General features: G+C 45.7%; 1 protein-coding gene and 1 pseudogene across 1 annotated transcript; one reads left to right on the top strand and one right to left on the bottom strand.

The window, feature by feature from the left end:
- The first annotated feature begins 9,501 nt into the window (after positions 1–9,501).
- Positions 9,502–32,425, top strand: LOC144674544 (D(2)-like dopamine receptor; annotated as a pseudogene).
- Positions 32,426–43,035: 10,610 nt separating this feature from the next.
- Positions 43,036–109,657, bottom strand: LOC144674547 (uncharacterized). Its single transcript, XM_078535847.1, is given in 7 exon segments — positions 43,036–43,224; positions 70,015–70,872; positions 71,870–71,941; positions 85,613–86,092; positions 89,943–90,075; positions 108,513–109,453; positions 109,649–109,657. Coding segments are annotated over 7 exon segments (2,682 nt in total).
- Between the last annotated feature and the right edge of the window lie 1,977 nt (positions 109,658–111,634).

The following is a 111,634-nucleotide window of genomic DNA, read 5'->3' as shown; positions in this document are numbered from 1 at the left end:
ACCCAGTCCCAGTGAGAGCACCTGAATGATCTTGTCAGTGTGAACACGTTGTTGGTATGTGAGCTCCACAGGATTTTCATAGCACTTCCTACAATCCAGAGATTGAAAAGATCGTCCCAGTGTGAACTCACTGGTTTGTCAACAGGTTGAATGAATGAGGGAATCCTTCCCCACATGGAGCAGGTGAATGACCTCTTCCTGGTGTGAACTTGCTGGTGTTGCTGCAGGATGGACAATCGCCTGAACCTCTTCCCGCAGTGAGAGCTGATGAATGGAGTGGAACCAGAGTGAATGCTCTGGAGCATCATCAGTGAATGTAGGTTTTTAAACCTTGGTCTAAGCATTTAAAGCCTCTCTCTGGTGTATGAACTTGCTGGTGTGTATGGAGGCTGGATGGAGAAAGAGGCGGACAAGGAGGAAATCCCAGTGGTGTAGTGGAAGGGAGGGAAGCAGCAGAGGCAGCTGATCGGATTGTCTCAATCTTAGTGACAAAGAAGCTCCATGAGATCCTCACACTTGTTGTTGGGGGTGAGGATGGAGGAGACAGGGGAGAGGGAGAGCACTTCAGAAGGAACTAACTTGTGTTAGAGATATTAAAAAGGCTTAACATACTGTAGGTTTAACACAAAGCTGATTTATTTGACTTTTATCCACAATATTAACCATGATAACTGGACTGGAGTTTATTAACATCAGGAGAAAAAGACCCCAATGAACATGGTTCAGTCCTGGATGTGACTAACAGCAAAATCCATCACTGTAGTTATTCATGAACTCGCTGGTGTCTCACCAGGTGAGATGAGCGAGCAAATCTCTTATTACACACAAAGGTGAATGGCTTCTCCTCAGTGTGAACTCTCTGGTGTATCAGCAGGTGGGATGAGATAGTGAATCCCTGCCCGCACTCAGCAGGTGAATGGCACCCAGTGTGAACTCGCTGATGTATCCGCAGGTTGGATGACTGAGTGAATCCCTTCCCACACTCAGAGCAGGTGAACGGCCTCTCCCCAGTGTGAACTCGCTGGTGTGTCAGCAGGTTGGTTAAGGTAGTGAATCCCTTCCCACACACAGAACAGGTGAACGGCCTCTCCCCAGTGAGTGCGCTGATGTATCAGCAGTTTGGATGACTGAATGAATCCTTTCCCACACTCGGTGCAGGTGAATGGCCTCTCTCCAGTGTGAATGCGCTGATGTATCAGCAGGTTGGATGAGGTAGTGAAACCCTTCCCACACTCGGGGCAGGTGAATGGTCTCTCTCCAATGTGAACTCGCTCGTGTATCAGGAGGTTGGTTAACCGAGTGAATACCTTCCCACATTCAGTGCAAGTAAACGGCCTCTCCCCAGTGTGAATCCGCTGGTGTACAGTGAGCTGAGATGATTGTCTGAACCCTGTCTCGCAATGAGAGCACCTGAACGGTCTCTCGTCAGTGTGAACACGTTGATGGAGCATCAGTTCACTGGAACTTTTAAAGCATTTCCCACACTCTGGACAATTAAAAGGTTTCTCCCCAGTGTGAACTCGCTGGTGTCTCAGGAGGTGGGATGACCAATTGAATCCTTTGGCACACACGGAGCAGGTGAACGGCCTCTCCCCAGTGTGACTGTGTTGATGAGTTTCCAGCTCAGACGGGAATCTAAATCCCTCCTCACACTCCCCACGTTTCCACGGTTTCTCCCCAGTGTGGCTGCGCTTGTGTTTCAACAGGTCAAATGATCGACTGAAGCCTCGTCCACAGACAGAACACGTGTACGGTTTATCTCCACTGTGAACGGTGCTTTTTCCTTCCATGATAAAAATCTGATGGTATTCCGGTTATGATAAATTAGGCAACTTCATCAGATCCTGATGTGATGGTTGAGTTTCCCGACAGTGAATCCTCCCCTTCTAATACCCTGTGAAATTGATTTAAAACAGAAAAAAGGGAGTGAGAGAGAACCCACAAAAACACAAAGGCAGGTTGTGAAATTGAGCTGAATGAATCTGTTCATTTGTGAGGCCAGGACTAGGAAAAAGTGAATGTGAAAGCTGCTGGACTGTCATAAAAACCCAACTGGTTCACTCATGTCCGTCAGGGAAGGGAACCTATCTGGGCCTACACAACAATCTGTTCTCTATGGGAGGGGACAGAGAGAGGTGGGGATGTGGGAGAAGTGGGGGGGATGAGGCAAGGAAGAGGGATTTTATATATCTTCAACTCAACCAGAACTTTGACATAATCTCCCAAATCCTGACACTCTACCACCGAGAAGGATCAGGATAGCAGGTCTCTGGGAACAGTATCACCTCCAAGTCACACACTGTCCTGACTTGTCTGACATCCAGAACTGGATGAGCACAAATTTCCTTCATTTAAATATTGAGAAGACTGAAGCCATTGTCTTCAGTCCCACAACAAACTCCACTCCCTGGCCACCGACTCCATCCCTCTCCCTGGCAACTGGGTGAGGTTGGAGCAGACTCTTCAAAACGTCAGAATAATATTTGACTCCAAGAAGAGTTTATGGCCAGATATCCCCATCATCACCAAGATCGCCTACTTCCACCTCAGTAACATCACCCGACTCTGCTCATCTGCTGCTGAAACCCTCATCATTCCTTTGTTACCTCTAGACTTAACAATCCTAACACACTCCCAGCCGGCCTCCCATATTAAACCACCTCCCTCCATCCGGAGGTCATCCAAAACTCTGCTGCCCGTGTGCTTACTCACACCAAGTCTTGTTCACCCATCACCCCTGTGCTCGCTGACATACAAAGGTTTCTGTTCAAGAAGCATCTAAATTTTAAACTTCCCATCCTTATTTTCAATTATATCCATGGCCCCGCCCTACCTCTGTAATCTCCTCCAGCCTCACAACCCTCTGAGATCTTTGTGCTCATCTAATTCCTCAGCATTCCTGATTTTAACTGTTCCACTATTAATTGGCTGCACCTTCAGTTGCCCAAGGCCATAAACTGTGGAATATCATCCCTGAAGCTCTCTACCTCACTTTCCTCCTCAAGATATTCCTTAAAACCTATGCCTTTGCCCAACCTTTTGGTCACCTGCCCTAATATCTCCTTATGTGGCTCATTGTCAAATGTTGTTTTGTAACATTCCTCAGAAATGCTTTGGAACGTTTTATTACATTAAGGCGTTATATAAAAACAAATTAAGTGTCATTGACTTGGACATATATCACTGTTCTGACATCATCACTGGGTGAAAATCCTGTAATTCCTTATCTAACAGCATTGTGGGAGCACCTTCACCACATGGACTGCAGCTGTTCAAGAAGGTCAAACATCATCTTCTCCACGGGTAACTGGGGACTGGCAATATATGCTACAGGTCTTGTTAATGACACCCAAATCCCAAGAATAAATTTTAAAAACTTGTATGTAAATATGGATATGTAAAATACATTAAAAACACCTACAAAAATAATTGTTCTTGAAACAATATTCTTTTACATTGTCTGGACAGTGTCCGTTTAGCAACCTGATCCCCCCTAGAATCTACCTCCCTTGACAATTTCACATTGGAAATTTCTGGGCCTGACTAGGTTCCATAGTCCTCAGGGTTAAACCCAGCAGCTTCTCCTCCATCTCCACTCCAGCTCAAACTGATGCAACAAAGGCTTCCAAAAGGGAATTGGATAAATTGCTGGGCTATGAGGAAAGGGCAGGGGAGTGGGACCAGCTGATTTGCTGTTCTGGAGAGCCAGCACGAGCATGACGGCGAAATGGCACCTTCTGAATTGCAATCACTCAATGATCCTCAGATTCAATGAAAAAGGACCTACACCGGAGGCCAGGGACCAACTTCTGCAACCAACACGCAGCCCATTACAAATCAGTGGTTAAATGGTCCATCTCTGTTTCTAGACTCAGTTCTGTGAGCAACAGCTGCAATAAAACAAATGCAAAATACTGCGTTTGCTGTAAATCTGAAAGAAAAAGAGCAAATGCTGGAAATGCTCCAGGTCAGACAGTAACTGTAGAAAAAGAATGAGAGTTAACATTTCAGGATGTGCAGAATCAATTACAGGGAATAAAAATTCAGCAGAATTTTATGGTCAATCTAAGCTCAGAAGCAGAAGAGAATGATCTCTAGTGCAGGAAAAACAATTCCTGATCACGGGAAGATAAAGCTGGTAAATCAGCGGTGTATAGACGGGAGACGGGCAGCAGGGGACACCTCATTTAGACACAGCTGGCAGAAATAACAGGGAAATACCAAACATGGTTAAAATACACCCATTGTTCGACAATCCGGTTAGACAATGGAAGAGAGGTGATCAGGGAGGCAGAGGTGAAACAGAGCAATGGATGGACATAGATTCAGATCCACAGTAAAGAAGCCACACCAGCCCCAAAGCTATGGAAACCAGAGCACAGCACTAAAAGCTCTAAATTGTAGATGAATGTTCAATAATACTCACCTCTGAAACAATTTCACTGTTTTCAAATTTAAAATCTCCTGCTAAAGCCTGCAGCTGGAAAGATATTACAAGCAGTGAAAGCACCTGTAAAAGGATATTACAAAAGTCATATGTGTCAGTCCAGGTTTGAAATTCAGAAGAGACAAACATTTATCTTGGTTTGAATTTCCTGTGTGTTGATCCTCCCCTTCTAACCCTCTGTAAAAGGAGTTTCCAAAATCCATCACTGTTTGTCCAGGATAGAAATTCACAACATTCCCTCCTCCTGACCTAGGATTACTTGAGCAGTGACAACTTCCATTGGAAGCAGGTCAGAGAAGGTTTACTAGGCCAATTCCTGGAATGAGGGGGGTTGTCTTATGAGGAAAGGTTGAGCAGGTTGGGACTATACTCATTGGAATTTATAAGAATGAGATGTGATCTTATTGAAACATGTTAGATTCTGAGGGCTCTTGACGGATGCTGAGAGGGTGTTTCCTCTCATGGGGGAATCTAGAACGGGGGGGGGCACAGTTTACAAATAAGGGGGTCTCTCATTTTACACAGAGGAGGGGAAATTTCTTATCTCAGAGGGTCATGAGTCTGTGGAATTCATTTCTCCAGAGAGCAGTGGAGTCTGGGTCATTGAATATATTCAAGGTTGAGTTAAGCAGATTTTTGATCTACAAGGGACACAAGCGTTATGTTGGTGGTGGTGGGGGTGGGGGGTGGGGGGGAGGGAGGGGGCGCAGACAGGAGAGTAGAGTTAAGGCCACAAGCAGACCAGCTATGACCTTATTGAATGGCAGAACAGGCTCGATGGGCTGAATGGTCTCCTGATGTTCTTATTCCGGCGCTTGGGAAGACCGCGCATGCGCCCTGCAGCAAATTGCCCCTTCGGAAGATGGCGGCCGTTAACCAGGGTCTGTTAACAGAAATAGAAACACCTGGAAAAACTCAGCAGGTCTGGCAGCATCGGCGGAGAAGAACAAAGTTGACATTTCGAGTCCTCATGACCCTTCAACAGAACATCCTCTTCTCCGCCGATGCTGCCGGACCTGCTGAGTTTTTGCAGGTGTTTCTGTTTCTGTTTCGGTTTTGCATTTCCAGCATCCGCCGTTTTTTTGTTTTTAACCAGGGTCTGTTCCCCGGAGCTGCAAACGCCATTCCCATTCCTGCACAGTCTGATTCTGGGCTTGCGGCCTACATCGGGTGTTTATGAAGCCTCCTTTCCCTCCCCTCACCTCCCGGCTAAATTCCTCCCTCACCCATTTCCAAAAGCCTCTCCCGCACTCTCTGGGCTCCGATCAAAGTGACATTGCGCATGCTCCCAACTGATCAGCACGGCGCCTGCGCACTGGGCTCCTGTACAGTGACTAGAGCACATTCACATCCGCACGGAATGTTGGGTAACAGCAGCGCCATTGACACTCGAAATACAAAATAGAAAATCTTTCTGTTAACCAATTGGGATAAATTAATTTTAAATAAAGACACGTAAATGTTTGTGAATTTGTGTGCTGCTAGGTTCCATCTCCCAACGTGATTTAAATCTTTGCTCCATTCGGAATACACTGAGTTTTTAAAGCTTTTTCCAATGGTTCCCCTCTCTCTCCTCCCATGCAGGTGCTGACCCTGGCTGGGTTCAATCCCACAGTCACTGGTTCCTCTCTTTCTCTCTCTATCTTATGTTACTGAATATTCACTCTTTGATATAATGATACAGCACAGGTGGAAACTATTCAGCCCATCATGCCTGTGCTGACTTTTTGGACGATCTATCCAAGTAATTCCACAGCCCGGCTGGTACAGTCAAAATGATGCATATCTGCTGTAGTAATGCAGGAGGTGAATGGGAAAGGATCTCCCAGACTCTGGGAATATTGATTGACCAGTGTTCTGAGCTGAAATAAAACCGCAAGTGCCACAAAAACTCAGCAGGTCTGGCAACTCCTCTGGAGAGAGGAACAGTGTTAGTGTTTTGATTCCAATATGATTCTTTATTTTATTCAATCATGGGATGTAGGTGTCCTTTCCCCAGTTGCCCTAGCTCAGAGGGCATTTAGAGTTAACCACATTGCTGTCACATGTAGTTACCATTTCACTAAATGACATTTGTGAACCAGATGGGTAGTCATCATTCGACTTTTAATTCCAGATTTTTATTCACACTGTGGTGGGATTATCCAGCGCATTGCCCTGGGTCTCTGGATTACTAGTTTAGCAATTACCGCTCTGCCGTCTACTCCCCTCCTTCGAAACTGAAATGGACAGCCATTTTTGCTGTATTCTGACTTTAAAACTTACCGTGCTTTTTATTTTATACTACAAACATGACCACTCCCTTTGCCTTTTGTTCAATCACATCCTTGTTTAATCTCTCCCGTCCTCCTGACCTTCTCTTTTGTTGTACCTGACCCTCCCCACTTTTCAATGCCAGAAAACCCATCCTATTTCTCCATCTCTTCAGTTCTGAAGAAGAGTCACATTGCAGTCGAAACATTAAATCTGCTTCTCTTTCCACAGATGCTGTTAGACCTGCTGAATTTTTCCAACACCTTCCGATTTTTTTTCAGATCTCCAGCATCCGCAGTATATTGCTTTTATTTAAGGGTTCACTGGTTAGTTAAGTACAGAGTACTTGGTCGAGTTTAATTCGATAATTCTGCACACCCCACATACCACAGTGACATTATTAATAAAGGGCCAAGTGAAGGGAATATCCCTGATGTGATAGAGTAGATGAATTATAGAGTTACGAATCAAGGATATTAATATGCTGTAACCTCACAAATGCCAATTAGCTGGGATGTTGCAGTTTGAAAGAACCCCACATAATTGTCCAATGAAAGAGGCCGTGTCCATTGGACATATTAGGGCCACACCACGGTCCAATTTCACTGGTGTTCATGTGGATGGATCTCAACTTTATGAACAAGGACTGTATCCGACTGGTGCTGCATCTTATGTCCCTCATGACAGCTGTAATATCCTTATTAAATACGCAACATAATATTTAACCCAGAAATCTGAGCTTATTGTGATCACAGCCCTTCAAACTGCCACTGATGGAAACTCCAACTATTCAGAAACTATCCATTGGTTGTAACTCCCTCAGGGAAAACCTTCCTCTCTGGCAAAAAAAAAACACAACTTCTCCACAACAGAAAGGAAACCACTCACCCACCACTCCAAATGCCGAATGATTTGGTATATTGCTGGTAAGTGACGGGAACAATTTTCTATTTGTAATGTGAATGTACATCAGCAGCAAGAGTTAGTGAAGAGGGTGATGGTAATAACCAGGCAGACTGACTCACCAGGAAAGTTACTCCAGAGGGAATTCCATGGGATCCACCCAGAACACTGGCACTGGTACGACAGACTCCAGTTAAACGTGATTTAAAAACTTGTCAGGACCATGACCCTGATGTGACTGTGGCCAAAGAGGCCGTACACCATAGCAAAGACTTTCCCTCATCCTTTCTCAGCAAGGACTCATTCATCCAACAAGGGTGGCTCTAATTTGACTTGGGTCACACTTTGATGCCTCAGAAAAGAATTATTTTTGTTCATGGATCAAATTTGGGACATGTTTCTCTTTTTCCAGTCCTCGATATGTTGCATAATTACTATTGACAACACAGGATGCACCAGGATGTCCATCACTACCTGAACCTGTGACCAAATTAACCCGGACTCGTGAACGGACATGTCTCATCTGAATGACGTTCCGTGGGAAACATTGCAGATTGATTATACAGGCCCACTACCCACAGTAACAGGAAGGGACCGGTATATCCTGGTAGTTATAGTTATGCTTACCTGGTGGATTGAATCTTTCCCTGCCTGTAAAAAATGATGCAGCCACTACAGCTAAAATCTTGTGGGAACAGATCTTTATCAGATGGGACTTTCTGAAAAGGATAGAGAGTGATGTTGTTTCTCATTTCACAGCTGAATTAATGCAGCAGTTCCGTCATCTTGTGGTTGTGGAACAACATTTCCACATCAGCTACCACCGAGCACTTAGAGGGATAGTCGAGGGCTTTACTTTTCTATAAAAACAGTACTGAGAAAAGCTGTCATGAAGGGAGCTGATGATCTGGTCAAGGTCAACTGCCTTGCCTGGTGTGTTAATGACCATTCACTCCCATCCTGTGCACTGCTCCAATTGCAGCCCAATTCAGCTCATGACAGGGCAGAAAATGCAGATTGTGCATCGCCCTGGGATCCCACTCCCCATTGCTACTCGACAGACTCAAGATCTGTTTCTCCAGAACCTCCAACAAACCTCAGCATCCTCCCTCAGTGGGACTACAGGCAGTGGAGAAGATGGTGCTGCCCATCTCAACACCTCCTGGGAGTACAACCCTACCCGTTACATTAACTGTTCAATGGGAGATGAAGTCAGGTTAAAAACCTTGTGAAAAGGGGTCGGGTCGGGTTGCTAATTGGGAAGGTCCATATGATGTTCTAGATAGACTTGTGGGAAACAAATCTTATATTAGCGAAATGGAAATGAAGGATGGAAATGCAATATTTGTGTTATCATGAAGATCCGTGTGAACTGTATATAATGAAAATGTCAGATAACCAGATGGAGAATAAACGCTGTGTTTGATTTTATCCAACAGGGACAAGATGTGGATGGTCATCATGCTCCTGGACTGTGTCCAGGCTGAAGTTCTGTTCCTGCCGTATGATCCTCCCCAAGATTGTCCTTTCTGAGCTCCAGCCAAGTGATGTTAAACACTCAGGTGGGAAAGAAAGAAATCTTCGACAATGTGTTTAAAACAATGCTGATTTATTTGCTATATAACCAGAATACTAAACTTCGGTTCAATTATTAACATCAGCAGAAACAAACTCCAACTGTCAGAATGAATATAGTTGGGGGAATTAATTTCTGGCATGTTGAGTTGTAATCCGATTTGGTGTCTGGCTTATTGTGAGAGAACATCAAGCTGTCAGGGAGAGGGATGATGTTGAGGAGAGCAGGTTTCTGATGGTGCGTGTGTGTGTGTGTATGTGTATGTAAGGGAGAGACAGGTTGTGCTGAGAGTTCGGTACAGGCAGCACCGGTGCAGCCCTGAATGATCGAGAACATCTCTCTCTGCCGGAGTGAGACTCTCCGATATGTGGTTGCTGCAGGGAAGGAAGAGCGGAAGGAGACTCGCAAGGAGTCTCGGGACGGAGCAGAAGTGAGTGTGCTACCAAATTTTCAACACCAAATTATCAAGGGGAGCAAACAGGAATGTAACGCCAGTGGCGAAAAGTTGGTGATGAAGGATGATAGAGACATTTAAAAGAGCAATAAGCAATTGGTTTCATTTCTAGAGGGTGAGCGTTGAAAAACAGAAGTTTTGTTCTACCCTATCTCGAGCGATGGGAGCACTGTGCACGGTTCTGGCCTCCGTATTATAAAAAAGGATATAGAGGCACCGGAGAAGATGCAAAACAAAAAAAGATTTACAAGGACGATTCCAGATCTGAGAGGTTATAACCATCAGGAAAGACTGAACAGGCTGGGGCTCTTTTCTCCAGAAAAGAGAAGGCTGAGAGGTTGACCTGATCGAGGTCCTTAAAATGTTGAAAGGGTTCCGAGCGGGTAGACGTAGAGAAGATGTGGAGGAGACCAGAACTGGGCGGTGGGGGTAGGGGTGGTTAGTGTTATCAATATCAGATAGTCATTAATAAATCCAATGGAGAATTCAGGAGAATTTACGCAGAGAGTGGGGAGAATGTGGAACTCGCTCCCATAGGGAGTGGTCGAGGTGAATAGCATTTAAGGGAAAGAGTTAGGGTGGTGGTGGTGGTAGTGAGACTAACCCGATCGCTCGTCAGAAGTGCTGGCACGGACTCAATAGGCTCGATGGTCTCCTTCAGTGCTGCACAAATTTGGTGAATGGGAGCAAAATTTCTGCCAAGTTTTCTTTCTATATCCAAACTGGTTGGGTTCAGTCCTGTCAACACATATTTGTACCGCCATGTGGTAACCCACTCCCTCTCGAAGGTGCTGCACTGCCTCCCTCGCGGGGAATGGGGGACAGCTCCGGAGCACAGGAAGTTTGTTTCTCAGGCAGTGGGTTCAACAACCTCGGTCGCTGGTAAGATTTTAGAGTCCATTATTAAGGATGAGATTTCAGAATACTTGGAAGTGCATGGTAAAATAGGGCAAAGTCAGCATGGTTTCATCAAGGGGAGGTCATGCCTGACAAATCTGTTAGAATTCTTTAAGGAGGTAACGAGGAGGTTAAACAAAGGAGAGCCAATTGATGTTATCTACTTGGACTTCCAGAAGGCCTTTGACAAGGTGCCGCACAGGAGGCTGCTCAGTAAGATAAGAGCCCATGGTGTTAGAGGCAAGGTACTAGCATGGATAGAAGATTGGCTGTCTGGCAGGAGGCAGAGAGTGGGGATAAGGGGGTCCTTCTCAGAATGACGGCTGGTGATTAGTGGAGTTCTGCAGGGGTCAGTATTGGGACCACAACTTTTCACTTTATACATTAATGATCGAGATGAAGGAATTGAGGGCATTCTGGCTAAGTTTGCAGATGATACAAAGATAGGTGGAGGCACAGGTAGTATTGAGGAGGCGGGGAGGCTGCAGAAGGATTTGGACAGGTTAGGAGAATGGGCGAATAAGTGGCAGATGGAATACAACGTGGGGAAATGTGAGGTCATGCACTTTGGTAGGAAGAATAGAGGCATAGACTATTTTCTAAATGGGGAGCGAATTCAGCAATCTGGAGTGCAATGGGACTTGGGAGTCCTAGTCCAAGATTCTCTTAAGGTTAACTTGCAGGTTGAATCGGTAGTTAGGAAGGCAAATGCAATGTTGGCATTTATTTCGAGAGGACTAGAATATAAAAGCAGGGATGTGCTGCTGAGGCTTTATAAGGCTCTGGTCAGACCACATTTAGAATATTGTGAGCAATTTCGGGCCCCGAACCTCAGGTAGGATGTTCTGGCCCTGGAGAGGGTCCAGAGGATGTTCACGAGAACGATCCAAGGAATGAAAGGCTTAACATATGAGGAACGTTTGAGGACTCTGGGTTTATACTCGATGGAGTTTAGAAGGATGAGGGGGGATTTAATTGAAACTTACAGAATACTGAAAGGCCTGGATAGAGTGAACGTGGGGAAGATGTTTCCATAAGTAAGAGAGACTAGGACCCGAGGGCACAGCCTCAGAGTAAAGAGAAGACCTTTCAGAACAGAGATGAGGAGAAACTTCTTTAGCCAGAGATTGGTGAATCTATGGAATTCATTGCCACAGAATGCTGTGGAGGCCAGGTCATTGAGTGTATTTAAGACCGAGATAGAGAGGTTCTTGATTGGTAAGGGGATCAAAGGTTACGGGGCGAAGGCGGGAGAATGGGGTTGAGAAACTTATCAGCCATGATTGAATGGCGGAGCAGACGCGATGGGCCGAATGGCCTAATTTCTGCTCCTCTGTCTTGTGGTCTGATGGTCTTATGGGTTCGGCACAGCTCCAGGGAAATCAGTACGGAGCCAGGAAAAGGCTGCTGGTGCCCTCCTGCCACACCTGGTAAAGCCTGGCACCTTCACAGTCAGCTATTTGAGCTGTAAATGATTGGGCATTGATATCGTGACACCTTCCCTACGACCATCAGGGTTTTCGCTGGAGTAAACAAGGAGAAACTGTTTCCAGTGGCAGGAGGGTCGGTGAACAGAGGGACACAGATTGAAGAGAATCGGGAAAAGAACCAGAGGGGGAGATGAGGGGGATTTTTGTTTTACACAGCGAGTAATCTGTTGTCATCTGGGAGGCGCTGCCTGAAAGGGTGGTGGAAGCAGATTCAACGGGAACTTTCAAAAGGGGAATTGAATAAATACTTGAAGGGGAAATGTTTTCAGGGCTATGGGGGAAAGAGCAACGTGGGGGAAGTGGGACTAATTGGATAGATCTTTCAGAGAGCCGTCACAAGCACAATGGGCTGAATGGCCTCTTCCTGTGTTGTAAGATTTTATGATTCATTTCTTTCTGCCCACACACTGGATTATGCACCCTCCACAGTCACTAACTAGCACATTTGCTTGTTTTTGTCATTGTTTTATTCTGGTTCTCTGTCATGTCCGCCTTCCTCTCCCTCTTCCGTTTTCCCTCTCCTCCTCTCCTGCTCTCCCACTCTCCCCGGGCTCTCTCTCCTTCCCTCCGACTCTCCAATTCTCCCCACTCTCCCTCTCCTTCTGTCCCGCTCTCCCAGTTCCCCCGGTCTCCCTCTCCTTCCCTCCCACTCTCCCACTCCTCCTGGTTTCCCTCTCCTTCCCACCCGCTCTCCCATTCTCACCGGTCTCTCTCTCTTGTTCTCTCCCACTCTCCCACTCCCTGGTCTCCCTCCCCTTCCTTCCTGCTCTCCCACACCCCCTGATCTTCCTCTCCTCGCCTGCTCTCCCACTCCTCCCAGTCTCTGTCTCCTTCTCTCCCGCTCTCCCACTCTCCCCAGTCTCTGTCGCCTTCTCTCCCACTCCTCCTAGTCTCTGTCTCCTTCCCTCCTAGTCTCCCTCTCCTTCCCTCCTAGTGTCCCACTCCACCAGTCTCCCTCTCCTTCTCTTCCGCTGTCCCACTCTTCCTGTTCTCTCTCTCCTTCTCTCCCATACCCCCGGGGTCTCCTTCTCTCCCGCTCTCCCATTTTCCCTGGTCTCTCTCTCTCGCTCTCCCATTCTCCCCGCTCTCTCCTTCCCTCCCACATCCCAGTCTCTCCTTCTATCCCACTCTCCCACTCCCCATGGTCTCTCTCTCCTCTCCCGCTCTCCCATTCTCTCCAATCTCTCTCTCCTGCTCTCCCGTTCTCTCTGGTCTCTTTCTACCACTCTCCCATTCTCTCCGGTCTCTCTCTCCTTCTCTTCACCTCTCCCACTCCCCCCAGTCTCTCTCCCACCCTTCCATTCTCCCAGGTGTCTCTCTCCTTCTCTCCTGCTCTGCCATTCTCTCCGGTTTCTCTCTCCTTCTCTCCTGCTCTCCCGTTCTCTCCAGTCTCTCTCTCTCCTTCTCTTCCGCTCTCCCACTTCCCAGTTAGGGGAGGCGATGGCGTAGTGGTATTGTCGCTGGACTAGTAGTCCAGAGACCCAGGGTAATGCTCTGGGGGCCTGAGTTCGAACGGTGGTGGGTTCAGATGGTGGAATTTGAATTCAGTAAAAATCTGGAATTAAAAGTCTTACGATAACCATGAAACCATTGTCGATTGTTGTAAAAACCCATCTGGTTCACTAATGCCCATTTAGGAAGGTCATCCTTACCTGGTCTGGCCTACATGTGACCCCAGACCCACAGCAATGTGGTTGACTCCTAAATGCCCTCTGAAATGGCCGAGCTGGCACTCAGTTGTATCAAAACCGCTACAAAGTCTCGAAAAAGGAACGAAACAGGATGGGCCATCTGGCATTGACATAGGCACCGGAAACGACAACAGCAATCTCAGCCCCGTAGACCCTAAGTCCTCCTTACCAACAGTTGGAGGAGCCATTTAAATACTGTGGCTACAAGAGCAGGTCAAAGGCTAGGAATCCTGCGACGAGTAACTCATCTCCTGACTCCCCAAAGCATGTCTACCATCTACAAGGCACAAGTCAGGAGTGTGATGGAATAATCCCCGCTTGTCTGGATGAGTGCAGCTCCCTCAACACTCAAGGAGCTGGACACCATCCAGGACAAAGCAACCCCTCTTGATTGGCACCACATCCACAAACATTCACTCCCTCCACTACTGACGCACAGCAGCAGCAGTGTGTACCATCTACAAGATACACAGCAGGAATTCACCAAAACTCCTTTGACAGCACCTTCCAAACCCACGACCACTAGCATCTAGAAGGACAAGGGCAGCAGATAGATGGGAACACCAACACTTGGAAGTTCCCCTCCAAGTCACTCACCATCCTGACTTGGAAATATATCGGCCGTTCCTTCACTGTCACTGGGTCAAAATTCTGGAACCCCCTCGCTAACAGCACTTTGGGTGTACCTACACCATGTGGACTGCAGCTGTTCAAGAAGGCAGCTCACCACCACCTTCTCAAGGGCAATTAGGGATGGGCAATAAATGCTGGTCCAGCCAGCGAAGCCCAAATCCCATGAATGAATTTTTTAAAAAGTCTCTCTCTCCTTCTCTCCTGCTGTCTCATTCCCCAAGGTCTCTCTCTCTCCTAATCTCCCACTCCCCCGGTCTCCCTCTCCGTCTCTCCTGCTCTCTCATTTCCCCTGGTCCCCCTCTCCTTCTCTCCCTCTCCCACTACCCCCGTCTCCCGCTCTGTCTCTCTCCCTTTCCCTTTCTTCCATCCCCATTCATCATCTCCCTTTCTCGCTCTCTCTCTCTCCCTCCTTTTCCTCTAATCTGTTCTTCCTCCCTACCGCAACCTCTCTCTTCACCCCACCCCCCTTCCACCCGCTCTCTCCCTTTGCGCTCTCTTCCACACCCGCCTTTAGAAAATTGAAGGTTTGAATCCCAACTCTGTTTCTTTCTCTCCCAATCTCCCATTTCTCCCAGTCTCTCTCCATCTCTCCCGTTCCCCTGGTCTCCCAGTCCTTCTCTCCCTCTCCCTGTTTATACAGACGAGAGAGTGTCAGGATGAAATCCAGTGTGTTATTAGAGAGGAGAGAGGGTCAGGGTGGAATCCAGTGGGTTATAGAGAGGAGAGAGGGTCAGGATGGGATCCAGTGATTTTTTACAGAGGAGAGAGGGTCAGGGTGGAACCCAGTGGTTTTTCCAGAGGAGAAAGGGTCAGGATGATATCCAGTTGTTTTTACAAAGGAGAGAGAGTCAGGGTGGAATCCAGTGAGTTATACAAGGGAGAAAGGGTCGGATGGAATCCAGTGGTTTATTATTTCCTTCCCTCATATTTTTTCCTCCCACCCTCCCTTCCTTCCTTCCTCCCATACAACTAATTTCCCCAATTTATTCCTTCCATTCCTCCATCCTTCCTTCCCTTCCATTCTCCATCATTCCTTCCTCACGCATTTCCTCTCTCACCTGCTTTTAACCTCGGAAGAGAGAGGAGGGTACCCGAGGGTTGGCCTGAGGGACAGGATTGGCTGGTTGATATCCGGTGAGATTGGCCCATGTGGTTTACATTGGGATTGGAGGTCCACTTAGCAGGAAGAGAGGAGAGGATTGGGCAGTCTTCAAAGAGGTAAGTAGAGAGGACGAGGCGGATTTATGTAGGGAAAGAATCTAGAGAGAGAGAGGGGAGGGGGCATAGCAGACTGGTGGGTTTTTGTCCCTGAGTATAATCATACCACTGCAGATCATTATCTATTGAGTAATTTAATTTTGTGTGTAGACCAGTCGACATACAATGAATGAGTTAGCAATAGTTTGGGGACCACAATTGTGTAGTTCATATCATGGCTGCTGATAGATTTCATATAATTATCTTCTCAAGGTATTGTGAACACACATCCCTTATGTGAACTGATTAGTGCTTATAAATGGTCTGTGCACAATGCTTGACATACAAGAGGTTTTATTGATTTAATAAATGTTTTGATAAGGCAGTTTTAATGGAATCAGATTAAGTTACAGTTGAACATCCGGAGATGACACCTTCGCCGACCATAATCTTTACTGTTGGTCAAAGCCAACTAGATTGGATTAAGAGGCACCGTTTAAGGGGTGTTTATGTGAACATTTTAGAGAACTATTGTTCGCATTTTGGACCTGCCCATGTCCCAAAGCCTTTTTGAACAAATGACGGAAGTATCAAAGGCGAGTGCCAAATTGAACACAGCAAGATCCCGCCAACTTCAAGGCGGCTAATGACCAGATCATCTGATTTAATCCTCCTTGCGTTCCTCAATCCTGCCCTCTTGAGCATCCTCCGATTCCCATTGCTCCACCATTGGCAGCCGTGTCTTTAGCTGCCAGGGGCCCTAAGCTCTGGAATTCCTTCGCTAAACCTCTCTGACTCTCTCTCTCTCTCTCTCCTCCTTTAAGATACCCCTTATAAACTGACTTCTTTGAGCGAATTATTGGCCGCAATATCTCCTTATGTGGCTCGGTGTCAAATGTAATAATGCTCCTATGAAGCACCTTGGGACGCTTTGCCATGCTAAAAGCGCTAGATAAATATAAGTTGTTGTTGCCGCAATTGCTTCCTTTTTACCCTTGGTGCCTGGATCGCCGGTATTGTTGCACCATTTTCCCACTTGGTTGGGGTTAAATCTTTGCCTTCTTTCCTCTGCAGGTTACTGAGGAGGTTGGAGTTCAGAGGTCGCTGCCAGTAGCTGCTCCAAACACAGCCGCCCTGAATGACTCGCAGATGAGGGAGCTGGGGCCCTGGAGCAACTCGGCCGGTGAGCAATGGAGGCATCGCTACAATTTCTACGCGGCATTGCTCAGCCTCCTGATCTTCGTGGTGGTGTTTGGCAATGTGTTGATATGCATGGCAGTGTCCAGGGAGAGGGCACTGCAGACCACCACCAACTACCTCATCGTCAGCCTGGCTGTGGCAGACCTACTGGTGGCCACGCTGGTGATGCCCTGGGTCGTCTATCTGGAGGTAAAACCGTTAGTTTGGTCCCGCTTATCGATAGGCGGGAGGGGCCCCGAAGGGCGTTGGGCCTCGCAGCTACCGACATCACTCCTCAGCGACCCCACGCCAAAGAGGTCCTAAGTCCTTTTCCCACTTCCCTTCCTGGAGCCAGTCACTTGCGCATCAGTCACGGCCAGAACAAGGTCTCTCTTCTGGTCATCAATTTAGATACCAGGCGATTGGTGAACAACACAAGACTGAACTTGACCATATAGAAACGTAGGCCAGGATTTTATGGTCCCTCCTGCCCGGCGGGTTATTACGGTCCCGCCGAACTAAATGGAGATTTAAATGGCTCGCCGCGTCCGCTGGGGGAGAGACACGCCGCGGTGGGGCCATAAAATCCTGGCTACAGAAAATAGGATCAGGAGTAGGTCATTCGGCCCTTGGAGTCTGTTCCGCCATTCAATATGGTCATTGCTGACCCTCTATCTCAACGCCAGACTCCCGTGCTCTCCCCATACCCCTTGATGCCTTTGGAGTCTAGAAATCCATCTATTTCCTTCTTAAATATACTCAGTGACTTCTCTGTGGTAGAGAATTCCACAGGTTCACCACCTTCTGAGTGAAGAAGTTTCTCCTCATCTCAGCCCTAAATGGCCTACCCCATTTCCTGAGACTATGACCCCTTGTTCTAGACCGCCCCACCAGCCAGAGGAAACATCATCCCTGTATGCAGGCTGTCCAGCCCTGTCAGAATTTTATACGTTTCAATGAGATCCCCTCTCATTCTTCTAAACTCCAGTGAATACAGGCCTAGTCAGCCCAATCTCTCCTCATATGACAATCCTGCCACCCCAGGAATCAGCCTAGTGAACCTTCATTGCACTTCCTCTATGGCAAGATCTTAGGTAAGGAGACCAAAACTGTGCACAATAGGGACAGGAGCAGGCCATTCAGTCCATCGAGCCTCTTTCACCATTCGATTGGGTCATCATTGGAATGGTCCAGCACAGAAAGAGACCATTTGGCCCATCAAATGGAGAGACAGTGGCGTAATAGCAATGTCACTGGACTAGTAATCTGAAGGCCCAGTCTAACACTCTGGGGACATGGATTCAAATCCCTACAAGGCAGCTGGTAGAATTTAAATTCAATTAATAAATCAGGAATTGAAAGCCAGTCTCAGTCATGGTGACCATGAAACTATCATCAATTGTCGTAAAAACCCATCTGGTTCATTAATGCCCTTTAGGGAAGGAAATCTGCCGTCCTTACCCGGTCTGGCCTACATGTCACTCCAGGCCCACAGCAATGTGGTTGACTTTTAATTGCCCTCTGAAATGGCCGAGCAAGCCACTCAGTTCAGGGGCAATTAGGGATGGGCAACAAATGCTGGCCTTGCCAGCGACGCCCACATCCCATGAAAAAGATAAAAAGAAAATTGAGTCTGCTGCAGTTTTTTGAAAGATCAATCCAATTAGGCCCCACTCTCCCCCAGCCCCCGCTGTTCTTTCCCCCGTCGCCCTGAAAATTTCTCCCCTTCCAGTATTTATCCGATTCCTCCCTTTTGAAAGTTACTATTGAATCTGCTTCCACCGCCCTTTCAGGCAGCGCCTTCCAGATCACAACAACTCGCTGTGTGATTAAAAGTCGCTCTTCCTCACCTCGCCCCCTGCTGGTGACGCTCACTTGCACCGAAGGCTTATCCGCCTTAGCAAAAGCCGTTCCCACATTGTCGTGGCCAACCCTCGGCCGCTGAACGATCGTCATGGATGGGGGTTAGTATTGCAGCCGTCGGGCACGCTTCTGATTGTTGTGATCCTCCAAAGAGCGAATCTTGGAATCCCATTTCTCAATCGCTTTCATTACCACTTCAAATAAAGAAAAAGCAAACATAAGATCAGCCGGCGCAATGAAACTATTCAGTGCTCAGATGATAAAATATTCATTCATTATCATCCAACTGCTAGATAATTAATTTTGTATAATGTCTCCGCTGGATATCTAATCGCACTATTCTCACACAATTAAATCTGGAGCAAAATTAGTTTTATAGGAAATGAGAATTACTGTAATATTCTTTGCTGCAGTGCTTGTCAAACTAATTTATACTTCATACTATCTAGATTGTCCACAAGCGTTTAATCTCTTGGAACATTCTTCATCTTGAAATTACCCGAATTACTATTTTCGCCTTTTATATTCTTTTCAATGGAGATGTAATATCTCTATGGACCTCAGTGACTTTTAGGGGGAAGAAAGTAAATGAGAATTTATGGTAAGGGAGAATTCATTATAAGGGAATGAATTACTTAAATTAGAATCTATAGGCAGGCCAGCGCAAATCAGTAAATCAACAATTAAACAGTTAAACCAAATGAACCTTTTACACTCTCAAACTTTGTACACCAGCAAGTTTGCAATCACCAGCAAGGTCCTGGGAGTTAGACTGGAGTCAGAGGATGGCAAGAACATAGATTAAGTGTGCTCTTCAACAGATAGGGGAAGGACAGATGATCCCAGCTTAGATAGGAAGGCAGGTCTCTGCCTGGGTGAAAGTAGGGTCAGATGATGCATGTACCTTTGTACCAGAGACTTGTCTGTTTAATGTAAACCTATATGTTGACAAGATCGGAATCTGGAGGATGTTCTTGTATGTGACAAATAATGTATAAATATGGTGAACACTTGTAGCTTAGCAGAGTACTGTCTCAAGCTGTATTGAGATGGTGCCCTCCTTGCAATTGCTCGAATAAACGATCGTAACCTGTACCTGAGTCTCCTGTGGTCCGTTCATCAAAGACACCACATCAGTGACAAATGCATAAAACGACCCAAGTGTTAAGCTAATGTTCTCCAAGTTTGATTAATGTAGGTGCAGAATAAGTGTTAGTTTCTCAACAGAAGATTGTTAAGATGATGTTAGAGCACATATTCAAATGATTAAAATCAACACGTTCTCTTGGCATATTCATGTTTAGAATATGAAAATGTCTAGGCTTTTTCTCTGGCATGAGTTAATAATTTACGTATTATTTAATGAAAATGTCAGTGAGTGCAAATCTGTCAACAGCAAAACAGCAGCAGAAAGTTTATAATTTCAACAACAACTTATGATTCTACAGCACCTTCAATTTAATGAAGTGTCTCCAAGGTGCCTCACAGGAGTGATTATCAAACAATATTTGACCTCGAGCCACATCAGGAGATATGAGGGACCGGTGACCAAAAGCTCAGTCACAGAGTGAGGTTTTAAGGAACGTCTTAAAGCCAGAGAGAGATAGAAAGAAAGAGAGAGAGAGAGATATAAAGAAAGAGAGAGATAGGGGCTGGAGGAGGTTCCAGAGATAGGGAGGGTTGTAGGGACTGGAGTGAGTTACAGAGATGGGGATGATTGTAGGGACTGGAGGAGGTTACAGAGATAGGGAGGGTTGTAGGGACTGGAGGAGGTTACAGAGATGGGGATGATTGTAGGGACTGGAGGAGGTTACCGAGATAGGGAGGGTTATGGGGACTGGAGAGGGGTTACAGAGATGGGGATGGTTGTAGGGACTAGAGGACGTTACAGAGATAGAGAGGGTTGTAGGGACTGGAGGAGGTTACAGAGATAGGGATGGGGCACAAGGAAAGATTTGAAAACAGGGATGAGAATTCTAAAATTGAGTTTGGATGAGCTTAAGTTTCCATAAACATATTCCTTGGAGCCATTCTTCCCGTTAATTCTGATGAGCTTATTTGGGGAAGACAATTGAATGTGGGTGGGGTAGGATCGGTTGGTGGCCCTTGGGCTCTGTTCCCTGCAGCCACCCCCCTCCCCCTCCCCGCCCCTCCCACACCGCCTGCAAAAGTGGTCTAAAGTATTTTAGAAGCACTGCTCTTAGGTGTCTTGTGCCCAAAGGCAGCAGAAGAACAAAATACTGAGGGCGCTGGAAATCCGAAATAAGAACAGAAAATGCTGGAAATACCCAGCATCTGTGGAGAGAGAAACAGAATTAATGTAAAAGCAAAAAACTGCGGATGCTGGAAATCCAAAACAAAAATAAAAATACCTGGAAAAAGTCAGCAGGTCTGACAGCATCTGCGGAGAGGAAAAGAGTTAACGTTTCAGGTCAGAACCAAAGGGCAAGGCACTGTAGGAATGCAGATCTTTTATCTGGATTTAAGGCTGGATATAGAGCTCCAGTCAGTGAACAGACGTCCGGATGGCTGGAGATGTTCTGTGATCTTGTGGAAGGGTTTGCTTGAAGGGATGCTACCCTGGCTGTGAATTGTTGCTGATGCTGTTTGTACTTTGCTCTGGTTAAAGGTGGTTGGTGAGTGGCGTTTCAGCTGGGTTCATTGTGACATCTTTGTGACACTGGACGTGATGCTGTGCACAGCCAGCATCCTCAGCCTGTGTGCCATCAGCATCGACAGGTAACCGGAGGGCTTTCAGTGGCGTTCGCCAGTGCGGATACAGGCCATTCGGCCCATCTGCTCTGTGCCGGTGTTTCTCCTCCACACGAGCCCCCTCCCACCCCCTCTTCACCTCACCCCGTTCACCATATCCTTCTATTTCTTTCTCCCTCGTGTGTTTATCTTGCTTCCCCCTTAAATTCATTGATGCTATTCACCTCAACCATTCCCTGGATGCGAGTTCCACATTCTCCCCAATCTTTGGGTAAAGAAGTATCTCCTGAATTCACCATTGGATTTATTTTTAGGAATGTGGGCATCCGCTGGCAAGGTCAATATCACCCTTCAACTGAATGACCCGTCAGTGTTAGGGTTAGAGTCAACCACATCTCTGTGGGTTTATAAAAGGGTTTTCTGTAGTAATTATAGTTCTGATAAACATAGGACTGTACCTTTAACCACAGGGGAGGAAAAGAGGAGAGCGATTCTCCTGAGTATTTATGGGGGCAAAACCTACAGTTTAATTCGATGCTTAACGGCCCCCAGTGCCCCTGACTTGAAGACCCTCAGTAAATTAGTAACAATAAGGAATATTTTCAACCCAAACCCTCAGTCACAATGAAGAGGTTCACGTTCAATTCACTGAATACAGCCCCAAGAGAGACCATTGCTACCTCTGTGGCGAAATTAAAACAACTCATGGAATATTGCGATTTTGGTGAAAGCCTGAATGATATGCTCAGAGATTATTTTGGTCTCTGGCGTGCAGGAGGATGCTATTCAGCGAAGATTGCTGACTGAAGTGGATCTTGATGTTAAGAAAGCATTAGAAATAGTACGTGCGATGGAAAGCGCTGTAAGTGATTCACAAGCGATTCAGGGTGCACAAAATGGCGCCATTTTCCTAGTTGGGCGGGAACGGTCAACTGGAAGTGGCGCGAAAATCCAGGACTCCGCCGTGAAGCGGGAAACAGCCCCCGCTAACCGAAAATTGAGGAACCAGTTTATTAGCAAATTCGAAAACTAATTTTTATCGACGTGGAAACAATCACACTCCTAACGATTGGCAATTTAAAAGGTGGAGTGTTATTTTTGTCACAAAAAAGGACACATATTGAAACATTGCAACACAACATTAAAACAGGCTTCCGGGCAACAAACAAAGCCCAATGAAGTATGTAGTGTGGAAGAGCCAGAAACAACCAATTCTGACATTTAATCCTTATTCAACATGAGAGTTGGGAAGACAGAGCCAGTCACTGTCACTTTACAGGTGAATGGGAAACTCTTAATAATGGAAGTAGACACTGGTGCTTCTACCACTGTAGTAGGAGAACACAATTTCAAATATTTAAATAAAGGTGCTCAACAATTAAATTTGGAACAAACGTCTACCAAGTTGAAAACGTACACAGTCGACGAAATCCAGGTATAAGGTATCACCAGAGTACCTGCTTATTATAGACACCAAACAGCACAACTACCAGTGATGGTATTAGAAGGTACAGGACCAAGCCTTCTACGTCGAAATTGGTTGAGGGAAACTAACCTTGATTGGCCAATGAGATTTCAAAAGGAAGCAGGAAGAGTTCCTGAGTTGGAAAAGGAACAAGGTAAGGTCCTTCAGAAAGAGCCTAGAGAGTCCAAGGACCGCATCTGGATGCAAATGGAATGTGTAGCTATTCAGCAACCTGAAGAAATGAAGACTGTCTTAAACAACGACATGGAAGAACAGCAGAAGAAACTCAAGGCGACTCTGCTGAATTACAGAGTTCAAGTTGAAGCGAGTGAGTTTCGCAAAGAAAAGAAAAACCCTGTTGAAAGACCCTCACACACCACAAGGATCCCTCAGGTCAAAGTTTGTACCTCTGGAAAATTATGAAGGGAAGCAGGAAGAATTTAACGTCACTCTGAACAAACTGAAGAACCAGTTGGCACAGAAGACGCAGCAATGTTCAAGGTTCCAGAAGGAAGCCAACAGATACATGAAGGAGACGGAAGAGCTGAAGAATCAGCTGAATGAAGCTAAAGAGACCTTGAAAGGAAAGGTCGTAGAGCTTTCCAAGATGCAAGTAGATAATGAAGTCATGGGTAACTCAATTACTGAACTAAGACAAGTTGAGAAACCACCTGAGAGAAGTCTGGCCGACAGTGAAGTCAAGATGAAGGCCAAAAATAAACTCTGTGGTAGAAAGCAGAAGACAAAAAGGAGGAAGATCCTGAAAAGACAATAAAAGGCAGGAATGAAAAAGTTAACAGGTGAACGATCGGAAACTAAACTTGCTCGTTTCCTATTTTACTACAGAACAATCCCAATTTGGAGGGGAAGGTGGAAAAAAGTCATGGGAACCAAAAATCGACTCCTGATTTGTATAGTCATGAGCAACAATTTACTTGGAGAAACAGTGTGTGTAAGGAATGTCGGTGGAAGACTGAAGTGGCTAGCTGGTAAAGTAAGCTCTGTGACCGAACCATTGTCATACCACATGGAAATGGAGGGCCGGACCACCTATAAGCATGTGGATCATTGAGGAAGAGAGATTTCCCAACAATATGATATTCCACCTGTAACCATTGTTAAACCTATGGTTCCTGTTGAAGTTGCTCAACCAAGGACAGACATGCCTGGTGTCTCTGTTGGAGTGGAAGACACTGAACTGCCTGTGCCTAATGAGGTACCTGATGTTAATGTGGTTCCAGAGCATGTGGTTCCTGCAAAATAATCGGAAGTCGTGGAGCTGCGATGTTCCACAGGGATCGGGAAACCATCTTAAAGACTGAACTTGTAATTTGATGACCTGTGTAAATATTGTGATGTAATGAGATAAATCTCCTCCTAAATACAAAAGGTAAAGAAACGTTTAAGGGTGGGGGGGGGGGCTGCAGTAATTATAGTTCTGATAAACGTAGGACTGCAGCTTTAAGAGTATGCCTGTGTTGTAAGATCACATGAACTGTATAAACCAATGCGTTAGAAGCACGGGGACCCTCGAGGAGAGAATTCTTCTTTCGTTATAGAGTTAGATGTATACATGTAACTGCTGCTGCCGTCTTGTAAATAAAGTTCAACGTTTCCACCAAGCAAAGCTGCCTAGAAAATCAACTCTATCACACTTTCCTTCCCGAAAGTACATCATTGAAACAAACAGGGTTTTTATGACAATTGATGGTCACCATTACTGAGACTAGCTTTCAATTCCAGATTTATTAACTGAATTTAAATTCCACCTACCACTGTGGTGGGAATTGAACCCATGTCCCTCAGATCATTAACCGAGGCCTCTGGATTAGTAGTCCAGACATTAATGCGATGCCACCATCCCACCTTTTAGTGACAATCGTATATTGATAGCCCGTAGTTCTGGTCTCACCCCACACAAATAGCAAGACTTTCTCTACCCTATCGAAAAACCCCTTTCATTGTCTTAATCAGGTCACCCCTCAGCCTCCTCATTTCTGGAGAAAAGGGCCCAGCCTGTTCAGTCTTTCCTGAGAGTTATAACCTCTCGGATTTTGGCAGTGTAGGAAATGCAGAATAAATGAAGAATAGCCTCCTTCGGTGCTCTGAAGTCCTGAGAAGATCGGGAAAAGGGGTATAATTTCTCTCCACCTGGCGGAAACTGCACAGCAACAGACTTAAAATGGTAGCGGGCAACTTGCTTCTCCAGCCCTTTTGGCACTGGGTAGCGGGGCTGTGACAGGAAGAATAAAAAAGAGTCATATTATCTAAATGGTGAGATTGCAGAGCTCTGAGATGCAGAGGGAACTGGGTGTCCTAGTGCATGAATCACAAAAGGCTAATAGCAGGTACATCAAGTAATTAGGAAGGCTAATAGAATGTTATCGTTTATTGCAAGGGGGGTTGATTGTAGGGAGGTTATGCTTCAGTTCTGTGGGGCGCTGGTGAGACCGTATCTGGAGTACTGTGTACAGTATTGGTCGCCTTATTTAAGGAAAGGTGTCAATGCGTTAGAAGCAGTTCAGAGGATGTTTACCAGGCTAATACCAGGAATGGGTGGGTTGTCTTATGAGGAAAGGCTGGACAGGTTAGGCTCGTATCCACTGGAATTTAGATGAGTAAGAGGTGACTTGATTGAAACATTTAAGATCCCGAGAGGTCTTGACAGGGTGGATGTGGAGAGGATGTTTCCTCTTGTGGGAGAATCTAGAACGTGGGGTCACTGTTTAAAAATAAGGGGTCGCTCATTTAAGGCAGAGATGAGAACTATTTTCTCTCAGAGGGTCGTGAGTCTTTGGAACTCTCTTCCTCAAAAGGATGTAGATGCAGAGTCTTTGAATATTTCTAAGGCAGATATCGATAGGTTCTTTGTTAACAAGGGGTTGAAAGGTTATCGGGGGTAGGCAGGAATTTGGGGTTGAGGTTACAATCAGGTCAGCCAAGATCTTATTGAATGGCAGAACAGGCTCAAGGGGCCGAGTGGCCTACTCGTGCTCCTTATTCATAATTTGTGATGTGTCCATCTGAATTCATACACATCAGGGCTCCAGTGGGGTACATGACACACGTGTGCCATTGTCAGTGGAGTGCCCTCTGGGCTGTACAAGTGTAGTTAGACTCTTCCTCCCTCTCTTCACCGCCCCCCGCCCCCACCTCCCTCCTCAGGCCTTTACCCACCACCCTCCCTCCTTCCTCCATTACTTTCCCTGGGCTCCCTAGTTTTGGGAGGAGTGGGGCCAGCGAGACCCAACGGCCAGCGAGAGGCCCTTTCATGACTCCAGGTTCTCCAGATGTGCATTGACAAGGTTCGCCCCCTCCTCCCTGCAGCTCGATAGAGAATGGGACCCTCCCATGGGAGCGGCTGTCCCGCTTGTGATCCTGGTTGGAAATGGTGGGAAACTGGGAAATATTGGTGTGCAGAGTGACCTGGGTGTCCTTGTACACGAATCACAGAAAGTCAGCATGTAGGTACAGCAAGGAACTCGAAAGGTAAATGGCATGTTCGCTTTTATTGCAAATGGATTGGCATATAAAAGTAAAGAAATCTTAAAATAATTATATAGATCTTTGGTGAGACTACACCCGAATATTGTGCACAGTTCTGGATCCCTAACCCTACCCCTAACTTCAAACCCAACCCTAAATCCCTAACCCCATCCCTAACTCCCTATCCCTAATCCTAACTCCCTAACCCCGTCCCTAACTCTCCAACCCCATCCCTAACTCCCAACTCCAGCCATAACCCCATCCCCAACTCCCTACCTCATCCCTAACCCCTCAAACCCCACCCCTAACTCACTACCCCTAACACTAACCCCATCCTTAACTCCCTACTCATAACCCTAACTCCATAACCCTATCCATAACTCTAACTAAACTGATTCCTGGGATGAGAGGGATGTCCTATGAGGGGAGATTGAGTAGAATGGCCCCATATTCTCTGGAGTTTAGAAGAATGAGAGGTGATCTAATTGAAATATACAAAATTCTTCGGGGGTTTAACAGAGTCGATTCTGGGAGGCTGTTAACCCCACCCCCTCCCCTGGCTGGGGAGTCTGGAACAATGGTGGGGGTCACAGTTTTAGGATAAGAGATCAGCCATTTTGGACTGAGATGAGGAGAAATTTCTTCACTCAGAGGGTTGTGAATCTTTGGAATTGTCTACTCCAGAGAGCAATGGATGTTCCATCATTGGGTATACTCAAGACTCAGATTGATAGATTTTTGGGCACTGAGGGTGGGAAAGTGGAGTTGAAGTAGAACATCAGCCATGATCTTAATGAATGGGTGGGGCAGGCTCGAGAGGCTGAATGGCCTCCTCCTGCTCCTATTTGTCTGGTTGTTTGCTAGATCTTGGGAATACTGTGTACCTTTTTCCGATTTGATCAATGGATCCTCATCCTCAACCTCCCTTGGTTGCCATGCCTACAGGAGTCGGCCATTTGGCCTTTTGAACTTACTTCCCTGCTTCACTCACCACCTATTTTGGAACTTTTTAAAGACCGTCCAGTTCATCAACAGCTCTAACCTGTTTCTTGTCCACCCCTTGCAGATACACTGCGGTTGCCATGCCAGTGCTATACAATACCCGCTGCAACCCCAAGCAGAGAGTCGTTGATGATAACCATGGTCTGAATGCTGTCCTTCGCCATCTCATGCCCGCTGCTCTTCGGGCTAAAAAAAACCCTGGTAAGCTGTGCCCATCAAGGACCCTTCTTTCATCTTTTATTCCTCTATTGTCTCCTTTTATGGTAAGGGAGGGGCATGAGAATTCTCACAGCAATCCCAAGGATTGGGGACTTCAGTTATATGGAGAGACCGGATCAGCTGGGATTGTTCTCCTTAGAGCAGAGAAGGTTCAGGGGGAGATTTAATTGAGGCATGTAAAATCATGAGAGGTTTTGACAGAGTAAATAAGGAGAAAGTGTTTCCAGTGGCAGGAGGGCCGGTAACCAGCGGACCACAGATTGAAGAGAATCGGGAAAAGAAAAAGAGGGGGGGAGGAGGAGAATTTATACTCCACACGAGCCCACTCCCACCCCTTCTTTATCTCCCCCATCACCATTTCCTTCTATTCCTTTCTCCCTCATGTGTTTATCCAGCTTCCCCATTAAATACATCGATAATATTCACCTCAACCACTTCCTGTGGGAGTGAGTTCCACATTCTCCCCACTCTCTGGGTGAAGAAGTTTCTCCTGAATTCCCCATTGGATTTATTAGTTGTTGCACTATGCTGATAGTGCTGGTATCCCACCACTGCCAACCATGTTGTATTATGGTGCGCGGTGGTGTCTCAACGATGTGACCTTGAGACTTGTAGATTTAAACATGAACTCTTTATCTATTTACAGATCTCAGGTTACTGTCATGCATGGCGCTGCTACCTCCATGCAGGCTGGTTCCAAAGTGTTCTCTCTGGACTGTTCTCTCAGCCTGTTACCATGTGACTTTATACATCATACCGTGGGTGGTGCTATTCTCCAGTCCCTCTCTAACCCTTACTCTGCCGTGCACCTTTACATTACAGTGGCATGCAGGCACATACAACACTAGTGACTATCTTATATTGATGGCCGTCTAGTTCTGGTCTCCCATCAGCCTTACCCTCCCCCACCCCAAAAGTGGAAACAACTTCTCTAGGTTCATCCTGTCAAAACTCTTTCATAGCTTTAAAGGCTTCTATCAGGTCACCCCTCAGCCTTCTCTTTTCTAGAGGAAAGAGTCCCAGCCTGTTCAGTCTTGCCTGGTAGTAATAAGCTCGTAATTCGAGTGCCATCTTTGTGAACCTTTAGTTACATCTTCCCCAGTGACTCAATGACAGTTTTTGCAATTATGGAGACCAGGAATGTGCTCTGTCCTCTTCCAGATAAAAGGGACGAGGCCATCTGTGCCATCATGAACCCTTCTTTCATCTTATATTCTTCTATTGTCTCCTTCTACGTTCCCTTCATCGTGACGCTGTTAGTTTGTGTCCCGATATATGCCATGCTGAGACGGAGAAGGAAGCACGTGGCAGCTAAGAGGATCAGCGTTGCCATGGAGCATGAAACCCAACCGCCCATAAAGGTCGAAAGAGTAAATAACAAGCTCAAATATTAAAATGAAGGGATGTGCGTAGTGAGCATGGTGTAAATGACTGAGCTTTAAACTCTAGACGCCGCAATTAAATCCTGCCCAAGTTCGCTTTGTGTAGAGGCTGCACGGGTTCAATTCGACATGGGTTAGAGTGGCTTCGATCCATTTTGTATCAGACATGATGCAGAGTTGCTTTCAACCTGCCATTTAAGGGAGGATACAGGATGACTGAGGAAGTGGTGTCACCACAAGTATAGGATGTTGGTCATTTGTAGGAGGCTGCAGATTGGCAGGCATAGAGGGAAATGTACATCTAACCCCATGTTGTACCTGTCCTGGGAGTGTTTGATGGGGACAGTGTAGAGGGAGCTTTACTCTGTATCTAACCCCATGTTGTACCTGCCCTGAGAGTGTTTGATGGGGACAGTGTAGAAGCAGCTTTACTCTTTATCTAACTCCGTGCTGTACCTGTCCTGGGAGTGTTAGGTGGGGACAGTGTAGAGGGAGCTTTACTCTGTATTTAACACCGTGCTGTACCTGTCCTGGGAGTGTTTGGAAGGAACAGTATCTTGGTTTATTATATAAAAAAATGCTTTTCAGGGTGAAATTTCCTTGTGCAATATTACTGTGCGTATCACATAATCATATTCCACCTGAAACATTCACTCCCTCCACCACTGATGCACAGTGGCAGCAGAGTGTACCATCTACAAGACGCACTGCAGCAACTCACCAAGCCTCCTTAGATAGCACCTCCCAAACCCATGACCATGACCATCTAGAAGGACAAGGGTAGCAGATAAGTGGGAACACCACCACCTGGAAGTTCCTCACCAAGTCACTCCTATCCTGACTTGGAAATACATTGGCTGTTCCTTCACTGTCGCTGGGTCAAAATCCTGGAGCTCCCTCCCTAACAGCAATGTGGGTGTACCTACACCACGTGGACTGCAATAGTTCAAGAAGGCAGCTCACCCCCACTTTCTCAAGGGGCAATTAGGTATGGGCAACAAATGCTGGCCCAGCCGGCGAAGCCCACATCCCATGAACGAATAATTTTTTAAAAAATGTAATACTTAAGTCAGTAATTTTGAAAGGATTTTTGCCCTATTTAATGGACAATCTCTCAATTCCAATTGTAAACAGTGGATTTTCTTTATGGCCAATATGAAGTATTTGTATCCATGTTCGTGCCTACACTGTTGCCAGGGTCGATAATTCCATTTTTTGTTTTATTTAATTTCAGTATAAGTGCACACACCCGGAAGATGTCAAACTTTGCACTTTAATGGTCCAATCAAACGGGAGCACCAGTGTGAGTAAAAAGAAATTGGTGAGGCCTCATCTGGAGACATCAGAATCCTCGGAGCTGATTGACAAATTTCCAGTTCAATTTGAGTGGCCGAAATTTCCACTTGTCACTAAGGTCACCAATCATTCCAAAGGTCATTGATCAACTCTCTTCCCATTCGCTGCCATTGCACAGAATCTCAATGGACCCAAACCTCTTCCCACTCACTCCCATTGTACACAATCCCAATGGAACAAGCCCCTTCTCCTTCACTCCTATTGCACAGAATGTCAATAGATCAATCCATTCCCATCGCACAGAACCCTAATTCCTTTCACTTCCATGGAGAGATTGGGATTGTTCTCCTGAGAGCAGAGAAAGTTCAGTGAGAGATTTAATCGAGGTGGGTGAAATCATGAGGGGTTCGGATAGAGTAAATAAGGAGAAACTGTTTCCTGTATCAGGAGGGTCAGTAACCAGAGGGACACAGATTGAAGAGAATCAGTAAAAGAAAGACGGGGATAGATGAGGAGTTTTTTTTTCCTTTTTACACAGTGAGTTGCTGTGATCTGGAAGGTGCTGCCTGAAAGGGCGGTGGAAGCAGATTCAGCAGGAACTTTCAAAAGGGGAATTGGGTAATTAGTTGAAGGGGAAAGATTTGCTGGGCTGTTGGGCAAAGAGCGGGCAGAAGTGTGGGACTAATTAAAAAGCTCTTTCAAAGAGCCAGCAGAGGCTCGATTGGCTTAATGGCCTTCTCCTGTGCAGTATGATCTGTGAACAAGTTAACTGCCCACACCCCATGCACAAAATGGTGACTTGGAGACAAGGGCCCTTTGTCATTCCCTTCCTTGTCCTCTCCTGTGATTTGAGTGTGCTCTGGTCTGTGCTGTTGGCTGTTGGTAACACCCACTTTCTCTTCTTTTTGGCATCCTAGACACTGGTACGAGAAGCAATCCCTTACTCTGAAGAATCTGAGGGAGCCCGCTTTGTGGGGCCTCCCGAGAGGTCAAGGCCAACAGGAACTCCGCAGGCTTTCCAACTCGGGGCCACTTCCGGATCCTGCCTGATGGCTGGTAAATGGAAGGCCCCTTCCTCCATCGAGGTATCCGCGGACCCCGAGTGCGATGGCCAAGCAAGGTTCTTCAAGCAGACCGCTTTTGAGGTGCGGAGGGTGCCAGTGGCCAAATCAGCAGGGAAAGAAAACTGTCCCACCAGAAGGAGAAGAAAGCAACAAATGTTGGCGGTTGTCTGAGGTGAGTCGAGAACAAACTAGAACAATAGGTTATGTTTCACTGAGTCACAATGATCTAGAACAATAGCCCAAGATCCACAGTCTCAGTGGTCTAGAACAAATGGTTAGGTGCTGTTGTGCCACAATGATCGAGAATAGGCAAACGTCTACCGGTTCTTACAATGATCTAGAACAACAGACCGATTTCTATGTAATTACAACTATCTAGAACAATAGACGAGGTTCCATTGTGTCTCATTGATTTAGAAGAACAGGATAGATTCCATGGATCTTGGACTGTAGGCTAAATTACAAGCTCTATAACTGTGGACTAACTTCAATAGTCTTGAAATGATCTAGAAAATAGGCAAAGTTGCCTTGTGGCACAATGATCTAGAACCATAGGTTAAGTTGCATTGTAGCACAATGATTTAGATCATCAGTCCAAGTTCTATTGGTTTTGCTGTAATCTAGAACAATAGGCTGCATTCCACCAGACCGCAACGTTCTAGAGCAATAGGCCAAGCTGCACGGAAATGTAATTATCTAGACTAATTGGCTGTGTATGGTGTTATCATACTCCCAGTAGATTAGTCTGAGTCCTATAGTGTTACAATGATCCAGACCAATAGGCTAAGTTGTATGGAATTGTTATGTTCTCGGATTGTATTCTATACTGATGATGTGTGCCAGGAATGTAATGTGAATTTTATCAAAGAAGTAGTAACTGCAAGTAATTAATGGAGCCCTGTTGCCATATGGTTGAGGAGCTGAGTGGGGTAGGAACCCTTTCGCGAGTCACTGCGTTGCGATGACAAATGGCCCACACATGCATTGACGACTCTTTTCCTCTCTCTCGCTCTCTATCGGATTAGCAGGCGTCTTCATCATCTTCTGGCTGCTATTTTTCATCACTCACATCCTGAACGTCCACTGCCAGAGGTGCTACATCCCACCGGCGCTCTACAGCGCCTGCGCCTGGCTGGGTTACGTCATCAACCCCATCATCTACACGACATTCAACATGGTGTTCCGCAAAGCCTTCATGAAGACCTTGCATTGCTGACTCTGGAACAGGGACTGACCCTGGAACAGGGACTGAAGCACAGTCGCTGGCAACTGAGAGCCAAGCGGACCAGACCATGAAACTTGCAACTGATGTCTCCACACGAGAGACACAGGCTTTTAAGGATCCCAGACTATAAACACCTTGTCTCTGCTGTCTTCACCACACCATAACAGGAAGCCAGAATGATCCCTTCCTGCCAAAGATGGAGGAACATGAGTGTACCACACACTGGCACCTTCTGAACACGACAATAAAAGGATGAGTGCTCACACCACAATTTTATGTAGTTTACATACAGTCTCTCTACACCTAAACACCTTCCATCGCCACCTGCTCTGAGTTTAGTTGTTGCGTTCCTTACTGAAGTTCCCACTTCCTGGCACCCAAGCTAATATCCTCTGAATTTAATGCAACCCTTGATCATTGTGCCACCACGAAATGTAACGTATGGGTCATGTGGAGATGAGCAGAGAGGCATTAGGCCAAACCTAAAGGTGGCAGGTCCCTTATTTTCCGTTCATTCATGGCTGGCATTTATTGCCCTTCCCTCATTTCCCCTTGAGAAGACGATGCAGATTTGCCTTCTTGAATACCACTGAGTGGCTTGCTGGGCCATTGCCGAGGGCAGCTAGGAGTCAACCACATTGCTGTGGTTCTGGAATCACATGCAGGCCATACCGGGTAAGGATGGCAGATTTCCTTCCCTAAAGGGCATTAGTGAACCAGATGGGTTTTTACAACAAGAATCATGATCACTGTTACTCACTTTTAATTCCAAATTTATTTAATGAACCTAATTTAAATTCCTTCCGGCCACGGTGGGATTTGAGCTCACGTCTCCTGATTATTAGTCCAGTAACATGACCACAAGGCTACTGTTCAACTCAACAGAGTTGATAAGGTGCTAATAAAAGCATATGGGTTCCTTGAGTTTAGAAATGGAGGCACAGAATATAAAAGCAATGTGATTGTACCAGAACTTGCATGACTGTTCTTTCAGAGAGCCAGCACAGTCACAATGGGCCAAATGGCCATCTTCTGTGCTCTAATTTAATGGCAACACAAGCCTTTTCTTCTCCTTAATCCACTCTTTGACAGACATAATGCCTCGAAGCAGTGAATATACTGAGAAATATACGCAATTATCCTGATTCCCGTTTGGTTAGAGATGTGACCTCTGTCCTTGTCTCACTTTACAGATTGTGATGGAAAGCTGAAATCTTTATAGATCTCTAGTCAGGCACACTGTGCTAGATGATTCAGCAAAGCTGTCCCAGAAACGAGATGGTGCCTGAAAAAAATGCCATATGCCAATCTGTCCACCATCAAGTTAGAATTTGAGGCAATAAGCGATCACTTTTTAAAAAAAACCGTTCACAGGATGTGGGCTTCGTTGGCTGGGCCAGCATTTATTGTCCATCCCTAATCGCCCCTTGAGAAGGTGGTGTTGAGCTGCCTTCTTGAACCGCTGCAGTCCATGTGGTGTAGGTACACCCACGGTGCTGTTAGGGAGGGAGTTCCAGGATTTTGACCCAGCGACAGTGAAGGAACGGCGATATATTTCCAAGTCCGGATTTCCACCTTGGCTGGAGAGGCAGAACGGGGGCGGGGGCGGGGGGAGGGGGGGGTGGTGGGTGGTGGGTGGTGGGTGGGTGGTGGGTGGTGGGTGGGTGGTAGGGTGGTGGGTGGGCGGGCCGGCGCAGCCTCAGGATAAAGGGTTGGCAATTTTGGACTGAGATGAGGAGAAACTTCTTCGCTCAGAGCATTGTGAACCTTTGGAATTCCCTGCCTTAAAAAATTGTGGATGCTCAGACGTTGAGTATATTCAAGACTGAGATTGATATGTTTTTGGATATTAAGGGATATGGGGATATGTCAGGCGAGGAAGTGGAGTGAGGTAGAAGATCAGCTACGATCTTATTGAATGGCAGAGCAGGCCCTTCTGCTCCATGATGGCCCCTTCTTGCCTAATAATCTATTGTCTGACTGATTAAACTTCGCCATTCAGTATAACCTTAGCAGTGCACTCAGCTAACTTGTACAGTGACACACTAAACTCAGGAGCATCTTGGGGGATGAACAATTTGAACCATTTCCTTAAGTAACATTCGTGAATCATTAAGTGCCCGGCAATGACAATTGCCAACAAGAGAGAATCTAAACATCTCCCCTTGATGTTCAATGACATTACCATCACTGAAACCCCCACTGTCAACACCCTGGGAGGATACCATTGGCCAGAAACTGAACTGGACGAGCCATATAAAATACTATCGCTACAAGAGCTACAGACTGGGAATTCTGAGGTGAGTAACTCACCTCCTGACTTCCCAAAGCCTGTCCACCATCTACAAGGCACAAGTCAGGAGTGTGATGGAATACTCTTCACTTGCCTATATGAGTGTAGCTCCCACAACACACAAGAAGCTCGACACAATCCAGTACAAAGCAGCCCGCTTAATTGGCACCACATCCACAAACATTCACTCCCTCCACCACCGACGCACAATGGCAGCAGTGTGCCCCATCTACAAGATACACTGCAGCAACTCACCAAGGATCCTTTGACAGTACGTCCAAAACCTTCAACCTGCATCGCCATGAAGGACAAGGGCAGCAGATAAATGGGAACACCACCACCTGGAAGTTCTCCTCCACGTCACATACCATCCTGACTTGGAAGTATATCGCCATTCCTTCACTATTGCTGGAACTCCCTCCCTAACAGCACTGTGGGTGTACCTACAACACAGGGACTGCAGCTGTTCAAGAAGGCAGCTCCCCACCACCTTCTCAAGGGGCAATTAGGAATGGGCAATAAATGAAAGAATGAAAAAACAATTTTACAACAGGACAAACTATCTTTAAGTTTTAAAAAAAAAGTTTTAAATTTTAACCATACCAATTCCTAGCCCTGTGTAAGCATGTCTAGAGGATGGGGGTATGAAATGTCATACATTGATAGAGACAACTAGAAGATGGCCAGTAATCATTGATCATCCCAATAATTTCTTAGTTCCACAGGAAGGTGTGTTGCATGGAGCACATCAAAGGTAACAAGCAATTCAGTTGAAGAGAATTAGCTGCTAAATGCCAACTGGAGAAGACAGGGCCTCAGTTTAATGTGTCATCCGAATGTCATCCCTCCGACAGTGCAGCATTCCCTCAGGACTCATCCTCTGACAGTGCAGCACTCCCTCAATACTGATCCTCCGTCAGTGCTGCGCTCCCTCAGTACTGACCCTCTGACCGGGCATCGCTCCCTCAGTACTGACCCTCCGACAGGGCAGCACTCCCTCAGTACTGACCCTCCGACAGGGCAGCACTCCCTCAGTACTGACCCTCCGACAGGGCAGCACTCCCTCAGTACTGACCCTCCGACAGGGCAGCACTCCCTCAGTACTGACCCTCCGACAGGGCAGCACTCCCTCAGTACTGACCCTCCGACAGGGCAGCACTCCCTCAGTACTGACCCTCCGACAGGGCAGCACTCCCTCAGTACTGACCCTCCGACAGGGCAGCACTCCCTCAGTACTGACGCTCCGACAGGGCAGCGCTCCCTCAGTACTGACCCTCCAACAGTGCAGCACTCCCTCTGTACTTACCCTCTGACAGTGCTGCACTCGCTCAGTACTGACCCTCCGACAGTACTGCGCTCCCTCAATACTGACCCTCCAACAGTGCAGCATTCCCTCAGTACTCATCCTCTCACTGTGCAGCACTCCCTCAGTACTGACCCTCCGTCAGTGCAGCGCTCCCTCAGTACTGACCCTTTGACCAGTCATCGCTCCCTCAGTACTGACCCTCCGACAGTGCAGCACTCCCTCAGTACTGACCGTCCAACAGTGCAGCACTCTCTCAGCATTGATCCTCCAACAGTGCAGCACTCCCTCAGTACTGACCCTCCGACAGGGCGGCGCTGCCTCAGTACTCAACCTCCCCACCCCTAACAGTGCAGCACACCGTCAGTACATCTTGCCTTCAGTGCTAACCCTCTAAGAGGCAGTACTCCCTCTGTACTGATCCCCGCTCCAACACTGCAGCACTCTCTCAGTACTGACCCTCTGACAATGCAGCGATCCTCAATTCTGACCCTCTGACAGTACAGCGCTCCTAGTACTGACCCTCTGACAGTGCAGATCATCCTCAGTGCTGACTCTCTGACAGTGCAGATCATCCTCAGTACTGACCCTCTGACAGAGCAGCACTCTCTCAGTACTGGCCCTCTGACAGGGCAGCACACTCTCAGTACTGGCACTGAGGAGTGTGAGACTTGATGTTGTGCTCATGTCTTTGGAATGGGACTACAAATCTACAACCTTTTGATTCGGGGGCGAGATTACTACCCCTTGCACCCTGACTACTATTTAACTGTCGTGTCCCATGGGGGTGGCCATTTTACTTCACCATTATCATGTCTAAGTGGATGCAACATTTCACAGCTGGTTTCTGAGTCAAGTTAGTCACTTTGGATGCCCCTTTGCTTCCATTAACCAATAATTGGCTCAATCAGATGGTGGAGATGTTACATAATAAATATTCTGAGAGGCGACAATGAGTCAATGGAAACTGGGCTGCACCTTTTACAAATTGACATAGGTGCTTCAGTTAAATAGTCAGAAGAGATCAATTAGCATTATATAAAAGCTGTGGGAGCATTTGGCAGAGCTGTGTGATTGGATGGTTAGTGGAGGATATTCAGCCAGGTAAGTGGATGATGGGCCTTCAGTTGAAGACAAACAGGAAATGTTGGGAGCAATCAGCAGGCTGGGCACTATCTGTGGGGAGAAAGGAGAAAAGCAAGTAGAGTTAATGTTTCAGGCTGAGGACCTCTTATCAGAACTGAGTAAAGATAGAAATGGAATAGATTTTCAGCAAGTGGAGATGATTGCTTTCAAAATTGAAATTGATTGAAGGATGGGAGGTTTTGTGGTGTTAAGGAAATTAGTTTTGGGATAAGTAAAGAAGCAAAATGTGTCTATAGGTGTGAATGGCAGAAATTTTAAGAGCAGCTGTTGTCTGAATGCTTAAAAAAAAGTAAAAATGAAACTGGCAAAGGAAACAAAATGGGGGCAGAGATTAGTCTGAAATTGTTAAACTTTGAAGGCTATAGGTAGTGTCTGATTCGAGAGATGAAGTACTGTTCCTTGGGCTTCACTGGAATAGTGGAGCAGGCTGAGGACAGAGGTTGGAGTGATGAAGTGCTGTTCCTTGGGCTTCACTGGAATAGTGGAGCAGGCTGAGGACAGAGGTTGGAGTGAGAGTAAGGTAGAGAATTAAAATGGCTGGTAACAGTTTTTGTGAACTATTGAGGAAAAAACCCATTGTTCCCCTCATCTTTGTCATAGCACTACTATCCGTTTTTAGCATGCTTGTTACTTCTGTGGTGAGTGAGGAACCTAAAAGCTCTTGAAGCAACGTTCCCTTTGCGTTTTTGGAAATTTGAATTGCTGAGCAGCTCCTTGTCTTTCCTTCCACTAAACAAAATAGGGTGGCTTTGAATGTTTCCAGTGAGCTCAGAGACTTTTCCAAAACCATTAAAGATTCTTCGTAAATGATTCATGGAATAACATGTCCAAGAGGAAGAAGGCTATTTGTGTTGGTTTATTTGAAAGAGCTACCTTTTTGTCCTGTAATTGTGACTGGTAGTGCAGAGTCGATCCTCCTTTAATATGACTAATGTTCGTTGGAGCTGTTGGCCTCCAGCCTAAACCAGAAAACTGATTCGAAATTGAGATAGAAATGGTTTGTGGGAGAGGGAAAGTGAATGTTTGGTGTCTGTAATTAATTTCCAGTCCCTTTTTAACACGATGTAATCTCTCAGTTGAATAAGGCTGTCTTGGTGGAGATATATGTTAAATCTAAATGTGCTAAGCACTGCAGTGATAGATTGATCAGGCCATTGAGCAGCTTTGCACAATTAGTTTGATTTGAAATGCTATTGATTTTCCTGACAAATAACGATGCTCATTAATTTGAGTTGCTAGTCTAGAGTTCTGACTGAGTTGTAATGTTACATTATTTTACAGTGAAAAATCTGACTTTGTTCTAAATTGGATATTCTGGCTTGTTTTTTTGAGAATCACCCAATCATGTTCCCTAGTACTTAGCTTTTAGATGCTGACTGGGGTCTTTAAACATATGAATGTGATTATAATAGGTTTCCATTTATGGGGGAGACCAGATCTAGGGATCATCAATATAAGATTGTGACTAATAAATCCAGTGGGGAATTCAAGAGGAACTTCTTTACCCAGAGAGTGGAGGAGAATGTGGAACTCGCTTCCACAAGGAGTAGTTGAGGTATTTAGTGTAGATGTATTTATCCATCTTTCCCCTTCAAATACATGAGGGAAATGGGAATAGAGGTATACTGAGTTAAGTGGGAGGAGGCTTCACTGGAGCATTACCACTGGTGTGGGCAGGAGGGGTTGTATTAGGTTTCCCTATGTTCCAAAGAAAATATTGATTGATATATTCTCTATGATATATTCTTGATTCTCAATGATAACTGGGATAAAGGACTGTAGCTATAAGGATAGGCTGGGACTCTCTTGGAGAAAATAAGGCTGAGAACAGACTAGATAAGAGAGATTCAAGATCCTGAGGGGTATGGACAGGGTAAATAGTGAGAAACTGTTCCCACTCAAGAGAACACCAAGAACTAGAGGGCACAAATTCAAAATAATTGAGGGAAAAGGAGTAAATGTGGTGAGGAAAATGTGTTCACCCAGAGGGTGGTTGGAGTCTGGAACGAACTTCCTGAAAGGGTGGTGGAGGCAGGTTCAACTGAGCTATTCAAAGGGAAATTGGATTGCTCCCTGATAAGCGTGCGAGGTTACAGGGATAAGGCAGAGGAGTGGGACGATGCAGAATGCTCTTTCAGAGAGCCAGTGCAGACACAACGGGCCAAGTGTTGTCCTCTTGCACTGTAAAGATACTTTTGGCATTGTATCATAGTATTTCTTGGATTGATGTGCAAATCAAAAGGTTGAATTTGACTGGATTGTTTAGTTCTATGCTGTCAGAATTGACTTCCCCTGGTCAGTGACCCTGATAGCTTGCTTGAGATCTTTTGAAGCAATGATTTACCCGCACACTAACATAGACAACTGGTCATAGAGGGCCCTGTGCCTTGCGGTTGTCCTCTCTACATCCGAGTAGAAATGGGTTTGGTTGACTTCTTGCATATGGGACTTGCCTCCATTAGATGTAATTAATCCTGCATTTATTTACACTGCCGTCCAGCTGAATGCTCGACCATCACCGTTGACCATCTGCAGGCTGAACAGTTTCTGCATTTGTACAGCACGGGGAGGCCGTTCAGCCCACCCTGCATGTACTGACTCTTATCTGATTAGTTCCGCTCTTGGTGTTCCCTGTAGCCTTAAAGTTACAGAAATAGGAATATTCGTTTTAGAATCTGTTGCTGCCATCATTTCACAAGCGTTTTTTTAAAAAAAAAGTTTCTCGTGTTGCTACGGTTTTTTCAGCAATCCCCCGTTTAAAATCTAACTCTGCTGCCATTGAACGGTTTGTGTTTTTTTTTAAGAACTTCAATGTCCTCTTAAGCTTCTCCATTCTCAAGAGAGCAATCCCAGCTTCTCCACGTTGTACCTGTAAGAGGAAAAGCTGATACTGATTATACCAAGGACTATGAACACAGATTTTAGTTAAGAGACGGGGTGAGGAAGAGGAAGAGGAAGAGGAAGAGGAAGAGGAAGAGGAAGAGGAAGAGGAAGAGGAAGAGGAAGAGGAAGAGGAAGAGGAAGAGGAAGAGGAAGAGGAAGAGGAAGAGGAAGAGGAAGAGGAAGAGGAAGAGGAAGAGGAAGAGGAATTTTATTTTTTAACACCGCGAGGGGCGGTGGAAGTGGGGGGATGAATGATTTCAAAAGTATTGGCATTTTTTTCCCCAAGCCTCCGTTTTGATGTGATCCAATTTTTATTAACCACTCCACAGCAAACTCGAGGGTAGAATCGGAGGAGTTTATTTTACACGTACAAAGCAGGGTTTGCCACACCACACACCCCCACCCACTTTTACATTCATGCAAAAGAGGGATAAAGGAAGAAGTACAGGGCAAAGACCACAGAAAATAGGAATTATTTCACTGGAGTCCAGAATCAAAGGTCCAATGATGTATTCCTTTCAGAGTCGGCAGGTTGAAGACTAATCCTGGATAATTCAATTTTCCAGTGCGCAGAACTTCTATGATGAGATTAATTAGCTTTGTAGGCACTGGTGCAGTAAGTTCCAGTAGAAACAGTGTAGATGGGGACTAGGGCCATTTAAACTTGGACAGAGTCCTGGTTCTGCTGCCACTTCTTCTATGGAAGATAGCAATCTGCTTCGCAGCTCCACAAGGCAGGGTAACTGGTTCTCCCAGCTAGGGTGGTGGGGGAATCATGTGATATGACTCCCACTTCTCCACTTTGGTTCGGACAAAGGATTTATTTATATTCCTTAGTCTGGATTCTTGATGGTTAATGTTTCAACCATTAATCATTTCCAAGAGGTTTTGGGGTCCTTTGAACTATTAGACTGGTCTTCTCTGTTGGCCAGGCCTTGGCCTTAGAAATGTAATTGGTCTTTGTACAATTCCCTTGGATTTGATCTTTGCAGTCACAACAATCATTGGCATCTCTTCAGAGATAACGAAGTGGCAGCTGTTCTGAGTGCCAGGAAGTTACTTTTTGAGTCGGCCAGCAATAGCTCCAGTCATTTGTAAGCCTTCATCCAGGTTTTTTCAAACATGTAATTTAGCCATTTAAGTTTCATAAAAATAGTGAGATCTTGGCTACAGGACAGCAGAATTTGCAGGACTACAGGGGAATGGCACTAGCTGAATTGCTCAGTTGACAGATCGAATGGCCTCCTTGTGTGACAAATCTTGTTGTTGTATCTAGCAGACTAGCACGCAAGAGATTAAAATCAGGCCTCCATCTATACAAAGTGACCTGTCTGTTTCCTCAAGGCCTGAGAAAAAGGTGACTTCCCTCAGTTGGCATTGAGTTAATTTTTTGATTCATTCATGGGGCGTGGGTGTCAGAATTAACCGCATGTAGGCCAGACCAGATAAGGACAGCAGCAGATTTGCTTCCCGAAAGGGCATTAGTGAACCAGATGGGTTCGTGGCCATCACTAAATTTTTAGTACCAGATTTTTATGGCGTTCTAATTCCACCATCTGCCATGACAGGATTTGAACCCGGGCCCATACAGCATTGCCCTGTGTCTCTGGATTACTAGTGCCATCTATTACGTGGCACCTCCACTCCCTCTCTCCTCCCACGTGTGTTGTTTGTGGGTCTAAGAAACGGAAGGAGGACTCTTGGAGCTCATCGGTGTGTTCATTATTTGTTCTATGCTGTAGATTAGATTCTAACTCTGGTTTATTTTTCTCTCAGTTTACGAGCATGGATTTGGAAATTGCGGGGATTATAGGAAGATTTTCAGATGCCATGAGCCGTGGCGGGATATCCAAAGTGGCATCTTTGGTGAAAGCTGAGAGGAGCAGATTGGAAAGCGTGACGGTTCATGTGGCTGTCACCGGGACCCCGAGAGTGGGGAAGTCTGCTTTCATTAATTCAGTCATGGGTTACAAGGATGGCGAAGATGGCGCGGCACCCACCGGCCCCGCCCAACAGGTGACAAAGCCGGCGCCTTACAGCCGGCCGGGGAACCCCAGCTCCGTGTTTTGGGAGCTGCCCAGCGTTCGGGGACCCGGCTTCTCGTCGGGCCACTACCTGAAGACGGTGGAGGTCGACAAGTACGTCGGCTTCTTCATCCTGTCATCGACGTGGTTCACGTGGGAGGTCGCAGCCCTTGCCAGCGAGCTCAGGCGGATTGGCAAGCAGTTCTACTTCATCCGCACCAAGATTGACTTGGGCCCTCCTGGCTAGAGGGAGAAGAAGTTCGTTGAGGACGTCCTGAATGTTTTCACCGTCGACTACTTTGCAAACCTGGACATTGAATACGCGATTGCTCACTTCTTCTGTGTCTCCTGCCACCAGGTTGACAGGTTCGACTTTCTGGAGTGCGTCCAGGCTCTGCAGAGAAATTCCTCTCCTCCACTCCAGAAACACGCCCTGCTGCTCTCCCTGCACTACTTGGCCAACAAGATGAAGCTGAAGGACTCCCTGAGGGAGTTCATTCCGGTGTCGGCGATCTACAGCTGCCTCATCAACCCCATCCCGGTCGAGCAGCTGCCTTACCAGGCCAATGTCCACTTTCTGTACAACGAGATCCGGCTTTACCGCGTCCTGTTAGAGCTGGACTACCCAGCCTTGAGCAAAAGGGCCAAGCTGATTCGCCGGCCGACCTTTGTCCTCTCGGATGAGATCCAGACCACGATGGCGAGAATGCTGACGGAAAAGGGCGTCTCGGTGGAGCTGCTGAAGTGGACGAAGATAAACGTGTCAGTCCCGCACAGATACGTGAAGTGGATTCCCTTCCTCGAGACCCTGCCTGGAGGGAAGCTGTCTGGGGCTTCCACCATCCGCTTGTTGGATACCATGCTGCAGAAGTTTACGGACGATGCCTACCGTGTTCAGAGGAAAATGGAGGATGTACTGAAGGGTGAATAACACTGTTTGAGGCCCAACAATCTAATGGTGTTTGGTACACATGAAGGGAGAGGAAACCTCAACTTCAGTATCAAAGGCCAACGTTGGTATCCTCTGGTGGGTGACGCGGCTTAATTCCCTATTCTTCTCCTCCATAGTCTGCAATGTAACCTTGTTGCAGAGGCATTCCATGCTCTGCCAGTCCAAAAGATTGTTAATGCACAATGCATTCTATTCAGATACAAAACATAGCCGTTTCATCGCAAGACCTTCACCTGTCACAACTAACTAAATGAGATTGGCTTGCAGATGAAATTCTACTTGGCAGTCCACATGGGCATGGGCCAAAATTGAAGGCTAGGCACTACAAGACTCGTATTTCACTGCAGCTGGTAGCTGCCATGCTAGGTGGGTGTGAGGTTTTGCCTAAGCACATTACTGCAACCCTCCAGCTGTTGACAATGCAACATATTGACTGACCCTCTTTGTCTGAATGAGCAACATACAAAAGAAAACACATCTGGGTTAAGTTTAAGCTGTATTGTACATCCAAGTGTTGATGCAATATTGGGGATCATTTCTTCTATCCTTCCCATGTTAAAAGTAGCAATAGCTCTTGTAGATGTTGTAATAGTAAACACCATCATTTAACAGCCAATGACCGTCTCTGGAAGCCCTAGTGTAGATTGAATTGCTGACTCTCCACTTTTAAAGATGACGGGCGTGATATTTTTGACTTAAACCTGAGTCCAGTGTGGTTGTCGAGCAACACTTCAATTTTTAAAAAAAATTGAACCTTTGTTTCAAGCACATAAACACTAATTGAGGCCAATATTTTGGAAGAATGGCTGACTATTGACGGCACTGCTTTGTTTTCCTCTCCTCCCAACAGGAGGAGGTAGTAGAAACTTGTCACTGCAGGGGGAGTTGGTGGGTGAAAGGCCAGGATTCAATAAGGAAATGCCAAATGTGTGCAAAAGAAATGAAAGATGTGATTTCTGAGCAATGCAAGTAAACTCACTTTTTTTGCTGAAAATGTAAACAAAGCTGTTTCTTGTACGGATTACAGCTGAGTGAGTCTCATTTTATTTCACGAAAGGAATGCCAATGGGAGTGTCAAAATTCGCACAACTTAACGTTTCAGTCTATTTCCAATTGATAACTGAACTCACTACGGTTATTTGAGGAACTTCAGAATTTAAATAAAATTATTAATGTGTACAGTGACTGTTATCTGACTTTGCAAAGTAGCTTTGGTGAAGGGATTAACTGCAGTTGAATTTTTAAAAAAAAAATGAATTTATAAAAAAAAAGCTTCAACATTTTGTTAACTGCTGCATGAAACCTGTTTGTCATCCACTTTTTCATTTTCCTGTTGAAGAATTTCCTGTAAATACTGATTTCATAAATGCAGGTTTGTAAGTGGGTCATCAAAGACTTTTGTGTTAGAGCTGTCTGTCACTCGTGAGGAATTGATTTATTAAAATGAATAACTTATGCAATTTATCCTGGAGTCAGCTACCTTGGAATTTTTTTCTCTATGATAACTGTGTAGTTATGTTTCTGTAAAACTGGATTAGGTATACACACGTTCCCAAACCCTGGATAACTTTAAAAGCAATTTTTGTTTAGATTTGCAGCATAGTGAAGCTATTTGGCCCATGTCTGTGCCAACTGGGATTGGTCCCTAGCCTTGTGGGTTACAGCATGACACGCAGATTTCCAAGTGCACTTTTTGGGGAAGTGGTGGTGTAGTGGTATTGTCACCAGGCTGGTATTCCAGAGACCCAGGGTAATGCTCCGGGACCTAGGTCCAAATCCCAATGGTGAAATTTGAATTCAATTTGCAAAAAAAAAAAGTAGACCCCATGTCTGACCATTTTTCTTGTTGTAAAGTCCCATCTGGTTCACTGACCTTCAGATGTCCTTGTCCTTATCTGGCCTACATGTGACTCCAGATCCACAGCAATGTGGTTGACTCTTAATGTCTGAACAAGGTCAATTAGGGATGGGCAATAAATGCTGACCAAGCCAGCGATGTCCACTTCCAATAAATGTGTATAAAGTTGCTGTCTGTACCCATCACATATGAATTTCTAAAAATTCATTCATGGGATGTGGGCTATGCTGGCTGGGCCAGCATTTATTACCCATCCTTAGTCGCCCTTGAGGGTGGTAGTGAGCTGCCTTGAACAGCTGCAGTACCTGTGGTACAGATACACCCACAGTGCTGTTAGGGAGGGAGTTCCAGGAGTTTGACCCAATGACAGTGAAGGAATGGCTGATATATTTCCAACTCGGGATGGTGAGTGACAATGATGGCAACTTCCAGGTGGTGGTGTTCCCATGTGTCTGCTGCCCATGTCCTTCTAGATGGTGGTGGTTGTGGGTTTGGAAGGTGCTTTGAAGGGGATTTGGTGAATTCCTGCAGTGCGTCTTGTAGATAGTAGCAGCAGTGTGTACCATCAGTGGTGGAGGGAGTGAATGTTTGTGGATGGGGTGCCAATCAAGCGGGGCTGCTTTGTCCTGGATGGTGTCGAGCTTCTTGAGTGTTGTGGGAGCTGCACTCATCCAGACAAGTGGAGTATTCCATCACACTCCTGACTTGTGCTTTGCAGATGGTGGACAGGCTTTGGAGTGAGGAGATGAGTTACTTGTCACATGGTTCCTGGCCTCTGACCTCTCGTAGCCACAGTATTTATATGGCTAGTTCAGTATCTATGCCCATCTAATCCTTCTGCCAATGACATTAAATTTGTCTCCTGGTTGTTGAAGGACACCAACATTCCCCTTGGTGAGGTCAATCTGTGGGCAATGGTGGGCAGGTAGCAAATGATCCATTCAGAGGGGTGTCTTCACTTGGTGTACCTTTCTCTTTGAAGGCCAAGTGACAGGTTCTGTCTCGGGCATTGCACCATGAAGCTGCCAAATGACATTGGGGATTGTTGCCACTGGCCATTTGTGGCATAGCATGCCAACCTAAAAGAATTGACTCCCAGGTGCAATTGTCGATGGTTAGGGCCTTCGTGTCATGGCTACAATTATCCCTGAACCATTGCTTTGGTTGTCCACTAGTAATTTGGGTCCATGTACCTTGCTACACGGAAGGTCCTTGGGAGTGTGGCCATCTTCCATTGTTATAACCACAGCCGGTGTTAATTGCTGAGCAAACCAAATCTCAGGGAAACTTGTCTTATGGACTATACCCTTTGTTTTGTATTCTGAAAACAAAGCGATGTACTGATCTTAGTAAGAAGTCCAGTAATGCTTTTACTTTTATTTCTTAAAATCCCAAAAGTTTTATTGGCAACAATAAAAGGAAACCTAAACACACAAGATTAGTTACACCATTAATGTTAGTTTTTTAAAAAACATTCCCCAAAGAAAGGAAAATTCTACTTGGTCAATCCTACAAGTAAACACCTCCCAGGCAACACCTCCCAGGCAACAGTCCCTTTATAGATGGTTAACTATAAAATCCAGTAATATTACACAAGGTGTAGTGTTGTAGCTTTAATAAAGGCATAGCACATGACCTCTAACCTCTTCCACTCTACGTTGGAATCCACTTCAGAATAAAACTGCTTGTTGCAGCCCAGGACTTTTCTGTTGACTGAATGGTCGGTTCAAATGGCAAACTCTCCGGGCCCAGAGCTCCAGCTATCTCTAATCCTAAACTCTTTCCCCTTCCATCCCAGTTCCATTGTTCTCACACCTCTTTGAAACTCAAATCCATCCACATATAAAATCTTTTTATGTTTCTGTCTTGTCTTTGCTTTTGGGGTCAATAAAATCTACCTATGGAACTCCCTGCGAAATGTAAAGATGTTTTTTGGCATCTCTGATTCCCCTTTGATATTCAAACAAACTCTCAACTTCTCGAAAAACGCAAATTTTAGATCTAACCTAGTTACTTGTCCCTCAAGCTAAACACCGCTATCCTTTACATCTTTCAAAACCTCAAGACAACCTGACTCCTATTAATCTCCTACATGCACCTGTGCGAGTGTGCACCCACTGACTCTGTTTGAGTACCAACACACTTAGGCAGCCCTCTCAAATACAGAGCTCCTGAGGGAAATGGGTACTTCATATCCACTCTGCATCATGGCCCTCTTCATTACAGATAAAATGCCTAATTTTGTACACTACTTACGTTCTACTCCTTGGTCTCCTCTGTTCCAAAGAAAGCGAAATAGGTAACATTTCCTTTAGTGGAAGGGCCAGATTTAAGGTGAGATCGCAGCCAATAAATTGCGTTCCATTTTAGATAAGAAGCCTGCGAGTTTGAAGTGGGTGTGGAGGATTCTGACGACTAAACCTCAAATATTTGCATATTGGCGAATAAATAATATTATTACCAAGTTGGTGAGTCCCTCTGGGTATCGTCTATGCTAGCAGAATGATTTAATATGCTACACAATCAGCACATTTGGCATCTTGACTTCCCAACGTATGGTGTGTTTGGGGGGGAAAAAATCTTAAAATGAGTCTCAAATATCCAACCATCTCTATGCAGAATCCCTCAAAAGCATAATTATGCGTAATTATTCCTGCAGTTTATTTTTTAAACTAAAAAGGCCATCCAACCCCAGCTTCCTCTTCCCAAGCCAGTATGCCCAGTGGTGAGGCGCAAATCACTCCAAACCCACTCTGTTACGCAGGACAGGTCTTTCATATGCCTGATACCAGACTCCGGAAGCAACTGCTGTACTCAGAACTCAATGGAGGCAGGAGACGCTTCAGTGACACTTATTTCCCCCCCTTTCCCACCCCACAAGTAACACCGACTCATGGGAGTCCCTGGCTTGTGACCGACCAAAATGGATGGAGGAGGTTCTTTTGTGAAGGTGAAGCCCAGGTGTCCGAGAGAGCGCGCAAACCCGTGCACGAGCCATCCGCCCCACCCTTCAATCTCCAGCTGCCGCTGCATGTGGCACAGTCTGCAGATCGTACGCTGGGCTTCTCAGCCACCATAGAACCCATCGGACTGGAGTGGAAGCAAGTCATCCTCGAACCTGAAGGGCTGCCCAAGTAGGAGATGTTAAATCACTACACAAATAATCACCTCCTTTCAAAATAAAGTTTCCCCCTCTAGCATTTCATTTAAATAGTTTTGAAAAATAATGCACGCACTGACGAGGGTTGAACCAGAACATTCAGTGACTCGTCTGTCTCAGTGCCATTATATTCCAGCTGCCAAGGAGCCTTTGATATATATTTAGACAGTGAAAATACAGCTGTAAGTAAATGGATATTGAGTCTTAAACCCAAAGTGCTGAAAGAGGTTGAGACCTTTTGAATGGAAACTCCGATGGGGAATTCGGGAGAAACTTCATTTCCCAGCGAGTGGTGAGAATGTGGAAATCGCTACCACCGGGAGGAGTTGAGGTGGACGGCATAGATATGTTTAAAGGGAAGTGGAGAGACATTAGAGAGAAAGGAACAGAAGGATGTGGTAAGGGGGTGGGAGGAGGCTCATGTGGAGCAGAAATACTGGCATGCAGCAGATGGGCCGAATGGTCTGTTTCTGTGCTGCTGTCGTGTAGAAAAGTCGGCCCTTTCAAATAAAAACCCTATGGATAAATTTAATCATGTGAAATGCGTAATTTTTTTAAAGCCTCAATTTGTATGCTAGAAGTTTTAATGAGTTGAAAAAGCAAATGGAAATTTGTGTAGAAAGTTTTTGGATATATGTAGGAAAAGAGACTTTAACATTTTGTTCAATAGTAGGGTATAAGGCCACAGATGATAGTCAATGAGCCATTAGCACTTAGAAGGGAGGCCATTTGGCCCATCGAGTCCATGCTGGTCCACTGTAGAGCAATCCAGTCAGTCCCATTCCCTCTACTCTATCCCCGTACCCCTGCAAGTTTATTTCCATCAGGTTTCCACCCAATTTCCTTCTGAAATCATTCATCGTCTTTGATTCCACCACCCTCGTGGGCAGCGAGTTCATTACCACTCGCTGTGTAAAAAAGTTCTTCCTCACATCTCCCCCACATCCCCTGTGCAAAACCTCAAGTCTATGTCTCCTGTACCTCGCTCATGGGAACAGCTTTACTTTGTCTACTTTATCTAAACCTGCCCTAATCTTATTCACCTCTAACAGTGGAGATGTTAACATTTTTTCCCCATAGGAAATATTGACATGATTGGAACATTAGAACATAACAAATAGGAACAGGAGTGGACCATTCAGCCCCTCGAGCCTGCTCCGCCATTCAATAAGATCATGACTGATCCTCTTGTGTTTCGATTTCCACATCCCCATCTAACCCTGGCAACCTTTGATTCTCTTGCCTCACAAGAATCTGTCCACCTCTGCCTTAAAAATATTCAATTACTCCGGCTCCACCATATTCTGAGGCAGAGAATTCGAAAGTCGCACAACCCTCTGAGAGAAAAAAAATTCCCCTCATCTCTGTCCTAAAAGGGCGACCTCTAATTTTAAAACAGTGCCCCCTAGTTCTGGACTCACCCATAAGAGGAAACATCCTTTCGACATCCACCTTGTCAAGGCCGTTCGGGATCTTGTATACACTTCAATCAAATCACCCTGATTTTTGAAAACAAAACCTGACTGTATATCCAGCATGGCTTGTTGGCTAGCAGCCTGGCCGCAGGGTCAGAGGTTGTGGATTCAAGGCCCAGTCCAGTGACTCGAGCCCACAAGCTGGGCTGACACTCCTGATGCAGTGCTGAGAGAATGCTGCACTGCCGTATGAGGCTTTCAACCGAGGGCCCCCCATCTGCCCTCTCGGCTGGATGTAAAGGATTGCAAGGGTACTATTCCGAAGAAGAGCAGAGGAATTATCCCTACTGTGCCATGAGCATTTATCTCTTGGCCAATGACACTGAAAAAAGCAGTAATCACATTGGTAATCCGACAATGCGACAGTGCTTACACTTCAAAAGTACTTCATTGACTTGTAAAGTGCTGTGGGATGCCATGAAAGGTGCTTTATAAAGGCATCATATCTACCAAATTGTTTAGAATAGATAAGAGTTGTGTATTGCTGAGGAGACATGCTGCGAAGATTTTCGTCTTGCACTTAGCAGATTGGTCAAGGTGTTACTTTGGACAATGCACCAAGGGAACTGTTTCCCCCCAGGCTTTTGTTTAATTCAAAAAAAGGCGTAATGCCTGGACATGTTCCTTTTGCCTGCAGAGGACAGGTTCCTGTTTCTGAATATATGTCGCTTCTGCTAAATCTTCTTGATTGGAACTCGTGTCCCCTGAGCGTTAGCCTGGACCACTGGATTACTAGCCCAGTGACAGTACCACTACACCGTCATCTCCCCGAAACTCTTTGGGCTACATTTAAGTTTTTAGTGGGTGGTTGCACCTCAGGAAATTTTAGTGACTCTTGATGGCCTGTGTTGACAACTCTTGTTTGGACATGGAGGCAATTATTTGGCCTTGATCAACCATCCTGGCGTTGACCATTGATTAACTTGCCTTCGATATTTCCCCCAATTTTTCAGCAATAAGATGAGGTTATGTTCTTTTTTAGCCAGCTTAATGCCTTTTAAGGAAATATGTCCTCTTTTTCAATCCTCTTAATGCTTCTTAGGAAGATATTTTCCTTTTTTCCATATCTTAATGCCTTTTAAAGAAGATATTTTCCTTTGTTCAATTATCTTAATGCCTTTTGAGAAATGCTCTCTTCTTCAGTTATCTTAATGCCTTATAATATGCCGCCTCCATGCATTTGAGGAGATATTTGATCATCTTAATGCCTTTTAAGAAGCTTTTCAAAATTCTCCAGATTTTGGGAAGGTTCCATTAGATAGGCATATAGCAAATGTGATTCCTTTATTCAAGAAGGGAGGGAGACAGGAAGCAGGAAACTACAGGCTCGTTAGCTTAACATCTGTCATAGGGAAAATGTTAGAAGCTATTATTAAGGATGTTATAGCAAGGCATTTAGAAAAACTCAAAACAATCAGGCCGAGTCAACATGGTGTTTTGAAAGGGGAATCATGTTTAACCAATTTATTGGCGTTCTTTGAAGGAGCCACATGTGCTATGGATAAAGGGGAACCGGTAGATGTACTGTACTTAGATTTTCAGATGGCATTTGATAAAGTGCCACACAAACGCTATTGTGGAAAATAAAAGCTCGTGGGTGTAGGGATGTATTGACATGGATAGAAGATTGGCTGGCTAACAGGAAACAGAGGGTAGCCATAAATGTATTTTCTGTGGTTGGCAGGATGTGACGAGTGGTGTGCCGCAGGGATCAATGCTGGGACCTCAACTTTTTACAAATTATGTAAATGACTTGGATGAAGGGGCAGGTGGTTTGGTGGCTACATTTGCTGCCGACACAAAGATAGGTAGGAAAGTAAGCTGTGAAGAGGACATAAAGAGGGAGACATAGATAGGTTAAGTGAGTGGACAAAGACCAGGCAAATGGAGTACAATGTGGGCAAATGTGAAATTGTCCACTTTGGCAGGAAGAATAAAAAAGAAGCATATTATGTAAATAATGAGAGATTGCAGAGATCTAAGATTCTGGATGATCTGGGTGTCCTAGTGCATGAATCACAAAAGGTTAGTATGCAGATACAACAAGTAATTAGGAAAGCTAATAGAATGTAATAGTTTATGCGAGGTGAATTGAATACAGAAGTAGGGAGGTTATGCTTCAGTTGTACAAGGCACTGGTGAGACCACACCTGGAGAACTGTGTACAGTATTGGTCACCTTATTTAAGGAAAAGTTGTAAGTGCGTTGGAAGCAGTTCAGCGAAGGTTTACGAGACTAATACCAGGAATGGGTGGGTGTCTTATGAGGAAACATTGGACAGGTTAGGTTTGTATCCGCTGGAGTTTAGAAGAGTAAGAGGTGACTTGATCGAAACATTTATGATCCTGAGGGGTCAGTGGATGTGGAGAGGATGTTTTCTCTTGTGGGAGAATCTAGAACTAGGGGTCACTATTTAAACATAAGGGGTCACTCATTTAAGACAGAGATGAGGAGAAATTTTTTCTCTCGGAGGGTGGTGGGTCATGAAACTCTCTTATTTGAAAGGAGGTGGAAGCAAGGTCTTTTAATATTTGTAAGGCAGAGCTACATAGATTCTTGACTGACAAGGGGGGTGACAGGTTATCAGGGGTAGGAGGAAGTTACAATCAGATCAGCCATGATTTTATTGAATGGCGGAGCAGACTTGAAGGGTCTTGTGACCTACTCCTTCTCCTAGTTCATATGTTTGTATATGTCCTCATTTTGGTTATCTTAATGCATTTAAGAAGATATGTTCTTTTTTCAGTCATCTTAATGCCTTCTGGGAAGATATGTTCTGTATCTTAATGCATTTTAGAACATTTGTCCTCCTTTCCAGTCATTTGGGAAGATGTGTTCTATTTATCAATAATCTTAATGCCTTTTGAGAAAATATGTCCTTTTTAGTCATCTCATGGCCTTTTAAGAAGATGTGCTCTCCTTTTGCGAATGCCTTTGAAGATGTTCTGTTTTTCAGTCATCTTAATGTCTTCATCTTCATGTATTTTGAGAAGATAGGTCCCCATATCCTTTAGCATGTTAATGCCTTTTTGCGACGCATTTTTGGGGAAAGGGGCTTGTAATGGCGGGAGGGGCCGAATAACCACCCCAACCACGTGGTCCTCATTTTGAATTCCGACCGTTGGCGGGAAAGCTCGAGCCGCCCGCCGCCCGCGCGGGGTCTGGAGGTAGTGGGGAGCTGATTGGACGGCGGGCCGCCGCCGCGCGATGGGCGAAGCAGAAACGCCCGCCGTGATTGGTCGCGGGGGCGTGGCGATGGCTGTCCCCGCCCCCTCCCTGCGGCCGCCCCGGTATTTAAGCAGTTAGATGGCGTGGGAAACGACGCCATTTGAGGATGTGAGGTAGAGGGGCTGGTCATGGAATAAAGTAGAAATAAAACATTATAAGAGGGAGCACTGTTTTTGAAATAAGGTCACTCTGATCAGGAGAGGCTCCCCTTTGTTTTAAAAAGTGAAATAAAAGGCAACCCGGACCTCATTGGGATGCCAGTTTAGGCAGGGTCAAAGGTCACCCAAATATTGGCCAACTAATGTGGCTCTGACTGCATGTCAGAACTGTTGGACTTAAATGAAAACTTTCCCTCTTAAGAGGAAAGATAGGCTTTAAGAGTTAGGAGAGGTTGTGACGTAGTAATAGAGCAAGTTAATGAAGCGTAACAGGTTGGAGGTAAGCAAGTGACCAGTGGCAGGCTGAAGAGTTGAAATAAGGCAGTAAAGGGTCTCAGAGCACCAAAGGTCCAGGTAAGACGAAATGGCAGGAGTTACGTGCACACACACACACACACCATCATCATCATCACACCATCATCATTGCATGTGGGGCAAAAGGGAGAACGGCGCCAATTTCACTTGGGATTCGCCGAGTGCCCCTCGCTCAAAGGGAGCCAGGGCGACGCCCCGGAGCGAATTGCTTTGGCGTTGCACCCTTCAGCCACCTTGCAGAGCCCTGGCCAACGTTGACCCGTGGGAGGATTTGGGTGCCCCACACCCAAAACGCGGTAAGCTGCCCCGCTGGCGGCAGCAAGCAATAAAGGGCGGCGAATGGCATGTCGGCTCTCTCCTTGCGAGGGAGGTGCTGTTTTAAGAGTAAGGAAGTTTTGCCGCCATTATACAAGGCCTTGGCGAGACCACGCCTGGAGCACACGTGCACAAGTTTCAGTCTCCTTAGCTAAGGAGACTTGCCTTTGGTGGGGATGCAGTGAGGGTTCACGAGACTGATGCCTGGGATGCTGGCATGGGGGTGAAGCGCAGAATGGCCTCCTTACTCATTCCGTGAATCCCTATGAGAGAGCCGTCCTACGAGGTGAGATTGAAATAGGGGAGCCTGTTACCGCTGGAGTTTGGAAGAACGAGAGGTGATCTGATTGAAACTTTGAACATTCTTCGAGGGTTTGACGGGGTCGGTGCTGACAGACTGTTTCCCTCCTGCGGCTGTAAAGTCTATAATGGGGGGCGGCGGGGGCGTCACAGTCTCAGGGTGAGGGGTCGTCGATTTTGGACTGAGATGAGGGGAAATTCCTTCACTCGGAGGGTTGTGAATCTTTGGAATTCTAACCCCCCCCCCCCCCCAACTCCCCACCGAGAGCTGTGGATGCTCCGTCGCTAAGTCTATTCAAGTCTGTGACTGATAGGATTTTGGGCGCGAAGGGATAGGGCGGGAAGGTGGAGTCGAGGCAGAAGATCAGCCGCCATCCTATTGAATGGGGGAGGGGGGGCAGGCCCGAGGAGCTGAATGGCCTCTCCCTGTGCTCCTTGAGAAAGTGGTGGCGAGTTGCTGCCTTGAGTATAACTGAGAGGCTTGCTAGGCCATTTCAGAGGGCAGTTCGGAGTCAATCATATTGTTGGGGCCTGGAGTCACACGTGGGCCAGACCAGGTAAGGTTGGCAGATTTCCTTCCCTAAAGGACATTAGTGACCCAGATGGGATGAGTCTGAAGGAGTTCTTCCAAATGACCCTTGTGACACCAGTTGTTGAACGTTCAACATTTTGACCGATTTACTGATGACTGAGACAGTAATCTAGAGGTTATTACTTTTGTTTTTGCTTTTTAATTTAGGTCCTAGCTGCTCATGCTCCCTGAGCAGAACCTTTTACACGATAATACCTATGTAGCTGGTACCTACATGAACCACGATAACTGGGCCCTCTCCCTCCCTCTCCACATTACTCTCCAGCCCGAGGAGATGTCCTTAAATCCATTACTGAGCAGGCTGCACAGCATTCGGGACTCACACCCTTGGCTACAGTCCCCGACTGTTCCTACACTCTGTTCTCTCCGCCACCCACCACCCCCAGCTTGAATGGTCCCCTGTAACTCGGTAACATGGTCACTTTGCTCATACATCAAGCTGCTGTCCTCATGGCTCCAAGAACTTTGAATTTACTGGACAAGTGCAAAGTGCTACCTTCTTGATACCCATACCTGTATCACCAGTAGTCACACCCTCCCATCCCTGACCACAGACTAAATCTGATATTATGTAACTTAAGGAGAGTGGCTGCTTGCTGAATCAAATTGTCCAGGCAACTTTCTCCCTATTGTCCAAAGTTCAGGCTCCAGCTCAACAACTCTGAGCTGAAGTTCCTCGAGCTGCACTTACTGCAAATGTTGTTGTTGTGGATCACATTCGTGCCTACCAACGTCCAAATGCTACGGCTGCAACACATCATATCAAGTCAATTCTGACCTGGAAGTTGCTCAATATCAGAGTATTTCCATCATTTTCTATTTTTATTGCATATTTTCAGCATCCACAGTATTTTTGCTTTTCTTTGACCAGGGGAATGTGAGAATATGGAATTCGTTATATTAAGAGTTTGCGAAGCATGTCAGAACTGGGAACTCATGGGTACAACCACACCACAAATACACCGTCCACCAGCTGTATGTAGACAGGGATTCACTTGGTCATCCCATTTACTGACACAAGAACACAGTCACGTCAGAGGGAGACCATTCAGATACTTTATATGCGCGGAGGGATCTATTCAGTATTTCCACTAGTTAACACTCCAGCTTTAAAAGTTCAAAGCAATTGATATACAATCAGTTGGTGATGAGGAGCTGTTTAAATGTTCTGTTTACGAGAAAAGACACACTCGTTCACACCGCCTGCTAAGAATCCAGTGAGTTCACATTTGACATTGAGGGTTTTTTCCTGCTGTTAATCAAGTCCAGGATAGAACTATGGATACTGTGTCAACTGACTTAACCATTTTATATCCAGGGTTCAAATCGTAAACAGACCACAAAAGATGATGTTGTATTCGATGAAACAGGTTGTCAATGGCGGTGGGACTTACCCAGCATTCACCGAGAGGCAGAATGTGCCCTATCTGTACAACAGGCGATTGTTGCGCAGGCGCAGTGTCGCTCTGACTGGAGCATGCGCAGTGCAGGTGTTCGGACGGGCCGGTGTCGGAACCGCAGGGAGACAGAAACTGATTGGAGGCGGCGGGTGAGTGAGGCCGAATCGAGCCGGCGGGTCGGGGGAGAGGCTTCAGAAACACCCGGTGTAGGCCGCAATCCCGGATCATAGCCTCCATGTCCCGCGTTTGCAGCTCCGGGGCTTCTTCCCGGTGACAGAGCCGGGTTCGGGGGAAGAGGCTCCGGAGCGGGAGATTCAAAAATTACGGGGAGACCGCGGGCCGCCCGAGGGCTCAGAAACTGGGAGGACGGACACAGGGTCCGGCTAAGACCCACCCGGGAGGGTCCCCCCTCCTGTGTCCCGCCCGGCGGCAGCTGGGTTCCCGCCTGAGACCCTGAATCAGAGACACAGGAGCTGGAGAACTGAACCAAGGCAGAGGAGAGGGAGGGAGAAAACTGGGAGAAACTGTTTTCAAATGCAGGAGTTTGTAACCAGAGGACACAGATTTATGATTTTGACAACAGAACCAGAGGGGGTGATGAGGAGAATATTTTTACGCAGTGATTTGATGTGATCTGGAATGCACACACTGACAGGGTTGGAAGCAGATAAAATAGCAACTTTCAAAGGGAATTGGATCAATAAATGAAGAGGGGAAAATTGGCAGAGTTATGGTGAATGGAACTAATTGGACGGCTCACTGATCTTTGTGACATTCTGAATTTTCCTCTCCTGAGGTTTTAACATTTGATCTTTTCAATCATAATGTGTCTCAAACAGAAGATTTAAAACGTTGGTTTCTACGAGCTGTCAGATCTGTTTCCTGTGTGTCTGTGCAACTTGGGAACTGCAGGCAAGGGTGAGAAGGAACCGATTCTTTTCAGTTCCTCAGATGCACCATTATCACCTCAGATAACAGAAATCTCTGGAGTTCCCCATGTCGTCATTGCCCTCCCCTTGGGTACAACAGCTCTCAGTCAAGTGGAGTCAGTCACACGTGTCTCTGTCATGACATTTCCACTCCTATTTTATCACACACCTCCCTGTGACACTCACCATAACACAGAAACCCAAATATCATTGCTTCCTTACACCTTGTCCTCCTATTACAATCGGATCTTTATTCTGCCTCTTTCCTCACTTAATGTAAGGTTCCCTGCAGTTAAAGTGACCTCTGTTATTAAGAACTGGAGTCGGCCTGTGTGATTATTTTTACACCAGACTCCAGTCAGCCCCACGTGCTGCAGTCGTAACTCCCTTCACAAACCCAAAGAGGAAGAGATTTTTTTTAAGGAGTGGATGGGCATGTCAAACCTGCAATCATGTCCCAGGAATGCTTTGCTGGATGGAGCAACTGCCCAGAATTGTCCCGTCTGTCATTCCCTTCACTCCTTCTGAGTCTAAGAAAATATTCGGCAAAAGAACAGAGACTCCCATTTATAATGACACCAGGAGCATCGGCTCGGATGATGTGGTCGAGTTTCTGGAGGGGGCTTGAACCCACATCCTTCTGACTCGGGGTGAGAGTGCCACCAATTAGTCAATATTGATATCAGCTCCCATTCCACTAGACCATGTCTGTGTTATTACATTAAACCCATCCCATTCCCATTGCAGTGATCCTTGGCTCTGTTATTAGACATTAGGCAACACATTGACATCATATTATACTAATAGACCATGACTCACTTACATTGCTAGATGAGACCCAAACTTTGGTTTTGCTGCACTAGATACTGACTGCATTATCATCACATTGGATCCAATGATGTGTTAACTAACACACTGCAGCCTAACTCTTATTATTGGAACAAATACTGTATTTGTTACACTCAAGGTGAGCCAAACCTTTGTTATTCTTCCTTTGGGCCCATCTGCACTCTTACTGTATCAGACCCTGTGTTTGTAATTGTTACACTTATACTATGCCACTGTTATTATTAGAAAATAGCCTGTCTTTTATTCCAGTTCTGGTGTCTGTGTTTATTATTATCACTGGAAACATTTTTCCTGCTAGTTTTCAACTGGAACCTGTTTCTGCTATTTGATTGTCATATTTCCATGTTTTTAACTTTATTATTTAGTCTCTATGTGAATTTCCTCATGTAAGTCACACTGCAATTCAGCCTTTGGTCTGAAAACTTGCTTCTTGAATAAAATACCGTTATTATAGCTCACAGTGTAGGATCATAAGCTCAGAATTACCACTTGGCAGGGTACAGGTGGGTAAACAGTAACTGGGATTGAACCTCACCATCACACAGCACCTTCATGAAAGAAAGGAAGAAAAATCAGTGTTGCATCCCTGTTGATGTTGATGGGCCATATTCTACCACCTGAAGCATTCCGGGTATCATCATCTGCCATTGTCTTCAGATGGTACAGGAGCTAATGGATGGTGTTCAGCTCATCGTGTTTGTACCAGCGCTTTAGTGTAGCTATCGAATTAGTCCCACTCCCCTGCTCTTTACTCCTAGACTTGGATATTTCTTCCTTCAACTATTTATTCAATTCTCCCAAAAATGTTGCTCTTGAATCTGCTTCCAGCACCCTTTCAGGCAGTGATTTCCAGATCACAGCAACACACTGCTTAAAAAAAAGTTCTGAAATCTGTGTCCTCAGATTAGCAATTTTTCTGCTACTGGACACCCTTATTCTTTCAGTTTGTCAAAACTGTTCATGATTTTGAAAACCGCTTTGCATCTTTTTTGAGAAGGTGGTGGTGAGCCATCTTTTTGGCCTGCTGCAGTCCATGGTGTAAGTTCTGGGTATTTTAAGAGTCAACCATATTGCTGTGGGTCTGGAGTCATATGCAGGCCAGACCAGGTGAAGATGGCATATTTCTTTCTCTAAAGGGTATTAGTGAATCAGATGGGTTTTTATGACAAGCAACAATGGCTTCAGGGTCATCATGAGACCTGGTGGGAATCGAAGCCCAGCCTCCAGAGCATTAACCCTGGTCTCTGGGTTACTAATCCAGTGACAATACCATCATGCCACCACCACCACCATCCTGCTTAACCCTTTGCTCCAAGGAAAACAATCCCAGTTTCTCCATATAGCTGAAGCCTCTTACCTTTGGTACCATTCTAGCAAATCTCTTCTGCACCCTCTCTAAGGCTTTCACATCCTGTTTAAAGTGTGATGCCCATAACTGAATACAGCACTCCAACTGAGGCATAACCGTTGGTTTATAAAATCAGTATTAACTCATTGAATGTAAGCACACTCAAAATAATTTTTTTAAAATCTGCACTAAAAGATCGCATGGAGGTGTTCACAGGAGGCTTTTAACTGCTGCTACAATTGTATAACTGACATTCAATCCCCAGATAAAGAAGGGTACGATAACATCGTGGTTATCCATCAGTAATCCCTTCTGTCAAGGGTGATTCTTCCTTGTGGATGACTGGGTGCAAGTGATACGTCAGTGTTAGTTGTGTATTCACAGGTGACTAATGTGTCCTATCTTAGCCTTGCAGGCTCTCCTTACAGTGAGGACATGGGGTTTGTTGGCCAGTAGAGTTGGTGATGGATTGTTGACTCGAGCAGCTGCTCTCTCTGTCCCTCTCTCTCAGTGGCTGTTCTTGTTGATTGAAAAGTTCATGGATGATGATTCACCGTTTTGGAGGCAATTGGGAATCTGCTTCCCAAGTGTTTCTGTTAATAGAGCAGAATGTCAGGTAGGCCTTGAGATTGTCTTTGAAAAGTTTCCTTTGGCCTCATGTGAAGAGCCTCCCTGGTGTAGCTCCGAGTACAGCACCTGTTTGTCAATCTGAATTCAGGCATTCTGACAACATGCCCAGGCATAGTGGTTACATTACTGGATTAGCAATCTAGAGGGAATAATAATCTGGAGATGTGAGTTCAAAACTCATCACAACAGTTAGAGATTTTAAATTCAGTTAATTCAATAAATCTGGAATAAAAATCTACTATAAAAGCTGTTATCAGTGATCATGAAATGAATGGATTGTTATAAAAGTCCAACTGGTTCCCTGACATTCTTTAGGATGCCATCCCAACCTCATCTGGTCTACTGGTGACTGCAGACCAACTACAATGTGATGTGTTTGACCCTTTGAAATGGTGCATAAGCCACTTGGTCATATCAAAGCCGCTCGAAGAAAGTAAAATTCAATTGGATTGCAGCGGTTTGGGAAGGCAGGTCACCACCACATTCTCAAGGGCAATTACGGATGGCAATAAATGCCCGCATTGCCAGTGACACCCACATCCTGTGACGAATGAAAAAAAGGAGCTGCAGCCTGTTTCCAGATTACTGTGTTATTGGTATGTGACAGCATAACTAAAAATGCACAACCAGGAATATCCACGAGACAACAATCCTGACAGTTACTCACTGAAAGGATTCACTCAGTCACCCCATCTGCTAAGTTCACATTTGACTGGAGGGATTGGATTCCCCGTCATTGCTGCTGTTCTGGTAAAACTTTGGGGGATTTGCAATTCACCATCAATTCCCTTCTTTTTGGTGGATAATGGAGTTTCTGTGCACTTGGGCTTCTGTATAATTTGGTTCCTAATTTTAAAGCAAAATACTGCGGATACTGGAAATCTGAAACAAAAGCAAAAATTGCTGGAAAAACTCAGCAGGTCTGACAGCATCTGTGGAGAGGAAGACAGAGTTAATGTTACTACGGACTCGAAACATTAACCCTGTCTTCCTCTCCACAGGTGCTGTCAGACCTGCTGAGTTTTTCCAGCAATTTTTGTTTTTGTGTTGGTTCCTAATTTTATTGACTGCCCGACACTCGCCCCAATCCCCACATCTTTGCAAAAAAAACACTCACCACTACCAATTAGGCCATTCTATGGCAAGGAATTTACCCAGCATCCCCCGCGGTGGTGAATGTCCCCTTTCCCCGCCAGAGGAGAGCAATGCGCAGGTGCATTATCGCCCAGTGTTTGGAGCATGCGCCATAATGGCGATGTGGCGTCTTCTGTCTGTCTTATCTTCAAACTGGAAAGGAAATGAAAACACGGAGGAACGATGGAGGCGCCGGGAGGACGGGGAGGGTTTCTAAACACTTTGTAAAGGCTCCAAACCTTGAATAAGACCCTGAGATACCCCTGTTTGCAGCCCGGTTCTTTTTTCCGAAGAAGCGCGTTAGCGGCCGCCATTTTGGATCAGCGGGGTGCAGTGCGCATGCGCGGACGTCTTGTTTTTTTTGGTAAAAATTTACTTTATTCATAAAGTGTCGTCAACCACATTCCAAACCATTTCAAACACACCATTACAAAGGTACAATCAGGTTCAACTTTTACAACATGTATCACCAGGTGCATCAGTACAAACAATATTACAATCATTTGCAGACATTCATTTTGAGCTGGACAGCCCGAGGGGATTTAAGCAGTTCCCAGTCCCTCGGTGCACTGTAGCAGAAAGGTCTTAGACAGCGACCCTTCCCCATTGCGCCTTTGCGGCAGCTGCCCCAAGCTTTAGTGCGTCCCTCAGCACGTAGTCCTGGACTTTGGAATGTGCCAGTCTGCAACACTCGGGCGGGGACAACTCTTTGCGCTGGAAGACCAACAAGTTTCGGGCAGACCAAAGAGCGTCTTTCACCGAGTTGATGATCCTCCAGCTGCAGTTGATGTTTGTCTCGGTGTGTGTCCCTGGGAACAGCCCGTAGAGCACAGAGTCCTGTGTCACAGAACTGCTCGGGATGTACCTCGACAGAAACCACTGCATCTCTCTCCAGACCTTCTTTGCAAAGGCACAATCTACAAGGAGGTGAACAACGGTCTCTTCCCCACCACAGCCACCTCGAGGGCAACGTGCCGAGGGGGTGAGACTCCTGGCGTGTAAGAAGGATCTGACGGGGAGGGCCTTTCTCACCACCAGCCAAGCTACGTCTTGGTGCTTGTTGGAAAGTTCTGGCGATGAGGCATTCTGCCAAATGACTTTGACAGTCTGCTCGGGGTACCATCCCAAAGGATCCACCCTCTCCTTTTCCCTCAGGGCCTCTAAGACGTTACGTGCCGACCACTGCCTGATGGACTTGTGGTCGAAGGTGTTTCACTGCATAAATTTTTCCATGAGGGACAGGTGGTACGGCACGGTCCAACTACTTGGAGCGCTCTGCGGTAGCGTGGCCAGACCCATCCTTCGCAACACCGGGGACAGGTAGAACTTCAGCACATAGTGACACTTGGTATTTGCGTACTGAGGGTCTACGCACCGCTTGATGCAGCCACACACAAAGGTGGCCATCGGTATGAGGGCGATGTTGGGCACGTTTTTTCCAACGTGTTCACATCCTTCCTGTGGTGCCCAGAACTGTACACAGTACTTCAGCTGAGATCTAAATAATGTCATATATAAGCTCAGCATAACCTACTTGCTCATGTAGTCTATGCCTCTATTGATAAAGCCCAGGATACTGTATGCTTTATTAACTGCTCTCTCCACCTGTCCTGCCACCTTTAATGATTTATGCACATATACACCCAAGTCCCTCTGCTCCAGCACCCCCTGAACAATTGTATCTTTATTTCATATTGTCTCTCCATGTTCTTCCTACCAAAATGCCACATCCAGTCGTGAATGATGGTGGACAATTAAACAACTCACTGGAGGAGGAGGTTCCACAAATATCTCCATCCTCAATGATGGAGGAGCCAAGAATATCAGTACAATAAATGCTGAAGCATTTGCTACAATCTTCAGCCAGAAGTGCCGAGTGGATGATCTATCTCGGCTTCCTCCGGAGTTCCCAAGTATTACAAATGCCAGCCTTCAACCAATTCAATTCATTCCATATGATGTCAAGGCACGAGATACTACAATGGCTATAGGCCCTCTCAACATTCCGGCAATAGTACTGAAGACTTGTGCTCCAGAACTTACCGCGCCTCTTACCAAGCTGCTCCAGTACAGCTGCTACACTGGCATCTACCCAGCTATGTGGAAAATTGCTCCAGTATGTCCTGTGCACAAAAAGCAGGACAAGTCCAACCTGGACAATTACTGCCCCATCAGCCTACTCTCGATCTTCAGTAAAGTAATGGGGAGGGGTCATCGACATTGCTATCAAGCGGTACTTGCTTGGCAATAGCCTACTCATTGACGTCCAGTTTGGGTTCCACCAGGGTCACTCAGCTCCTGACCTCATTACAGCCTTAGTTCAAACATGGACAAGAGAGCTGAACTCCCATGTGAGGTGAGAGTGATTGCCCTTGACATCAAGGCCGCATTTGACCGAGTGTAGCATCAAGGAGCCCTAGCAAAACTGAAGTCAATGGGAATCATAAGGAAAACTCTCCGCTGGTTGGAGTCATAGCTAGCACAAAGGAAGATGGTTGTGGTTGTTGGAGATCAGTCGTCTCAGCTCCAGGACATCACTGCAGGAGTTCCTTAAGGTAGTGTCCTCAGCCCAACAATCTTCAGCTGCTTCATCAATGGACCTTCCTTCCATCATAAGGCCAGAAGTAGGGATGTTCGCTGATGTTTGCACATTGTTCCGGGATTCTTCGGATACTCAAGCAGTCCATGTCCAAATACAACAAGGCCTGGATAATATCCAGGCTTATGCTGACAAGTGGCAAGTAACATTCACGTCACACAAGTGCCAGGTAGTGACCATCTCCAACAAGAGACAATCCAACCATTTCCCCTTGATGTTCAACGGCATTACCATCATTGCATCCCCCACTATCAACATTCTGTCAGTTACCATTGACCAGAAACTTAACTGGACTAGCCATATAAATGCTGTGGCTATAATAGCAGGACAGAGGCTAGGAATCATGCGAGGAGTAACTCACCTCCTGACTCCCCAAAGCCTGTCCACCATCTAAAAGGTACAAGTCAGGAGTGTGATGGAATACTCCCCACTTGCGTAGATGAGTGCAGCTCCCACAACACTCAAGAAGCTTGACACTGTCCAGGACAAAGCAGCCTGCTTGATTGGCATCACATCCACAAACATTCACTCCCTCCACCACCAACACACAGTTGCAGCAGTGTGTACCATCTACAAGATGCACTGCAGGAATTCACCAAGGGTCCTTCGGCAGCACCTTACAAACCCACGACCACTACCGTCTAGAAGGACAAGTGCAGCAGATAGATGGGAACGCCACCAGTTGAAAGTTCCCCTCCAAGTCACTCACCATCCTGACTTGGAAATATATCACCGTTCCTTCACTTTCGCACAGTGGATGTACCTACTTCACATGAAGTGCAGCGGTTCAAGAAGGCAGCTCACTACCACCTTCTGAAGAGCAACTAGGGATGGGCAATAAATGATGGCCCAGCCAGCGAAGCCCACATCCCATGAATGAATAAAAACAAAAATCACCTCACATTTCTCCACAACGAACATCATCTGCCAGATAGATGTGCCTTGACAGATAGTGTCCACTCCACAAACTTGCCTCCGTCCTTTTGAAGTTCAACATTGTGCTTCTCAAAGTTTACAATTCTTCCAAGTTTCCTATCATCCCCCAACTTCGAGATTATCCGAACTCTTTGGCTGCAATTCCAATCGAATGAAAACGATATTTCGAGTCTGCGCGGGTGAAACAAGTACCTAATTTTAATCCCATTTTCCAGCAGGAGGCCCATGGCCTTGTATGCCATGGCATCGCAAGTGCACATCCAAATTAAATGTTATGAGGGTATCTGCCTCTACCACCCTTTCAGGCAGTGAATTCCAGACTCCCACTACCCTTTGGGTGAAAAAATACTTCCTCAAATCCCCTCTAATCCTCCTTCCCCTTACTTTAAATCTATGCCCCCTGGTTATTGATCCCTCCATCAAAGGGAAAAGTCCCTTCCTGTCTACCCTATCTATGCCCCACATAATTTTATACACCTCAATCATATCCCCCCTCAATCTCCTCTGCTCCAGGGAAAATAACCCCAGTCTATCCAATCTCTCCTCATAACTAAAACTCTCCAGCCCAGGCAACATCCTGGTAAATCTCCTCTGCACTCTGTCTAGTGCAATCACATCCTTCCTATAATTCAGATTCCAGAACTAAAGGCAATACTCTAACTGTGGCCTAACCAGCGTTTTATACCGTTCCAACATAACCTCCCTATTCTTATATTCTATGCCTCGGCTAATAAAGGCAAGTATCCCATATGCCTTATCTACCTGTTCAGCTACATTAAGGGACCAGTGGACGTGCACACCAAGGTCCCCCGATCCTCGGTACTTCCCAGGGTGCTCCCATTCATCGTGTATTCCCGTGCCTTGTTTGTCCTGCCCAAGTGCATCACCTCAAACTTATCTGGATTAATTTCCATTTGCCACTGACCAGCCCGACTATATCCTCCTACAATCTAAGGCTATCCTCCTCACTATTTACCACCCCATCAATTTTCGTGTCATCCATGAATTTACTGATCAATCCTCCTACATTCAAGTCTAAATCGTTTATATATACAGCAAACAGCAAGAGACCCAACACTGATCCCTGTGGAACCCCGCTGGACACAGGCATTCAGTCACAAAAACACCCCTCGACCATCACCGTCTGCTTCCTGCCACTCAACCAATTCTGGATCCAATTTGCCAAATTGCCTTGGATCCCATGGGCTCTTACCTTCATTATCAGTCTCCCATGTGGGACTTTATCAAAAGCCTTGCTGAAGTCCAAGTAGACTACGTCAAATGCATTGCCCTCATCTGCACACCTGGCCACCTCTTCAAAAGATTCAATCAAATTGGTCAGACATGACCTCCCCTTAACAAAACCATGCTGACTGTTCTTGTTTAATCCCTGCCTCTCCAAGTGTAGATTAATTCCATCCACCAGAATTGCTTCCAATAGTTTCCCCACCACTGAGGTTAGACTGACTGGCCTGTAGCTCCCTGGTTTATCCCTTCCTGCATTCTTGAATGACGGGACCACATTGGCTGTCCTCCAGTCCTCTGGCACCTCTCCTGTGGCCAGACTTGCCTCACTGACTGACAGGAATGGATTTTGGAAACTCCTTTTACAGGGGTTTAGAAGGGGAGGATTTACAGAAGGGAAAGTAAAATGTTTTCCTGATGAGATCTTCTACAGGAATTGTGTTGGTGAGTGGTCAGAAAAGGGCAAATGAAATTAAATCCAGAAAAGTGCGAGGTAATGCATTTGGGGAAAGCAAACAAAACAAGGGAATACTCAATAAACGGGAGGATATTGAGAGGGCTGAAGGAAGTGAGAGACCTTGGACTGCATGTCCACTGGTCCCTGAAGGTGGCAGGACAGATTTACAAAAATGTTGCCAGGACCGGATAATTGCAGCTATGAAGAAAGATTAGATCGGCTAGGGTCGTTTTCCTTAGAACAGAGGAGGCTGAGGGGTGACGTAATTGAGGTACACAAAATTATGAGGGGCCCAGATAGCATAGACAGTAAAGGCTTGTTTTCCCTAGCTGAGAGGTCAATTACCAGGGTCCATAGATTTAACGTGATTTGGTAGGAAGATTAGAGGGGACTTAAGGAAAAATCTCTTCACCCAGAGTGTGGTGGGTGTTTGGAATTCACTGCCTGGTTTGGCGGTGGAGGCAGAAACCCTCAACTCATTTAAAAGGTACCTGGGTCTGCATCCAAAGTGCTGTAACCTGCAAGGCTACGGACCATGTGCAGGAAGGTGGGATTAGAATGGGTGGCTAGTTTTTTATTTTTCGGCCTGCATAGATACGATGGGCTGAATGGCCTCTTTCTGTGCCATAACTTTTCTGTAGTTCAATGAATTGTTTCTGAACTGCCTCACTATCCCATTAATATAAATAGACTGTCGGTTGCTGTGAGTGTCAGACTATATTGTGTCTCCTCATTCTTCCCCCTTCTCCCACTCCGAGTTCCAGGCTGGAGGCTCCTGCGGCTCGATGTGTAGCTTTGGTGGGAATGTGGGACAGTTGTTGGGCCCAGAGATCCTGGAGGGTTGTAGGGCTGGAGGAGATTATAGAGATTGGGAGAGGGGAGGCCATGGAGAGATTTGAAAACAAGGATCAGCATTTTAAAATTGAGGTGCTGCTGAACCGGGAGCCAATGTGGGTCAGCAAGCATGGGATGGTAGGCGAATGGGACTTGGTGTGAGTGAGGACATAGACAGCAGAGTTTTGGAGGATCTCACGTTTACTGAAGGTAGAATTTGGGAGGCCGGTCGGGATTGTGTTAGAATAATCAAGTTTAAAGTTAACAGTTTGATGGATGTAAGTTTCTGAAGCAGATGAGCTGAAGCAGGGGCAAAGTCAGGCGATGTTACTGAGGTGGAAATGGGCAGTCTTAGTGATAGTGCAGATTTGTGGTCAGAAGCTCACCTTCTGGTCAAATATGACATTGAGGTTGCAAACAACGTGCTTTAACTTCACACAGTTTGTGTACCATCTACAAGATGCACTGCAGCAACTCACCAAGGCTCCTTCGACAGCACCTTACAAAGCTGAGACCTCTGCCATCTAGAAGGACAAGGGCTGCGGATAGATAGTAACACCACCACCTGGAAGATCCCCCCCAAGCCACACACCATCCTGACTTGGAAATATATCGTCGTTCCTTCACTGTCGCTGGGTCAAAATCCTGGAACTCGACCTCCCTAACAGCACTGTGTGCGTACCGACACCACATAGACTGCAGCGGTTCAAGAAGGCTAAAAGGTTAGTTAAGGAAAAAGTGGGACCTATCAGAGATGAAGATGGAAACTTGTGTGTAGATGCAGAGGCTGTGGGAAGGGTTTTGAATGAATATTTTGTCTCCATGTTTACAAAGGAAAGGGAGGATGGAAATATAGTAGTCCAGGAGGAACACTGCGAGATATTGGACTGGATAATCATAAAGAGAGAGGAAGTACTCGAAGGGTTGAAACCCTTGAAAGTTGATAAGTCACCAGGGCCAGATGGATTGTTTCCAAGGCTGCTGAAGGAAGTCAGGGAGGAGATAGCACATGCTCTGAGGATGATTTTCCAATCTTCACTAGATACAGGGGAGGTACCGGAGGACTGGAGAAATGCAAACGTAGTTCCATTGTTTAAAAAGGGATCAAAGGAAATGCCAAACAATTATAGGCCAGTTCGTCTTACATCGGTGGTGAGCAAATTAGCAGGTTCAATCCTGAGAGATAGGATTAACTGTCATGTGGAAAGGCATGGGCTAGTCAGGGATGGTCAGCATGGATTTGTTAAAGAAAGGTCTTGCCTCACAAATTTGATTGAATTCTTTGAGGAAGTGACAAGAAGGGTTGATGAAGGTAATGCAGTGGATGTTGTGTACATGGATTTTAGCAAGGCATTTGACAAGGTCCCACATGGCAGATTGGTCAGGAAAGTAAAAGCCCATGGGATTCAGGGTAATGTTGCAAACTGGATAAAAGGTTGGCTTTGTAACAGGAAACAAAGGGTAATGTTCGATGGATGCCCTTACGAATGGAAAGTTGTCTCAAGTGGTGTTCCACAGGGCTCAGTGTTGGGACCCTTGCTGTTTGTGTTATATATTAACGATTTGGACGTGAACGTGGCGGGGACGATTGGGAAATTTGCAGATGACACAAAGATTGGCGGAGTAGTGGATAGTGTAGAGGATAGCCATAATCTCTAAAACAATATAGATGGGTTGGTGGAGTGGGCGGTAAAGTGGCAGATGGATTTTAACATAGATAAGTGGGAGGTCATACATTTAGGGAGGTCAAACAGTTACAAGGATTACACAATAAATGGGAATATACTGAGAGGGGTAGATGAAGTGAGAGATCTTGGCGTGCAAGTACACAGGTCCCTGAAGGCAGCAGTTCAAGTAGACAAGGTTGTAAAGAAGGCATATGGAATGCTCTCCTTCATTGGCAGAGGTATAGAATATAAAAGTAAGGATATAATGTTGGAATTGTATAAAACACTGGAGAGGCCACAACTGGAGTGTTGTGTGCAGTTCTGGTCACCACATTATGGGAAGGACATAATAGCTCTGCAGAGAGTGCAGAGGAGGTTTACAAGAATGTTGCCAGGGTTAGAAAAGTGTAACTATGAGGAGAGATTGGATAGATTGGGGTTATTTTCCTTAGAACAAAGAAGGCTGAGAGGTGACTTGATTGAGGTGTACAAAATTATGAGGGGAATAGATAGAGTGGACAGGATAAAATTGTTTCCCTTGGTAGAGAATTCTAGATCCAGGGGACGTAGATTCAAGATAAGTGGCAGAAGGTGTAGGGGGGAACATGAGGAAGAACTTTTTCACGCAGAGGGTAGTGGGTGTCTGGAATTCGCTGCCCAAGTTGGTGGTTGAGGCAGAAACTTTAAACTCCTTTAAAAAGTACCTGGATCTGCACCTAAAGTGCTGTAAGCTGCAGGGCTATGGACCGGGAGCAGGAAGGTGGGATTAGAAAGGGTACCTGGGTGTGCTCGGGCTGGCATGGACAAGATGGGCCAAATGGCCTCCTTCTGTGCTGTAACTTTTCTATAGTTCTATGGGTATAATGATGGCAGATTTGAAGGAAAGATGGACAGTACTTGAGAGAGAAAACTGTCGACATATTCAGTGAAAATGGGGAAGTTGAGTGATCAGTAGTTTAGTGGGTGTAGGGTCAATACAGCAAGAGATGAATTTCATGGACAAGATGAGCTCTGAGAGGGCATGAGGGGAGATGGAAGGGAAACTACAGAAAGATGTGAGTTCAGGGCTCAGGTATTGGGGAACTTTAGGGAGGGCGAGTGGAAAGGAGGGAAGCAGCAGAGGCAGCTCATCCGATTGTCTCAATCTTAGTGACAAAGAAGCTCCATGAGACCCTCACACCAGTTGTTGGGGGTGAGGATGGAGGGAGAGCATTTCAAAAGGAATGAACTTGTGTTAGAGATATTAAAAAGGTTCAACACATTGTGCCTTTTAACACAAATCTAATTTATTTGATATTTATCCAGAATATTCGCCCCCCTAAGTGGTCTGTAGTTTATTAACATCAGCAGAAATAGATCCCAATGAACATGGTTCAATCCTGGATGTGATTAGCAGCAAAATCCCACCACTTTAGTTACTTGTGAACTCGCTGGTGTGTCAGCAGGTTGGATGAGGTAGTAAATCCCTTCCCACAATGGGGGCAGGTGAATGGTCTCTCCCCAGTGTGAATTCGTTGGTGTGTCAGCAGGTGGGATGGATGAATAAATGCCTTCCCACACTGGGGGCAGGTGAACGGCCTCTCCCCAGTGTGAACTCGTTGGTGTGCCAGCAGGTTGGATGAGGTAGTGAATCTCTTCCCACACTGAGGGCAGATGAATGGCCTCTCCCCAGTGTGAATTTGCTGATGTGTCAGCAGGCTAGATAACTGAGTGAATCCCTTCTCACACTGGGGGCAGGTGAATGGCTTCTCCCCAGTGTGAACTCACTGGTGTCTCAGCAGGCTAGATAACTGAGTAAATCCCTTCCCACACTGGGGGCAGGTGAATGGCTTCTCCCCAGTGTGAACTCGCTGGTGTCTCAGCAGGTAGGATGAGGCAGTGAATCCCTTCCCACACTCAGAGCAGATGAAAGGTCTCTCCCCCGTGTGAACTTGCTGGTGTGTCAGCAGGTGGGATGACTGAGTGAATCCCTTCCCACACTGGGGGCAGGTGAACGGCCTCTCCCCAGTGTGAATTCGCTGGTGCACAGTGAGTTGAGATGATCGCCTGAACCCAGTACCGCAGTGAGAGCATTTAAATGGTCTCTCGTCAGTGTGAACACGTTGATGGGACATCAGCTCGCAGGAACTTTTAAAGCACCTCCCACAGTCTGGGCATTTAAAAGGTCTCTCTTCACTGTGAACTCGCTGGTGGCTCAGCAGGTAGCTTGAAAGAGTAAATCCCTTCCCACACGTTGAGCAGGTGAAAGGCCTCTCCCCAGTGTGACTGCGCCGATGCTCTTCCAGCTCTGACGGGAATCTGAATCCCTTCCCACAGTCCCCACATTTCCATGGTTTCTCCCCGATGTGGCTGCACTTGTGTCTTGACAGGCCAGATGATCGGTTGAAGCCTCGTCCACACACAGGACACATGTACGATTTCTCTCCACTGTGAACGGTACTTTCTCCTTCCATGTTCAAAATCAAATGATATTCAGGGCGAATGTCAGATTCTGCTGTGATGTTTTGTTTCTGTTTCCCGACTGCAAATCCTCCCCTTCTAATACCCTGTGAAACTGATTTAAAACAGAAAAAAAGGTGTGAGTGAGAATCCACAAAAACACAAATGCAGGTTGTGAAATTGAGCTGAATGAACCTGGTAATTTGTGGGGCCGGCACCAGGGAATAGTGACCATGAAAACTGCCGGATTGTCATAAAAACCCAATTGGTTCACTAATGTCCTTCAGGGAATGGAACCTGCCACCTGGTCTGGGTCTACACAAGACTCTGGCCTCCATGGGATGAAAGAGAGAGGTGGGAGGTGCAGGGGGTGAAGATGTGTTTAATACATCTTCAGCTCAACCAGAACTTTGGCAGAATATCCCAAACCCTCAACATCCACTACCTAGAAGTATGAAGGTAACAGGTGTCAATGAACACCATCACCTCCAACTCACACACCGTCCTAACTTGTCTGACATCCAGTACTGGATGAGCAGAAATTTCCTCCATTTAAATGTTGGGAAGATGAAAACCATTGTCTCCACTCCCTAACCACCGACTCCATCCCTCTTGCAGCTCTCTGAGGCTGAACCAGACTGTTCATAATCTTGTCATATTTCAGCCCAAGCTGAGCTTCTGACTACAAATCACTAAAACCACCCATTTCCACCTCAGTAACATCGCCCAGCTGTGCCCCTGCCTCAGAGCACATCCCGGTTCCCACGCTGGCGCTCTGGGTTCCTGTTCTCATTGATAGGGGACTTTCTGACCCACAGGGCATTCTGGATAAACCAGCCGCCATCGAGACCAATCAGTGAACAGCCATTTTTTTTCCCCCAGTTGGTAAAACAGAAGATCCATGGATGAGGGGGATATTGGACAGGAAGCACAATGAAAGGTTCAGACACCTTATTAAATACTCACAGCAGAAGCAGCCAGCCAGCGGTGTGAAACCTCCTGAGATTCCGGTCCCTTTCCAGTCAGTATTTCCAGGAGCTGGGACACAGAAAAGAGTCTCAGTAAAATCAGCGATTTATTTGTTCACTGCTTTACAATGGGTCTGGGCTCATATTTGAAGTTTGTGCAGCCTGTGATTCCCTGGGTTTATTAACTCCCCCTCCAGACCCTTTGGGCTCTCTATTGTTGGACTCTCTATTGCTTTTCATTGTCCTCCTGGCTTTGTTGTATCTGATCCAATAAAAACCCTCCTTACATCACACAGAGAACAGCTTTAGACATGTTCTGACTTTTCACCTCAATCTTATTCTGCTGAATGATCTCACTGACCGTTCCCTTTCTCTCGATCAGTCCGTCCACCATCTCTTTTCTGGATTTGACTCCTTCTTGTTGTTCCAGGATTTCATCTCTCTGCCTTTTATTTCTTTTACTGAAGATTCCTGTCCATTGCTGCCTCACAGCCTCATCCTGTTCCCACATATTCTCCATGTCTAAGTGCTTCCCTCGTGCCAGCCATGGCCCCTATTCCAGCCCAGTCACTGATCCCTCTCTTCCCTCCACCCTTTTTACTGGTGTCACTATCACAGGGACGATCGCGGTGTTTTCCCAAAACTGCCATACCACCGGGGTCTTGGCTACTGGGTGGTTATAGTCCACCCATCTCTCTCCCTGCATTCTGACTTATGAAATCCCTGGATAATTCCCTTATCATCTGAAGATCGAGGTCCTTGTAGATGGGATGACATAACCTTGGAGACGGGTGTGTGGTGTTCAGGGCACATATTACAGGAACTATTTTAAATCTTGTATCACTACATAGGCTTTGTGAGTACAAGTGATGATTAAACCATTTGAGGGACCGATTTCTTATGGCAGGGCAGATTGAGGGTAGTCAGTGAAGCATATGGGGGTCTTGGGCTTCATAAATAGAGGTACTGAGTACAAAAACAGGGAAGTGCACCAACAGAGAGTTGTTCTGATCTGGAAATCTCTCCCTGAAAAGGTGCTAGAACCTGATTCTATGTTTAGCCTCCACCCACTGGTCCTAGATTCCCCAACCAGTGGAAATAGTTCCTCTCTATCTATCCTGTCAGTTCCAATTAATATCCCAAAAACTTTGATCAAATCACCTCTTCATCTTATAAATTCCAGGGATTACAACCCTCATAGTGAGGTGAAGACTTTTATCAGGAGGAATAGGAGAGGGAAAATATTATTCATGGCACAGCTCTGAAGAGTGAGCAGGGACAGAGGGACCTGGGGCTTCATAGCTTTGATCTCTGAAGGTGACAGAATGTATTAAGAGAGTGGTTAGCAAAGCCGATTGGATCTTGAGCTTCATAAATAGTGATATCGAGAACAAAAACAGGGAAGTTATGCTAACTTCTTTATAAAGCTCTGGTTAGGCCACAATTTGAGAATTGCATCCAGTTCTGGTCACCTCACTTTAGGGATGATGTGAAGGTCGTTGAGAAGGTGCAGAGGAGATTTACTAGAATAGTTCCTGCAAAGGAGATTGAGGGGAGATTGGTAGAGGTGTACAAGATTATGACACGTTTAGATATGGTGGACAAAGAAAAGCTATTCCCATCAGCTGATCGTACAAGGACTCAAGGACAGAGGTTTAAGATTGTGGGTAAAAGGTGTGGGAGATGTGAGGAAGAATATTTTTACACAGTGAGTGGTAATGACCTGGAGGTTACTGCCTATGAGGGGGGTGAAAATGGACATGGTGAGCGATTTCAATAGGAAATTGGACAGAAGCATGAAGGAAATAATCCTACAAAGATACGGGGATAGAGCAGGGGAATGGGACTGATTGGATTGCTCTACATAGCTGGCATGGACTCAATGAGCCTAATGGCCTCCTCTGTGCCATAATGACTCTGTGACTCTTTTGTGTAATCTCATTCTGTAACTTAACCCTTGGAGCTCAGATCACTCAGGTAAATCTGTGCTACGTTCCCTCCAAGGCCATTCTATCCTTCCTGATGTTTGTTGCCCAGAACTGAACACTGTTCTTCAGGTGTGCTCTCAGCATTGTTCCAGTCACACCTGAAACCTTCTCAAAATCACAGAATCACACAGTGCAGAAGAGGCCCTTCGGCCCATCGAATCTGCACCAAAACATGAGAAATACCTGACCTACCTACCTAATCCCATTTACCAGCACTTGGCCCATAGCCTTGAATGTTGGTCAAGATGTCAAGGCCCATTGGTCCCTAATGGGCCCTACTCTTTCCCTGGTTATTGGCATTGGCATTGAAAAAAAAAATTTAGATCCCTGCCGTTAAATCTTTCAGACACTGAATTGTAGATTTTTCACCAAATATCAATTTACGATTGTAGTAAAACTTCATAATTTTATTGTCAAGGGGTTCCTACTGAAAGTTTTTGAAATTAAGGGGAAGGATCACAGATGGTGCTTTTAAAAAGGGACACTGCAGCCCTGAAAATCAGTGATATCTCCAGAATATTAAACTCCAGCCAGTTATAGGGTTGTTAACATCAGCAGAAACAAAATATTGCCAGACTATCAATACTAAACAAGCTTACAAGCAGCAAGAACAGCAGAATCCAACCCCTGCAGTCACTTATGAACTTGATGTCTCAGGAGGCATCGTGACTGAGTGAATCCCTTCCCACACACCAAGAGTTGAATAACCTCTTCTCAGTGTGAGTGCGTTGTGGGTCAGCAGGTTGCAAATCCCTTCCCACACAGCGAGCAAGTGAACAGCCTCTCCCTAGTGTGAACTCGCTGGTCTGCGGTGAGGTTGGATGACCGACTGGATCCTTTCCCACATCCGGAGCATGTGAAAGGTCTCTCTGCAGTGTGAGTGCGTTGGTGAGCAGTGAGGTTGGATGACTGCCGGAAACTCTTCCCACAGGAAGTGCAGCTAAATGGCTTCTCCTCAGTCTGAATTGGCTGGTGTCTCAGCAGGTTGGGCAAAACTGTGAATCCCTTCCCACACATGGAGCAGGTGAACAGTCTCTCCCCAGTATGAACTCGCTGGTGTAAAATGAGGGAGGATGCCTGTCTGAAACTCTTTCCACAGGAAGTGCAACTGAATGGCTTCTCTTCAATGTGAATTCGCTCGTGTGACAGCAGGTGGGATGACCCAGTGAATCCTTTCCCACACACAGAGCAAGTGAACAGCCTCTCTCCAGTGTGAACTCGCTGGTGTGTCAGAAGGTGGAATGACGGAGTAAATCCCTTCCCACACTCGGAGCAGGTGAATGGCCTCTCCCCAGTGTGAGTGCGTTGGTGTACAGTGAGCGCTGAAGAGTGCCTGAACCTCTTTCCACAGGAAGTGCAGCTGAATAGCTTCTCCCCAGTGTGAATTCGCTGGTGTGACCAAAGGCCAGATGACTGAGTAAATCCCTCCCCACACACAGAGCAGGTGAATGGCCTTTCCCCTGTGTGACTGCTTCGATGGTTTTCCAGCAGGGATGGGTAACCGAATCCTTTCCAACAGTCCTCACATTTCCACAGTTCTCCATAGTGTGGGTGTCCTTGTGTCTCTCCAGGTTGAATGATCAATTGAAACCTTGTCCAGACACAGAACATGTGTATGGTTTCTCCTCACTGTGAACGATGTGATGCTTTTTCAGGCTGTTTAACTGGTTAAAGCTCTTCCCACAGTCAGTTCACTGAGACACTCTCACTCGGGTGTAAGTGTGTGTGTCTCGGTGTTTTTCCAGTCACACTGAAGTTCAAAATCTTTCCCCACAGACAGAACAGAGAAACATTTCTCCTTCCATATTCAAAATCTGAGGATATTCAGGTCTTGGTGAATCGAGTGACTCTGTCAGAAGATGTTTGGTTTGAGTTTCACATCTGCAAATCCTTCCCTTCTAATACCCTGGAAAACGAGTTTATAAAAGTCATCACTGTCAGTCCGGGATAGAAATTCAGAACAGACAATTCTAGTTTTAATGGAATATTGTTTTCTCTCTAGTTCCCCCAAAGCTGTAAATCCCCGTCCCACACACTCTCCCTCCTCCCTGGGCTGAAATCCAAAACCATCTCAGCATCTCCACCATTTCTTTCCTCCACTTCCAGTTTTCTCTCTCCCTCTCCTCTGCCTGGGTTCAGTTCTCCAGCTCCTGTCTGCAGACTGACAAAATCAATGAATTAATCATTTTCCCTCCTGGTCACAGATGCCCTCAAGCCCCGTCCACTCTCTGTTGCATCATCAAGGTGGCCATACATGCGTCTGCTCCCAGATGAACCAAGATGACGGCCTTTAACCTGGGCCTGCTCCTGGGAAGAAGCCCCAGAGCTGCAAACGTGGGACCTGCAGGCTCTTATTGGGGGTTTGGGGCCTCCAGTGAGTGTTTCTGAATCCTCCACGCCCACCTCCCAGGGTTTCCTTCCTTCCCCGAGATCAGAGTCCTCACTGGTTTCAACTGCTGAACACCCTCTCCCTGGCAGGACTGTACTGAGTTTCCATACATACGAACATACGACTTAGGAGCAACATAGGCCATTCGGCTCCTCAAGCCTGCTCCACCATTTGATAAGATTATGGCTGATCTGCTTGTGGCCTCAACTCTATTTTCCTATTTACCCACTATAACCTTCACCTCCCTTGTCAATCAAGAATCTATTTAACTCAGCTTTGAATATATTCAATGACCCGGCCTCCACTGTTCTCGGGGAAGAGAATTCCACAGGATAATGGCCCCCTGAGAATGAGATGGAACTTGCTGCCTATAAGGGTGGTGGCAATGGACGTGGTGAATGATCTCAAAAGGAAATTGGATAAACACTTGAGGGAAATAAACCTGCAAGGATACAGGGATAGAGCAGGGGAATGGGACTGACTGGATTGCTCTAGAGAGCTGGCATGGACTCAGTGGGCCGAACGGCCTCCTCTATGTCATAACGTCTCTGACTCTTTTGTGCAATCTCGCCTCGTAATTTAACCCTTCGGGTTCAGATATTATTCAGGTAAATCTGTGCTACACTCCCTCCAAGGCCATTCTATCCTTCCTAAGGTTTGCTGCCCAGAACTTAACATGGTTCTCCAGGTGTGCTCTAACCAGGGTTTGTGTGTCTGGGTGCTTTTCCAGTCACACTGCTTCAGGATCACAGAATAGTTACAGCACAGAAGGAGGTCATTCAGCCCCTCATGTCTGTTCTGGCTCTCTTACGGAGCCATCCATCGTGTGCCACTCCCCTGCCTTCTCCCTGTAGCCCCGCACATTCTTCTTTTCCAAACAATACTATAATTTCCTCTTGAATGCCTCGATGGAATCTGCCTCCACCGCACTCTCAGGCAGTGCATTCCAGAGTATAAACACTGGCTGTGTGAAAATGTTTTTCCCCATGTCTCCATTGCTTCTTTCTGTATTTCCCCTCAATCTGTGCCCTCTTGACTCTCCATCCTCCCACCAATGAGAGCAGCTTCTCCCTGTTCACTCTGTCCAGGCCCCTCATGACTTTGAACACCTCTATCAAATCTTCTCTCAACCTTCTCTTCTCCAAGGAGAACAGTCTGGACTTCTCTAATCTATCTTTGTAACTGGTTGCAAGGATGAGGGGCTTCATTCTCATGAATCTTTTCTGCACTCTCTCTAATGCCTTCACATCCTTCCCAAAGTGTGGTGCCCAGAAATGGACCCAGTCAAGGCCGAACCAGTTTTGTATACAAATTTAACATAACAACCTTGCTATTGTACTCAATGTCCCTATTAATAAAGCCCAGGATACTGTGTGCTTTATGAACTGCTTTCTCAACCTGCCCTGCCACTTCAATGATTTATGCACATAAACATCCAGGTCTCTCTGTTCCTGTACCAACTTTAGACTTGTATTCTTTCTTTTCTGTTGTCTCCCAGTGTTCTTCTGACCAAAATGAATGATGGCACACTTCTCTGCATTAAATTTCATCTGCCGCTTGTCCACCCTGTCTATGTTCTTTTGAAGTTCCACACTATCGTCCTCACAGTTCATAATGCTTACAAGTTTTGCAATGTTTGAGAATTTTAAAACTGTGCCCTGTACACCAAGGTGTAGATCATTAATCTTTTCTCAGGAATAGCAGAGCTCCTAATGCTGATCCTTGGGGAACTCCACTATAAATCTTCATCCAGTCCAAAAAACAACTATTAACCACGCCTCTTTGTTTCCAGGTGCTCAGCCAATTCCGCATCCATGTTGTTACTGTCCCTTTGATCACATGAGCTAGAACTTTTCTCACAGATCTGTTGTGCGGCACTTTATCAAACACCTTTTGGAAGTCCATCTACACCACATAAACAGAAATACCCTCATCACCCCTCTCTGATACCTCATCAAAGGTCTCAAGGAAGTTAGATCAGCTGGTCCCGAAAAAGTGTCATATCGGACTCGAAACATTAATCTGTTTCTCGCTCTGCAGATGCTGTCTGACTTGCTGAGTTTTTACAGCACTTTCTGTTTTTATTTTAGATAAACATGATTCACCATTATCAATTTTGTCTTGAATTATTATTTCTAGAAGCTTCCACACCACAGAAGTTAAACAGATGGGCCTGTAGTTGCTGAGCTTATCTTGATACCCTGTCTGAACAAGGGTGGAACATTTGCAGTTCTCCAGTCCTCTAAGTCGAGTCTAAGGAAGACTGAAAAGTTATGGCCAGTGCCTCAGCAATTCCCACTCTCATTTCCCTATCTGTGGATGGAAACCATCCTGGTACCTTGTCTATCTTTCAGTACAGACAGCTTATCCAATGTCTCATCAATTTTAAACCCTTCAAGGGTCTCAACTATCTCCTTTTTCATCATGACCTGTGCAACGTCTTTTTCTTTGGTAACGGCAGGTGCAAATTGTTAGTTTAATACCTCAGCTATGCCCCCTGCCTCCATGTGTAAATCACTTTGTGGTCCCTAATCAGCCCCACCCATACCTTTATCACCCTTTACCTAGTTGTATGCCTAGAGAAGACATTTAAATTTTTAAGTTACCTGCCAATCTCTTTTCATACTCTCTCTTTGCTTCTCTTAATTGCTTTTCCAATTCTGCTTTGAACTTTTTTTATCCAGCTTGGTTCTATTTTACACCTGACATCTGCAAGCTGCACATTTTTTCTTCTTCATCTTAATCTCTGTCGTTTTTGTCATCGTGAGAGCTCTGGACTTTTTCCCCCTATCTTTTGCCTTGTGGGAATAAACCTTGACTGTGTCTAAACTACTTCTTTTTCAAAGGCAGCCAATTTTTCAGTTCCAGTTTCACCTGTCAACCTTTGATTCTAACTTAACTGGGTCAGATCCATTCTTACCCCACGGAAATTGGCTTTCCCCCAGTTCATTATTCTCATACTTAACTGAAACCTTTGCCTACAGACAAACTGTTTCACTTCCACATTCAAACTTTGATGATATTCAGGTCCTGATTAATCAGGTGAATCTGTCAGATGTTGACGTGATGTTTGGATTGAGTTTTCCGTCTGTCAATCCTCCACTTCCAGCGCCCCGTAAATTTACAATAACCGTCACTATAAATCCAGGATAGAAACTGAGAAGGGACAAACATTTCTCTTGATTTGAGTTTGCTGTGTGTAAATCTTCCCCTTCTAATCCCCTGTAAAAGGAGTTTCCAAAATCCATCAATGTCAGTCCAGGAAATAAATGCACAACATTCTCTCCTTCTGCTGACAGAGACATGGATGATCGCGCATACGCCCTGCTGGACAAGATGGCGGCCGTTAACCCGGGTGTCTCACCTAGGGACGCGGATCGGGGCAACTGCCGCCCACAGATACCAGCGAGGAACCGGTAGCTTGTTATTCTGGCTTCAGAACGGCTCCAGGTATTTACGAAACCTGCCCGTCCACCGGCCGGCTGCATATCTCCCTCAATTCCGCCCTTTATCTTACTGGCTGCAGACCTGACAAACAAACAGCTTTCCTTCGTCCTCACACACTGCGCATGCTCCAAACACGAGGCGGGACTGCACCTGCGCTCTGATGTCCAGCTCCAGCAGCCACACTGCACATGCAAACGTCACAATGTCCAGGTAATTGACGGCAGCTCCGGACCATTGGTGGGAGGGGGCGGGACTACAGGATCAAGGGGGTGCGGTTGGCCCTCCAACCAATCGGAGTGAATGAGGGGCGGGGTTGAGCGCGGGTCTCCCTCATTGGCTGAAACTCTGCATCATTTTGAAAACTGATTTGTCTCAAACTCCAGGAGAAAACTGGACTTTTCTGTTTGTGGCTTTAAACAGATGAAACCCTGTGGGTGTGGTGCAAATATTTCAACATTTATTACTGAAATTTGGGAACATGGTGAAACGAGGCACAAACTTAAAGGAATAACTGGGCACACAGGGAATGTCACCACAGCAAGGGAAGTCCTTGGTTTCAATAAATGAGCAGGCAGGAGGGTTTAGGACAGGTTAGGGAGATGATTAATACTGTCATCATTCAGAACAACACGGAATGTAAAGGAAAAACTGATCTCAAAGACAATCTGTTGTAATATGTATGAAGGGAATGTGCTGAAACAGGTTTAAAGGAGTTAGATATGTTTTCTATATTGCACAATCACATCAAAGCTTCACAGATGAGACATGAAAGCCCTCGACATTAATCATGACAAGTGGGAAGCTAACTGATGATTGATGCAATTGGAAACACCAGCTGTGGGCAGGAGTTCACCACCACAGCGACATGTGGTTTCAGAAACTCCAACACAGACAATCAAGGTGTCAGCAGAGATCATCCCACAATAGGAGTAAGGAATACCTTCATACGGGGCACTTTTGCCTTTACAGTATCGGCTTGTTCAGCCATCAGATGGAGTGCAGCAAATCATCTCATCTGATCTCACCAAGGTTCTGAGGCTGTATTCCCATCATCTCTCACAGATGAATGGATGCTAAACATATGGGACAATCACATTAAAATCTGGAACTCAGATGGGAATATGGATTGGTGTTAGGTGGGAAGATCTGGATCAATGTCTTACTCCAGGAAGACTTAAAATCAAAGTGACAGTATTTCAGAACTGATTCCTGTGATATCAGTGATCCCATTGCTCGTAAGACCGATGGAAGTATTTAGTGGAGACAGTAGCATGTTGGAAGATGCTGTACAGAAGGTTTTCTAAACTAACTGAGGATAATAGTGAGGGGAAAGGAAGGGATCTGGAAAAAAAGACTCTTTGTGTTGTTACAAAGGACATTGGACCTTCCACTTGGTTTGACACACACACACACACACACCCACATGGGTACACTTCCTATCGATCAGGTGGACCAAGTTTTGCCTCACACCGCCAACCCGACTACTGACTAGGACTGGGGATAAAGTATCAGTGTCTGTAAGGACCAAAGTGTTATAGAAATTCAAGTAAACATTACGCTCCAGGAACTCAAAGCAGTTTTGACTATCTAATTCCAGCACTTTCTCTGAACCTTAATCTATAATGGACAACATCTTGAACAGAAGCAATAACAAAAAGTTAAGCCATCAATGGATATTGAGCGGTCTATGGCCACCCTGGTGATCAGCCCTGGTGGGAGATTTTAGACAATACAGGACATCTTTGCATAATCGCAGCCCCTACTTTCCTATCGGTATTACAGATAAACCCCCTTATATTGATGGTCTGGGTGAAGGTCAGGCCACAGAGCAGAATGGATGAAAAGATGGCTCCAAACTCCCTGTAAATCTAACCCTCTGAATTCTGTTTTGTAGCCATCTTTCCATCCATTCTGCTGCCTGGCCCTTCACACCACACAGCCTGATCTTGATTACCCTGTAGGTTGTACACACTGTTATGGATAACAAGCTGGTTACAAAACAGAAAACAGAGAGAAGAGGTTAAGCAAAGTGACTCAGACTGGTAAAAGATGGGGATTGATGCTCCACAGGAAGAAATGCTGGGGCCACTGTTATTCACAATTTACATAAACAATTTGGACTCAGAAATCAGAAACCCAATTTTAAAATTTGGGAGCAGAATTTCAGTAAATCACAGATAAGAATTCCCAGTTAACAAAACTTTGTTGCACAATTCATTAAATCTTTAATTCAGTAGCAGAGTGTACAATGACACGAGGAAGTGATGAACTGATTTATTTATGAATTGTTGTGGTGTCTTTGATGAACGGACCACAGGAGACTCGGGTACAGGTTACGATCGTTTATTCGAGCAATTGCAAGGAGGGCACCATCTCAATGTAGCTTGAGAAAGTACTCTGCTAAACTACAACTGTTCATCATATTTATACATTATTGGTCACGTACAAGAACAATTTCCAGATTTCAATCTCGTCAACATATAGGTTTACATTAAACAGACAAGTCTTTGGTACAAAAGTACATGCATCATCTGACCCCACCTTCACCCAGGCAGAGACCTGCCTTCCTATCTAAGCTGGAACCATCTGTCCTTCCCCTATCTGTTGAAGAGCACACTTAATCTGTTATTGCCATCCTCTGACTCCAGCCTAACTCCCAAAACTCCCAATCTATCATATTTACATTCTTCTTCGTCTAATATGGCCTTGCTGATGCTCGCAAGCCCTGAGAATGTGCAAGGTTCAGCATTCTCTCTGTCCCAGCCTGAACTTTAAATGTTAACTACTTAGCAATTGTGGTTTTGCATGCTGGGATATGTTAAGTCAAGTCCCTTGACCATTACTGTATTCCTTTATTTCCCTCTAATATGAATTAATTGATTACCAAATTGGGAAGTACAGTTAATACTGAGGAAGACTGCAACAAAATCCTAGGATCTAACACACACACATCAATATAACAGGGAATTCTTGAAAACACGGTGCAGGTCCTTCTTTATCTGGAGATCAGATGTCTGTTGTATCATTGTCCCAGTAGTTAAAAGGATCATGTGAATTCCTCCATGTGTTATTTCAATGCAGACTTTACACTATTTATTTTTAACTATGTCTCACTTTTTAAAGGTGCTATGTCAACACAAGTTGTTGTTGACATTGGTTTAAAGTAGTGGACTCAGGACTGTCACTAATAAACCTTAAAAACTTCACAGAATAATCACCACAGTCATTTTTAAACTGGAGACTTATTCCTGCCATTTCAGTTTCAGTCAGGAACAGAGCACAGTTTTACATCAATCTCTGATTTAAAAGCACGTTCCCAGACTGCCTGACTGAGGTTGAACAACCACAGTTGTAAAGGAACCTTCTGCTCTGTGCCTAGGAGCTTTGAACCACGATGGTTCCAAACAGAAATCAGAGGGTTAGATTTACAGGGAGTTTATATTTTTCCATCCATTTTTCTTTGTGAGCTTGGACTCCACACAGCCTGACCTTGGTCATCTTTAGGCTGTATGTACTGCATAGAAGTGGCTGTGACACATTTCTTACACACCTCAGGACTCACCCACATATGGGTTTTGCTGTCAGTGAAGAGAGATGAGAAAGACCAAAGTGTCATTTGTCCCTCTCAGTGTGACCCAGAAGGACTGTGTCCAGGCTAAAGTTCTGTTCCTGCCATATGATCCTCCCTCAGATTGTCCTTTCTGAGCTCCAGCCAGGTGATGTTAAACACTCAGGTGGGAAAGACAAAATTGTACAACAATGTGTGAAAAACAAAGTTTGACATGCTATGTGACATTTATCCGGAATATTAAGCAGCAGCCCATTGATATGGTTTATTAACTTATATACGAACATACGAATTAAGAGCAGGAGTAGGGCACTTGGCCCCTCGGACTTGTTCTGCCATTCAATAAGATCATGGCTGATCTGATTGTAATCTCAATTACACATTCCTGCCGACCCAATAACCTTTCACCCCTTGCTTATCAAGAATCTATCTACCTCCGCCTTAAAGATATTCAAAGACTCTGCCTCAACTGCCTTTTGAGGAAGAGAATTCCAAAGTTTCACAACCCTATGAGAGAAAAAAATAATTCCTCATCTCTTTCTTAAACGGGCGACCCCTTAAGCAGTGGCCCCTAGTTCAAGATTCTCTCAGAAGAGAAAACATCCTTTCCACATCTACCTTGACAAGGCCCCTCATAAGCTTATGTGTTTCAATCAAGTTGCCTCTTACCCGTCTAAACTCCAACAGATACAAGCCTAGTCTGTCCAACCTTTCCTCATAAGACAACCTGCCTATTCCTGGTATTGATCTACTAAACCTTCGCTGAACTGCTTCCAATGCATTTACATCCTTCCTTAAATAAGGTGACCAATACTACACACAGTACTCCAGATGTGGGCTCACCAGTGCCCTGTATAACTGAAGCATAACCTCCCTACTCTTGTATTCAATTCCCCTCACAATGAAAGATAACATTCTTTCAGTTTTGCTTGTTGCACCTGCATGCTAATATTTTGCGATTCATGCACCAGGGCACCCAGATCCTTCTGAATCTCAGAGCTCTGTAATCTCTCACCATTTGAATAGTATGCTCCTTTTTTTATTCTTCCTGCCAAAATGGACATTGTCACATTTTCCCACATTATACTCCATTTGCCAGATCTTTGCTCACTCACCTAACTTGTTTGGATCCTTTTGTAGGCTCCTTATGTCCTCTTCACAATTTATTTTCCTACCTGTGTGTCATCAGCAAATTTAACAACCGTACCATCGGTTCCTTCATCCAGATCATTTATATTAAATTGTAAAGAGTTGAGGTCCCAGCACTGATCCTTGTGGCACACCACTCATCACATCCTGCTAACCAGAAAAAGACCCATTTATGCCTACTCTCTTCTTCCTGTTAGCTAGCTAATCTTCTATTCATGTCAATATGTTAGCCCCTACACCATGAGATTTCATTTTCCGCAATAACCTTTAATGAGGCACCTTATCAAATGCCTTCTGGAAATATAGGTACAGTACATCCACCAGTTCTCCTTTATCCACGGCACCTATTACTTCTTCAAAGGGCCCAAATAAATTGGTTAAACATGATTTCCCTCTCACAAAACCTTGTTGACTCTGCCTGATTACCTTGAATTTATCTAAGTGCCCTGTTATAATGCTTCTAACATTTTCCCTATGACAGAAGTTAAGCTAACTGGCCTATAGTTTTCTACTCTCTGTCTCCCTCCCTTTTTGAATAAAGGAGTTACATTTTCTCTTTTCCTATCTGACGGAACCTTCTCCAAATCTAATGAATTTTGGAAAATTAAAACCAATGCATCAACCATCTCACTAGCCACTTCTTTTAAGACCTGAGGATCTATCAGGACAGGGGGACTTGTCAGCCCGCAGCTCCAACAATTTGCTCAATACCACTTCCCTGGTGACTGTAATTTTCTTGAGTTCCTCCCTCCCTTCCAATTCCTGATTTACAGCCATTTCTGGCAAGTTACTTGTACCCTCTATAGTGAAGACGATGCAAAATACCTCTTCAATTAATCTGCCATCTCCTTATTTTCCATTAATAACTCCCCAGATTCACTTTCTATAGGAGCAACCTTCACTTTGTTAACACTTCTCATTTTTAAATATCAATATTTACTCTTACTATCTGACTTTATATTTCTAACTAGCTTTCTCTCATATTCGAATTTTTCCCTCTTTATTAATCTTTCAGTCATCCTCTTCTTTTTTAAAATTCTGTCCCATCTTCTGAGCTGCCACCCATCTTTGCACAATTATATTTCAGCAGAAACAAACTCCAGCTGTCAGAATGAAAGAATTCAATCCTGAACAGGATTAACAGCAACAGTAACCAGATTTCAATCCCCATAGTCACTTGTGAACTCGCTGATGTGTCAGCAGGGTGGATGACTGAGTGAATCCCTTCCCACACACAGAGCAGGTGAATGCCCTCTCCCCAGTGTGAACTCGTTGGTGTGTCAGCAGATCCTTTTCACTTTTAAAGGTCTTCTCACACTCAGAACATTTAAAAGGTCTCTGATCAGTATGAACAAGTTGATGTGTCAGAAGGTGGGATGACCGAATGAATCCTTTTCCACACACAGAACATGTGAATGGCCTCTCGCCAGTGTGAACTCGCTGATGTGTCAACAGGTCAGATGAATTGGTGTATCCCTTCCCGCACATGGAGCAGGTGAATGGCCTCTCCCCAGTGTGAATTCGCTGGTGTGTCAGTAGTTTGGAAGGCCGATTAAATCCCTTCCCACAGATAAAGCAGGTGTATGGGCTCTCCCCAGTGTGAATTCTCTGGTGATTCAGAAGCCTGGATAATCGGTTAAATCCCTCTCCACACAAGGAGCAGATGAACGGTCTCTCCCTCGTGTGAATGCGTTGGTGTGTCAGCAGGTAGGATGACTGAGTGAATCCCTTCCCGCACACAGAGCAGGTGAACGGCCTGTCTCCACTGTGAGTTTGCTGGTGCCTCTGAAAGTTTGATGAATGGCCGATTGCCTTCCCACACACGGAGCAGATGACTGAACTCTGCTCAGTGTGAATATGCTGGTGTCTCAGAAGGTTGGATGAACTAGTGAATCCCTTCCCACACACGGAGCAGGTGAACGGCCTCTCCCCAGTGTGACTGCGTTGATGAATTTCCAGCTTTGATGGGGAACCAAATCCCTTCCCACAGTCCCCGCATTTCCATGGTTTCTCCATGGTGCCAGTGTCCTCGTGGCTGTCCATGTTGGATGGTCAGACCAAACCTCGTACACAGTTTATCCCCGCTGTGAATGATTAGATGTTTTTTCAAGCTGTGCAATTGGTTAAAACATTTCTCCTTCTACATTTAAGGTTCAATGATATCCAGCACCTGATGTATTGAGTGAATCTGTCAGATTTTGACGTGATTTTTGGTTTGAGTTTCCTGTCAGCAAATCTTCCTGTTCACCTCCTTGAACTGCTGTAGTCCATGTGGTGTCGGCGCTGTTAGGAAGGGAGTTCCAGGATTTCGACCCAGCGACAATGAAGGAATGTCAATATATTCCCAAGTCTGACTTATGATGGAAAAAAGGTTATTGATAAAGCAGCTGAAGATGGTTGGGCCCAGGATACTGTCCTGAGGAATTCCTGCAGCGATGTCCTAGGATTGCGATAACAAAGAATTTTTAAAAATTAAACTGATAAATGTTAAATTGTGTTATTGGTAAAAGAGATATTCATTTAATTTTTCAGAGATGGCTGATTCCCCAGGGGTTCACTCTGACTCCCCTGACTGACTGACTCAGGATCCAGTCCTCAATCCCCCCCGATTGGTGACTGAACTCGCTGCTCCTTTGCTTCTCCGGCCTCTGAGCTCCTCTTGCTGTTGTTTCCCAGGACAGTCAATGCCCGCTCTCCAACATGACCCTGTCAGATGGAGTTCAGGGGCGCAGAGGGAGAAAAGAAAATGAGGCGGTGAATCTGAGTTGGGAGAAACAAGGAGAGAAACAGGATTCAATGGAGAAACTGAGCGGGGGGCGAGCGCAGCCTCAGGAGCAGCGAGTGCGGCTCTCAGAGGCCGAATGAGAGCGGCCGGGCCCGGCGGCCGTGCGGTGATCTCCCCGGGCTGGGGGCTGAGGGTCGGGGCTGCCCATTAAAGCGATGCTGCAGCACCTCCCCCATCCTCGCCGCCGCTTCCCGGTTTCTTCTCCCGTTTCCACCGAGTTCGACTCACAACAAAGGAGCCGCCCAGAATGCCCCGCGGCTGGCCCTGGGGAGCATGCGCACTCTCAGCGCCTGGGGAAAGGAGCGAGTTGGATAGAGCGGTTTCTGGGGCGCGGGGATTTGTGGGAGGGATGGCCACCATTAATGAGCAGCTGCAGGTAAGTGTTTTTCTGCATCCTGGCAAAAACTCAACAGAATGGAATTCTTTCTCGGTTCTCTCTGCACATATTCTGTTTAAACAACATAATATTTCCGGTATTTGCCTCAGGATTGGAGTTGGATGCCCTTGCCTGTCCCTGGCCTCCTGAGTGGACCTTTATTGTTGTATCAGTTTCAAAAGGAATGGGGATGGGGGAGAATCTTCTGTGTAGTTTTCAGCCCAGTTAAGCCTCAAAATTCCCAATGTGTGGACTGCCAGGGGAGATAGATTCCTCTGGGATGTTCGGTTGCTAAACAGACACAGCCCCTACAAAGTAAACAAGTATTCTCTTCAGAGCAATAATTTCAGTAAAGGCTTTTAATTCATTTCCATTTAGTTTTTCAAATTAATTCTTGTGGTGTGGGCTTCTGCCAGCAAGGCCAGCAAATATAGCGGATGAGTGCAACTCCAGTTACACTCGAGAAGCTTGGCAACATCCAGGACAGAGCAGCCTGCGTGATTGACACTCCACCGACCAGCTTAAATATCCACTCCCACCACCACCGTTGCAGAGTGGCAACAATGTGTATCATCTATGAGATGCACTGCAGCAACTCGCTAAGTTTTGTTCGACAGCACCTTCAAACACACGACTTTTATCACCTAGAAGGACAAGGCCTGCAGACTCATGGAACACCGCCACCTGCAATTTTCCCTATAAGCCACTCACCATCTTGACGTGGAACTATATCACCGTTCCTTCACTATCAGCTGATCAAAATCCTGGAACTCCTTTCCAGCAGCAGTGTAGTGTGCCTACACTACATAGACTGCAGCAGCTCAAGAAGGTGGCTCTCCACCACCTTCTCAAGGGCAATTAGTGATGGGCAATAAATGCTGGCCTCGCCAGCAATGCCCACATCCTGTGAAATCCAACCTGCTCCACACGAAGCTGATTGTGGGCCTTCTTATCCACAGCAGTCCTTGTGCTGAAGGTACTTTGACAATGCTGTTAGGTAAGGGATTGCAGGATTTTCGCCCAGCAATGATGTCCAAGTCAGGTTGGTGTGTGTGACTTGAAATGAACATAAAGGTTTCCACATGCACCTGCTGTTATTGTCTTTAAAGTGGGTGGAAGTCACAGTTTTAGGAGGTCATGTCTAAGTTCTTGTCGACATGTCAATGCATAAGACCCCTCTCCTTCAGTATCATTCCCACGCCACAGCCCTAAAACTTCTACCTCTCTATCTGCTTCTGCTGAGGCCACAGTCTTATTTTAGGTCAATATTGGGTGGCAGGTTCCCTACCCTGATGGACATCAATGACCTAGTTAGGTTTTACAATCCAACAGTTTTCATGGTCACTTTTTCCTCGTGTTGGTTCCACAAATGACTAAATTTATTCAGTTCAGTTTCATCACCTATCTGTGCTTTTGTGCGTTCTCCCTCACTCCCTTTGCCCTTTTTTAAATTCATTTTACAGGGTGTTAGAAGGGATGGATTGCAGATGGAAGCTCAAAACAAATATCAAGTCATAATCGGACAATATCAGCCTTTGAATGTGGAAGGAAAAAACACTGTTCACAGCGGGGATGAACCATATACATGCTTTGTGTGTGGACGAGGCATCAGCCATTCATTTGGCCTGTCGAGACACATGCAGTCACACTGAGAAGAAACCAGATAAATGTGGGGACTGGGGGGAGGTATTTAATTACTCATTTCAGCTGGAGACTCATCGACTCAGACACACTGAGTAGAGGCCATTGACCTGCTCCAAGTGTGGGAAGGGGTTCTTTAATTTCTCTGCCCTGTTGAGATACCTGTAGCTTCACAGTGACGAGCGAGTCCAAATGTTCTGGCTGCGAGAAGATCTTTATACATCCATGTGGGCTGAAAAAGCACCAACACATTCATTCCTGTTCCAGGTCGCTCAGCTGCTCTCAGTGCGGGTAGGGGTTCACGCAATTGTCCAACCTGCTAACACACCAACGAGTTCATACCGGGGAGAGGCCGCTCACCTGCTCCAATTGTGGGAAGGGATTTCCTTGTTAATCCCACCTATTGAAACACCAGCTGGTTCACACTTGGAAAAAGCCATTCACTTGCTCCGAGTTTGGGAAGGGATTCTCTGAGTCGCCCCATCTCCTGATACACCAGCAAGTTCACACCAGAGAGAGGCCATTCACCTGCGCTGTGTGCGAGAAGGGATTCATTACTTCATCTCATCTGTGAAGACACCAGCGCATTCACACTGATAAGACAACATTTCAATACCAAAAGTAAAAATGATCTGCTGACATACCAAAACTCTCACACCGAAGAAAGTCTGTTCATCTGCTTCATGTGTGGGATACGATTTGCTCAGTTATCCACTCTGCTGACTCACCAGCGAGTTCACAACTGACTGTGGAGACTGGAATCTGCTGTTAATCTCAGGCAGGATTGAACCACGTTCCTTGTGAGAATCAGGGTTTGTCTCGGATGGTAATAATCCCATCATTGGGCTTGAGTTTAATATTCTGTTTGAATGTGGAATAAATCAACTTTGGTTTAAACACATTGTTGTAGATTTTTGTCTTTCTCAATTGAGTGTTTAGCATCATCTGGCTGGAGTTCAGAAAGGACAATCTGGGGGAAATGCATAGGGCTTCAACCTGGACACAGTCCAGCAGCACGATGACCATCCACATCAAGTCCCTGTTGGTTAAAATCAAGCACAAGCGTTTATTCCCCATGTAGTTATCTGACCTTTTCATTTTGTGCTGTTTACACTGATCTCCATAGTAACTTGGATATTGTGCTTCCCTTCCCCATTTCCAATTAAATAGTATAAGATTTTATTCTCCCAATTATCCAGAACATCATATGGATCTTCCCAAATAGCCTCCTAGCCCTTTTCACAATGTTTTTTTTAACATTACTTCATCTCCCATTTAGGAGATAATGTTACGGATGGGGTTGTTCTCCCTGGAGGTGTTGAATGGGCTCACTACACGACAGCTTTTATCAGTGTTGTTTATCCAGAGTGATTAAAGCTCTCGAGCATCCCACCGGACTTTGGGTGGTAGAGGATGTGGAAATGTAGTGACATACCCATAAGATGACAGAGCTGTTGCATTACTTCTGCTGTGAAATGAGAATCAATATCACTCTATCCTTTTCAGAAAGCCCCATCTGGTAAAGATCTATTCCCATGGGATATTGGCTGTAGTGACTGCATCATTATTACATACCAAGAAATCTTGAATCCACCAAGTAAACGTATCTATAATTACCATGATATCCTAATCCCCTCCTTTTATGTGCATAATGGACCTGTATAATCAACCTGCAATGCTTCCCAGGAACATCATTCAGGTAGGATGTGTCCATCAGAACCTTAAATTTTGAAGATCTGGATTGATTTGGACACAGATGAGACACAGGTTCCGGTTATGATGGACATCCTGGTGCACCCTGGTGCATCCTCTGCCACCAATAGTAATTGTGTGACATATCGATGACTTGAAAAAGAGAAACATGTCCCCAATTTGACCCATAAATAAAATGAATCCTGTTCTGAGCCATTGAGGTGTGACTCAAGAAAAATTAGACCCATCCATGTAATAGAAAAACCTCGTCATGTCGGATGAGCGAGTCCTTACTTGCTGTGAGGGATGAGGTAACGTCTCCTATGGTGTACGGCCTCTTTGACTATAGTCACATCAGGGTCAGGATCCTGACAAATTTTAAAATCAGGTTTAACTGGAGTCTGTTATATCGGTGCCAATGATGGAGTTTTGGGTGGATCCCAAGGACATCCCAGCAGCTTTCCTAGTGAGTCAGTCTGCCTGGTTATTACCCTCTTCACTAACTCCTGCTGTTGATGTACCTTCGCCTTACAAATAGCAAATTGCCCCGGACACTGACCAGCAATATCCCAAATCATTCGGAGTTTGGAGTGGTGGGTGAGTGGTTTCCTTGCTGTTGTGTTTTTTTTTTGCCAGAGAAAGTGGTTTTCCCTGAAGGAGTTACAACCCAAGGAGGTTTCAGAATAGTTCCTGATTCAATCAGTGACGGTTTGAAGGGCTTTGATCACAATAACCTCAGATTTCTGGACTAAGTATTGTGGTGGGCATTTACTAAGGATACTACGGCTGACATGGGGAATCAAAGATGTAGTACCAGTCTAATATGGTCCCTGTTCATAAAACCAAGACTCATCCACATAAACCCCAGTGGAGTCTAACAGTGGTGTGGCTTTAATAGGTCCATTGTATATGGCCTCTTTCACCTGACAAGTATGTGGAGTTCCTTCATACTGCAACATTCCAACCAATTGGTAATTTTTTCAGTTTTATGATGTTAATATCATTGCTTTGTATCTCAATTCATTTACTCTATCACACCAAGGATATTCCCTTGCCTTGGCCTTTAACTAATAATGTCACTGCAGTATATGGGGGTGTGTAAAATTTTTGAATTTAACTCCACCAAGTACTCTGTGTGCTTAACCAACCAGTGAACAGTCAATTCTGCTTAATAAACTGGACAATTGATCTTTCCACAGTGGTGAGTGTGTCTGAGAAGTATCCAACTGGAAAACCTTTTCCATTCACCGCTTCCATCTCTACAGCAGATATACATTGTTCTGACAGTGCCAACAGGTCTGAGGAATTAATTGGATAGATCTTCCAAAGAGTCAGCACAGGCATGATGGGCCGAATGGTTTCCATCTGTGTTGTATCATTCTATAAAACTGTGAATATTCAGTATCAGGGGATAGCGAGATCAAGAGAGAGGAAGCAGCTACTGTGCGATTGCAGCCAGCCTGAATCAACACCTTCAGAGGAAGAGATAGAGTCAGAAAAGTTTTTAAAACACAGGAGAGCAGCGGTTTGAATCACTTTGAGAAATGAAACACGGCATTAACAAGAATTTATGTGATTTTTAAATCAATTTATCTCAGTTGGTAACAGAATTATTTGCTCTTCTCTGTCTGGAGTATCAATGGCGCTCTTGTTACCCAACATCCCCTGCGAATGTGAATGTGCCCTATTCCCTCTACAGGAGCCCAGTGCACAGGAGCAATATTGGACGGTGTCCAGAGCATGCGCAGTGTCACTTTGGTTAGAGCCTTGTGATTGCGGGAGACGCTTTTTGCAGCGGGTGAGAGTGGTTGAGGTGGAGGGAGGGAGGGAGGGAGGGATGGAGCCGGGAGTCGGGGTGGGGAGGAAGAGGAGGCTTCAGAAAGACCTGGTGTAGGCCGCAAGGCCTGAATAAAACTCTACGGGTCCTGCGTTTACAGCTCTGGGGCTTTTTCCCAGGAAGAGGCCCAGTTTAATGGCCACCGGGGAACGGAGCGCATGCGCGGCTGTGTTGGTGATGCAACAGAGGGGCGGGGCGGGGCTTCAGGGTCCCCGTGACCAGGAGAAAAAAAATAATTGACTCATCGATTTCATTCTCTCTGCGCACAAGAGCTGGTGACAGGCCCGAGTTAATTGCCACCATCTTTAGAGGGTCAAGGTGCTGCAGGGCGTTTGCGCGGCCACCCTAAGAACATCAGAAATAGGAGTGGGCCACCGAGCCTGCTCTGCCATCAATAAGAACATGGCTAATCTTATTGTGACCTTAACTCCACTTTGCTGCCAGCCCCCGATAACTCCCTTGTAGATGAAAAATCTATCTAACTCAACTTTGAATATATGCAATGAGCCAGCCTCCATTGCTCTCTGGGGAAGAAAATTCCAAAGATTAGCAACACTCTGAGAGAAGAGGTTCCTCCTCATCTCAGCCTGAGAGGAGAGACCCCTTATTTTTAAACTGGCCCATTAATTCTAGAATCCTCTTTGAGTGGAAACGTCCTCCCTGATCTATCCTGTCAAGACCCCTGAATCTTACAGGTTTAAATAAGGTCACCTCTCATTCTTCTAATCCCCAATGAGGATAAATTCAAACTGCTTAACGTTTGCATTGAAAATAAACTCCCTAATCCCATGAATCAGCCGAGTGAACCTTCTCTGAACTGCTTCCAATGCACATATGTCCCATAAGACGTAGGAGCAGAAGTAGGCCATTCAATGAGATCATGACTGATCTGACAATCCTCAACTCCACTTTCCTGCCTTTTCCCCATAACCCTTGATTCCCTTACTGATTAAAAATCTAAGCCTTCAATATATTTAGCGATCCAGCATCTACAGCCCTCTGTGATAAAGAGTTCCACAGATTGACTACTCTCTTAGAGAAGAAATTCCTCCTCATCTCTGTTTTAAATGGGCGACCCCTTACTCTGAGATTATGCCATCTGGTCCTGGACTCGCCTACAAGGGGAGAGCAACTCAGCATGTCAAACCCCCGAAGAATCTTGTATGTTTCAATTAGGTCACTTCTCATTCTTCCAAAATCCAATGATTACAGACCCAACTTACTCAACCTCTCCATATAAGAAAATCCCTCCATACCTGGATCAACCTCGTGAACATTCTGTGGACTGCCTCCAATGCCACTATATCTTTCCTGAGATAAGGGGACCAAAATTGTTCACAATATTCTAGGTGTTGTTTAACTAGTGCTTAAGTAATCCTGGGACAGGCAGCAGGTGGAGAGAATGTTGTGAATTTCTATCCTGGACTGACGGTGATGGATTTTGGAAATCTCTTTAACAGGGGGTTAGAATGAGAGGATTTACACACAGCAAACTGAAACCAAGAGAAATATTTGTCTCTTCTAAACTTATATCCTGAACTGACATTTATTGCTTTTGTCATCTCTGTTACAGGGAGTTAGAAGATTTGAAAATTATGAGATTTTTCTCTAACTCCAGTGTTTCTGCTGTCTTTTCAACTGCAGGCTCCGGCAGATTAAAATTTTGAAAACAGTGAAATTGTTTCAGAAGTGAGTATTATTGAACATTCATCTACCATTTAGAGTTTTTAGTGCTGTGCTCTGGTTCCATGGCTCTGGGGCTGGTGTGGCTCCTTTACTGTGGTTCTGAATCCATGTCTATCCGTTACTCTGTTTCACTCTGCCTTCCCTGACCACCTCTATGCCATTGTCTAACTTCCTCTGCCTCTAATATTGGATGTATTTTAACCATGTTTGGTATATTACTGTTATTTCTTCCAAATGTGTCTAAATGAGGTTTCCACCGTTACTCATCCCCTGGCTATCCAATACTGATTTACCAGCTTTATCTTCCAATGGTCAGGAATTGCTTTTCCTGCACTAAAGATCGTTTCTTTTCTGCTCATGAGCTCATATTGACCATCAAATTCTGCTCCATTTTTATTCCCTGGAATTGATTCTCCACATCCTGAAATGTTAACTCTCTTCCTCTCTCTACAGTTACTGTCTGACCTGCTGAGTATTTCCAGCACTTGCTCTTTTTATATCAGATTTCCAACAACTGCAGTATTTTGCTTTTTTTTGTTACAGGTGTTTATCTCTGAACTGAATCGAGAAACAGAGATGGACCAATTAAAAACTGATTTGCATCAGGGTGGGTGTTGGTTGTAGAGGTTGGTCCCTGGCCCCCAGTGTAGGTATTTTTTATGCAGTCATAGAATGATTATAATACAGACAGAGGCCATTTAGCTCATCATTCCCATGCTGGCGCTCTCAAGGACAAATCAGCTAGTCCCACCCTCCTCCCCTTTCCTCGTAGCCCAGCAATTTTCTCTTTCTAGGTGCTTATTCAATTCCCTTTGAAAGCCTTTGTTGTATCAGTTTGAGCTGGAGTGGAGACGGAGGAGAAGCTGCTGGGTTTAACCCCGAGGACTTTGGAACCCAGTTGGGCCCAGCAATTTCCGATGTGAAATTGTCGAGGGAGGTAGATACTAGGTGAGACCAGGTTAATAAACAGACACTGTCCAGGCAATGTAACTGTTTTAGGAACAAGGATTTCTTTTGATGCTTTTGATCTATTTGACATATGCATGTTTTTAAAATTTATTCTTGGGATTTGGGCATCACTAACAAGACCAGCAGTGTTTATTACCTATTCCCAGTTACCTGTGGAGAAGATGATGTTTGACTTTCCTGAACCGCTGCAGTCCATGTGGTGAAGCTGCTCCTACAATGCAGTTAGATAAGGAGTTACAGGATTTTCATACAGCAATGATGAAGGAATGGTGATATAGGTCCAAGTCAACAACAATTTGTTGTATTTATAAAGCACCTTTAACATAGCTCCAGCAACTCCAGAGGTGCGGTGAGAGTGACTGCCCTTGATATCAAGGCAGCAACTGATTGACTGCGGCATCAAGGAGCTCTAGCAAAATTGAAGTCAGTGTGAATCAGGGGGAAAACTCTCCACTGGTTGGACTCATACCTAGCACAAAGGAAGATGGTTGTGGTTGTTGGAGGTCAGTTATCTCAACTCCAGGGCATCACTCCAGGAGTTCCTCAGGGTAGTGTCCTCAGCCCAACCATCTTCAGCTGCTTCTTCAATGACCTTCCTTCCAACATAAGGTGAGAAGTGGGGATGTTCGCTGATGATTGCACAATGTTCAGCACCATTCGTGACTCCTCAGATACTGAAGCAGTCCATGTCCAAATGCTGCAGACCTGGACAATATTCAGGCTTGGGCTGAAAAGTGGCAAGAAACACTCGCACCATGCAAGTGCCAGGCAATGACCCTCTCCAATAATATAGAATCTCTCCATTAGCCCTTGACATTCAATGGCATTACCATTGCGGAAACCCCCACCATTTAAATCCTGGGGGTTACTATTGACCAGAAACTGAACTGGATTAGCCTTATCAATACTGTGGCTACAAGAGCAGGTCAGAGGTTAGGAATCATGCGAGGAGTAACTCACTTCCTGACTCCCCAAAGCTTGTCCACCATCTACAAGGTACAAGTCAAGATTGTGATGGAATACTCCCTATTTTCCTGGATGAGTGCAGCTCCAACAACACTCAAGAAGCTTGATGCCATCCAGGACAAAGCAGCCCGCTTGATGACACCCATCTACAAACACTCACTCCCTCCACTACTGATGCACAGTGACAGCAGTGTGTTCTATCTACAAGATTCACTGCAGGAACTCACCAAGACTCTTAGCATCTTCCAAACCCACGACCGCTACCATCTAAAAAGACAAGTACAGCAAATGCATGGAAATACCACCACCTGGAAGTTCCCCTTCAAGCCACTCAGCATTCTGACTTGAAAATGTATCACTGTTCCTTTACTGTCACCGGGTCAAAATCCTGGCACTCCCTCCCTAACAGCACTGTGGGTGTACCTACATCGCATGGACAGTAGCACTTTAAGAAGGCAGTTCTCTCTCTCTCTCGCTCTTTCTCTCTCTCCCTCTTGGTCATGGTCACTTTTCTGGTGCCTTTGTGTTTTTGTGGGTTCTCTCTCACTGCCTGTTTTCTGGTTTAAATCAATTTGACAGGTTTTTAGAAGGAGAGGATTTGCAGCCGTGAAACTGAAACCAAACATCACATCAGAATCTGACAGAGTTACCCAATTTACCGTAACATGAATATCATTAGATTTTGAACATGGAAGGAAAAAGCACCGTTCACAATGAGGAGAAACCGTATACGTGTTCTGTGTGTGGACGAGGCTTCAGCCGGACATCTGGCCTCTCGAAACACAAATGCAATCACAACGGGGTGAAGCCATGGAAATGTGGGGATTGTGGGAAGGGATTTACCCATTCATCTATCTTGCTGAATCACCAGAGAGTTCACACTGGGGAGAGACCATTCATCTGCTTTGACTGTGGGAAGAGATTCACTCAGTCATCCCACCTGCTGAGACACCAGCGAGTTCACACTGAAGAAAGACCGTTCACCTGCTCTGAGTGTGGGGCAGGATTTACTCGGTCATCCAGCTTGCTGATACACCAGCGAGTTCACACTGGAGAAAGACCATTCACTTGCTCCATATGTGGGAAGGGATTCACTCAGTCCGGCATTTACATAAACTCACTCACACTGGGGAGAGACCATTCACCTGCTCAGAGTGTGGAGATGGCTTCACTCGGTCACCCGACTTGCTGATACACCAACGAATTCACACTGATGAGAGACCTTTTCAATGCCCAGACTGTGGGAAGTGCTTTAAAAGTTCTGGGGAACTGATATCCCATCAACATGTTCACACCGATGAAAGACCGTTCAGGTGCTCTCACTGTGGGTCTGGGTTCAAGACATCATCTAACCTCACTATACACCAGCTAATTCACACTGGGGAGAGACTGTTCACCTGCTCGGACTGTGGGAAGAGATTCACTCGGTCATCCAACCTGCTTAAACACCAGCGAGTTCATAAGTAACTCCCGTGATTCGATTTTGCTGTTAACCACACCCAGGACTGAACCATGTTCATTGAGATCTGTTTTTTTCTTCTTCATCTTCGTCCCATTTTACTTGGGGTCACCACAATGCTGCTTGATCACCTTTTCCATCTCCTCCTGTCACTCACACATTCCTCTTCCAATCCCACTGCATTTCTGTCTCTGGCCACCACATCTTTCCATCTGGCCCTTAGACATTCCTCTTTTCCTTCTTCCTGACAGTCCCATGTCCATCACTCACCTCACCACATTTCCTCCCTCTCTCCACAATGGATGACCAGACCATTTCAATCTCTTCTCAGCTACTTTCTTCGATGTTTCCACAATCTTCACTGACCCCCTGATATACTGGTTCCTGATCTTGCCCTTTCTTGTCACTCCACACATCCATCTCAGCATCTGTATCTCATTGTATCCAGTCATTGTTCCTCTCTTCTTGATACTGCCCAAGTTTCTGCTCTGTACAACAAGGCCGGTCTCACAACTGTCCTGTAGATTCTTCCTTTTCAATTTCAGTGACACTTTTCGATCACATCACATTGCACTGCACTTCTTCCAATTACTCCAACCAAAGCTAATCTGTTTCTTAATTTTCATACTTCCATCTTCTGCCATCGCTGGCCCCAGGTACTTGAAGCTACTCACATTCTCCAAGTATTCACCCCTAATCTCTTCACCTTCACTCTGATTCTCTTCCATAGGCTCAAACCGACAGTCCATGAATTGGGTCTTTGGTTCACTAGTGAAGGAAGGATTTTCTTCCTTTTAGGGAACGAAATCGGCCATCCTCATCCAGTCTGGCCTACACGTGACTCCAGACCCACAGCAATGTAGTCGACTCTTAACTGCCCCCAGCAATGACCTAACAAGTCAGTCAGTTCAAGGGCAGTTAGGGATGGGCAACAAATGCTGGTCTTATCAGTGACTCCGCATTTCATGAAAGAATTAAAAAAAAACTAATCTTCATACCTGTGCTTTTCTCCAGTTCCCCAGATACTCAGTCATGTTCTCATCATAGCTCAGTGTCATCTGTAAATTTCACTCCCTCTCACAGTTACAACATGCGAATCAGGAAGAGGAAGGGATTCCGTGTCGATCCTTGGTGCAATCCAACTTTGATTTTGAAAAACTCACTCTCTCCCACACAGCTTCTTACTCTTGTCTGGAACTCCTTGGTCATGTCCTGTAATAGTCATACATACTTCTCAGGGACTTCATGAATTCTAACACATCTCCAGACTTCTTCCCTGGGCACCTGGTCATAAGCCTTCTCCAGATCAATGAATACAATCTTCGTGTTGCATTGACCTCTCCAATATTTCCCCCTCACTTGTCTCAAAATGAAAATAGCATTGGGATCTGTTTCTGCAAATGTTAATAAAACCTAGTCCAGTAATAGGTGTTAATATTCTAGGTAAAAGTAAAATAAATCAGCTTTATGTTAAACACACAGTGTGACGAGTCACTTTAATATCTCTAACACAAGTTAGTTCCTTTTGAAAGGCTTTCCCTCTCCACTGTCTCCTCCACACTCACCTCAAACAGAAAGTGTGAGGAGCTCACAGATTTCCTTGTCTCTAAGGTTGAGACAATCTGACCAGCTGCCTCTGCTGCTTCCCTCCTTTCCACTTGACCATCGGGCCCAACTTCCTCTAAAGATCTGCCCGGCTCTAGCTCTGAACTCATCTTTCTTTAGTTTCTCTCCGATCCCCCCTTATCCTCTCAAGAACTCATCTTGTCCATGAGACCCACCTTCTGCTCTATTGACCCTATTCCCACTAAACTGCTGTCCACAGAAAAGTTTTGAACGAGCATTCCTTTATGGAGGGTGGAAGATGGGACACCAGCCACGAGAGCATTGGAATAGTCGAATCTGGAGGCAACAAAGGCATGGATGAGGATTTCAGCAGGAAATGGGCTTCAGCAGGATGGGGACAACCGATATTACAGAGGGGGAAGGAGGTGATCTTAGTGATGGAGAAGACACGTTGTCAGTAGCTTAGCCCTCAGCTCAGGCTCAAATAGGAAACTAAGGTTGCTATTAGTCTGCTTCAACCTCAGACTGTGGTAAGGGAGGGGGCTGGAGTCGGTGATGAGGAACAGAGTTTATGGTAGGGGTGGGGGCTTTTGTGGGCTCAAGTATTAAATCACCTCCTGTATGGACTCGAGCATTAATTAATCGCTATCCCTTGTAATAACATTACAGAAACAGGTCCAGTCTCGATGTGGTGATAAAATTTTTTTCACTAATTGGACTTTAACTGACACTGTTACGATCCATAGTTTTCCATGTGCCAGAATGTGCCCCATCAATGACTACAGGAGCCCAGTGCGATTACTCAGGTTGTTCTCTGAGCATGTGCAGTGCAAGTGGTGGATGTGCAACATGGTGATCAGGAGCAAATAGGAGATCACATTGAATTACGGAGAATATGGAGTCCAGAAACAGTGCATTCTGTTCGACTAATCTGCTGGTGTTTATATTTCAAAAAAGACACATTCCATTCCATCTACCCCATCTGAGCTTTTCAGCTTGTATTTCTTTACAGAGGTACCAGCAGTGAAACAAAAGCAAAACACTGTGGATACTGGAGATCGGAAATTTAAAAAAAAAGTGATGGAAACTCAGCAGGTTGTTTCCACGAGTTTGTACCAGCACTGATCTTTGTGAATTTCAACCTTCGACATTTTTCCAATATGAAATTTCATTTGGAGGTGGGGGAGAATTGCACAGATTGCATCAGGGAGGAAGGTCCAGACATTTGGGTATCTACACACTTTAAGTACATATTTTGTGTGTTGCGCCCCGGGTCCCGAACTCGATTGGGAAGCCGATATATTGAAATATGTACTGCCAATTGAATGGCGGATTATCTACCCAGAACGCCCCGCGCTGCGGAAAGTCCCCTATCAATGACTATAGGAGTCCAGTGCGCAGGTGCAGTGTGCGTGTGCGCTCTGAGCATGCTCAGTGTCAGTCATGGTGACAGAGTGAGGAGGAGCGGACGGTTCGGGAGGCGGGAGGAGATTGTGAGCACAGGGTAGGAATGGAAACCGCGGCTGGACTGGGAACTGGATCAACTTCTGGGGTAGGCCCCAGGCCCCGTGTTTACCCCGCGGTGACAGGCCCGGGGGGAGGGAGCGATGGAGCCGGCGGCTGGACGGGGAGGATTTGGAAACACTTTGTGGATCCGCAAACCCTGAGGAATAATTGTCAGCTCCTGGTTTGCAGCTGCGGGGCTTCTCCCTCCCGGGAACAGGCCCAGGTTAACGGCCGCCATCCTGGGTCAGCGAGTGGAGGATGGTTCACATCAGAGGATGGGGGAGGGGGGGACAATAAATAAGAGGTTACACTTTGGGCTCAAATCAATGAGGATCTGATCTGTGGGAAGGAAGGAAACCCTGGGAGGTGGGCGGGGAGGATTCAGAAACACCCGCTGGAGGCCCCAAACCCCCAATAAGACTCATTGATTTTATTGTCAGTCTGCAGACAGGAGCTGGAGAACTGAACCCAGGCAGAGGAGAGGGAGGGAGAAAACTGGGAGTGGAGGAAAGAGGTGGTGGAGATGGTGAGATGGGTTTGGATTTCAGCCCAGAGAGGAGGGAGTGTGTGTGGGACGGGGATTTAGAGCTTTGGGGGAACAAGAGAGGAAAAAATGTATTTTTTAGAAACGAGAATTGCCTGTTCCCAATTTCTCCCCTGTACTGACAGTGATAGCATTTGTAATCTCTTTTTACAGATATTAGGAAGGAGGATCTACAGAAGCTCAAACGAAACTTTATGTCAAGATCTGGTTAAGTCATTTGATTCATTATCCTTTGAATGTGGAAGGAGAAATGATTCTCTGTTCTGTCTGAGAGAATTGATTTCAAACAGCAGGAAAATCACCAAGAGACACAAACCGAGAGACTATGTTCCAGTGAACTGACAGAGCTTTAACCAGTTACACAGTCTTAGAAAAACACCACACCATTCATAGCAGGAAGAAACTGTATACATGTTCTGTGTGTGGATCAGGCTTCAACTGATCATCCAACCTGGAGAGACACAAGGACACCAGCACAATGGAGAAACCATGGAAATGTGAGGACTGTGGGAAGGAATTCAATTATCCATCCCTGCTGGAAAACCATCGACGTGGTCACACTGGGGAGAAGCCATTCATCTGTTCCGTGTGTGGGAAGGGATTTACTCAGACAACCAACCTCATGTCACACCAGCGAGCTCACACTGAGGAGAGGCCGTTCAGCTGCACTTCCTGTGGAAAGAGGTTCAGGTCTTCATCCAGCCTGATTGCACACCAGCAAGTTCACACTGGGGAGTGGCCGTTCACCTGCTCCATGTGTGGGAAGGGATTCACAAAGTCATCCAACCTGGTGACTCACCAGCGAATTCACTCTGAGGAGAAGCCATTCAGCTGCACTTCCTGTGGGAAGAGTTTCAGGCAGTCAGGCCATCTCATTGTACACCAGCGAGTTCACACTGGGGAGAAGCCATTCAGCTGCACTGACTGTGGAAAGCATTTTAGACAGTCGAACGATCTCATTTCACACCAGCGAGTTCACACTGGGGAGAAACCGTTTACCTGTTTAGTGTGTGGGAAGGGATTTACCACATCCTCCAACCTGCTGATACACCAAAACACTCACACTGGAGAGAAGCCTTTCACTTGCTCCCTGTGTGGAAAGGGATTTGCTCAGTCACGAGACCTGCTGAGACATCAGCAAGTTCACAAGTGACTGCAGGGGCTGGATTCTGTTGTTACTTTTGCTGTTAATCACATCAAGGATTGCTCGTCTGACAATATTTGATTTGTTTCTGCTAATGTTAACAATCCCTGTAACTGGATGGAGTTTAACAGACTGGATTTGCCACTGATTTTTGGGGCTGCAGTGTCCCTTTTTAAAAGCACCATCTGTGATCTCTCCCCTTAATACAAGAGCTCTCTACAGGAACCTTTTAGAAAATATAAAATGAACTTTTACTTCATCCTAAATTGACCTTTGCAAATCTACATTTGGTGTCTGTAAGGTGATAGTCTCATAGACGTCGACAGCACAGAAGGAGGCCATTTGGCGCATCGTGTCCACGCAAGTCAACAAAGATCTGACTGCACTAATCCCTTTTTTCCAGCACTTGGCCCATAGCAACACAACACAACATAAGTGAATATCTAAATACTTCTCAAATATTACGAGAGTTTCTGACTCAACCATCCTTTTAGGCAGAGAGTTCCAGACTCCCAACACCCTCGGTGAAAAAAATTCTCCTCAACTCCCGTCTTAGGTTCTATCTCCAATTAACATCTTCAATTAAAAAAGGGTGATTAATCCTTACTGACTTGCACATTTTTCATAGAGGCAGCTTCATTATGAAATCAAATTGAACAAATTAGTTTCATCATGAAACAAAATAGTGAAACATTTTACAGGCACATCAATAAAAGTTTTATCAATCAGCATTGATATTGGTGAAGCTTTGAAATCACTGATATCAATCATTTACCAGACCGATTCCTGGGATGGCAGGATTGTCATATAATGAGAGATTGGGTCGACTTGGCCTGTATTCACTGGAGTTTGGAAGAATGAGAGGGGACCTCATTGAAACATATAAAACTCTGGACAGACTGGATGCAGGGATAATGTTTCCTCTGACTGGGAGGTCGAGAACAAGGGGTCACAATCTCAGGATAAGGGGTCGGTTATTTAGGACTGAGATGAGGACAAACTTCTTTACTCAGAGGTTGGTGAACCTGTGGAATTCTCTACCACAGAAGCTTGTGGAGGTCAAGTCGCTGAATATATTTAAGGCATTAAGGGGTGTGGGGAGAGAGCAGGTGTATGGTGTTGAGATAGAGGATCAGCCATGGTCATATTGAATGGCAGAGCAGATTTGAAGGGTAGAATGATCTACTCCTTCTATTTGCTATGTTTCTATTTCTGATACAGCAGCAGCAACATTTGGTAAAGGTGGAACCCACAACAAAGACTGGTTTGAGACCTACTCAGCAGAGATGACATCTGTCATTGAAGCAAAAAGCAAAGCCTACCTGATACACAACATAAACCCAACAGCTTGAACGCAGCGTAACTTAAAATTATCCAAGACAGTTGTGCAAAAGACAGGGAGATACTGTGCAAATAAACACTGCAACAGCCGACACCAAGAAATCCAAACTGACTGTGACAAAGGAAATGTATGTGCTGTGTATGATCGGATCAAGAGGGCGCTTGGTCCAACCCATTTGAAATTGGCAGATGATGTACTCATTGACAGAAGTAAACAGATGTCCCGCTGGGTTGAACATTACTGTGAGCTGTACTCCCGTGAGACAGACATCTCCCAGTCTCTGTTTGACTCACTTCTGCAGCTTCCTGTCATGGTTGAGTTGGACCAGAAACCTCCTTCATTTGAGCTGGAAAAGTCCATTGATTGCATAGCAAGCAGAAAGGCTCCCAGCAAGGAAGTAATTCCAGGTGAACTGTTCAAGCACAGGAATTCCCATCTCCTGTCACACCTTCATGACCTCCTCCTCTGGAAGGTCATCAGCATTCCCTCATTTTGAGGATAATGCCTACTCAGGGTCACGAGTTTCTGCCATGGGTCATCATGTGACTGAACAGGCTGATTCTTAACCCACAGATTGTTGGGCACATGGGGCGGATGTTCTACGAGGTAGTGAGATCCAGAGTGCAGGATTGCTTCCTTTTTTTCTCCCTTTCTGCCACTGCTCTGCCTCTTCATTAAGCTGTTGGGACTCAGAGCGTGAGGCAGCTGGATGGATAAGTTGTTGCCATTCTGAACAATTGGTAACAAACTCCTCCCAGTCACGAAGGCCAAAGTCACTGTGCTTCAAGGAGACATTCAGAGTGTCTTTGAAGCATTTTCTTTGTACTCCCCTAGAATGTCAGGCATTTGAGAGTTGAGATAAGAGAACTGTCATCACCAATCACAGACAGTCTCTGACCAGCCTCCATTTCTCTTCCATTTACAGATGCTCCCTCACCGGTCTCCATCTCTGCTCCACCTACAGATGCTCCCTGACCAGTCTCCATTTCTCTTTCATTTATAGATGATCCCTGACCAGTCTCCATTTCTCCTCCATTTACAGACACTCCCTGACCAGTCTCCATTTCTCCTCCATTCATAGACGCTCCCTGACCAGTCTTCTCCATTTACAGACACTCCCTGACCACTCTCCATTTCTCCTACATTTACAGACGCTCCCTGACCAGTCTCCATTTCTCCTACATTTACTGACACTCTCTGCCTCTCCTGGATTTTGGGACTGCCTCTGCTCTCAGGTTTTTGTTGTGATCCGGCTCGGAGGGAAGCGGTGGAGGCTGTTATTGGAGGTTTATATTGTTGTTTGCTGTTATCTCACTGTCAATGCACATCGTAACTGGAACTCTGCACTCAACACCCTTCCCCTGGCTTCCTGTCCTCACAAACATCACTCTGCCACATATCCGCCAACTGATTAAAACCCACAAACTGGTTGAAACCATTCATGCTGCACCTCACTAACCGCTCCATGATGACCAGTTCAACCTATCTACTGCCCGCAGTCCATCTCACTGCCCCATATGGAGCACCCTTCCTGAGCAAGATCTACCAGCAGACATCCTTTGGATCAAGCAATGGAACCACAGAAAGTCACTGACAAGTTCCTCGTGACAATCCCCATCTGCTGAATGGTTTGAACTGCCACGATGATAGTGGTCCTTGCTGAACCGGCTCAGGACAGGGGAGGGCCCTGATGCAGCCAAACTCCACCACTGGGACCACAGCACAAACCCCTTATCCACTTGAGGAAAAGTACAAACAATGCTGCACGTGACCAAGGAGAGTTCCTCTGACAGACTAAGTGGCAGACTTTCTGTCCTGCTGTACATTCTGGGAACAGACACACACCATTGAAGCAGTGAATCTCCTATTGAAACTTTGGTTTTCTCTGGCAGCACGGAGATTTGAGGGGCAAAAGCTGTTTCAGAACAGTGGAAGGAGGGTAACAAAAAACTGCAGCACAAGAGTCTGGGGTCCACTCGGTCAAAAACAATCACAACGCAGGGGTGTGGAGTTTAGGGCAACAAGAGCTGGTGGCTGAGGTTTCAATCCCATGGAGACCAGGGTTGAGTACCACTGGTACAAGGGGTTCAGTACCAAGGAGACAGGGATTTAGTCCCACTGGTACAAAGGGTTCAGTCCCAAGGAGACAGGGATTTAGTCCCACTGGAACGAAGTCCCACTTTTCCCTGAAGTAAAAGCAGATACCACTGGATGTCAGCATTTTCTGTTTGTTTCTGAATTCAGATTTTCAGCATCTGCAATATTTTACTTATGTGCCACCATGCCCTTTTTTTATTCATTTACGGGATGTGGGCATCACTGGCTCGGCCACCATTTATTGCCCATCCCTCATTACCCTTGAGGTGGTGGCAGTGAGCTACCTTCTTGAACCACTGCAGTCCCTGCGTGTAGGTACACCCAGTGCTGTTAGGGAGGGAGTTCCAGGATTTTGACCCAGCGACAGTGAAGGAACGGTGATATATTTCCAAATCAAGATGGTGAGTGGCTTGGAGGAGAACTTCCAGTTGGTGGTGTTCCCATGTATCTGCTGCCCTTGTCCTTCTAAATAGTAGCAGTTGTGGGTTTGGAAGGTGCTGTCTAAGGAGCCTTGGCAAGTTTCTGCAGTGCATCATGGAGATGGTACACACTGTGGCCACTGTTCGTCAGTGGTGGAGGAAGTGAATGTTTGTGGATGGGGTGCCAATCAAGCAGGCTGCTTTGACCTGGACGGTGTCAAGCTTCTTGAGTGCTGTTGGAGCTGCACTCACTCAGACAAGCAGAGAGCATTCCATCACACTCCTGACTTGTGTCTTGCAGATGGTGGACAACTTTGGGGAGTCAGGAGGTGAGCTAATCGCCCCAGGATCTCTAACCTCTGACTGCTCTTGTAGCCACAGTATTTATATGGCTCGTCCAGTTCAGTTTCTGGTCAATGGTAGCCTCCAGGATGTTGATAGTGGAGGATTCAGTGAAGGTAATGTCATTGAATGTCAAGGGGCAATGGTTAGACTCTCTCTTGTTGGAGATGGTCATTGCCCTGCACTTGTGAGGCACGAATGTTACTTGCCACTTGTCAGCCAAAGCCTGCATATTGCCCAGGTCTTGTTGCATTTGGACAGTGACTGCTTCAGTGTTGTTGTTTAATACATTTGTTTGGATCTGGAGGAGAGGTAATCAAAGACCAGACAGATTTAAATCCTCTTTTCCTTTTTTAATGTTTGTACAATTTATAATCCATAATCCAGTATGACTCTCACATCCACAGCTTGTATTTATGTAGCATCTTTAACATTGTGAAACATCCCAAAGTATTTCACAGGAGAATTATCAATCACCATTTGACAATAAGCCATGTAATGATTAACAGGGCAGATGAAACCAAAAACTTCATCAAAGAGGTAGGATTTAAGGAGTATCTTAAAGGAGGAAAGTGAGGTGGAGATGTTTATGGAAGGAATTCCAGAGCTAACTGACTGTCCTGCAGTGGAAACATTTTCTTCCTATCTACCTGTCGAAACCTCTCAGCATTTTGAACACCACCATTAAATTTCTCCATAACCTCCTTGCTCTCAGGAGGGAAATCCCAACTTCTCCAGTCCCTTCACAGAACTGAAATCCCTCATCCTTGGTATAATTCTGTTGAATCTCTCCTGCACCCTCTCTGAGATAGTGACGTCCTTTCTAAACTGAGGTGCCCAGATTGGTCATGAAATCCAGCTGAGGTCTCACCAGTGGTTTAATAAAAGTTTACTATAGCTTCCTTGCTTTTGTACTCTGAGCCTATTTCAATGAAGACAGGATCCTTTGTGCTTTATGAAAGCCTTATCAAATAGCCCTGCTACCTCCAAATATTTCTCTATATACAAAGTGTTCTTGTTCCTGCATTCTGTTTAAAATTGTACCATTTAGTTTATACTGCCTCTCCTCATTCTTCCTTCCAAAATGTATCATTGACTGTGGATCCCGTTGGGATGTTCTGAGGATATGAAAGGTGCGAAATGAACACAGGAACTTTCTTTCTGTTTTACAGCTGATTAAAAGTTGTCGATTTTGCTCCAAAGATTAAATTGAAATTGATATTCAAAGTTACCTATTTTGCTGCAGAAACAACTGGGAGTCAGAGAATTAAGAGGAAAGATCCCAGACAGATGTTCTTCAAGGTACACTGCAGGCCCAGCAGCTCAATCAGCTCCGCACTCAACTCAGAAGACCTTAACAACTACCCAGAGGGGAGTTCTCCTGGTGCAGTGGGACCAACATTCGTGTTTTAACTAACACCACTAAAAAACAAAAATCTGGATTAATTGGTCATTTGTCTCATTACTATTTGTGGGATCTTGCTGTGCACAAACTGGCTGTTGTGAAAGAACAAAAAGAGCATTTCAAAAGGAACTAACTTGTCTTCGTGCTTTTAAAAAGACACAACACACTGTTTAATACAAAGCTGATTTGACACTTATCCAGAATTTGAACAATTGTAACTAGACTGCAGTTTATCAAAATCATCAGAAACAGATCCCAACTCTCAGAATGAACATGGTTCTGTCCTGGATGTGGTTAACAGCAGAGTCAAACCCTTGCAGTCACTTGTGAACTCGCTGGTGCATCAGCAGAGTGGAAGAACGAGTGAATCCCTTCCCACACACAGAGCAGGTGAAAGGCTTCTCCCCAGTGTGAACTTGCTGGTGCCTCCACAGATTGCATGAACGAGCAAAGCTCTTCCCACATTTTGAGCAGGTAAATGGTCTCTCCCCAGTGTGAACTCGCTGATGTACAGTGAGGTCAGATGATTGCCTGAACCCAGTCCCACAGTGAGAGCACCTGAACGGTTTCTCGTCAGAGTGAACTGGTTGATGGTGCGCCAGGTCTCCAGAACTTTTATAACATTTCCCACAGTCTGAGCATTTAAAAGGCCTCTCCCCGGTGTGAACTCGCCGGTGTATCAGCAGATTGGATGAATTAATGAATCCCTTCCCACACACAGAGCAAGTGAACGGCCTCTCCCCAGTGTGAACTCGCTGATGTATCAACAGGCTGGACGATCGCCTGAAGCTCTTCCCACAGTGAGAGCAGCTGAATGGTGAGTAGCCAGTGTGAATGCGCTGGTGCTCCCTCAGTCCATATGGACATTTAAAGCTCCTATCACAGTCAGAGCAATTAAACTGTCTCTTATCATTGTGAACTTGCTGGTGTCTCAGCAGCCCAGATAAAAACATACATCTCTTCCCACACAGGGAACAGGTGAATGGCCTTTCCCCAGTGTGAACTCGCTGGTGTGTCACCAGGGTGGATGAATGAACAAATGCCTTCCCACACTCAGTACAGGTGAAAGGCTTCTCCCCCGTATGACTGCGTCGATGACCTTTCAGCTCAGAGGCATAATTGAATCCTTTCCCACAATCCCCACATTTCCATGGTTTCTCCCCAGTGTGACTCCGCCTGTGTTTTGACAGGCCACATGATCGACTGAAACCTCGTCCACACACAAAACGTGTACGGTTTATCCCCACTGTGAACAGTGCTAGTTCCTTCCATGTTCAAAGGCCGATGATATTCAAATCCAGAGGAATTGAGCAGCTCTGTCAGATCCCGATGTGATGTTAGGTTTGGGTTTCCCATCTGTACATTCTCTCCTTTTAATATTTGGTAAAACAAATAGAAAAAAGGAAAAAGAGAGTGTGAGAGAGAACACAAAAACAAAAAGACAGGTTGTGAAATTGAGCAGAATTCATGGGGCCAGCATTAGAAAAGAGACCATGAAAGCTGCCGGATTATTGTAAAGACCCAACTGTATACTGTTGTCCTCCAGCGAAGGGAACCTGCTATCAGGTTTGGATCTACAGAACAGGGAGAGAATTGGGAGGTGGCAGCAGTGGAGGTTTTCTACATCTGCACCTCTACCAGACGTTTGACAGAACCTGTCACCTCCACCATCTACAAAGACAAGGGCAGCAGGTGCATACATATACCATCATCCTTTTCAAGTCACACACCATTCTGAGTCAGGCATATATCCCTGTTCCTTCATCGTCACTGGGTGAAAATCTAGTAACTCCTTACTAAGAAGAATTGTGACAGGACCTTCACCACACTGACTGCAGTCGTTCAACAAGAAGGCCCACCGTCACATTTTCAATGGGAAACTGGGAATTGACAATATGTGCTGGTCTCACTGGTGATGCCCAATTCCCATGAATGAAGTGAAAATTTTCTGTACTTGCCAAATGGATTAAAAGACTCTACACATAAACTTGTTAATAAAACAATACTGTTTTCTGTTGCAGTATAGGAACCGCGTCAGTTTAATAAACTAATTTCTCCTAGAATCTACCTCCCTTTAGCTTCCCACATTGGAAATTGTTGGGCTCAACAAGTCCTCTGGGTTTCAGAGCAGTGGAGGAGACTAGAACCTGGAGACGCAGTTTAAGAATAAGAGATGAGAAATTTAAGACTTAGATGAGGAGGTTCGTTAGCCTATGGAATTCACTTCCCGAGAGCACAATAGAGGCTGGGTCATTGTTCAAGGCAGAGTTAGACAGATTGTTGATAGACAAGGGAGTCAAGTGTTGCAAGGGCAGACAGGAAATTCAAGTTGAGACCACAACCAGATTAGCCATGATCTTATTGAATGGTGGAGCAGGCTTGAAGGGCTGAATGTCCTTCTCCTGCAGCTAAGTTCTAGTCCTATGGGTTAAACCCAGCAGCCTCACCTCCATCTCCACTTCAGTTCAATGTGCTTCTGCATCCAACACTATCCTGATTCAAACCTGGTCTGTCTGTGTTTCTGGATTCAGCCTGCAATAGAACAAAAGCAAAATACAGTGGATTCGAGCAATCTGAAATGCAATAAGAGAAAATGCAGGGAAACACAATAGGTCAAGCAGTATCTGTGGAAAGAGAGAAACAGAGTTAACATTTCAGGTCGTTGACCTTTCCTCAGCCTCGAATAAAACAATTACCGACAGTTCCCACAATCCCCCGCGCCCCAGAAACCGCTCTAACCAACTCACGCCTTTCCCCAGGGCCAGCCGCGGGGCATTCTGGGCAGCTCCTTTGTTGTGAGTCGGACTCGGTGGAAATGGGAGAAGAAACTGGGAAGCGGCAGCGAGGATGGGGGAGGCGCTGCAGCATTGCTTTAATGGGCAGCCCCGACCCCCAGCAGCCCCCAGCCCGGGGAGATCACCGCACGGCCGCCGGGCCCGGCCGCTCCCATTCAGCCTCGGAGAGCCGCACTCGCTGCTCCTGAGGCTGTGCTCACCCCCCGCTCAGTTTCTCCATTGAATCCTGTTTCTCTCATTGTTTTTCCCAATTCAGATTCACCGCCTCATTTTATTTTCTTCCTCTGAGCCCCTGATCTCCATCTGACAGGGCCGTGTTGGAGAGCAGGCATTGACTGTCCTGGGAAACAACAGCAAGAGGAACTCAGAGGCCCGAGGAGCAAGGAAGCAGCGAGTTCACCAATTGGAGCAATTGAGGCCTGGAACCTGAGTTGGCCAGTCAAGTGAGTCAGTTGGAACCCCTGGTAGACAAGTTATCATTAAAACATTCTTTTTTTTGGGGATGTGAGCGTCGCTGGCTATGCCAGCAATTATTGCCCATCCCTAATTGCCCTTGTTTAGAGGGCATTTAAAAGTCAACCACATTGCTGTGGATCTGGAGTCACATGTAGGCCAGACCAGGTAAGGATGGCAGATTTCCTTCCCTGAAGG

This window comes from Cetorhinus maximus, unplaced genomic scaffold (assembly GCF_964194155.1).
Source record: "Cetorhinus maximus unplaced genomic scaffold, sCetMax3.hap1.1 HAP1_SCAFFOLD_696, whole genome shotgun sequence".
Classification (NCBI taxonomy): domain Eukaryota; kingdom Metazoa; phylum Chordata; class Chondrichthyes; order Lamniformes; family Cetorhinidae; genus Cetorhinus; species Cetorhinus maximus.
This window is presented reverse-complemented; position numbering and strand designations above follow the sequence as displayed.